Source organism: Castanea sativa, chromosome 11, assembly GCF_040712315.1.
Source record: "Castanea sativa cultivar Marrone di Chiusa Pesio chromosome 11, ASM4071231v1".
Taxonomy (NCBI): Eukaryota; Viridiplantae; Streptophyta; class Magnoliopsida; order Fagales; family Fagaceae; genus Castanea; species Castanea sativa.
Genome location: NC_134023.1, coordinates 26,017,381 through 26,161,559, shown reverse-complemented (window position 1 = coordinate 26,161,559; position 144,179 = coordinate 26,017,381). Strand labels below are relative to the sequence as shown.

Sequence of the window (144,179 nt, the reverse complement as noted above, 5' to 3'; positions counted from 1 at the left end):
ATTTTTGCATGGTTAACTGCTATAAATATTATCAGAGTAGGATGCTAACATTAATACTATATGCAATTGAAAAAATAGCCACTGGATTTCAAGAGAGCTACAAATGCATCATAATAGTAGGTCCATCATTTCCTTCCTGAGTAAAAACAGCTTAGACAACTCAATCAAACCCCACCCTCTAACCCAAACATTTAACATTTTTTTTTTTTTAAAAGGCAATACCTAGTGTTTTAGTCCTAGAAAAGCAGGATCCTGGATACCATCCTAATTTATGCATTCTAGTGGCTGTTCTCATGGTTGCCAAGATAGCAGAAAAGGTAAAAGTGTTATTCTGGAGCCTTTTGGGGTTGAAAAATGAGTGTGTGAAAATACAAGCCATGAACTTCTTAGCTCTTATGGTGAAATTTTTTAGGAAAATTACACTTTACCTCCCTAACTTATACCCATGATTACAATTTGCACTCTTAATTTTTTTTGTCAAAACTATCATTTTTGTCTCAAAAGTTTGCATAATGTTCATTTTTGTGACTAAATTAAAATATAATAATTGACTCTAAATTTGGGTTTTATCACCTCTTTAAGGTGGGAAATATGTGAGGACCAAGTGCAAGGTGATAAATTTTTGTAATCTCGAAGTAACATCACTAACACCACTAATCCATTAATACCACTTTTTATTATGCTTTAATAATAATAGTAATTGCGAAAAATCTGTGTCATATCACATTGTGTGCGTGTGCGTGTGCGTGTGTGTGTGTGGGTGCGTGTGTGTAAATAGGCTAAGCTCTCTCCTTTTTTTTTTTTCTTTTTCTTTTTTTAATAATTTAGGGTATAATTCATTATATTTTCTTTCCTCATTGAATGTAGTTTTTTTTTTTTTTGTTGAGAAATTCGTTAAATGTAGTTGACAAGGCATGTTTCTTTCCTTAGACATCCATTTTAGAAATTTGAATCCTATATGGAAAATATAGGATTTTAATGAGTTGTTTGAAAATGATATTGAATTTGCACTAGGAAATTTTATTATCTCCTTAATTTAACTACCTCCTAATAAGCAATCAAATTTCAAATTCAGAGACCCTTAATAGGAAGCATGCTAATTAGATCATTTTGTAAACTTCCTAATCTAGCACATTTCATTTATACTTAACTTTTTGAATTTGGAAATCCACGTGAGTGGAATCCCTTAATTGAGAAAGTACACTATGAAATTAAGCTCATGTAAGTTTTCATTCTCCATGCCTCTGTGATTTTTTTAGTTGATTAGTATTTTTTTGTGTGTACATTTTATCTGGGATTTGCTATGATTTTTGTTGGGAAATTAATTAGTTATTTTCAGTTCAATTGGTAAAGTCATAGAGGGCGTTTGGATAGCACTTTTCTGCGTCCACGTCCGCATTTTGGCTTCTGTTTTTTTTTTTTTTTTTAAACCCAGCCACATATATTGACTTTCAGCTATGAACAATACACAAAATTACTGTTCATGGGTCCCACAAATTTCACTTTTCAGCAACTTTTTCATTAAAAATGGGTCCCACAATACTATTCACACATTTAAAAATTATTTTGCTACAGTGTTTTCAGTTTTCAGTTTTCAGTTTCAGCAAAATAAGTTCTATCCAAACAGACCCATAGTGTTTTTCCAAATATAATTGGGTTAGTCAATGTTGAATTTTAAATTTGAATCTTAAAATTGCAAAGGCTTTAATGAGGTGACTATAGATAAAATCTTTCCATTGGAATCAAGAATTTAAATTCATGGAATTAAGAATTTAAATTCAAATTTAAGTTGTTTTTTTATTTGCAAAATAAATTCAAATTTAAATTTAAGTTGACATTTCTATTTGGAAAGTTTTTAATAAGTGTAAGGACCAAAAATTATATAACAGTCTCCTTAGGGATTCTCCTGCTCGTTTATTTACTCAAGGTCCTTCTACAATACATTTGGTAGAGAGGGTTCAACAACAAAAGTGCCCCCTTCGTAGTCTCTTGATTCCTATTTATATTATTTCCTACTTTCATCATAGCCCTACACCTTGCAATCTGCGGTCATTTTCCCATGACACCTGTCCGTCGGCAACGGAGCAAGATTCTACTTTGTGTTCCGCACTGTTCAGGTCATGTCCACATTAATGCGACGGATAGAGGTGATGTTTGCTAATCAATGCGGCCAGAATGGTTGTTGCCGTGCATTTAATGCAACCTTCCAAATCAGCCTGCTACATCCAGATATTTGCAACATGTCCCTTACGTAACCATCGTCCACGCCACCTCATCTTCGGGCAAACCCGGAGAGACCCCATCTTGCATACTGTATGTTGGCCTTACTTTCTTCGGGTCCTCGGGGTTCTTAGGTCCTCGGGTCCTCACAATAAGTTATTAAATATTTTCTCAAATAAGTTGGGTCATTAATGTCAAGAGATTTCCTTTTAGAGTAATATTAAATATACAAGCTTTTTTACAAAAAATTTTATAAACTGCTGATGTGGTGAGTAGTTATTGGTAAATGAAAAAGTGATGTTAATGGTGAGCCTACATGATTACCAATAAGAAGTTGGACATATCAATAGTTTGTAAAAACGTTATAAAATAGTTTGTGATTGTAGCAGTAATTTGAATTGAAAATAAAATATGGAAAGTATAAAAGACTAGCCTCTAAGCACGCGCGTGAATGTGTGCTCAGAGGGTTTTCTATTTTTTGAGTAAAGGTTAATAATTTGCATTTATTATAATTTAAAAATATAATTTTTTTTCAAACAAATAAAAATGATAAACTTTAGAAGTAAGCCGTAATTGTAATTTCTTTTTTAAACGTAAAGGAAAAAAATCCTAAATTTTAGGAATTTTTTTTAAAATTCAAAATGAAATTTGTTATTTGATATTTATGACCCTATTTCTAAAAGAAGTTGTCATTCATTAATTAGGGTGTTTTTGAACCACTAAAAACCCAGCTGAAAGAGAGGAATCCTTTTATATATTGTATAGATGATAAAATCTTAAATGAGGTGACTAGGTTAGGTTTTAAGTTGAAAAAGGAAATAAGAGGGAAATTTATAATAGGAACTGATTTTTTTTTTTTAATTGGAAATAAAAATATATAACATCAAGCCTGCCAACAATGTTAAAAAATTAAAATAAAAATAAAAATAAAAAAAAGGATGGGGTCAAGTTAAACCCAAATCCAACCCAAAAACGGCAAAATATATAAGAGAAATACCCAAACTCAACCCAAACTTCCACCTAACTCGCCTAAAGCTCTTCGATTTGGGTCGTGTTGGGCGGGTTTTTGAGTTAGACAGGTTCCATGCTTAGCCCTAAATTTTATATATATATATATATATATATATATATATATATATATATATATATATATATATTTTTTTTTCTTTTTAAGGTGGGCTAGGCCTATAATATTTTTGTTAAAAAAAAATAGCTTTGTAACTTAACTAATTGGCACTTCTTAGTGTTTCTAACATAACGTTATGGTTCAAATCCTTATTTTCCTCTTGTAATTATTAAATTATAAAAAAAAAAATTTAAAAACCTCATTAAAAGTTAAAAAAAAAAAAAGGTAAACTACATATTTAGTCCCTAACCTTTACACCATATTTCAATTTAGTCCTTAACCTTTTAATTGTGTCAATTTGGTCCCTAACATTTTAATGTTATGTCAATTTAGTCCTTACCATTATATATTAGATAAAAATTGCTTACATGACAAACGGCCAAAATAAAATTTTAGTTTATTGTCATATCAACGGAAACTAATTTTTTAATTTGGCCATTAGACACGTCATCAATTTTCATTCAAAAGATAACTATAGGGACTAAATTGACACAGTACTAAAAGATTAGGGACTAAATTGACACAATTGAAAGGTTGGGATCAAATTAAAATATGGTGTATAGGATAGGGACTAAATATGTACTTTACCCAAAAAAAAAAAAAAAAAAAACAACAACAACAACAACAACAATACAATTGTATAAGATTCCCCTTTTTGGTTGGTTATTGTCTTGCACCTTATTGAGCATGCTTGCACAACTTTTAGCTATTGAATATTTGTGTGATCTATTGAGACCATCCATGGCTTTTATGGTAAGAAAAAGTACATAATGTTTCGAATGCATGCAACACTTAACTTACAATGTATGAGCCCCATTCATATGTGAGATCCACATATTATATCTGCAATGCTTGATGCATTTGAAACACTAAATACCAACTACGCACATGCACACAATCAATAAAGAATGACTATAAGCGTATAGTGGTTAGCCATTATACCCAACGTTAAAAATATTGTCCTCGGAAGGCGAGTTTTAACATTGAGTGATGTGTTTTAATGTATGAAACTCACCTCTGCTCGACGGGTTTCATATGATAGTAGAACTTTTTAATCAACAAGAATATGGAAAACACCTGTAGTCTCAGTCTGTTTTGACCGATCTGGATTTGATCTTCGAACCTCAACAACGTGTGTCTAGCAGCCAATCTGAATCTGAATCTAAAAATGTCCGAGACGAGAGAACCACCGACTCTCCGACACAGGAACAACCATCTTCCTTACGACGTCGTACTGAATATCCTGGGACAGCTACCGGTGAAATCAGTGATGAGATTAAGGTGTGTTTCCAAATCCTTGTACTCCTCAATCGCTAGTCCCGATTTCATCTCCACCAACCTCAACAACAACAACAAAAACAACGACATAAATCACGATAATGCTCGTGTCATACACATAGAGTCGGAGAGTACACGTGTCATTAACAGACAAGTCTGTATGGTCGCTTTGGCCCGCACGTTTGATAGGATTTCTGAGATTGGAGTTCCTTTTGATTTTCCTACTAGGTGTGTCCAAATAGTGGGTTCCTGCAATGGCTTATTGTGTCTCGCTGATTATCCACCCGGTAATGTTGTCTATTTGTGGAACCCCAGTATTAGAAGATTCAAGAAGCTGCCTCCTACTTGCTTAGGATTGCTAAAACATGTTACGCTCGGATTTGCTTATTGTTCCGAGAATAATTACTATAAGGTTGTAAGGACTTCAGGTAGTTCTTTGTCCACGTCTGAGGTTGAGGTGTACACGTTAAGTTCGGATTCGTGGAAAAGGGTTGAGATTTCGGTGACAACAGATGTAATTTTCTGTAAAAATTTGGTTTCTCCAATCCCATTTGTTGGTGGGGCTTTACACTGGATGGCATCTGTTAAAGAAGAGAATCGCATGATGGAAACTGATATTATGGCATTTGATGTCAATGGTGAGAAATTCAGAAAGCAAGCACTACCTCATGGTTCTATCGATGGACCGCTCCTTCAAAGATGTGTCGCATCATTCAGAGGGAAGCTGGCTTTCTTTGAAGAATCTGGCTTCCAGTACTCCATTTGGGTGATGGGAGACTATGGTGTGGTTGAGTCTTGGAATAAGCTTTTTGTTGTGCCATTTGAAAGGGTATCTTGTTGGATTTCCTTGACCGATTATGGTTCACTTATGGTTTGGTACAGAAATGATCAAGCAGAGGGGCAGGGATATAAGCATGCTTTAATTGACATCGAAACTTTACAAGAGAAGAAGGACCCCGATATCCAACATCCTTCATATGTAGCCGCTTTCATGGAGAGTCTTGTTTTACTTGATGGAACAAATGTGGAATCTTACTAACGGGTCGGTGGTGAGCATATAAGATTGAAGTCACGGTGGTATGGATGAAGTGAAACCCTTGTTTATTCCTTTTCCTTAAGTAGTTGGCATGATAGTTAGATAGAATTGCTAAAGCTTGACTTTTATTCCATGTTTACATTACATTATCCTTTTGTGGCTATTATAAATAAGTATTTGATATTTGTATGTGAATGGTTGTTGTGGTATGGATGATTTTTATTCCTTTAGAGTTATGAAGAGCTAGATTAAAGCTCTCCTGACTTCAATTTAAAGAAGAATTGACTAAAAAAAAACATGACAAAATAAAAGAATATCTGAAAGTGAGCACGATGCTATTCCAGGGTCATGTACTTACTTCCTTAGTTCAAGCTACATGGTCTTTGTTGGTTTGTGTCCTACATTTAACCTTAATATTGACAATAAGAAGCTACTTTATATGAGAGAGAGTTGGTTCCAAGATAAGCAATCCAATCTCTCTTGCCTCTAAGAGTTGTATCTTGATAAGGAATGCTATTTTCTCATGCTTAGCTGGGTCCAATTGCATGTTTAGGTGCTTAAATATTGTATTTCTTTCTATACTATTCTGTTCTTTATGCTAAAGTAAAGGTTTATACTACTATGGGATTTGTTCACTAAACTTGTTTGGTAAATGAGGTAGAACTTAAAAGGCATGTAGAGCTGTTAGGTTGTGAGTCTTGTGACATACATATGCTTTTCTCCAGTGCATTGGTGGGATTTTGGTGACCCAATTTGTTTATGAGAAAATTCAGTTGATGAAACATCCATATACCACTTTACTTGTATGTAATCCCAAGAATATTTTTGGACCTTATTGGCTTCTTGCATGGACATCAACTAGTCATATCCGAAAACCCTTTGGAAGAGGTTCCATTTTACTTTCAACAACTTGATATTGACAAATATTTTAATTCTCAAACTATCTTTCTATAGCACAAATCCGCTTCTTGTTGATACTAGAGGAACTCATCCTGATTTCTTTTAAAGTTCGTGGCATAAAATTACTTTCTTTGAACAAAGAAAAGAATGCATAAATTCATTCCTAAACCTCTATCAGAGAAATAGCAGTCTCCCTTGTACGTTGTCCATTGTCCTTGTAGGCAGCATCACTCAATTAGCCCATGCTCTCTTATGTCATTTTGTTATTGGAGCTGTTTGTCCTTATATCTTGGAATCAAAACAGTCATTTTGTCTGTTATGGCACTTCAATTAAATTTGAATTGTGTAAGTACTTGATTTCCAATAATATAAGTTATGAAAAAAATGAAAATCAAGACTTACAAGTAGTTACTTATTATGTTGCGTTGCTCTTAGCCTACACTTCTTGGATCCCTTTTTTTTTTTTTTTTTTTTCATCCTAAGTGTATTTGAAGCTTTTCAGTTGAGTTTGTTGCACTGTTGTTGGATGGATGATGACCTAGAGTTCTGCCTTGTTATGGTGCTAATCATGCTTGTAGCTGTGGGAAAAAAAATGGCTTCCCCTGAAATTTGAAATTTTATTACGAAACTAACCTAGTGGTCAAAAGAGGTGGGTGTGTCTGTTTGGTCAAGCTGGTATTTCTGATTTTTTTTTTTTTTTTTTTGGAGAAAAAAGCTGGTATATCTGATGATCATATGGTCTTGTTACTCTTGTAGCATGATAAAGTGGTTTGTTATATGCATACAAATATCATGATGCCAATTTCTGTACTCTTCTTGAAGCTATATACTGGTTGTCAATAATGTAAAACTTTAATTGGCCACTCAAATTTGTTTGCCAATTGTAGGAAATTTCATGTGTTCCTGTGCAATCCTCTTAACTGTAAACACCGGGCTTTAATAACTCCAATAGTTTCATCAAAGACACAGTCACTCCACTTAAATTTGTTTGCCAATTGCAGGATGCAATCTTCTAAACTGAAACACCTGGTTTTCATAACTCCAAAAGTTTCATCAAAGATACAGGCACTCCACTCCAATAGTTTGATAACTCTACTGTTCACAGAATAAACTAAGCTCCTGAATAGCTGGCAGTTGATGCTCCAGTTTTATCTCAAGCCACTTTCCCCTCCTTGAACCTTCACAAACATTTTTGTTGAAATTTTTGCTTGGCACTTTGCTACCATTGAAGCTATAATAATCAGAACTAACAAACCTTTAATTCAATGGCTGTGCACGTATGTTTTCTTCCATGTTTGAGCCATGAAGTTACAAGTTATGTCCACTGCATACTTGTAGGCAGTATCACTCAAAAAGCCCAGTCTCTCTTATGTCAGTTTGTTATTGGAGTTGTTTGTCCGTATATCTTGAAATCAAAACGGTCATTCTGTCCAATATTTTACTCAAGACTACATTTGAAATGTGTAAGTGCTTGATTGCCAATAGAATTAGTTATGATAGAAACAGAAATCAAAACATACAAGTGATTGCTTTTTTCGTTACTCTTAACCTAGTCTTCTTGGAGTTTTTTTTTTTTTTTTTTGCCCCAAGTGTATTGATGCTTTTCTGTTGGATGTGTTGCACGGTTTTTTGATGGATGATGACCTAGAGTTCTGCCTTGTCATGGAGCTAATCATTTTTGTACCTTTAAGAAAGAATGGCTTCTCAGAAAAATTCTGGATTAAATTTAACTTCTTGCACTGACATCAACTAGTCTAGTCTCAACATACAGTCTGTTTGTGGAATAAAAGTTATATATATATCATAAATTCATCTTCCAAAAGCTTAAGTTGTTAGGAAATGGTCAATTCAATTATTTAATTATTATTCTAACAAGATTGAAGTTGAAACAATCAAATATGATTTTCTAGGCTCAAAGGGCTAAGAAATATTCAAAGATAAAATTTCATAAAGTATGTAACAAAAGGCCATCTACAATGACTCAAAAGAGGCTATTTAATATAGCCTTTAGTAACCCTAGAATTCCAGTCCTTTAACTTACATTTAGCATAGCAATTAAATCTTAACTATAGCTAGTCTCAGTTGTTTTCTTTTTAATTTATTTTTTAAGTGTCCGATGTTGAAGTAATTTGTATTGTTCGATGCCAGAGATAACAACCAGATTTCTTTGTGATGGTTTTGGTAAAATTGCTAAATTGGCTTCTTCTTTTTCCTTATTTTGATAAGTAATAATATTTACTCAAAAAGAATCAAGTACACAGGTTGTATACTAGCTAAAGGTTATATAGGAGATCTAAAATTACAATGAACAATAAAATCAAATAATATTTGAAAAGAAAATTTCCCTGAAGCTACCATCAACTCAAGCAAGGTCTTCAAAACATTTTCTTTTAATTCTAAAGTTGGCTTCTTATTTGGTTGCATTGGCGAATCTTTATCATAGCCAAAGATTTTTTGAAACAGAGTATTGTTGGAGGAGCAAGGCTTGGTGCCTTCCTTTTCTAAACTGTTGGATTTAGTGAAGGTTCATCTTGGAGGAGAGGATGGCGTGGTTTGGAGTTAAATGGAATATAGAAAGTTTGATGTCCACTCTTATTGTAGGCTTTCAGAGAACCTATTGGAGCTATGTTTCTGTGGAATCCAATGGTGTCCTTTAATGTTTCTTTGTGCAAGACTGCAGCTTTAGGAAAGATTTTAATTAGTAAAGAATATCCAAATGTAATGGAGAGAAAATGTTGATAAGTTGTTGGTGTTTACTTCATGATTTGGTTATGGCTGCAAATGATTCCTTGTTTCAGGTTTGAGATATTAGGATGGTAGGAAGGAAGGTGCAGAAGGCACAAAAATAATGGGATTTGGAATGGTTATATCACTTTGCCTAAATGGTGTATTTTGTTAAAAGAAAAAACTGCACTTTTAAGGCTGTTGAGAATAGCTGAACTTTTTTTTCTATGGGGTCAAAGGCTCTTTGATAGGATGTCTGTCTTCGACCTTCCAGATGCTGTAATTTTGCTTGAAGGTTCTTCTCAATATCTCCAGGGCACTAAAGTTTTACCCAATGTTTTATAACTAAGAACGAATTCACTCTCTCCTTTTTGCACTGTCACAGTTGATGGATATGGTTTATGGGTATTGCTCAAAGCTTCTGAAAAGCTCAAAAATTTACCTCATCAAGCCTCTTTTAAGATTTAAAACAACCCTACGTCTTATTTGTTGAAGCAGCCCATATAATTTGTGCCTTAACTTCTAATTTACCCCTTTAACCACCATATCTTAAAACTTTTGCTGCTTTCCTGAAAATTGCTGTGACTTGTTTCTGCACAATTTGTTAGACTTCTTTCCTATAAACCCTGCTATTATGTTCAAAATACAAGCTCTGACTCCTTTTACAATTCCAAGCTCTTAACTTATCATTTATCCTATCCTTAGCAACCAAATAAGAAATTGTAGGAAATTTCTGTGTTCCTGTGCAACCTTCTTTGGCTGAAACACCTGGTTTTGATAACTCCAATAGTTTCATGAAACATACAGCCACTTCACATAAAATTTTGGAAAATAAAAATTCTATTGTTCACAAAATAAACTAAGCCCCTGAATTGCAACCTATTCCTACACCATTTTAATCTCAACCCCCCCCCCCCCCCCCAACTCCCTCAAACCTTTACAAACCTTTCTGTTGACATTTTTACTCAGCAATTTGCTACCAATGAAACTATAATAATTAGCCCTAAACAGGGTACTCCCTACAGCCCTAACAAACATTTAATTCACTGACTGTGCAATGTAACTTTTCTTTCATGTTAGTGCCATTATGTTAAATGTTATTTGAGTCCCAATGCATACTTGTAGGCAGCATCTCTCAATTAGCCCATGCTCTCCTAATCCTAAGTTTGTTATAGGAGTTGTTTGTCCTTATTATACGTTGTAATGAGAACAGTCATTGTCCATTAAGGTATTCAAAATTTGAATTGTATATGTACTTGATTGCCAATTGAATTACTTCTCGCTAAATGAAAATCAAGACTTACAACTGATTGCTTATTGAGTCACTCTTAACCTATGCTATTTGGAGCTTTTTTTTTCATGCCCCAAGTGTATTTGATGCTTTTCTGCTGCGTGTGGTGCACTGTTGTTTGATGGATGATGACCTATAGTCCTGCCTTGTTATGGTCTTGTAGCTGAAATTAAAAATGACTTCTCAGAATTTTAAAATTTAATAGAGAAACTAACCTAGTGGTCAAAAGAGGTGGGTGAGTCTGTTTGGTCAAGCTGGTAGTAGTACTCATGATCTATTGGACTTGTAACATGAAAAAGTGGATGTGCGTACTAACATTAAGATGCCTAACTCCTATACTCTTGTTGAAGTGATATATAGTTGGTTGTCAATAATGAAGAAGATTAATTAGCCACTCAAAATTAATACATTAACCTTTAGAGATCTTAGTTCTTGTATAATAGCCCTAAAAAATTTAGAATATGAGTGCTCTTATGAAGTGGCAAGTAACTAACTATGCACAATCGGAGGCAGTCTATGCAAAGTAGATATGAACAGTATAGATTCTGCAGGACCCATAAAGTCACTAGGTGGCATTTGCCTCGATTTTAGCATAATGGTCCTCAATTTTTCTTTTTTCTTTTTAGAATCAATGGTGATCGAATTTATGTTGAGTGGTTTTGATGTGTTTCACCATCCTTTTGCATTATTAAACCCATTCCTTATATTATCTTTATTTAATGTGCTTTGTTGATTCTGAAATTGAAACCAACACTTAACAATAAGATTCATGGATAGACTTTAGCATAACTGGTTATTTATGCCCTCTTGGCTTTGTCTCATTGTCTATTTTGTAATCAATCACTTCCATCCAAATTAGCTCCTTATTGTACTGGCAATGGTGGACCAATTAACTGGCTAGTTCCTTTTTAAGAATTTTGATTTTTTTTTTTCCCTTTAAAACAACACTTGCGTCTTCAGTTAAATTCCCCCAAGTTTGCATTCTGGTGTGGTTTATTGAAGAATGAGCATAGGAGAAAACAATGAGAGGACCCTGTGATGCAATTTAGCATATTGTTTGGGATTTGCTGTGGTAAACTGGTAGTTACCTTCACTTGCTAGACTTCTACTTCAAGCTGCATGTGGAGATAAATCAAAAAACACTTAATATAGGTACTTACAAGTGTTTCAGGCCCAGGTTTGCAATTGTTATTTTTGTTAATTACTACACTCTTTACCTCTTTTTACATTGTGCTAATACATGACAACAAACAATCAATTTAAGTCATTTGGACAGATCATGGAAGCTTAGTCATTGTATTTAGAGGTCTGCCTTTTGGATTTTAATTTCCTTGATCTTGTTCCAGCAGATGCAAAGGTGCTTCTGTTGTCCTAGTAAAAGCTTTTTCATTTTGAGAATTGAGAGTCGAGCCAATTCGGGTTTGAATGGCAGACCCCCCCAGTTATTCATGCTATTCACACAGTTAATACTATTCTCTGTAGCTTGGCATCACTTATCAGTACTCAATGAACAATCGAGTGACCTAGAATGTGTTTGAAGTATGTCAATTTTTCTCTCATCTTTAAGCAAGTAAGTTGGCCAAACGCACAATATAACGCGAGTAATTCTACGGTACCCCCCAAAAAAAAGAGGGGTACAATACCCACTAATAGGTAACCTGCTACACTAGGTTACTTTTTTCTCACATTTGACGGTTTTATCCTCACATTGTGCAGTTCCAACATCACATGTGACAGTTCTTTTCTTACATTTGGTGGTTCATTTACTTTATTATCACATTTGACGGTTTCATCCTCACATTGTGCAGTTCCAACATCACATGTGACAGTTATTTTCTCACATTTGGTGGTTCCCTTACTTTTTTTCTCACATTTGACGGTTTCATCCTCACATTGTGCAGTTCCAACATCATATGTGACAGTTCTTTTATCACATTGGGTGGTTCTCTTACTTTTTTCTCACATGTAAAGGTTTCATCCTCACATTGTGCAGTTCCAACATCACATGTGACAATTCTTTTCTCACATTTGGTGGCTCCCTTATTTTTTTCTCACACTTGACGGTTTCATCCTCACATTGTGCAGTTCCAACATTATATATGACAGTTCTTTTGTCACATTGGATGATTCCCTTACTTTTTTCTCACATTTGACGATTTCATCCTCCCATTGTGTAGTTCCAACATCACATGTGTCAATTCTTTTGTTACATTTGGTAGTTCCCTTTTTTTTTTTTTCACATTTGACGGTTTCATCCTCACATTGTGCAATTTCAATATCACATGTGACAGCTCTTTTGTCACATTTGGTGATTCTCATGTTTTTTTTCACATTTAACGATTTCATCCTCACATTGTGCAGTTCCAACATCACATGTGATAGTTCTTTTCTCACATGTGGTGGTTCCCTTACTTTTTTCTCACATTTAATGGTTCCATCCTCACCTTGTACCGTTCGAACATCACATGTGAGAGTTATTTTCTTACATATAGTAGTTCTCTTACTTTTTTTTTCTCACATTGGACGATTACATCCTTACATTTTGCAATTCCAACATCATATGTGACAGTTCTTTTCTCACATTTGATGGTTCCCTTACTTTTTTCTCACATTTGATGATTCCATTGTCACATTAAGCAGTACCAACATCGCATCTAACTCTATTTTTGTCACATTTAGTGGTACCCTATTTTTTTATTCTCAAATTTGACCGTTACATTATTACATTGGACAGTACCAACATTACTTCTGGCCGTACTTTTGTCACATTCGGCGGTACCTTATTTTTTCCTTACAATTAACAGTTCAATTGTCACAATAAGTACTATCAATATCACATCTGACCATAGTTTTACATTTGGGCTTATAACTGAAGTTACTTTTTTACTTATTAATAACTACTCATCAAAATAGTAATTTTTTTAAAGTTATTAAAAAATTTAGACCTAAAATTGAAAACCAAAAAAAAAAAAAAAGTATCCCATGAAATTAGCCTAACCACAATAATTACTCTTGTTCACCAAAAAAAAAAAAAAATCAGCTAGAATTATCTTGGTTTATTTCACAAATATTTAAATATACTAATTAACTTCCTACGTATCTCCCTTGGTAGCTTCCATCACATTCAGAGGCATAACTCCCTATAAAATAACATAGTTGAGGTCATTTTTTTTATGTTTATATTTTTATTATTTATATATGATTGTGAACCAAAAATTAAACTATCTCCAATTTGTCCATAGTGTCGTCCAAGACTAGGAAGGTCATCCAAGTGCAAGAATGTCGTCTAGTATGGAGTCACCTGGACGACCGCCAAACACTTAGAAATTTTCAAAGTAAATCTATATCCAGAACTTATAATTCGAACCACATTCTACTATTCTGAAGTAGGAGCAAAATTCTTATTCATCGCTTTAACTTCTCACTAAGTTCTTAACTTCTGATGGCAGTTGTAGAAGTTAAGTTTGAATTTTCTAACTTCCATCCACATTGAGGAAGTTACTAAACAAGTAACCACTCCAAAGCTCACTATAAAAGGACTCAGCCATATGAAATCAAAGTAAGTTTTTCATCACTTATAGAGTTGGAATTCTTGAATTCAAGAGAGAAAACTAATTCAAGCTTCAGAGGGTTCTTGGCTAGTTCACCCTGGTCACCTTTGATCTTGTGCTTCTTTCTTTTCAGGCCTTCCAAGAAATCTCAAGCCCATTGAAGCCCGGAGCATTCAGCCTACTAATTTTCTGTGCATCATCAATATATACTATAAAAAATGTATAACCTTATGTGCTCTCTAATTGTTCTTATGCAACATCTGCAACTTAATCATAGTTGTGTGTTTATTGTGGTGGCTAAGGTTGGAAATAGGGTGACTATACAATTAGCAAGTTATGCAAAAAATCCAATACAAAGATTGTTGACATTTTTAAAATTTTCCGTAAACACTTGAATTAAAACTACAGATCCAGTATGAAATAATCATCAATCAAAGCTACTACACCAGCTTTTATATTTTTTAGAAGTGTCAAATGACTGTGTCTGACACGTGTGCAGAAGTGTCAAATGATTGTGTCTGACACGAGTAAAACCACCCCAACTAAAGTGTCTATGCAATTTTGTTTCATAAAATTATTATTATATTTAGACCCATCTAAAATAAAATAAACATCCCAAAAATTTTCCACAATAACAAAAATCACCAATAGAAAAGCTAAAAACAATTAAGCACAATTGACCGATTTTACTAAAAACGAACAACCTAGTCATTTTTAAAACAATTATCAAATTAATTTTGTCATTGAGAGTTTAGCATATCGACCACAATGATCATTTGTGTAGTTTCTAATATTCTTTATTATTATTATGAGATAATTTTTGCTTCTTTCAAACTTTGGAAGTTCCAGCTCTTGAATTTTGGACTTCTTTGGAATTTTTTTATTTTTATATGGGTAAGCTATTGTTATATACATGCATCTGATACGTCATAAATCAAAATCACATTCCATAATACTCTAGAGAAAGTTGTTGATCTAAACTTTTCCCCCAAGTTTTTTTTTAAAGGGAAGCTTATAATCATTGGGGTCAAATCCCAAAATGCTATTAAATTTTGATTAGAAGACCTTTCTTTTTATGTTTGGGTTCCATCTAGTACAGCCCCTGCTGGGCACTTTAGAGCTGTTTGAAATTTCATTATTTTCTGTGACAAGTGACAGCTGCATTTCAATATGTAGGTTTGGTACTCGTCCATTTCAAAGTTCCAACATGACTATTAGTTTAACTAGCATTTCATGGTGTTTCCACTAGAAACATACATGGTTTAATTCCCCTTTCCCACGATTATCGAATTATAAAAATAAAAAATGTTCCAGCAACCTTGGGAAGCTTTCTTTGTAATTAACTTATAGTTGCACCTATGCCTTTGAGATTCCAAAACCATGATTATTCTGTATCTCAAGGGTCAAGAAGCAGAGGGATTTTTAAACAAAGGAGTCAAGAAGCCTTTTTTATTTATTTATTATAAATTGCCACTCAAAAGGGTATTGAGTTTGTTGAAGATTAGGCACAAGGGGATTTGTTACATTATCTTTTGCAAGTATAAAAAATTAAACAGGAATCGATAGCAGGGGAGAGGTATTTGCCTAAATATTGACTGCCCCAATCTCCCACCTTTTTTGCCTCCAATCGCTTTGAAAATCTGAATGGCCGGATTGTCAGCCTCTCATCTTTTGTTAAAAAAATCGTTTTATGAATCCTGTGTATTCAGGATTCATCACTTGTTATGGTATATGAGGTAATGGAAGGGTGACATACCAATAAGGCCCTACAAAGAAGGAAAAGAAATGTTTAGCTTCTCTTATTTATGCTCTTAATCAAGAAAAGAGAGAATGACCAAAAAAGGAAAAATTGGAGTGGAGGATTACCAGAAAAAACATGGGTTCATTGACTATCATCTAATGCAAGGGAAGGTCCAACTTTAACTGGTTTTAAACTTTTTAGAACCCGTCGTCCATACTCAAATGCCAAAACAATGAGACCAAAAAGGTATAACAGGAAAATATTCAGTCTTGATAGAACATAAAGCATGATAGAGATATTGCTTCCTCCCTCTGTGTTTATTCTGATTAATGTCACCCTTGGCACTATCCACCCTGCAGGGAAAAAAAAAGCAACACGTATCAACACATGATTTCAAAATAGAATGTAGAATTTTATACTGCACGTGTGATTTGGTTATTGTTAGTTTGTTACTTATGATTTAAGTAACAACAGTGTTTTGGTTAGTAGTTAGATTCATCAAAAGTTGGTCAACTAGTCTATTGAGGTTAATTTTATGAGATACAACAACAAAAAGTCTCATTTTATGAAATTGTTACTTATTAATAGCCCAACATTCAATATCATAAAACATAGCTCGTCTTAGTGCAACTCAGTTACACCCTGAAGCTATGATGGATAAGCTCTTATTATGGTATACTCCGAGCAATGACCCTGGTTAGCAGTTGAGCTAGTTTTATCACAGCATACTGAAATCTAGAATTATAGTTATAGTTAAGAAATTCCAGTGCAGTGAATTTCCTGACATTAGGTTATATTTCCAGATCACTTTATCCACAATATTGATATGCAATGGCTGTAGGGCTAAAACTAGAATGTACTTCTAACTTTCTAAGTGCTATAAGGAATTATTGGGCACTCCTACAGCACTATACTTCCTATTTACATGCATATCTGTCCTACTCCTATCTGTGAACTCACATGCAAAGCCCTATTTTATGTAAGTAGGGATCGTGGTGCTCTGATAGTATTGGATAATGACTCCTGAGCTACAGCTAAAGGTCATGATGTCAATCCAATCAAAGGAAGAAAGAGAGGCTTTTGTCTTCAATGTGGAATACTTACCAGACTTTTTCTTTGGCAAATTAGTCCATTCATTAGGATTGATACTCACTTCTGATGCCTTGATTAATTCAAGAATTGCTTGATTGACCAAAAATAGAAGGGAAAAGAAAAGTTTTTAGGTTCTGTTCTCCTTGTAAACTATGGTCCAATCAAGTCACGGTCATAGATTTCAAGAAGCACTAATAATAGTAATAATAATTATTATTATTAAGCACCGATTATTTAAATCCTTTCATCATAGATTTTCACCATGCCATAATCCAATGAGCTGCTTTATTGTAATCAAATCAATTATAGATGAAAAATGTACCTCTTCGGTCCTCTCATGGCTCACTAGATGACCTCCATGAAGTTCTATCATTCTAGCAACAGGATGCAGCTTCTCTGCAAGTCTCCTTGCATAATATATTTGAGCAATTATATCATGCCTACACATTCACAAACAAAGTCTTGAGTGGAAATCCTGAATCAATGAAATTAAATGGTAAAATGTTCTAAAATTTATCCTTTCTGAAGCTTTAAAAATTGAGTTTGCAAGATCTGCTTATTACTCATTGTACAAAAGAATATTATCTTGATACATATCACAGAACATAACAACTATGCTCAAGTGCAATAAGAAATAGAGTTGAGAAAATATTTTGTGACCAAGCACTGTTTAATTAATACAGAAACTATGCCTGCACACCTGCCATGAATGACTGAAACAAGAAATCCAGCTGAACAGATCAATTCAATTTCTGTTCGTGTCATTTTATGGATCCAGCAAGCATTAAGTTGACCCTCAAAACCATAGTTAGACTGCATTCCAGTTGCTGATATACCTTTTACATATTCCTGCAGCACAAAGGTTGTAGGTCAAGTTAGGGACATCATAATGTAAAGTCTATGAACAATTAATTGAGAATGATTTTCCGTTAATAGAAAATCCAATTCTATGTTTAACCTCAATACTTCTAGGTGATATTTTCAAAAAATTACAACAAATAGTTAAATGAACGCAATTGAGAAGTGATAAGCTTTTAACATTTCTTACTTGACATAAAATTGCTCTTCTTGTGTTAGGTCCATTACATTCTTCAAGATATTCCTGCAGATTGTAGATAAAGCGAAATTGTACGAGTTAACCACAAAAAGAATGGAAGTGTATTTCTAGTTTAGAATAAGTGAAAATAAACCAGTGCAAAAAAAATTGTAAAACGAATATCAAGATTATCTTCCACTAAATGTTCAAATAAAACAGTTCTTTTCACCAGTTGAACATCCAAATACATAAATAGCAAAACTCTGGACAGAACTGAGAGCATCTTTTACCTCTGAGTAGTGGGTGTCCATTGTCCAAGTCAATAGCTGCCCGTTGCTCAGGGGATTTGGCCCGTAAGAAACACATTGCAACGGATGAAGTTTTTAGATCAAGCTGTAAGAAACAAAATAATTTGAGCATCTTTTTGAGGAATAAGTTACTTGCAAAATTAAGTTACCGAACATAATAAATTTATATCGTTGAGAATTTTACAATTATTAAAACATAAGAAAACTATGAACATCAAACAGAGCAAGGGGGATAATGTCCCCAGGTAAGTCTTCAACCCAAACCTGAAGATGGTGGACTGTCAAGCCCTTCGGTGTAAAGATTAATTTGTCAAATATATAAGAACCAAAACTCAAACAAAACAATAATAGCATAAACCCACAAAGTTTAGAGAAATAATATAAACCCATATCAGAGTTAATCATATGTAAAGAGAGAACCTAAAGATTGTGGTTGCTTCTGCCGATTTAGAATGGTAGAAAAGAAGCGCCGCCGAGTCGTACGGGAAGAGTTGAAGCACCTCTGAGTTGGATTGGATGAGAAGAAGCGCCGCCGATTTGAGGTTGTGGGTGTGCGGTTGCGGCTGTCTGGTTCTTGTATGGTTTTAGCTGTGATTTGAGGGTTCTGCTTAGAGCATCCACATCAGCTCGTTTAAATTTTTTGTCTATTTTACATGAAAAAACCTACTTTTTCTATTTTACACCTTCATTTTTACAAAACCCCCACATCAGTTTATCTATTCTACACATTTATTCAATAAAATATTCCATCTTTTTACATTTTTTATTATTTCTTTCCTCCCTCACTGCATCTTCACCGGCGAGCCACTCCCTCACTGCGTCTTCTCCGGCGAGTCACTTTCCCTCCCTCACTGCGTATTCTCCGGCGAGCCACTTTCCCTCCCTCACTACGTCTTCTCCGGCGAGCCAGTCTTCAACAAACCCATTCATCGAACAAAATCGGCGGCAAGATCCTTCAACAAACCCATTCATCGAGCCAAACTCGATCCGTCGAGCCTCACCCATTCAACAAACTCATTCAACAAACCCGATCTGTCGAGCCTCGCCCACACCCAAACCCATTCATCGCCCACCGATCAGCCACCCTTCAACAAACCCACCGATCCGTCGAGCCTCACCCACACCAGAGAAAAAAAAAAAAAAAAAAAAAAACAACCAACGAATCGGAGCAAGATCGACGCCTCGCAGCACTGCCACCTCCTCGCGATGGCCGTCCGGCGACTCGGCTTGCTCAACCTTGTTCTTATCGGCGGCGATGGCGATCGGCGGCTAGAGGAAAAAAATGGATGAGATGAGAGAAAGAGAGAGTTGTGCTATGTCTAAGAGAGAGAGAGAGAGAGAGAGAGAGAGAGAGAGAGAGGGAGGTGAGAGTCAGTTGGGAGGAGAGAGAAAAAACAATTAAAAAAAAATCAAATACACCTGCTACAGTACCCGTGTAAATTTACACGGTACTGTAGCAAAGTGTATCATATAGATGAGTTTAGATGAGTTTAGAGGTACTGATGTAGAGGCTTTTTTGCTCAAAATGTGTAAAATTAATGATTTTTTTCTCATTTTGCACATTTATACACACTTATCCATCCACTGATGTGGATGCTCTTAGAGAGGCAAACTGAGACAGAGCAAGCAGAGACAAGAGAAGCAAACGTGAGAGAGAAAAGTTTGATGAATGTTGTAACTTTTGGTATATATATAAACCTGTTGAACCGGTAACCAAAACCATTAAAATTACATCAAATGGTCAAGATTAAAACAGTACTAAATGAAGGGTTCAGATTTAGGGGTACCGTACCCCTTTTTTTTTTGGGTACTGTAGAACGACCCTTTGAAAAGTAATTAGTTACCACCGCACACTCTTGATGCATTGGTCACTTCATGAGTATAAGTATTTGTGGGGTGTGGGGGTAAGAGCCGAGGTTCAAGTCTCCAAGAGAGAGCTTCACACACATATACACTTAGATTTGGTTAGAGTAGAAATTCTATCTTGTATAAAAAAAAAAGTAATTAGTTGATGTAAAACGCATTATTTTGAATTCACCACTTATATTAAAATGAGTACAGCTAAACAAATTAATATTTGTTTAATATATTTAAAATTATACACATCCTAAAATTACTAACCAAAAAAAAATAACACAAAGGATAGTATAACAAATACATAAATTTCATTTCTACACAATATCAACATCCCAAAATATAAAACAAAATTACAGATGCCTTGTTGGATAGCTAATTTGAAAAAGAATAAAAACATATAAAAAATTTACGATCTTAAAAAATAATTTTGTAATCTATTATCAATTGTGGTTGGCACTCCGTTTCAATTTGAGAATATACATAAAAGTTTGATTGTTTACTTATTTATATATGATCTCTTTTATAAATATCAGGTCATTGCTAAATAGTATATACTCTAAAAAATATTATAATTTATTTTAAAAAACCGTTTATTTTGGATATAAATTGTTAAAAAATAGGTCTAAGCATTCATAATCTTCTACTAGTCTTTATGCACATGCTCACACACGTGCTCGAAGGCTCTTCTATTTTTTTTCTTCTAAAGATTAATAATTTTCAAACTATAAAGTAATCACATATATATACATACACACATAAAGTGAATACACAAATAAGTAAATTGCAAAAATTGGCTAAAAAAAGATGAAAAATTTCCCCATGAGAGAAAGCCTGAAAAAACTTTAAAGATAAATTTTGGCCAAAATACAAAACACGCCCTCTAAGTTTCACAATTTTTCATTTTAGTCCTTTAAGTTTGAGTTTTGTCATTTCAGTTCTCTAAGTTTCATTCCTTTTCAATTAAGTCCTTTGTTAATATGCTGTTAATTTCTGCTGTTAACTTTTTATTTATTTTTCTTAATTTTAGAGAAAAACATTAATTAAAAAAAAAATTAGAGGAACCCAGGAAGGCTTTAATACCATGAGATCATGTGGGAGGAAGTGACAAATTGATGAACGTCTAACCCTAGCAGAAAGGCTCTTCCTTCGACCTAAAATGAACCAAGTAATCCACTCTACAATCAAGTTAAAGAACACTATAGACTCGGACTAAACCCAAGTACTCAATTTAGTGATGCTCAAGCACCCAAGGTAATCTAGCCTCCGTGAGTCTGACTCTAGTGGCGGAGAACACAAGTGTTGCATTGAGAAACCAAGAGGGAGAGGAGGTATTTCGGCTGGAGTCGAGTACATCTCTTGGAGTGGAGCCATTGAGGATTGGACATAGCCAAGCTGCCAAGTACACCAAAAGCAGAGCTGCTAGAATACCTTCTCTCCCTCTTGGTCTCTTGACCTCTCACTCTCCCTCTCGGTCTCACTTTCTCCCTCTCGATCTCAATTATTGATGGGTTAGGCAGTTAGGCTAGGAGTGGGTAGTGGGGTTTCTATTTCTTATTCTTCAAATGGTTCATGTTTTTCAGATGGGGGATGGAGTGGGTTTTTTTTTTTAGGTAACATTTTTTTAATTAAGAAATAAATAATTAAATATTAAATAAAGGGCAAAACAACATTGTTTTTGGACAAGTTAACAGTAGTTATGGACGGAATATTAATGGAGGACTGAATTAAGGAGGATTGAAACTTCGAGGACGAAAATGACAAAATGCAAACTTAGATGACAGAAATGAAAAGTGGTGAAACTTAGAGGGTAAGTTTTGTATTTTAACCTAAATTTTTATTGCATCAATATTGTAAAATAGAAAGAAGAAGCAAACCCAACCAAAAAAAATAGATATCAACAAAAAAATTCAAAAGTCCTAAAACTCACATTCTAAAATAATCATAAAATTTGAGACAGACGCCCACAAAAATTGTTAAATCCCATTACTTTTCTTTTTTCTTTGTTTGACATAATCTACCATTTTCTTCTCATAGAGTACTTTCTTCTCCTTATTGGGAGTTTGCGTTGGTAAACGCTAAAAATTATCACAATTTTTGTTGTTATAATTTTTATAGCAAATGATTGTGGGAAGTTGTGAGAATAACACGTATATGATAACTAATAAATAGTTTTTTTTTTTTTTTTTACTGAAAAAGTAAGCGGATAAGAAACGTGAGTTAGTAGGATTTTAAAAAGGAACACAATTTTACAAATTTATTGTAGTAAGTAAATAAGATATATCTTTTTCTTTTTTCCTCTTTTTACCTATTATCATGTAAAGAAAAATTATCTCATAAACAAAATTTGATAAGTAGTAAAAAGTGGATGGCAAGGCAATGACATGTGGAGTTTATGGCATTGATATGCTTTGGCTTCAATCTTTTCGCACTTATGAATGTTTCTTATACATGTCTATAATTTTAAATACATGTTTTTAACTTTACCATTGCCAGATTATCCTGACATGTCTATAATTTTAAATACATGTTTTTAATTTTACCGTAGCTAGATTATCTTGACATGTACTTTGTTATTTGATATCTAAAAATCTTTACTTATTACAGAATAACTCAACCATTCATCTTTCAATTCGTTTGCTTGCTATTATGTAAAGGTCTCAATTGTTTACTTAAAGCCATTATATCTAAATGATGTTAAATATATATATATATATATATATATATATATATATTTGAATTGCGTTATCCCAAAAAAAATGTTAAAATTTTGATTTTTTTATAAAAAATTAATAATAATAATAATATCTATTATATATTGCCAATTGAGTTTGACTCGTGCACTATAAAGCTCACAATTAACAATTAAATCAATATTGTCTTAATTTTATTATTATTTTTACAAAAAAAAAAGTTTTAAAAAATGGTTCAAGTCATAGGTCAACCCATTTTGATTTAGGTCAAAAAATTCGGATTCAGGTCAGGTATTTTTCAGGTCAGTAAATTTTGACCTATTTTGCCATGTCTACCTATAACAACCACCAATGGCATTGAGCCCTTGGGTTTGGTTCATTTTACCCACGGGCCTACATGTTCTTTATTGTTTGAGTAAAAAATAAAAACAAAATCTTTTGGTTTTTTTTTTTTTATAGTAAAATAAATCTTGATTTTTTTGAGAAAGAATAAATCCTGTATTAACTTAAAACAAATATTGAATTCCTTTTTATTTGAATACTAAACCTTGTATTTCAAGTCTTACTACGTAATCTAATTTTATTTATATGAGTTGTGGGGAGTAAAAGGACCCAAGCGGGCATTTGGGCCTTTGGGCTCTAGCAAGGAGGGCCGGTCTGTCCTTGAGCTAAGAATTTGTTAGCACTGCGAATCGGCCCATATGCCGAGGGTCCGAGGACACATCCGAGGGTGAGTTCCTCCTCGGACAGACACAAGAGAACTCGGAGATTCACTACGAAGGTCAAAGCAGAATTCTGGAAAGACTATTGGTTAAAAGGGGGAAACCCTGAACCTTCTAGATACACCGGTGTTAGAAAAATATCAAGAGTAAAGGCTGCCACCTCCACATTAAAGACTTAACACCTACCTCCCTGGCCGCATTAATGGGGGAAGTGACCCCTGAACAGTAGAACTGAAACTTCTGGTCACTATTCAAAGGCACTGAGAGAAGAAATATCTAGGGGGAGGGGGTTTGAGCAACACGTGGATAAAGCATCAGGAAAGAAAGTATTTAAGGGGGGTGAAGGCCAAAGAAAAGGGGATCAGTCTGTAACTAAAAAAGAAATTAAGAATTGTAATCTCTAAGAAAGAAAGAGAAATAATACAGAAGTAATCCTCGGCTCACGTCCGAGGAGGTCCATTTGCAATTATCATTCATCATTTACAAGTGTTTGCACCCTATAGCCCGCTATCAAGTTCTCAGTACTTCTAATCTAGATTTCAAGTCCACACTTTACAAATTTCATTGTTTAAGGCTCATTAGGCCTGAGCCTGTGGGGGGTAAAAGGACCCAAGTGGGCATATGGGCCTTTGGACTGTAGCATGGAGGGCCGACCTACTCCAGAATTAAGTTCTATGAATTGGCCCATACGCCGAGGATCCGAGGGTACAGCCGAGAACGAGCTTCTCTGCGGACAAATCCAAGAGAACTCAAAACTTCATTATGAAGGTCAAGGTATAACTCTGGAAAGACTAATGGTTAAAAGGGGATACCCTGAACCCTCTAGATGCACCAGTGTTAAAGAAAATATCAAGTGCAAAGGCTGCCACCTCCGCATTAAAGGCTCTGCATCTACCTCCCTGGCCGCATTAATGGGGAGGTGACCCTTGAACAGTAAGGCTGAAACTTCTAGTCACTGTCTAAAAAGTATCAGGGAAGGAAGTATTTAAGGGGGGTGGAGGCCAGAGAAAAAGGGGGGGATCAGCAACAAAGAAAGAGACTAAGAATTGTAACTTTTAAGGAAGAAATAGCAATAATACAGAAGTGGTCCTCGGCTAACGTCCGAGGAGGCCTATTTTCTGTTATTTTTTGTTATCTACCTGTGTTTGTAACACTTAGCCCGTTAGTAAGTTCTCAGCACTTCTAATCTAGGTTTCAAACCCACGCTCTACAAATTTTATTGTCTAAGGCTCATTGGGCCTGAGCCCGTAGTTGTCTTTGGGTCCAGGTGCAATTGTGCACTTACAGAGCCCATAATAATCTTTGGGTCCAGGTGCAATTGTGCACTTACATGAGTGATGCTATATAATTAGCTTTTTTAATTATTTTTTTATATAGATGAGATGCTATATATAAGTTGGTTCATTATTGTTAATGTTTTTATTTTATGGACATTAATGTCAGTGTTCTTTAGTTCTTTTTTTTTCTTTATAAATAAATTAGTGTTCTTTAATATTTTTTAAAAAGTAAATACTTAGGTTCCAATTAACTTAACTGATAAATATTTAAAAATAAATAAATACTTAGGTCTCTAATTGTCTTATTAAATTTCATTTTTTAATACAATACTATATTGCATGATTTATGTTATTATAAAATTCTATTTTAAATAAAAATCAAAAGTTTATGCAAGTTGTAGACATGCTTAAACTTAAGTACAGATGTATAGTGATGGGAAACGAAAAATCAAAACTATCTCCAATTCGTCCATAAGAGTCGTCTAGAGCCAGAGATCAGCCCAGCACAAGAAGGTCGTCCATGATCAGAAGGTCATCCATGGATGTGAGGGTTGTCCATCAGGAAAGTACAAGGACGACCCTCCAACACTTAGGAAATTTCCAAGAGATGGATTTATCTACAACAGCTTGTAATTCGGACCACGTGTTACTATTTTGAAACATAAGCAAAATCCTTGTACTTAACTCCCAATGGCAATTGTAGAGGATAAGATTGAACATCCTAACTTCTATAGCAGTTGTGAAAGTTAAGTCTGAACTTTCTAATTTTCACAAATATTGGGGAAGTTATTAAACAAGTAACCGCCCCAAGATTTACTATATAAGGACTCATCTACACCAAATAAAGGTAAGTTCTGATTGCTCCTAAAAAGTGGGAATTCTTGAGTTCTAGAAAAAAAAAAAACTAACTTAAGCATCGGAGGGTTCTTAGCTAGTTCACCCTGGTCTCCTTTGATTCTTGTGTCTTTTTTCTTTTCAGGCCATTGAAGCCCAGAGCATTCAGCCTATTGATTTTCTGTGCATCATCATATAGTACCTTTATGTGCAGAAAATTAGTTTCTTCGATTAACTTTAATATATCTCTAATTAAATTCAAACACAAGGTTGTATTGAATTTAATTGTCCTTGGAAAACAAAACATTGTTTATATTTCATTTGTCAATTTAATCATAAGTTTGAATTTAATTGAGGAATTTAATGTACTGCATCTAAGGTACTCTACCTAAGTTTTGCCTACTTTATTTTCCAATTTTTTAATAATTTAAAAATCGAATTCCACTTAATTATATTACCAAAAAGTTTCATGTAATTTGAAATAAAATTTAATATTTATTTTTATTATATATCATAATTATGTATTTTAATATATTAAATCTTTCACACTATATAATATCCTATATTATTTAAGATAGAGATAGTGTGTTGTGTGCAGTATAACTTGTTTTACCTTCCTTTAAAAATTATCATGACTTTTGAGTGAAGTTTGTGATATTTTGTGTTGGAATTTCATTATCTAATTTTTGTGTGAGTGTAAATGTTTCTAAAAGAAATGAAAGAAAAAAAAAATCTTATATTAGTACAAGTATAATACTAAATCTATCCTAATTAAAATTTCTTTATTTTCATTCTTCATCTAATCAAAACATTTATTTTTAAAGATAAAAAGTGTATAAGAGCATTCACAGTTGGGTTTGTTTAAAAATTAAATTAAAAAAAAAACTATTTTAACACCCAAAAAGTTATTTTATCTACTTTAAGATTTATTTGGTATTAGCTTTTAGCATTAACATCAATTTTTAGCTTTTAACTTTTAAGAACATCTTTTTAAAATCTCACTTTTTTCCACTTTTTTTTTCACTTTTTTCAAGGTACAAGTATATACTTTCAAAAAAAAAAAATAGATAATTTTGTTCCCAAATGGATACTAAAGCTGTTGGAAAATCACATGTTTGTATCGCATACAAAACATACGCAGCGGAAATTTAACGGATCTACTTCATACATAATCGATAACATGCACTATGTAAGTTTTAGAATTTAAGAACAAGAAAGTGTACCTTAGTGCGGTGAAATTCAAAACCGAAGATCAAAAATATTTGGGAAAACTTTTAATCTTCACTCCAATTCCACTTAATGCCCAAGATGTGTGGTCTCTCAATCAGTTTCCAATGAGAGAATAGGAAAGTGTCCAACACTCACATACAAACCATTTCATTCCTTGTGTGTTCTTCATGAAAACACTAATGAAAAAGACTTATGAAAAACCCTACTTGAAATTCTGTATGTTTCTCTCCTTATATGCAACTGATTATCTAATTGGGCTAGCCTTTTGGGCCAATCCAATTGGGCTCTTGTGTGTGGCTTGCAGTGGGACCAAAAGGGACCAATAAGACACTAGCTCCAATGGGTCTTGGCTTTTCTATCAACTCTTGACAAGTCCAAAGTTACCATTAACTATATTTAATACCATTATATAAATATAGTTGCACTCTAGGCCTTATCTATAAATTATATCCCAAGACTTTATTGTACATGCAATCCCTTCATAAAATATTCGTAGTAATACAAAGTCATGAATGTAGACTGCCACTTTGAAGATGACTACATCTTAATCCTTGAGTACCCAATTTAATCTTTTAAGTTATTCATCATATATTTATGAAATCTAATTCCATAAATATATACTTTAGTAACTCCTTACTAAAGTGGTTGAGCCCAACTCTCTAAATAATCAAACCCATTAAACTTATCTCAAGGGAATATTTTGTATCTCCGTTAAGAGATTATGAATTCCATCTTGAGAATACATGTTCCATCTTGAGAATACATGTTCCATCAACACTAAATGCGGCTGCCTAACATACTAAGGTTTTGACTGTAACTAATAGATCTCACTCCTGATATATCAAAGCAACCTACATCTCATGATCAGGTCCATTATTCTTTCAAGATTAAAAATTTATGTAAATAGAAGTCGTGAGATTTATTATTCATTTGATAGTCATTATGAGAATAATAAATCTCACAGTGGTCTAATTTAATATGTCTTAACTCTTAAAACATATCAACATACCAACTAGAAATCTCTATTTCCATGATCAAGACAAATCATCTTAGTTGATATGTTATAGTCTTCGCAGATGAAACGCCCAATTTTATCACCGACTACGAACTACATTTTGAGTTTACAAGGAACTTGTGATTTACATCTTCTGTGACTAAATCACATAAATCACATACAATACATTTCATGGACTAAGATAATGTCTCATTAGTTCATTTATAAATAGTCTCATATAATTAAACAATTTAATTATTTATGACATGCCAATAAATTGGATTTTAGGGGCATAAACCCCAACAAAAACATCATTTTACAACTCACCTAACATATCATTTCTTATTTTTCATATCACACTCAACACTATTCAATTTTTTATTCATTTCACTCTCTCTTTAATTTTCTTTGTCATCATCTCTCTCTCTTCACCCATAGCAATTTATCTCTCTTCCTTTTCATCTCTTTCTCTCTTCACTCAAATAAAACTAGCCACCATCACTAAGATCAAAACCAACCAACCACCACCACCGAGAATCCACCACCACCACCACCACCATCACCACCACAACCATCAGTTTGTACCAACCATCAACAAACCTATATCAAACCCTCAGCAAACCCCAAGCAATCCCAAATCAAAAACCGCAACCTACTACCATCACCACCATCGCAATCAACCACCTCATAGACTAGAACCCAAAATCGTCACTATCGCAAACCATGAAAACCCAAATCATCACCATTGCAACCTAACCATAAGCAACTCAATTTCAACCACCTAACCCATAATTTTGATCTCACCTACAACCCAATTTGATGGTGGTAGAAAGTCGAGAATAGTGAGAGAGAAAAGAGATAGAGACAAAGAAAAGAGGAAAGAGAAAAGAAAAAAGATTAAAAATAAATAATACTTGCTACAATGATAGTTTACTTATAGAACTCTATTGTAGTTGGTGCGTAAATTTTTCTAAGCTACAGACACCTGAATAAAGAGGTCTTTTGTTGTTTAAGGGCTCTAAAATAGCCATTTGAGGGGTTGTACACCTCGGATACTAATGCTCTAACAATTTATAAAAGTGATTTCGACAAACTTAAAAAAAAAAATTGTTGACAGTTCAGAGCCTAATTTTTTTTCTTTGATATAAGGAAGTTGTGTTCCAGCATTTGGTCATATTATTTCACTCATTATCCATGAGATACTTTTAAAAACCAATGCACAAATAGTGTGGTAGATGAAATTTGGGACTAGAGATATGCATCCAATCCACCAACTCGACACCCCAAATTGGTTTTTGTAGATTGGGGTGGGTCAGTATTTTATTTTGAACCTTAGGTTGGGTCGAGTTCAAGTTGATATTTTGTTAAGAACCCATGGTAGAACTCACTCTTGAAAACTAGCTGGCAAGGAGAGGGTGTATAAGAGCTTATAAACACATGATTAAATTTACACTTAATCCACGTTGGACACTAAGATCATAACATATCACCACGCTTTGCAATCGACGTCTACAATGGCTTACTTTATCGACACTGATTTGATGGTAGCCCTTTCTCTTTTTGACGACTCCACTCACCTATTAGTTATTTCAATCTAGCCTAGAGGTCGATCCCTCTAGGATTCATCTTGACGTGGTGGTTGGCTCTGATACCAAATATTAAGAATCCATAGGTAGAACTCACCCTTGAAAACTGGCTTGCAAGGGGAGGGTGCCCAAGAGTTTATAAACATATAATTAAATTTATACTTAATCCATATGGGACACTTGGATTATAACATATTTTTTTCAACTCATGTGACCTAACCTAACCCAATCTCTCTCATACACACATATAAGTTTATGCTATTACCTTTATTATACTTTTTTTTTTTAGTTTGATTTCTTTTGGCATTTTGATAATTAGATGAATTTGAAAAAAATTAAATACAATTTAGGTATATGATGTGAATTTTAATAATATATGAAAAGAAAATTTGATTAAATTGTTGATGAAAACCAATATATATATATAAAGAAGAATAGAAAAGAAAAAGAAAACCTAATATATTTTTACAAGGCATAAAACATGTAAGCACAACCCACTACATACGGGATGAGTTGGGAATTTCTCAACTTACAAAGTCATTTTGGATTAAAAAAACTCCGACCTAGATGAATTTTGGATATTTCCATTTCCAAATGAAAAGGAGAATGTCCATTTAAGGGTTATAATTAAAAGTGGAGTGAATCTAGGGTCTAGATTGTGCTAGCTCATTTAAAAACTTATAACTCATTTAATCGATTTGGGCTTTAAATGAGTTGACACATTCTAGACCCTTAATTCACTCCGCTTTAAATCATGACATAATTAAATGGACACTCTTTGGATCATTATCCTCTACACCTATGCATACCCTTGTGTACGTTACACCAACCAAGGTAAGCAACCGTGCTAACATGGTTGGATCCGGATTCTGCACGTGGGCAAGCAGTGAGGAAAGAAAAGGGGATGTTGGTGAAGGAAGCAATACTTCTGACTCGTGCCAACAACGTGATCACCCTTGGGAGGAGTGAAATACGTACCCTGGCATGGACACCTAGTGCTAGTGTGAAAAGAGGATAGTGACTACTGGTGGTTAAATGTTGTACAACATCTACCATTGGCTGAAGTTAGGTTGGACTACTACTGAGGACACATGCATCACTCCTAGATCCCATAATGTCCCTTTCCTTGTCTATTACTTGTCCCTCACAGTGTAGCAAAGCTGCCCTTCATCCTAATACCCTAACACTTGCGAATTTCCTCTTTCCTCCAGCCATCGCATAGTATAATAGCTGTATTAGGGTTTGAATGGGGGGAATGAGAACTTGAAACCTATTTGTTTTACCTAACAACATTCCTGATACTATAAAAGGAACATGTTGTTGAACAATTAGGGTAAAAAGGAGAGAGAGAAAAAGAGGTAGAGAATTTGTATAAGAGAGTAAGGAAATAAGAGAGGTTTTGGGAAGAAAAATGTCATATGTAACACCAAAGTTTTTCTAATAATAGAGAGCTTGTAAGAGTGAAGGATATTCCGTCCTTCACTCGCCTTGGTTTTTCATCCCTTCTTATGGGTTTTCCACATGCATCACAAGTGTTCCTTTCTTCCATTGTTCTACCCTTATTTCCTTTAGATGTTAAAGTGTTAAAGTTTTTATTTTATGAATATGAATCAATAATGCATGCAATATAAGAAGTTAAAATGAAATAACTATTGCTATTCATTTATTTAATAACAAAATTTTAACATTTAAATGAAATTATGATATTTATGGACTTACAGTTATGAAATACCTGTCATCTACAGCATAGGTGACAATGCTTTGATCAATCTATGCAAGACACAATATTTGATTGAAATGACATTTTGTGAACATCCGCTGATCATTGTGTTACGGAACACAATATGTAGCTTGCAATCATCAAATCAGAGCTGATAGCCGGCGCAATAATTCAAATAGATTACTATGTGTAAGAGGTATTAATGAGGTGAAATTCCAAACATGATACAATACCTCTTTTAGGCATTTTATCATGCAGCTGTGTGCCCGAGCATATAGGGTTCGCAAAATTCAAATAAATTACTAACTATAAAGGGTATTGATGAGGTAAAAAAAGTTGAACATATGGTAACCAAAATTTAATATACCTCCATGTTTTGAAATTCCAATAAAGGTATATCAGTTCAAAAGCTAGTCTTTGTTGCAATAATGCAAGAATTAGCTTGGGTTGGGCTTTGAAGTATTGAAATCATATTGTATTTTAAATACAAACACAGAGGATTTTAAATACCTGAGTTTGCTGGGTTTCAATCTTGCTGGGTTTTTACCTATATCAATTTTTAAAAAAAATTTTAGGTAGCTAATTTGAGTTTGGGTGAGTTTGTAGATAAATTTGAATTTAGGTGAGTTTGTAGAGAAATCAAAATTTTGGGTTTAAGAATTTCTGCCTTGATTCATGGCTATGCTTTGACTGAAATTAGAGAATTTAAGTTTGATTTATTCAGAATTTTGAGTTTGAGTTTTTCGTGATTGAAGGAAAATTTTTCATTTTACATGTTGGCAACCAAACACGGTAAAGGGAAAACATTTTCAATCAAATATTTTATATTTGAAAATATTTTACTTCAAAATGAATGCTCCATTTATTTCAAAGTAAATTATTTTCCCTTTAAGAAAGTTCAACTGGAACTTTCCCTAAGGAGTAATGACTCAAGAGAGGAGCACTGAAGAGGAGGATACGCTGGAACGAAGCACCAAGAAGTTTAAAGATGTCCATTCACAGGGTGAACACGCGGGGGAAGCACTTGGTAAGGAGGAGAGGTTTGTCCAATACACTGGTAGCTACAAAGAGCGTCTGTTGGGAACTATTCCGGGTGCATATGTACAAGCATTTGGATTCGAAGCTTCCATGGATGAGGAAATAGAGTCTGATGAGGGAGAGGAAGTTCTTTATGAGGGGATGATTGCTTTGAAACTCTCCAAGGAGGAAAAACTTAGAATTAGAGAACCCTGGGGGAAGTCCATTATTGTGAAAATCTTTGGGAGAAATGTGGGTTACATGTACTTGTCATCTAGGCTGAGATCCATGTGGAAACTAGTGGGTAGAATGGACATCATTGATCTTGAGCATGATCATTTCCTGGTTAAATTTGATCTTAAAACTGATCTTTATGAGGTTATGATAGGAGGACCATGGTTTGTGGGTCAACAATTCCTAGCCATTAGACAATGGGAACCCGAATTCGAGGCTTCTACTGTAATGTGTTCCTCTGTTGCAGTTTGGATCAGATTGCTCAAATTACCTATTGAGTTTTACGAGCCCACTATTCTTAAGAAGATTGGTAGCACCATTGGACCTATACTTAGGATTGACTCACACACAATTAATGGGGAGAGGGGGCGTTTTGCCAGAATTTGTGTCCAAATCAATGTGGATAAACCTCTGATCAAAACTGTGAAGATTGGCAAGGTGATCCAAGGCGTAAAATATGAAGGCATCAATGAGATATGCTTTGCCTGTGGTCTCATAGGACATAGGAAGAAGGTTGTTCGATGATTATCAAAAGGCTGGATTCACCCCCTGAAGGCTCCGTGGGCAGCGAACAACGGCAGAATTCCAGAGCTAGTTCAGACGGACCCCAAGTAAGTGCTAGGAGCGACGCCAATGTGTCAGGGATGGTTGGGACAGATAAGTATGGTGATTGGATGGTAGTGAAAAGAAAACACAAAGCCAATGGAAACAAAGGCAGCACACGCAAGTCTCCCACTGTGGCTACTGGTAGGAGTGTGGAGGTTGAATACTGGAACACGCCAAGATCATCTCGAGACACACAAACTGATACAGGAAGGGGTGGGAAGAGAAAATCACATGCTGAGGAGGAAATAAGGGAGGTACGGCTGGTCCATTTCCAACCAAACCAATCCCATAAAAACTACTCTAATACAAAAGGTAAAAAAGGTGACTCAGGTTTGACTAAAAATGGGCCCATTAAACTGACCCAGGGTAAGAGTTCTCTTAACCATGGTGGAATGGTTAATCTCAATGGTGGGGGTCTTGACACATGTCCCACTAACTCTAAGTATAACCCATCTGAAGGTATGTTATCTCCTTTAAGCCAAAAGGTATCTCCTTTAAGCCAAAATTTTCATTTCGGAGTTGGTGTTGAAGGAAATGGAGACTGCGACGGAAAAATGGGCGATCTACCTCAAAGGGAAAGTCATTCCATTAGGCGACAAAACAATAGAAGGAATTCAGAGAGACCCATCAGACATCATGGGTTGGTACGAGGTGGAAGCGATGGAGGCGTGGAAAAATATTTTTCCACTTACAGAGGTGAGTGCTCGTCTGGGGTTTCTGCCAATGGAAGACGAAGCTTGGATCACCACACCAAACCCATATTGGCACTTCCTCATGGACAGGCCAAAATTTCCACCCCTAGTAAGCTTTCCGTCAGCGCAGCAAGGGAAGCAATCTTGAATGCACCTCTGCGAAAAATCACTGAGTGCTTTGGAAAAGGTTCATCTAGAACTAGTGATTGCACAAAGGAAAATACTTCTAGTTCAACCAATAGAGATGGTGGTAATGGGGAACTTACCCATACTCAAGCTCCTCCAGTTCTCGATGCCGACCATTGCATGCACTTTGAACATCCTAAGCAACCAAGCGCAACTTGGGATTTTGAAGCATGCCGTGAATCTCTTTCCAAGTGTGATCAAGGAGAGGAATGAGCTGAGGCAAGCATGGAAATTGAGGGAGACAGGGGAGGATCCATCCCCAACGTTCTTTGATTCTCGCACTTCCCCCAACCCAATCATGAATATATTAATCTGGAATTGTAGAGGGGCAATGAAGCCCTCATTCAAAAAAACTGTGATGGACCTGGTGGAGTGGCATCAACCAGTGATTTTTGTGATTACAGAGACTAGAATTGATGATCCTAGGGCTGACATGATCATCAGGCGTCTGCCTTTTGATGGTGCTTATTCTACGGAGACCATTGGACATGCTAGTGGAATTTGGCTCCTATGGCGATCTGACTTGGTTTCAATGGACATCCTCCTGGCGACAGAGCAGGAAATTCATGCCATTGTCCAGGTTAGTTCCCATGCTCAACCTTGGCTTTTAAGTTCTATTTATGGTAGTCCACGATTCAGAGAAAGGTGTTTGCTATGGGGTAATTTAAAAGTTTTGTCTGAAAGGCATAACCTCCCTTGGGCTATCATGGGAGATTTTAATGATGTTGTTTGTTGTGAGGAGAGAATGGGGGGTAATGGGGTCTGTAGAAGGAGGGTTGAGGAATATGTAAGTTGTATGAATTTCTGTAATTTAATTAACTTGGGGTTCACGGGTCCAAAGTTCACATGGACAAATAAGAGGGATCTTCCTGGCTTAATTCAAGGTAGATTGGATAGGGTCTGGGCTAACCTGGATTGGAAGGCTTGTTTCCCGGAGGCCCTTGTTAAGCACCTTGCTCGCATTAACTCGAATCATTGCCCGCTGCTATTAACCTTGGCTAATCCTCCTGTTAGAACCGGTGAAAGGCCTTTCCGGTTCCAACCGATTTGGCTCAGTCATGCAAGTTTTCCTCCTATTGTCTGTGATGCATGGGAAGGAAACCAACAAGATATTAGAAGTGAAATCAGTACCTTTACTATTAAAGCTAGAAATTGGAATAGAGAGGAGTTTGGAAACATTTTTTGGAAGAAAAAAAATCTTGTGGCAAGATTAGGAGGGGTTGAAAAAGCATTGGCTCAGTACCCAAGTTAGAGATTGATCAACATGCATTCTTGGCTTTCTGAGGAGCTTGAAAAAATTATGACTTAGGAAGAAGAGCTATGGGGGATTAAAGCAAGAACGGACTGGTTAATCCAAGGGGAGAGAAATACCACTTTCTTTCATCTCTCCACCCTTATCCGTAGGAGCCATAACAAGATTAATCAGATAATGAAAGCTGATGGTGAATGGGAGGAAGACATTGTGAGGGTGAAAGATATTTTTGTTAATGGTTTTGAGAGGTTGTATAATACTGACCAGGAGGTGTGCCATATATCCCCTGTTCGTATCCCTATTTGGGGGCATTGTTTGTCTGAGTCGGAAGCTCGAAACTTGGCTGCTCTCCCTTCCAATGCAGAAATTCTATTCGCTTTAAAGTCTATGAAAACCTTCAAAGCTCTAGGCCCGGATGGTCTGCATCCCGGATTCTTCCAAAAGTTTTGGTTGATTGTGGGTGAGTCTGTGAAATTTGAAATCAAAAAATTTTTTACAACAAAGAAAGTACTTGAACACCTTAACAGGACCTTGATTGCCCTCATTCCAAAAAAACTTGGTCTGAAAAACATTAACCATGTTAGGCCGATCAGCCTGTGTAACACAACTTATAAAATTGTGACTAAGATCCCTGTTCATCGACTGAAACGCCTTATGCCCACTCTGGTTTCCCCCTCTCAAACTGCCTTTATCTCAGGTAGAAGAGGTACTGACAATGTGATCATAGCTCAAGAATTAGTCTACACTATTGAGCGGAAGAAAGGAAAGGAAGGATTTATGATTATCAAAGTTGATCTTGAAAAGGCTTATGATCGTTTAAAATGGAGCTTTGTGAGGAGTATGCTTGTGAGTTTGGGGTTTCACTTAGATACAGTGGAGCTTATCCTTTGCATCTCTACTACTTTGGCAACGTTGCTTTTTAATGGAGATCAGATTGGAAAAATTAGCCCATCTCGTGGCTTGAGGCAAGGCGATCCGATTTCACCATATATATTCATTCTTTGCATGGAGTATTTGAGTACCTTAATCAACTTGAAATGTGAAGAAGGGAGTTGGAAGAAGATTAAGGCATCTCGTAGTGGTCCTGGATTATCCCATATTTTTTTTGCCGATGATTTACTCTTGTTTGCCAAAATTGATGAGAGGAATAGAGAGGCTGTAGTGGAGGTTTTAGAGGAATTTTGCAAGCTTTCAGGTCTGAAAATCAGTAAGGAGAAATCCAAAATCTTTTTCTCGCCTAATGTCACGGCAGAGGAGAAATTGGAGATTGTGAACATAACTGGGATTGGTGAAGCTCACAACCTAGGTAAATATCTTGGGTTCCCATTAATCCATAAGGGGAGGAGACGTAATGAGTTTCAGTTTGTTGTGGAAAAGGTCCAAGCCAAATTGGATGGCTGGAAATCCAAATGCCTTTCACCAGCAGGGAGGCTTGTACTCATTAAGGCAGCTTTGACCTCCATACCTGAGTATACTACGCAATGTCACAAACTACCTGTCAAGGTATGTGAGGAGGTGGATAAATTGGTGAGAGACTTTCTTTGGGGTTCTACTGTGGATAAGAAGAAAATTCATCTTGTTGGGTGGAATAAGGTCATAAATCCCCTCTGATGATGCAAAGAAGATCAGTAGGCTGGATGCTTCGGACTTGAAATTACTACTGGTTCTCTTTGCAGCCTGAAAAAAGAAAGAAAAGTGAATCAAAGGCGACCGGGGCTGCCGGCCAAAAACCCTCCTATGGCAAAGTTAGTTTTTCTCTCTATGTTATCTGAGTTCCCACTTTTTTGGAGTAAAAAATGAACATACCTTGGCCTTGTCTGAAACAGCCTTTATATAGTGTTCTTATAGGCGGTTATCAAAATTGGAACTTCTCCTAGATTCAAGGAGAGGTAGAAATCAAACGTAACTTGTATAACCATTTAGAAGTTATGCTTCTGTTCCACAACGGATACCTGGCGGTTATGCGTGGGATAAGGGATTATCACGTCATATTCGGAGATTTTCCTAAGTATGATACCCTCGTCCTGGAGTTCCTTAGTTGAGTGTGCTTTGGTACACGCGCAGGGGCTGTCTCGTCTAACAGGCAAATTCCTTCAAGACGAGGTTGTCGGCACTCTGGACGAGTGCATTACTCTGGTGGTGCTTACCTCGTCCAGAGCTCTTCTTCCCTGGACGAGGTAATTGTAGGTAAGTTTCTGAGGGTGTTTACAATAGTAGGTGGGTTATGGACGACCTGTATGGACGACTCGAAGATAGGCTAAATCAGTTCCCTATCAGTTGCCCCTTGTTCAAGGGTCGTCTAAAGCTCTTTGGTTTCTGGACTCGCTTCAACGTATTATTCCACGTGTCTCAAGGTAGAGGACGAGGTTCCAAAGGCCCCAGATTATGCCACGTGTCATTACTTACCTGGGTTAACTGTTGCATCGATTTGGGTTTTTGAGGAGGTTGCCACGTGGTTCTTCCTGATTGATCATTTCGTTCTGGGTTTTACTTTTCAACACCTATAAATAGTGGATTTCCTCCCCTACCCTCTCCATTTTTCAAATTCTCTCGTTTGACATCTCTCGTCCATCGCCTCGTCTCGGAGTATTCCAGCGTCCCTAGTTTCCTTCGTCTAGAGCCAGGTATTTTCTCTACGCTCGTCTTTAGGTTTCCCTTACATTTCCAAAATGTCCGAAAGTTTTTCTTCGTCTAGCAATAGTGTTGATAGGGAGATAGATGAATATCGTAACACAACTAGCTATAGTGGTTCTAGTAGTGACAGTAGTAGGAGCAGTGGTAATACCACAGACGAGTATGTTTCTGGGGTTCCCTTAGAAGTTTTCCAGGAAGAACTTAGAACGAGGGTAGGGTCTGGGTCTGGGGCTGGTCCCTCTAGCGCGCCCTCGCCCACTAGAAAGGACGAGGTTGAGACTGTATACAGCTGCGCTGTAGGGGTTCCGGCCAAGACAGACAAGAGGAAATTAGCGTCCCTTATAAGCTGGTACCAAATCCCAGACGAGCTAAATCCTAGAGTAACCGTCCGTGATGAGTGGTGTTGCCAACCTCACTTTGGCATTGGGGTTTATGAAGCCTATCTTCTAGGGGGTCTTAGGCTGCCTCTTAATGCTTTTGCTAGGGAGTTACTTAGTAGGTTAGGTTTAGGTTTGTGTCAGCTAAATCCTAATGCATGGAGACTAGTCGTTTCTATGCAAGTTTTGTGGAGAGAGGTTTTTGAAGGGGATTGTCCTCTTACCGTGGACGAATTCCTTTTTTGCTATAAACCCTTTGAAATTAGTCAATCTCGTGGCTTTTATCAGTTCACAGCCAGGAGAAAATATTGTAGGATTATTAAATCTTTGGTTACTTCAGATAGGAGCTGGAAGACGGAGTTCTTCCTCGTCTCCGGTTTTTGGGCAGGACGCCCTATTGAGTTGAGCAGGGATTCGTTTCCCCCCTATACAGGAGACATAGGGAACCTTCGTCCTGAAGGTATGCTTATCACTACCGTAACATTACCTTTATTATACATCTTTCTATGTTAAACTCCTCGTCTTTATTGCAGGTGTTAGAAGGCCCTCGTTGAACAAGTTCTATCTAGGACGCGTTCAGAAGGCTCGTCTTCACCCAGAGAGGGACTTCCATTCTTTGGTCACCCTGCAGCGTCTTGCGACTTGGGGACTTGGCCCAGAGCCCTCTCCGGAAGCTTTAGCCCTCGAAATCACAGTTCGTCGACGTGAGTTCTCGTCTTGAATTTCCTCTTTTTTATTATTTTCTTTTTTTTGTCTTCTTAGACAGATTTGTTAACTTATTCACCCATACCTATTATTATTATTATTTATTTTATGGATGGCTACTATGAAGGAAAACAAGGGCACGGGAGTCACGGACGAGCGTGCTAAGCAAGACTCCGAGACAAGGGCTCGTCCTACTGCTGGTGATAAGAGAAGCCTGTCAAAGGCTATCAACCTTGAAAACCTCCCCAGCTAGAGAGCCAAGCACAGGAGGTCGTCCAAGCCTGGGGTCGTCTCTCCCGCTGTCCCTATTCTTCCTCCTCAATCGTCGTCTGTCCAGATCTTCGATGTGGAGTCGTCTGAGCCTGTTCACCCTCCTCCGTCCAAAACCAGTGTTCCTACCTCGTCCCAGCCTCCCGTTGACGTTGCGCCTAACCTTCTTGAGAGCGAGGGCTTGGCTTGGGAGAGGTTTCAACAAGCAGTGTCTGACGAGGACGTGACTGCATGCTATAACATGTCCTTGAAAGATTTTGAACACTCAGGTGTCCACGATCTTTTCAAGGTAAGTGATATGAATTTATTCTCGTCACTAGTTTTGCTTTTATGCTTGTTGACTTTGTTTAATACGAAAACTCTTATTTGCTTGTGTAGGCCATGTCCAAGTTTATAGCTGCGTCCAGGCAGGCTACTGAGCTGGACAGGACGAGGCTACTATTGGAGAGGAGGATCCAGGAGGTCAAAGATGATTGCAAGGGCTGGGCTGAGAGGCAGTACATGCGGCTAAGGACGAGGCCAAGGGTTTGCTCAACCTCGTCGAGGAGCTAAAGGCCGACATAGTGGAAAAAGACTCTCGTCTTGATCACTTTCAAAGGAAGATCGACGAGCTAAGCAACTCCCTTGCGAGGGCTAAGGACGAAGCTGTGGAGGAATTCAAGGCTTCGAAGCAATTCACTGACCTTCTGGACGCCAACTATGCAGCTGGATTTGAGGATTTTCGCATGGAGGCGAAAGAAAAGTTTCCAGAAGTTGATTTCAGCCCCATCGTCCTTCAACTAGGAGGTGCTACCAGTTCTTTTCTTCAGACTAGCTCTGAAGATGTTAATGTTGAAGACGATGCCTCGACCAAGCCTGCTCAAGACGACCCTGATGCCTGATGCCTTTGTTATTTGAAGATTTTATTACTATTTGTTCAAGTGTTTTGCTCTCGTCTCTTTTTTTTTTTTTTTAATGTATAATACATTTATCTCGTCTGGAGTACTTTTAACGAGTTTATAAACAATTGCCTTTCAAGGCTTATTTCTTAAGGGTTTTTGGATGGTGGTCGTCCACCCTTTAATGTCTAATGAATGTGTCTTTGCTTGTCACCATTGTTGTTCCATGGACGAGTTTATGTATTATTTTTTGTTCAATTGCCTTTTAAGCAATGTTCCCAAGTGTTGGGTGATTACATGATTCCCTCATGGACGACTCGCTTAGGACAATGATGATCATTTTGCCTGCCCTATAGGCGACTACTACTCGTATTTTCACAAGTTTACAACGTCTTGACCATTCTCGTCGTTGGAATGCCATGTGTTAATGCCTACTTTCTTTCTTAGACAAGTGGGCCTTGGCCCTTACCTTGGACGAGCATGCCTTAGCATTTTTCTCTTCGCTTTATCCTCTTTTAAAGGAAAGCTTGGACGAGCATGCCTTAGCATTTTTCTCTTTGCTTTATCCTCTTTTAAAGGAAGGCTTGGACGAGTTTGCCTTCGTCCATAGATTTTATTTTTTCTAGGCTTTTGCCTCGTCCGTTGGTATTATTATGGAAACTGGATTTATGCTCCAAATATATAAGAAATTCAAACCATATTATAATTCAAACCATATTATAATTCAAACCATATTATTATATGAACATTGTTCACAAACGCGGCACATGCTTGTAAGCTAGTGTCTTATTAAGATACTCAAGTACATAGCATCGTCTTTCATAAGCTAGTCTGTAAGTAGTGCAAAAGTTTAAGAACTAGTGCACTTTTATTCATAACACACCATAACAGTAGTAAAAGCAAAAGTAAATATAAGCAAACACGCAAATCACAACTGTAATTTTGTCACTGACTTCCCTCGTCCCTGCTCATCACTGATAGTTCCTTCTCAGATGTTCCACGTTCCAAGGATGCTCTAACTTCCGCCCGTCCAGGGCTTCCAGGTAGTAGGACCCCTGCCTTTTGCAGTTGATTACCCTGTAGGGTCCTTCCCAATTGGGTCCCAATTTTCCATGAGCTGGGTTCCTGGTCGCCAAGGAGACCCTTTTGAGGACAAGGTCCCCCACGCCGAACCATCTAGGTTTTACCATGGCATCATGCTGTTTGGCCATGAGATTTTTGTACCTTGCCGTCCTTTGCTCCGCATCCATTCTTACCTCATCAATAAGATCGAGGTCAAGGCGAAGTTGTTCCCCGTTGTCTTTCTCCTGGTACTCCATCACTCGGTGACTTGCCATATGGACCTCCGCTGGTATGACAGCTTCACTCCTATAGGCTAGTTTAAAAGGGGTCTCTCCTGTCGAAGTCCGTGCAGTCGTCCTATAGGCCCAAAGAACACCTGGTAGCTCGCCTGGCCATATCCCTTTTGCCCCCTCAAGCTGAGTCTTGATGATTTTTAGAAGGGATCGGTTTGCTAATTCTGCTTGCCCATTTGCCTGTGGATGGGAGGGTGAAGAATAGTGATTCTTGATCCCAAAATGATTGCAAAAGTCCCTGAAGGGTGCGTTGTCAAATTGACGTCCGTTGTCAGATACTAATACCCTGGGTACTCCGAACCTGCATAGGATATTCTTCCATACAAAATTTTTCACGTTCTGCTGAGTGATTGCTGCAAGAGGCTCGGCTTCTACCCACTTGGTAAAGTAATCTATTCCTACCACCAAAAACTTCATCTGCCGGATTCCTAAGGGGAAAGGACCCAGGATATCCAGTCCCCACTGTGCGAAGGGCCATGGGACCGTCATTGGGGTCTGGTATTCTGACGGCTGTCTAGGCACATTGCTGTAACGCTGGCATTGGTCACATACCTTGACATAGGCTTTAGCGTCTGCCTGCATTGTTGGCCAATAGTAGCCGGCACGGACGATCTTATGGACAAGGGACCTTGCCCCTGAATGATTTCCACACGATCCTTCATGAACTTCCCTTAGAACATAGTTTGACTCATCAGGAGCCAAGCATCTTAAGTAGGGTTGGGAAAAGCCTCGCTTGTACAACACCTCATTTATGAGGACATACTTGGCCGACTTGACCCTTAACTTTCTCGCTTCATCCTTGTCTTCTAGAAGCCTCCCACTTTGAGGTAAATTATTATCGGACTCATCCAATTCTCTCCTCTTCCTATCTGCTGTATGTCAGGGATGTCTATGCTCGGCATGTACTGGATGTCGCTGAACTCGTCTATGACCCCTGCCGAGGCGGCTTTCGCCAAGGCGTCTGCTTCCGCATTCTCCTCCCTAGGAAGTTGAATAAAACTTATGGCCAAAAATTTTTGGGCAAGGCATTTCACTTTGTTAAGGTACTTCTTCATTCGATCTTCCTTGACATCACACATTCCATTTACTTGGTTAATGACCAGTTGAGAGTCTCCTCTGATTGTTAACGACTCCGCCCCTAAGGACTTGGCCAATTCCAATCCCTTGAGTAGAGCCTCGTACTCAGCCTCGTTGTTGGTAGTTGGATACTACAGACGGGCCGCATACTCCAGCTTGTCACCCTCAGGGGACTTCAGTACAATTCCAATCCCTCCTGCATACGGTGTGGACAATCCGTCTACATTAACCACCCACATTTCATTTCCTTCGTCCTTGTTCAGGTCGTCCTGATTGGGGGTGAATTCTGCAATGAAATCTACCAACGCTTGTGCCTTTATCGTGCTCCTTGGGAGGTACCTGACATCAAACTCGCTAAGCTCGACGGCCCACTGTACTAGCCGTCCAGCAGCTTCCAACTTGCTCATCGCCTTTTTTATGGGATGGTCTGTTAGGACGTTGATGACGTGTGCCTGAAAATAATGTCTCAGCTTCTTGGAAGCCGTGATTAATGCGAAGGCTAGTTTCTCCATCATCGGGTATCGTCCTTCTGCCCCTCTCATCGCGTGGCTTGTGTAATAGACCGGCTTCTGGACTCTCCCCTCTTCTCTAACTAACACTGAGCTTACTGCGTGTGGGGACACTGCCAAGTACAAGTACAACTCTTCCCCAAGTACAGACGGACTCAACAGTGGTGCCGTCATTAGATACATCTTCAAGTCTTGGAAGGCCTTTTGACACTCGTTTGTCCATTCAAAAGCCTTCTTAAGGACTTTAAAGAATGGTAAACATTTGTCAGTAGCTTTCGATACAAACCTGTTGAGGGCGGCGACTCGTCCAGTAAGAGACTGGACTTCCATGATATTTTTCGGTGGCTCCATGTTCAGTATCGCCTGGATTTTATCCGGATTTGCCTCAATTCCCCTGTGCGACACCATAAACCCCAAGAATTTACCCGATGAAACCCCGAAAGCACACTTGCTCGGATTTAATTTCATGTGGTACCGTCGCAACGTATCAAAAGTCTCTTGAAGGTCGTCCAGATGTTTATCCTCGTCTTGGCTCTTCACCAGCATGTCGTCCACATAAACCTCCATATTTCGCCCGATTTGAGGATGGAACATATGGTTAACCAGCCTTTGGTAAGTCGCCCCCGCGTTCTTCAAACCGAAGGGCATTACCTTGTAGCAATACAACCCTTGGCTCGTGATGAATGAGGTCTTCTCCTGATCCGCTTCATTCATCTGAATCTGGTTATACATTGAGAAAGCGTCCATGAAGCTAAGTATCTTGTGACCTGTCGTCGAGTCCACTAACTGGTCAATGCGTGGCAATGGGTAGCTATCCTTGGGGCAAGCTTTGTTTAGATCAGTGAAGTCCACGCACATTCGCCACTTGCCATTGGCTTTCTTGACCATGACTACGTTCGCCAACTTCTGCGGCGACCAACTTTTGCACCTCTTCCTTAATGGCATTGTCTCGCTCGGGAGCAAAAACTCTTCTCTTTTGACGCACTGGTTTCGAATAGGGACTCACGCTCAGGTTATGGGTAATAACACTCGGGTCAATGCCAGGCATATCCTCATGACTCCATGCAAAGACATCGAGGTTTTTCTTCAGAAACCGGACCAAAGTGCGTTTTGCCCCCTCTTCCATGCTCGCCCCAACTCTAGTACACTTCTCAGGCTGGTTATCGTCCAAAGGGATGTCCTCTAGTGCTTCAGTGGGTTCCACCGCGATTCTCCGTCCGTCTATACTCATTGCTTGCATGTGTTCGTCCATTGCCAGCATAGCCAAATAGCATTCTCTGGCAGCCAACTGATCCCCTTGTACGTGGCCTACCCCGTGCTCAGTTGAAAATTTGATGGACAGGTGGTAAGTAGAGGTTACTGCCTTCCAACTATTCAAAGTTGGTCTCCCGATAATTGCATTATATGACGATGCACAATCGACAACAAGAAAATTTACCTCCTTGGTTATCTGCTGTGGATATGTTCCAACGACCACCGGTAATGTAATGGTACCCACCGGTTGCACCTTCATTCCTCTGAACCCTACCAACGGCGAGTTCACTGGTCGAAACTGATCTCATCCTAGCCTCATTTGTTGGAATACGGGGTAGTAGAGGATGTCTGCAGAGCTGCCATTGTCTATCAACACCCTTCTGGTCATGTAGTCAGAGATGAGCAAAGTGATGACTATCGCGTCATCATGTGGGTGATGAAGTTGTCCTGCTTCCTCGTCCGTGAACGTAACGGCATGATGGTCTACTTCCTCGGTCCTAGGTCGTCCGGACAACTGGATGTTCTGCACCGCCTTCAGATATGTCTTTCTTGACTTGGATGACTGCGCTGTCGAGTTTCCTCCTATAATCACCCTTATTTCTCCTAGTAGGGGTCGTGATGATTCTTCCACCTTGGCTTTCATTTTCTCATCTCTTTGGTATCGTCCAAGGAAATTCCTCAGTTTTTCTTGTCTAATGAGGTTTTCTATCTACTGTTTCAAGTCAAAACACTCATCCGTGTCATGCCCGTGGTCTCTGTGAAAGCGACAGTACTTGCTCCTGTTACGCTTGTTGGGGTCTCCCTTCATTTTATCCGGCCACTTCAAGGATGGATCATCCTTGATCTGCATAAGAACCTGCTCTAGTGGCATTGTCAGGGGGGTGTACTGCTGATTCCTCGCGGAGGAACTCGCCTTCTTACTCTCCTTATCTTTCCTCTCGTCTACCCGAACTTTCTTTGGACGAGGTCCCTGGTCCGGATAGCGATGGTGGCCCACTTCCGAGCGTTCTGCCCTTTTTCTTTTCTTAGCTATGATAGCGTCTTCAGCATTCATAAAATTCTGGGCCGAATTGACAAGCTCGGCCATAGTCTGTGGTTCCTGCTCGTAGAGCTTATGAATGAACAAGTCAGAATTGACCCCATTGTGGAAAGCGGCCAGCAATAGCTTGTCATCCATCTCGTCCACCGTTAAGGCTTCTCTGTTAAACCGGGTGATAAAGGATCGCAAACTCTCATTGTCCCCTTGCTCTATAGTCAACAGGCTAGAGGAGGAACGTTTGTGACGCTGTCCTCCAATGAAGTTGTTGACAAACAGCTTACTCAGTTCTTCAAATGATCCCACTGAGTTTGCAGGAATCTTACTGAACCACACTCACGCTGGTCCCTTGAGTGTGGTGGGAAAAGCTCTGCACATGATCTCGTCTGGGACCCCCTGCAGGTGTATGGTCGTCTTGAAAGTTGCAATGTGATCGCAAGGGTCGCGATTTCCATCGTACGAGTCTAAAGAAGGCATTTTGAATTTCGGGGGTAGGGGGTGACTGTTGATGGAAGCTGTGAAAGGGGAGTCCGTTTGGTGGACCATATCGTCTACTTGGTTTGCCCTCCTCATATTCTCCCTCATCTCATCCATGGCTTTCCTCATCTGGTCCATCTCTCTCTCTAAGTGCGGCATCCTTCTTGAAGTGGTACCCCTTGTCTGATTCTCGGACTCTACATTTTCCCCTCCTCCTTCCTGACTTGGGGCCCTTCCCTCCATGTGCCCTTCTTGACGCTGCCTCCTGAGGTTGATCTCCCTATTCAACTCCCCGGTTCGACGTGTCGATTCGCCATAGCGGCAGCCATGGATTGTATGTGCTGAATAGAAGGCGGTTGCATTACAGGTGCTGATCTGCGATCACGAAGGGGATTGCTGGATGCATCCCTACTCTCCTAGTGGCCTGGGCTGGTAGCCCTTGATCTTGTTCGAACCATTCAGCCTTTTGTCTGGGATAGAATAACTTTTTACAACAAAAACTCGATTGAACCAAAAAGGACTGAGTAGTGTTTGTATGCTCTGCCCTTGCGTTTTTCCCACAGACGGCGCCAACTGATGATGCAAAGAAGATCAGTACGCTGGATGCTTCGGACTTGAAAGGACTACTGGTTCTCTCTGCTGCCTGAAAAAAGAAAGAAAAGCGAATCAAAGGCGACCGGGGCTGCTGGCCAAAAACCCTCCGATGGCAAAGTTAGTTTTTCTCTCTATGTTATTTGAGTTCCCACTTTTTTGGAGTAAAAAATGAACATACCTTGGCCTTGTCTGAAACAGCCTTTATATAGTGTTCTTATAGGCGGTTATCAAAATTGAAACTTCTCCTGGATTCAAGGAGAGATAGAAATCAAACGTAACTTACATAACCGTTTAGAAGTTATGCTTCTGTTCCACAATAGATACCTGGCGGTTATGCATGGGATAAAGGATTATCACGTCATATTCGGAGATTTTCCTAAGTATGATACCCTCGTCCTGGAGTTCCTTAGTTGAGTGTGCTTTGGTACACGCGCAGGGGCTGTCTCGTCTAACAGGCAAATTCCTTCAAGACGAGGTTGTCGGCACTCTGGACAAGTGCATTACTCTGGTGGTGCTTACCTCGTCCAGAGCTCTTCTTCCCTGGACGAGGTAATTGTAGGTAAGTTTCTGAGGGTGTTTACAATAGTAGGTGGGTTATGGACGACCTGTATGGACGACTCGGAGATAGGCTAAATCAGTTCCCTATCACCCTCAATTTGGGTGGGCTTGGGATCTTTGAAATGAAAGCAAGGAATTCAGCTCTCTTGGCGAAGCTTTGTTGGAGGATTGCCTCTAGCCCGGAGATGCCTTGGGCTCAAATGCTTACTTGCAAATACCTCACCCCGCAACGCCTGAGAGGTAACTCTAGGAAACAAGCTGCTTCTCGGGTATGGAAAGCATGTAAGGGGGTGGGATTATTTTTAACAAGGGTCTTAGATGGTCTATTGCTAATGGAGGAAGTGTGGGTTCTTGGGCTGACTTCTGGCTTCCTTCTGGACCACTTAGGCAGCAGATTGCAGGTCCGTTAACTGAAGGAGAAGACAAACTCTCGGCCAAGAGTTTGATTGAAAGTGTGGAGTGCATCTCTTTTGACCTCCCTGACAGAATTTTGCAAGAGATTAAAGGTATCCCCTTGGCTGTAAATCCTTCCCAAGAAGACATTCTAATTTGGGCATTTTCTAAAGGTGGCTCCTTTTCCCTCAAAACTGCATATCTTATAGCTAAAGGGTTTAATCTTTTGAACCTTGACACTAGCCCTCATCAGTGGGTGTGGAAAGCAGATACTTCCCATAGAATTAAATTTTTTATTTGGCTGTGCACTCATCGTAGTGTACCTACTAAGGAAGTGCTTGGTTCAAGAGGGTTAAACCTTGATATGATGTGTGAGTTATGCCATGAAGGGACATAATCCATCATTCATACACTTAGGGACTGTAGGGTGGCCAAAGCTGTGTGGAAGGACTTGGGATTTGAGGAGGACAGTCTGGACTTCTTTGGTTTGAATTTGGTTGAGTGGCTTGAAAAGTTCTGTGGGACCCCCATCATTTACCCGAGACCACGTGTTCCATGGAAAGTGTTGTTTCCTCAAGCAATATGGGCAATTTGGTTGCATAGAAACAAAGTAATTTTTCAGACTGGGAGAGTGGAAGAGGGCACTAGTACTCTTTGCCTAAAAAAGGGTGTAGAGTTCTACGCTATTGTTCCAAATGAACCCAATAAGCCTAGTCGTATGCTTGTTCAAGTGAAATGGACTAAGCCTCCTTTAGGTTAGGTGAAACTCAATACAGATGGGACTATGTATGGGAACCCGATGAAGGTTGGTGGAGGTGGTGTTTTGAGGAGCAGCAATGGTGACTGGGTAGGTGGTTTTGTGAGGAAGCTGGGTAGCACTTCGAGTGTCACAGCAGAACTGTGGGCTCTGAAGGACGGGCTCACCTTGGCAAAGCAAATGGGGATTGAGAATATTTGTATTGAAATGGTTGCTGAGTTTATTGTGCAGCTTGTTTCAAGGCCTTCAATGGTCAATCTAATGCTTGAACCTCTCTTGACTGAATGTAGGAACTTGATTCAGACATTCCCTAACTCCTCCGTGGCGCATGTGTTCAGGGAGGCGAATGGCTGTCCTGACCAGCTAGCAAGAATGGGTGCTGAACTTGATTTAATAAATTTTATTTTTTTGTCTAACCCACAGGCTGTGGTGGCTAAGATGCTGGCTATTGATAAAGCTAGCATTGCTTATTGTAATAGACCGGTTGTTTTGAGTTAATGCTAATCGTTGTTTACCAAAAAAAAAAAATTTATTTTCCCTTTTTATCATTTTCATTTGTTTGTTTGAAGGTAAAATATAGTCAGTAAAATTTTTTCAGTTTGAACAAAGTTTGTGCCCAGAAACTTCAGAAACTTGTAAAATATTTTGCCAAAAAATAACGGTACAACATTTTACAAAATTCTCACTCCCTCTCCCTTTCTCCATTTTCTTCTCAGTTCCTCTCCCTCTCTCACACTTAGCACTTCTTCTCTCCCTCTCTCAAACTCTACCAAGCCAAACTGGGGAGACTAGAGACAACACCCACCAGCAACAGACCACCGGTGGCACCACACTCCCTACCAAATCCGATCTAGTTCTTTAGCTTCGAAATCACCCTACAAGACCAAGATTGAAGAGATCAGAATCATTCATCGAATAGTTCTCCAATCTGCACTTGCTCTAAGATTTTCAAGTTGAGTTTCTGGAGGAGCTGCTTTTGGTGGGTCGGATTGCTGTGGATATGGTGAGTGGATGATTTTTGTGTTGATGGGTTTTGTGTATGGTTTGCGTTTGTTGATGGTGATGGTGGCAGAAGTGAGGTGATGGTGGACAACATGCGCGTTTGATGGATTTCAAGTATGGGTTTTGTTTGTCATGGTGATGGTGGTGGGTTGACGATGGATTCACGGTCACGGATGACTTGGATTGTTTGATGGGTTTCATGCAGTGGCAGAGTCAGGATTTTAATTTAGGGGGGGCAAGATGAAAATAAAGAGTTGAAGGCAAAATCAATTTCAATTTTTTTAATTAGCATAATTAAAAAAAAATACTTAACTAATTAAACAAAAAAAATTGATTAACATATAAAATTTAATGTAAGTGTTAAGTTTTTTTTTTCCTTGTGCGTAACATTAGATTTAGTATAAATGTTGTTGTACTTAAGATACTTCATAGGTGACTACAAGTATATTTTTCAAACAATTAAAAAATTAAAAAAAAACAATCAATTGATAGACATTATTATACAAAGTTAAAAGAGCTTCTTCCTAATCATCGGCCGAGAAAAGTTTATTAGAAGTGGAGCCAAGAATGACAAGCCCATAGCACAATTATATGCAATTGCAAAGTTGAAGACCATAAGCCCATAGCACAATTACATGCAATTGCAAAGTTGAAGACCATAAGCTTAAAGCAAACAAAAACATATACCATGCAAATAATAAATCTAAAGATATATATATCAACCCCCTAACTCCGCCCCTGGTTTCATGTGTAGCTTGGTGGGGTGGATTCATAAAATGCAGAAGAAAAATGTAACGGCAAGGTGAGTCCAGCAACACGGCGATTTTCTGAAAATGGGCTGTGTTTTGTACTTTGTGGTTAGGCAAAAGGGTAAATTTGGGTTTTTGAAAAAATTGTAAGGGTATTATAGGAAGGATATGCGAGAAAGTTTCTAAAAACGTGGGTTTTCAGTCACGCAAAAAATATTAGGATTTGGTTCTCAAATCAAAGCAAAAGACAAGGCTGAATAGTGTGTATATATAAAATAAAGAAATTGAACGAATCAAATGAAGAAGGAAAAGCAAGGCATGGGGATGGGGGATAAGAGTCGGAGCCTCCCCGTGGATCCGAATTTGCCCCGATGGGTCTGCCAGAACTGCCGCCACCCCCTCTGCGTCGTTGGCGTCGATTCCTACGCCGACAAGTTCCTCAACGACTATTCCTCTCGCTCCGGTAACCAATCCAATTTCGCACGCAATTTCATTCTCTTTTTTCTTTTCTTTTCTTGCAGATTTTTATTTTGAGTAACTCAACTCACAACTCCTTTTTTTTTTTTCCTTAGTTTCTGTATTTTGTGTAATTATAGCATCTGGGTTTTGTTATAAAAAAAAAAAAAATCAGCCTTATGTGTTTTTTAAAATTGATTATAGAGTATTTGTGTTACGCATTAATATTATATGATTTTGCTTGAAAAGTGATATGGTATGTTTAGTTGGTTTGTTGATAAGTATGGTATGTGGTTTTTGGCATTGAGGATGTGTAGGAATGCAAGGGTCTTCAATTCATGGGGCCAATAGTGTGTTAGGTTCGACGCGGATGGACAACTCTTTTGTTGTGTTACCAAAGCAAAAACCCCTGCAGCAGCCACAAGGGATTCCTCCTCGTCCTCGTGCTGGGGCTGGACCTGTCCAGCCGGATATCAGCCAGCCTGGGAAGACAATGGAGGAGTCATTTGTGGTTGTGTATAAGTCAGAGTCTGCGTCCGATGGAGGCGGGACTCAGTTACCCTCTCCTGAAGGAGGATCCAATGCTCCTTTGCAGCCTCACAACTCGGGGTTCCACTCGACTATTACTGTGCTCAAACGTGCATTTGAGATTGCCGCAACTCAGACCCAGGTATACTTATTGCAGAGGAACTCGGATATATTAATTTTAATGTTGGTTTCAAAGTTTGACTCCGTGTTCATATTTACAGGTTGAGCAACCTTTATGTCTTGAATGCATGAGAGTGTTGTCTGACAAACTTGACAAGGAGGTTGAAGATGTGAGCAGGGACATTGAAGCATATGAGGCATGTCTTACGCGCTTGGAGGGAGAGCCACGTGATGTTCTTAGTGAGGCTGATTTTCTTAAGGAGAAATCAAAGGTGCTTACTCAGCAACTGGCTCTAATCTATTAATCACTTTGTTGGACATGCTCTTGATTTTGATTTATAGGAAGTTATTCAGCATCTTTTTTTAAAATATTTTGCCTTGAGTGAGTATTGAATTTAGTGATGAAATTTCTTGATCCACACTGGTATCTAAAGGCATTTGAGCACTAATGCTATCATAAGTGCTACGACAATGTTTATCCGTTGGGAGGTAGGGGAAAGGGTGTTAGATCTCACATGTTGGAAAGATTGTTTAATTGTTAAAGTAAACGATGTGCTCAATGATTCGTTGTTTTCATTTATTTAATTTTACCTATCACACAAAAAGCGGGGTGGGGAGCTATTTATCTTCAAATAAGGAAAGCCATGGTCAGTTAATTATTTTGTCTTAAAAACTTTCCACATTTGTAGTTTTATGCTTGCGTTGTACTTTTTGAAGGTATGTTAGATCAATGTGACCAAGTATGCTAGTGGGTCTGCAATTTTACTAGATGAATTACTAATAAAGCGAATGTTTTAAAAACTGTGTAATTGCACTTTGACATCTTACATTAATTTATATATACTTATTAGATGCCAGATTTTATAGAATATTGTGGTCAAAATGTTCATTCAATCATTTTTGTTTGGTGTTTAAGATTGAGGAAGAAGAGAGAAAACTTGAAGCAGCGATTGAAGAAACAGAGAAACAGAATGCTGAAGTAATTGCTGAACTGAAGGAGCTGGAGTTAAAATCTAGCCGCTTTAAGGAATTAGAGGAGCGGTTAGTTTCTTCTCCTTATAATGTTTGGTGAAATCATTTTTCTCATATGTTCCATGATAAAATAAAAACAAGCACCAGATTTTTTAATTTTTTAATTTTTTTTTCAAATCAAAGTGCTTTCTGTGTTTCTTTGTATAAGGCTACAAGTAGACACTTGAGATCCTCAACTATTTTTTTTTTTTTTTATAATGATTCTTGATCTAAATGTATAACAGGTATTGGCATGAGTTCAATAATTTTCAGTTTCAGTTAATTTCACATCAGGTGTGTTGCTGATCCTATTCTTTTGCCATTGTTATTTCTATACATTCTACCGAAATACATAATTCTCCTGAACCTTCTAAGTTTTGGTTATCTACACTTGGTTTTTATTGAGTGAATTTATATTAAACCGTCTTTGAAGTTCGTTAGGCATATAATTTTTTTTTCTTTTTTTGTGCTTAATATGGGTTTTAATTCCTTTATTTGTTATTTCATTGATAATTGGAATGATTATCTTTGATAATACCAGTATTGTTGCTACTTATCAAAAAAAAAAAAAAAACAGTATTGTTGCTGGTCTCTCTTTTGTTGGTGCTGTTAATGTTGACATCCCTAGGTTTTTTGCATTTGTATGGAGATATGTTGTCAATGGTCCTTGGACAGAATGACACCTCCTCTCCCCATAAGTAAACTGTGGAGGTCATGGGTTCAATCCCACATGATTAAGAGTTGTGTATTTGCTTGTAAAAGCTGGATATGTTCATAGTACTAAATCAAATAGTTATTTTGACCTTTGCAAGACTATTTTAGTGTAATGTGGTAACTCAACTTCGGCTTTCTATTGTAACTCATTTATTGTCCTAATCTCCTATAATTGGATGGTGTCTTTTTTCTATCTACTTTAAAGCCTGAACTTTCGCTGCCTTTAATATGATATTTCCTGAGAACAAAACTGTTTTGGTCAACAGGAAGAGAGAGATGCAGTTCTAGCAAAAATTGAGGTTTCCCAAGCACATTTGGAGCTGTTGAAGCGAACTAATGTGCTTAATGATGCATTCCCCATCTGTCAAGAAGGAGAATTCGGTACCATTAACAATTTTCGACTTGGACGACTTCCTAAAGTTCCGGTAAGTAAACTTTATTACATCTATTTTTTATATGAGTTAATTGAAAGTTTGTCCATCATCTACCTTCATTGTTTGCCTACCATAATCAATAACCTGTTATGTGTTTGTCTCACCTGGGGTGTAAAGCAAACTGCTTGCTTTAAATTTCGCCCTTTCTCTCTCTCTCATGTTCCCTGTGCAATATGCAACTTAATGGAAGGTAGTATTGAATACATGTCACATAATGCTAATCATTCAACTCAATAAAGCTTAAATCTCATACTTGGGGTTGGTAGTAACCAACAAATATCATAGGTGTTATAAATTTAGCAGATTTGGTAAGTTTCCACTCAACAAATATTATATCTGCTGAGATGAAAATATGGCAAGTGGTCTAAGGACAACTTTGTAGCCTCATATTTGGGATACCTGACATGGGTCATAATCTGTAAAGATACATGTGGTATGTGGGTAACCTTGGATTTATTTCTGTATCATTTCTACTTATTGATGTTGCTTGCCTCATAAGTTGTGTATTGCTCTTGATACTTATAGAATTCCAAAAAAAAAAAAAATGTGCTGCTCTTGGAATTTGATGGCTTTTAGTTTTACCTTTTACTTTATTCTTAGTAGTTTATAACTTAACTGAATTTCTCCTTTCATAATTCTTTTCTTTCTCACACTTTGATAATTATGATTTGCTTGTGATTTTTACCGTGTTCTGGGGTCATATAGGTTGAGTGGGATGAGATAAATGCTGCTTGGGGCCAAGCTTGTCTTCTCCTCCATACAATGTGCCAATATTTCCGGCCAAAGTTTCAGTATCCTTTATCAACAAAATCTATGGATTTATTTATTTTTGAAGTTGTTATAATTGAGCATCTTTATTTCTAAATTCTATATGTTTCAAATGATGATATTTATAGTTAGCGATATATGAGATAGAATATATGTACATACATGCTTTATTTGGCTCAAGGTTTGAAAAAACGTACTAGAAATTGGGTATTACAAAGCGAAAAAATGTAAAAGATTGTAACAAATGACTAAATTACGGCTGTGAATGAAAAATCTGACATAAAAAAAACCATATATTTTATATTATTGCAATGGCTCTGGTTAACGGGATTGCTCTTAGGGCACTTGTTAACGGACTATTTTAGGGAATTTTTTATATGACTTTCATTGGAAATCTATGAAGCACGGGTGCGTTTCGGGATTCGGGTGCGGATGCGGGAGTGGGTGCAGGACTCGGCAATTTTTGAAAAAGTAAGGTGAGGGTGCGGGTGCGGCGATTAAAAAATTATTATTTATATTTTTAATATATTGCTAAACATACTTTTTTTACGTTATATAAACATATACCAAATTTAAGAGCAATAGTAAATAATAACTAGAATACAACTTCATTATATAAACATTCCATGATGTTTGAAAATTAAAATAAAACTCACAAGTTTGAAACTAAAACAAAAGTGAAGGCAGAGAATGGGAGAGAGCCTAGCTGAAGATTGAAGGCAGAGAGTGGGAGAGAGGCGCAAGAAAAATGAAGATTGAAGAGGCAGAGGGCTGGGTCGGCTGAGAGCAGAAGCGGACTGAGTGAAAAACTGAAAATTGAAGAGAAATGAGATAGTTTTGGCTGAGAGCTATAGGGTTTTAATTTTTTTCCATATGGTGCGTTTGCACCTTTTTTTTTTTTTTTTTTTGGCCAAGTGAAACGGTGCGTTCCGCACCTGTTGTTTTCTTTTTTTGAATTTCGGCCGATTTCGCTGGTATCGGTGTTGCGCCCGATACGGATCGATTCGGGCCGAATTGGCGCGCGTCGGCCCGAATCGGCGCGTATCGCGCCAAAAAAATTATTTTTTTAATGTCCGACGCGGCATGAACGTGCAGGCAGCGGCATCGCCTGCGCGTCCCGCCGCGTCGGACGCGGGTGCGGCGGCCCAAACGCCGCACCCGTGCTTCCCAGCTGGAAATATAAAAAGCTGTTAAAAAATCAGTTTTTTTTTTTCCTCAAAAACGTTTCTAAAAATATTTCTTAAGCCAATGCTCTTAAGGCATTCTTTAAGTTTTCCCAATTACTTTTACTGCTGCTACTATTATATTTCAATTTAGGAGCATATTTATGTTATCTTTGTATATTTTTAACGTATTGTAAAAAATTAACTAACACTTTTAATCTATTGAGTATGTTTTGTATTCTTCCTCTTTTTTTTTTTTTTTTTTTTTTTTTTTGCGGAGAAATAAACAAAATACCTACAATGTATTTCTTCTCATATTACTATAAATTAAAATGATTTATGATGATATCTAAGTACACATCTTGTGTATTGGTTGGTGGCCCCTCTTCTTTAATAAAATTTTCTTACTACAAAAAAAAAAATTCAATAATTAATTTTGGCTGAAATACTATTTACACTCTTTTAGGTTTGAGGTTGCTTTTAAACTAGGAAGCATGGATGCTTTATTTGGGGTGTTGTACCTATGTCGGACATTTGACACTTGGATACTTCTGTATGGTTTTCCCAATTGTGTCATTTTTTAATGATACCCGTACCCTTTCTGGTATCCGTGTAGGTGCTTCCTAGCTTTTAAATTGGTCCCTAAACCATGAAAACTTGCATTTTACAGCCTCAAGTTGCGACAATATCAATGTGCCCCTTATATTAACATCTGTTAGAATCTTGCTGATACTCACACAAAAAAGACATTTTGGACAAAGAAATAGAAAGATATTTTTTTAGTGTGTTAATGGTGAAAAATCCAACAGACCATAATGGAAGGAGCATATTGACATCATTGTAACAGTTGAGGGTGTCAACTGCAAGTTTTAAAAGTCCCCTAACTGATTTTGAAGCAACCCCAAATTTAGAGAATGTAAAGTGCATAGCATTTAATATTAATTTTTAGTTATAAGTCATAATCTCTTTAGGAAATGCCTTGTTCCTATTGAGGCAATCCTCCATAAGCTTCTGTAGAATGAGGGAATCTATTCTGTTGGACTAGTGGACTCCACAAAGTCTAATTAATTCATGCATTCTACATTGTCATATATTCGGCATTGTTCTTGCTAAGATTGTTTCTAAAATGATAAGTGTTGTATCCTTAATTCTTTTATCTTTAGATATCGAATAAAAATTATTCCTATGGGAAGCTACCCTCGGATTATGGACAGCAACAACAGTACTTATGAGCTGTAAGTGTAGACAACTCCCTTGATAGTTGATACTGAACTGGAATTTACTGAGCTGATTTAAAATGATCAACTAAGTGCAATATAAAATGAAAAGAGCATGGGCATCACTAACCTGCAGTGCATGGTGCAAGGAGTGGGGTGGGGGGGGGGGGGGGGTGGATATGATCTAATTTGGTCTGTTCCCTACAAATTATGAGCAGCCTGTTTAAGGGTTGGCATATGGGAAAATCCTATGTAGGCAGTAGCTTTGTGGAATTCAAGTCTCATTTGGTGGATTAAAAGTTGGTTTGTTCCCCTCGTACAATATGAAATATTGGGTTTGATAAAATTATCTACATTCAATCAAGCTTTATTAGGTAAATGGTTGTGGTATTATGGTGAGGAAGGAAATCACTTCTTGAGATGTATTTGGGGCAAAATATGGGGAAGTATGGGGTTAGTGGACTTCAAATCTAGTGAGGTGACCTCATGGCCCATGGGTGAAGTTTAATTCATAGCATGAGGGATGGTTGGAAGAGGTTTTTGGGTTTCATAACATATGTGGTATGGGATGGAAGAAGGGTGCACTTCTGTCATGATGTGTAGTGTGGGGACATTGGCCTGAAGGAGTGATTTCCTGATATATTTTTAATCAATAAAGATAAAAAAGCTTCTGTGTATTCTTATTTGAGTTTTTCAGTGGGCAGGGGGAGTCAATCCTGAAAGCCTAAATTTATTTGGATAAGGATCCTCTCCATTTGCTTTGAACGGGAGAGAGTCCATTTTATTGATAAAGATTTAGCAATATACAAATCTAAAGATGAACACAGGATCACTTTTCGTTAAATTCAGTTATCATTACTTCTCTGGTGGTATGATATTTTAAATAGCATGGCACCATATATACCTTCAGTTGCATGGAAACTGAATCCTTTATAATAGAATCTGTGAACTCATTTCTTGATATGTTGTAAGCTGAAACTTGGAGGTAAATTTGATGTTATTATTTTGGGGCATTAAGAGGTTGTAATGCTATGCAATTTCCTTGGAGGAGTATTTGGGTAACAAAGTCCTTAGGAAAATTGCCATTTTTGTTTTTTGGACAGCAGCTTTGGGATAAATTTTAATAATGGATAATCTAATTAAAAAGAACCTCATCATGATAGACTAGTGTTGCATGCGCAGGTGTAGTGGTGAGATGGACAGTTCAGAGATTTAAATAATCACACATTAAGTTGTCTACTCATGAAGTTATTGTTTTAGTTTTACAGTCTTTGTATGAGTAGTCTATTGGTATTGGCAGAGTTTCTTATCCTTATTTTGTGGACAACATTGATAGTTTTAAGTTTTTAATTCTTATAAATACTGATTCTATCTATGGACGTCCTTTCTATTGATTTTTTCTTAATAAAAAAAGATGCGTAGAACATGTATGTGATTCACCGTTCACATTTCTTTTGATAAATAACGTAAGAATATTATTAAAAATAATAAAGAAAAAACCAAAACGAGTACATTGGGGATGTACTATGGGTACAAAAATCAAGAAACAAAAGAACAACGGTCAAGAAAAATAGAAAAGGAAGAACAAGAAAAATGAGAAAAAACCACACTCCATTCAAAAAGTGTGTGTAAGAAAAATGACTTAATCTCCAGCAAAGATCGTTCAGAACCCTCAAAACTTCTAGCATTCCTTTCTCGCCAAATGCACCAAATCAAGCAGTGAGGTACTAATCTCCAAACATCAATGTGACGATGTCGCGCAAACTTTCCTTGCCAAGCCTCAAACACCTCAATAACAGTACGAGGCATAACCCACTGAATGCCAAACAAACAAAAAACCAAAGACCACAACTCCCAAGCTATGGTGCAATGAAGTAGGAGATGATCCACCGACTCCCCACACCTCTTACACATAAAGCACCGATCAAGAACTAACACTCGTCTTTTACGAAGGTTGTCGTTGTTAAGATCTTACCTAAGGAAGCGAGACCAAGAAAAGAAGGCTACCCTTGGAGGCGCCTTCGATTGCCATATCATTTTCCATGGAAAGGAAACAAGATTATTAGGGTAGAAAGGAACTGTAATAACTTCTAACCTCAAAACTTGTATTCCTTGTAGACTTCCAACAAACCTTATCTGGACCAAACCCTCTCGGTGACGAGGAATAGACTAGCCCCATGAACCGGTCAAAAGCTTCCTCTTCCCAATCTTGTGGTGGACGACGAAATTGCACGTTCCAATGAAACCTCCCAGCAGACCAACCCATAACTTCAGCCACTGAGGAGTCCTTGGACCTACTAATACAATATAGCTCCGGAAAGGCCTCTTGGAGAGTACAATCCCCACACCATACATGCTTCCAAAATTTGACTCTAGTACCATCCCCCACATCATAAACAAGAAGTTTAGAGAAGTTCAACCAACCACTTCTAATATATCTCCACAAGCTGACCCCATAAGGACTTGTCACCTTCTTCGTACACCAACCACCCCACATGTTCCCATATTTTGCCTCTATAACCCTCCTCCATAAAGCATCCGTCTCGGTACCATACCTCCACAACCATTTACCTAATAAGGCAGAATTAAAATTACTCAACTGTCTTATACCCAACCCCCCATCCTGCAAAGGCCTACAAACCTTGGCCCAATGAACTAAATGAAATTTAGGTTCACCACCAATCCCATCCCACAAAAAGTCTCTCTGTATCTTCTCCATACGCTTAGCCACCTTACCCGGTAAAGGAAGAAGGGAAAGGAAATATGTAGGTAAGGACGAGAGTGAGCTTTTAATGAGTGTCACCTTACCTCCTTTAGATAAGTACATTCTCTTCCAACCTGCTAATCTCCTCTCCATTCTCTCAAGAATAGGGTTCCCAAACGTATAAGTCCTTGAATTTTGCACCTAAAGGAAGGCCCAAATATTTCAAGGGCGAGAAGGACTGTCCACACCCCAACAAACCCACCAAAGCCTCCAAATTGGGTACCCCTCCAACAGGTACCAACTCAGATTTCCCTAAATTAATACGAAGCCCTGACACCTCCTCAAATCTAGCAAGAATCGCCCTCAAATTAGCAATCTGAGAAGGTTCAGCATCACAAAAAATCAATGTGTCATCCGCAAATAAAAGGTGAGATACCATTACTGAAGAACCAGTCATACTGCCCACAGAAAAGCCTGAGAATTGCCCAGTGGATACAGCCACATCCAACATACGACTCAACGCCTCCATCACAATATCAAACAACAATGGAGATAAGGGATCCCCTTGCCGAAGTCCTCTAGAACTTCCAAAGAAATCAGATGGGCTACCATTGATCAAAATGGAAAACTTCACAGTTGAAATGCAATACCTTATCCATTTTCTCCATTTTTCTGAGAAACCACAACGCCGCAACATATACATTAAAAAATCCCAACTCACATGATCATACGCCTTCTCTACATCCAACTTACATAGCACCCCCGGAACTCCCGACTTCAATCTACTATCAATACATTCAGAAGCAATCAAGACGGAATCCAAAATTTGTCTGCCCTTCACAAAAGCATTTTGTGAATCCGAAATAAGTCCATGTGCCACCCTACGAAGCCGATTAGCCAGCACCTTAGAAATAATTTTATACATCCCACCAACTAAGCTAATAGGCCGATAATCCTTGACCTCCACAGCATCCACTTTCTTAGGAATAAGGGCTATGAATGAAGCATTAAGACTCTTCTCAAACACCGCCTGAGTATGGAAGTTGTGGAATACAGCCATAATTTCATTTTTCAAAACACCCCAACAAGACCGGAAAAATGCCATGGAAAAGCCATCCGGGCCAGGTGCCTTATCACCATTAAAGTCATGGATCACCTGAAACACCTCTTCTTCCTCGAAAGGCCTATCTAACCAACTCGCATCTTCCACCGAGATGCTAGAAAAATCTACATCATCTAAGACAGGTCTGTGAGCCACCTCCTCAAAATAAAGCTGCCTATAAAATTGAGAGATACAGTTTGCTATCGCAGCCGGGTCCGATGACAACACCCCATCCACCATAAGCCTATCAATAGAATTAACCCTCCTGTGAGAATTAGCTATACGATGGAAAAACTTAGTATTCCTGTCTCCTTCCCTAACACAAAGAACTCGGATTTTGTCTCCAACAAATCTCTTCCAACGGGATAGCTTTCTCTAACTCATCACGAATTTCGCCCATTTCCACCCTATCCTCTCGCCGATAATCCCCGACTCTCCTCCCTTTTCTCTAGAACACTAAGGTCCTTCCACAATTTTCTAATCCGGACATCAACATGACCAAACACCTCCACATTCCATCTTTTTCGAGATCATTTTTAAGGAGCTTTAATTTAGTGGCCGAATATAACTCGGTACACCATGAACCTGGTAGGAATCCCACCATGACCGAACCCTATCCACAAAACCTTCATCCTTCACCCACATATTCTCAAATCTAAATGGCATACTCCCTGCGAAAAAATCCACCCTCAAGGACAATTGGAAAATGATGCGAACACAATTTAGACAGCCGTTTTTGAGAAATTGTTGGGAATTTATCCTCCCAATCTGCAGAAAACAAAAATCTGTCCAACCTAGCCTTCGAAACAGCTTCTCTAGAATTAGACCAAGTGAAAGTACCTCCTTGCAATGGCAGATCAATGAGACCCTGTTCTGAGATAAAATTGGAGAACTCCCTCATAGCAGTAGTGAAAGAAGTAGACCCCAATCGTTCAGAAGGGAACCTAACCACATTAAAGTCACCCCCCACACACCATGGGACACTCCACCAGCTATTCAAGCCACAAAGTTCCTCCCATAATAATCTCCTATCTCGGTATAAATTAGGACCATAAACACCCGTAAACGCCCATACAAACTGAACTGACACACTCGTAAACTTACAGGAAACCGAAAATCTCCCCACTGCCTCCTCCAATTTATTCACTACCCGAGTGTCCCACATCACTAATACCCCACCAGAAGCACCACAAGAGCCTAAGTATGACCAGTCAACATGTTGGCCACCCCACAAGCTACGAATCACTGCTCTATTAATCAGCCCCATTTTGGTTTCTTGAAGACAAACCACATCTGGCCCCCATTTCCTAATCAAGTTTCCAACCTTGAACCTTTTATCCCGCTCATTCAACCCTCTAACGTTCCAAGAAATAATCTTCAAATTCATTGATAAGACACAACCGCCCGCTCAAAACTTGCACTCCTGTTTTCATATTGTTTATTTGTTTGTTGTTTTAAACGATGAGTATTTCTTAGGTTTGGTCCTGTGAACTTGTTTTGGAGCACTCGCTATGACAAAGCAATGACATTGTTTGTCACATGCCTCAAGGACTTTGCTGAGTTTGCACGTTTAAGGGATATGGAAAACAACATACCTCCTGACAAACAATTCAAATTGCCCTATAAGTAAGTTTTCTTATCTTTATGGACAATATTCCATTTATGTGTCTTTGTGTATATAGTTGTGAAGATATCTTCATAAATTCATCCAGAAGAGAGGAGAGTGACCTTCATGTTTAATCTTCTTATTTTCTGCATTGCTTGCTTTTATACTGAGTCTAGGTTTTGCGGAGGTTAGCAGTTGGGAGAGTTTGGCATGTGTATGACACTAGTGTTTCTCTAAACCTTTTTTCTTTCTTGAAAAACTTTTTGGATCTTGCATTTAGCATGCAATACCTCTCTGTCTGTAGCTGAGCTTTTTAATATTAAGATTTCTTCATCTTTTATATTACCTTTTTGCTTAGTTGATTCTAAGTTACTGGTCACTACTCAATGATTGTCTCTAAAGGCAAACACACGGCGGAAGCCATACTCTCAGGTGAGAGCTAATTGCTCGTTTTCAATCAAATGGGAAACTAATATCTTCTGGAAAAGTTGTTTAACATTTATAATTTTTTTGTCTAAATTGTGAGTTTAGTAAATGTATCTTGTATTGCCAGGAGTCTTGTAACTCAATTGGCACTGCTTAGTGTTTCCAACCAAGACATTCAGGGTTTAAATCCCCCCTCCATTTAACTATGGAACTATAAAAGGTCTTGCATTTGGTGTGTTTGGATACCGCTTATTGCTGAAAATTGAAAACTGAAAACATAATGTCGTGGGACCCAGTTTTAAAGTTGTATTTTTAAAAAAGTAGTATGTGGGTCCCATGAACAGTGCGTGGGACCCACTGATTTTGATTCTAACGCAGCTGAAAGGACTTTCAGCTGTATCCAAATGATCACTTAGCATGCAAAGCAGTTTGCTAACTTCTTTTGCTTGTACAGTAATGTGTGAAAATGACAGCTTGTCATGGTTTAATTAGTTGGGTGTGGAAAAACTGTAATGCAGTGACATCTTTTCTCGGGAACTTCCTCTCTGTCATTGTAGTATTGGATTTGAAATAAACAATGCATGATAGTGGAAAAATTCAGATTGATTGAGATTTTTTTGTCATATAATTGGGAATTGATTATACTTATCAAAAAAAATAATTGGGAATTGATGATAGAAAACGCTGACAAGGTAGGTGTCTCTTGTATACTTCCCATGTATTGTCCTGTGCTCCTATTTAGGGCTTTCTGAATAAATTTTTACTTACCTACCAAGAAGAAAAACCTGAAAAGAAACGTGTGCATAGCTTGAGAAAAGTTGAGAATGACATCTTTTCCCATGATAGAAAACGCTGACAAGGTAGGTGTATCTCTTGTATACTTCCCATGTATTGTCCTGTGCTCCTATTTAGGGTTTTCTTAATAAATTTTTGCTTACCTACCAAGAAGAAGAAAAACCTGAAAAGAAATGTGTGCATAGCTTGAGAAAAGTTGAGAATTACTTCTGGGGGAGAAAGGTACTGGATTGATAATTAGAAAATTTGCAGATAGACAATATTCTTCAACTAGATATGTACTCTGTTATGCATGGTGAGGCACATTTCATGTGTAATTATGGATTAAGATTGTTAATGCTTTTGTTTTCTACATGCCTCTATAATCGTTATGGACTAATTTACAGGATTGAGAATGACAAAGTTGGAACGTATTCCATCACGCAAAGCTTCAACAAGCAGGAAAACTGGACCAAAGCTCTCAAGTACACCCTCTGCAATTTAAAGTGGGCTCTCTTCTGGTTTATAGGGAATACCAACTTCCAGCCTCTTACCTCAGTGGCATCTTCACATGCTGAAGTTCCAGAAATAGGTTCTTTGTACAGGCGTGGGACTGACTCCAAACTTGAATCTCGAAGCACATCAAACCCATGATACTAAATGAAATTTATACAACATGTCAACCTGTAAATTAAAAGTCACGGATTAATCTTGGTTAGTCCAAATCATTAGTGCTTGTTGGATTATGTATTCCGTATGCAATGGACAGTTTGGAAAGGAAAAGTTTTCAGCTTGTTCTGTAATTACCTCTTGACTCGTAAATATCTTAAGATAAAAAGATTGAAAGATAATAGACCTGGTTGTCCGTCTAAAACTCATTTACTGCATTATCTTGCTGCAACGTATTGGCCATGATGATGCTTAAACTTAACAGACAGACTCCGTTGATGCTATTTAGGTACTTTATAACAAATCTTTGCATGGGCCTTCTGTACTTTTTGCTAGTTATGGCACTTTTACGATCATTGATCTAGGTGGTGAACTGGTAATCGTTCATTAGATATTTAGGATTTTACTTTTTTTAATTTATTGAAAACAAACAACTTCATTAATTAGAAAAAGATACATCATGGATAAGTGTTTGTTTTAAAAAACAAGGACTCTCATCAATCCAAATTGTGTAAGATGAATGTGCAGAATTGTGAATGTTTTTCAAAAAATTCATGCTTCAAATATGCAAAATTAAGTAAATTTTTGGAGAAATTGTGTTTGTTGAATGCTCAAAATTTTGAATATTCTTTGAAAAATTGTGTAATCTTTGAAAAAGTGTAAGTTAAATCTATTTTTTATTTTTATTTTTTGGTTGTACATTTGTTAAAATATTGTGTACGTTGAAAAATAAGAATAGTGTACATTCTTCAACAACCCTTGTGTAGGTTGAATACAATGAATTGTGTACATTTTTTTTTTATTTTTTAAATTGTATACTTTGGATGTGCTGAATAGTGTACATTCTTCAACAAATTGTATACTTTGAACATACAGAATTATGTACATTCTTTATGAAATTATACTCGTTGAAAGCGCAAAATTTCAAACATTTTTAGAAAATTATATACATTCTTTTGTGAAATTATGTTCATTGAAAGTGCAGAATTTCAAATATTCTTAGAAAATTGTAGGTGTACAATTTGTACCTAGACCCAAACGAGTGATGGGGTCAGGCCCAAAGAGACTTATACAATGAAATTTGTAGAATATAAGTTTGAAACCTAGGTTAGAGATATTGGAAAGTTGATAAACAGGCTAGAATGCCGCCATCTATGCAAGTAATAGATGAATATGACAAAAAACTCTTATTGGACGTAAGCTGAGAACAACTTATATAGCCTTTCTTTCTCTAAGCAAAAGATTACAATTATTAGTTTTCAGCCCCAAAAGTCCCCTTCTTCTTTCCTCTCTCGTCTTCTTATACCCTTCTTCTTCTTTCCTGTTTCATCCACGTGTAGCACAGATCTTCCTCCTAGATACTTGTCCCATCCGCCATCTTCTTAAAGTCTTCAAATAATAGTTGGAAGGCTGAATACTACTGTTCAGAGGTCATTTCTCCATTAATGCGGTCAGGGAGGTAGATGTAGGATCTCTAATGCGGTGGTAGCAGCTTTTTCCTCAGATATTTCTCACACGTTCCTGCTTCTAACGGGTGCTTGGATCACGCCTTTACCCAACAGATCATCCATAATTCTACCTCTAAACCCTTTAGCAAGTCCCCTGGCCTTTACTGGGCCTATTCGAGAAGATACTCCTCCTCGGACAACTCATCGGCCCCTTATAGCGTGGACTGACCTGTGGGTCTCGAAGACTCTGACTGAACGGACTTATATCAACAAACCAGGCCCAATGCCCAAACGTGCATTTAAGCATTTTTACCCACCACAAAAATTATGTACATTCCTTGTGAAATTATGTTCTTTGAAAGTGCAGAATTTCAAACATTCTTAGAAAATTTGTGTACATTGAATTTATAGTTTATATTTTTTTTGTGCGTTTGTTGAAATATTGTGTAGATTGAAAAAAAGAAAAGAATAGATTATACACTTTTCGATAACTTGTGTAAGTTGAGTCTAAAGAATTATGCATGATCTTTCAAACATTGTAGACTTTGAACGTACAAAATAATGTAAATTCTTTGACAAATTGTGTTTGTTGAAAGCGAAGAATTTTGAACATTCTTTGAAAAATTGCATACGTTGAATATACAAATTTTCGTACATTCATTGAAATATTGTGTACCTTGAAAATAAGGAAACATGTACACTCTTCTACAACTTCTGTACGTTGAGTTTAAAAAATTGTATACATTCTTCGAAAAAATGCGTATGTTGAATGTGCAGAATTGTATACTTTTTTCTAAAAATTGTGTACTTTAAACGTATAGAATTATGTAAATTCTTTGAGAAATTGTGTTCCTTAAATGCACAAAATTTTGAAAATTCTTTAAAAATATGTGTACATTAAATCCACTGATTTTTGAACATTTATTGAAATATTATATTCATTGAAAATAAGAAATAGCGTACACTCTACGAAAACTTCTGCAGAAAGTGGAGAACAAACCCTTTTATGGAGAAAGTCTCGTTTTACACAGAGTAATGTTCTTTCTGTAGATTGCCGAAGATGTCTCGATCCATAAAAGAGTAATGTTCCTTCAAAAAATTGTAGCAAACAAACCCTTATATAGAGAAAGTCTCATTGCATAGAATAATGTTCCTTCTACACTGTGGAGTAGGTCTCGTTACGCACCAGAGTAATGTGCATTTTGCAAAAAGTGAAGAACAGTCGCTTTGCTGGTAGGAAGTGGAGAGAAGCCCAAGCCCATTCTGTATGTTTGTGCACAGACTGATAGTGGCAAAATGAGACTCTAGGGTCCATTTTATGAAAGCGCCAAGCTCAACTTCTTTCTTAGCAAAAGCGCATTCTAAAAGTTGTCTAATAATATCAAGACAGGTGTCTAAGGTATAAAAAAAGGCCCTCAACACTAACATAAACTCAAACTCTGACCCTAACATCGTTGTCAAGTCGGACCCATTCTATTGTGTTTGTTGTTGCCCATTTCCACTACTTCCACCACTTAAGAGCAACCACACCAGATCAGCTAAAGTCTTCTAAAATAAAAGAAAGTACAACTTTTACACATTTTATGCAAAAAAAAAAAACACCCCACATCAGTGGGTGTATAAATAGGTAAAAATGTGGAAATCCATACACGAGCTACAGTACTCGTGTAAATATACACGGGTATTATAGCTCGTCCATTTATTATTTTATTCATTTCCATTCGCTCCTTTTTTTTTCTCTTTTCTCCGTGCTCAACAAACTTCAGTAACATCCACAGAGAAATCAACATAGAGACACACTTGCTCAAAAAAAAAAAAAAAACACAGTGATACACAAACACACCCATACACAAACAAACCTACACTGACAAACAACAAAGAGACAGATCGGTGCTTGATCGGAGTTGGGTCTTGCCTGATCGGAGCCTGATTGGAGCTAGGGAGATCTCAGATCTGATCGGTGCTTGTGGATTGGAGCTGGGGATCAGAGCTGGGGATCGGTGCTGTGGATCGGAGCTGGGATCGTAGCTGTGGATCGGCAGAGCTGCAGATTGGAATTGCAGATCGGTGCTGTGGATCGGCAGAGCTGCAGATTGGAACTGCAGATCGGTGCTGTGGATCGGAGTTGTCGGGAGAGTTAATCTAGAAAAATGGGTAGAGAGAGAGAGAGAGAGAGAGAGAGAGAGCAAAATCAGAAAAATTGGGTAGAGAGAGTGAGAGAGAGAGTGTGCGCGCGTATGTATAGGTAGTTAAGAGAAATAATAAAAAAATTTAAGAAAATTGATTGTTTAATTAAAAAAGGTGATAGAATAGATGAACTGGTGTAGATGTTTTGTAAAAATGAATGTGTAAAATAAAAAAAGTAGGTTTTTAGTGTAAAAATAGATGCGTATAATAAACGAACTGATGTAATTGCTCTTACAAGAACAATATCATCATACTGTGGATTACCACTTACTAGACTAGCTCTAATACCTTTTATAACGACCCAAAGGAATGTGCTAACCACGTCTATATAGGACCTCAAAAAAACTAGTCAATTTACAGTTGAGGATTTCAAAGTCGTTGATAAAGCCCAAATTACCCCAATTTATGCGTGATGGGACTCAAGACACACCTACAACATACAATCAATCAATTTCCCCCTCAATCGGAGGCATCACAGATACCTTCTCAGGAACTTGAGATTCATAACTTTTATTCACAGTTCTCTTAACAAAAGATAAGAAATTTTCAACTCTCAAAGAAAGATTAATCATAAATTAGACTTTTTCAGTACCTAGGATAATGTTCAATTTTATTGTTAGTTCCAATTAGGCTTAGTTCTTGTAAAGGATCACAGGTTCGATGAAAAATTGGTCCAATAAAGTTTGCTCTTTTACACAACTCTAATGCATCCTTACTCCCGGGTAGGATGCAAATGGTGCTCACTTCCTGAACTATAATAATGTTCAAAAACAAAAGCAAAATCTAATCATTTTTCCGGAAGAGAAATAAGAAAATGAAAAAAGAAAATTTGGTATTTTCTCTTTCAGTTTTTGTTCGGTGCATCAGGAGATTGAGACCTAGTTTCAGAGGAGACTAGACTCACCTTTCTTTTTACCATGTATAGTTAAAAATGAAAAGATACAATCAAATTTTAATGCACTTTTATATACAAAAAAAGAACTGAGATCTGATACTCTCTCTCTCTCTATATATATATATATATATCCTGCATATCTATTGCACAAATTCTAGAGTCGTGAAAAATAACAAGAAGTTACATTGCAAGAGCAAAGGCTGGCCAGTATTGGAGAGTAAACAAATGGTGGATCGCACAAAATGGCCTCATGACGTTTAAATCTAGAAAAGCCAATGCTTTTTTCTAGCTGCCCTGGTGGGAACATCTGTAAATAAATTCAGGAAAATAGTCAGGATTATTTGTGAACTTGGTAGACTTGTAAAAGAAGGGAAAATTGTAAACAGCAATTAAAGTAAATAGTTGGGTTCATCACCTCCACTTCCGTATAATGAATTATAATGCACTTCACTCCAAAAGCTCAGCCAGATCTCTAGAAAACAGAAAGGGGCAAAATGTAAACATCATCAGATAAAAGCAATGCAAATTTGAAATAAAAGGCACCCACAGACCACAATACGTATCAAAAAATAAGACAAGGAAAACAAAGGAAGATTTTCAAGTTTTCTTGGTAAACTTTTAACAGAACTTGTGAGTTGGAGCCACTCTTTTCCAATGGTCCTAATTGAAATTATGCTACATGAGTTATTTACCATTCAATTGTTGCCGACACCAAACACACCTTACCGGTTTGCTAGGGGTCTATTCTTAAAAATAATCTGTCCATAAAACTGCATGGACATTTTCTAGAAAAGGAAGTGATGTAGGACAAGGGGGAACAACCAAAATCTGACTTAAAATCTTGGGGCAGATATGGTAACACTTCTGTTTTGAGGGTTTAGGGGTAGGTTTTGGTGGGGAAAGGGCTGGAAAATAATAGGATTATTGGGTTTCCAAGGGACTAAGGATTAGTGGGGTTTAGGGATGAAACAAGGGAGATCAATCAAGGTTTGGGCAGCTGTTCTTGTGCTGTGAACAGTGATGTAAATAAAATAAAAGATTAATTCTAGAAATCAAACCTAGACTTCCTAAGTATCACATCTAGGGTTCCTTGGCATCACATCTTGGAGAAGGTTGCATCACACAAACCATAAAAGAAAGCTTCATAGCTCTTAAATTCTGAAAACATTAATCATCTCAATAGAAAGCATTACAACTCTTTAAATAGAAGTCTAATACCTAATCCTAGTTGAATTAGGATTTCTTAAAACCACAACAAGACTTGGCTTGGACTCCTTAGGCTTTTGCTACTAAACCCAACTAAATAACTAAACTTAAACTAAAATAAGACTCAATGGACTATTAGCACAGCCCATTCTAGAATATTAGGAAATTACAAAATTGCCTTTGATACATAAAATTAAATAAAATATAATAAATCTGTCTTCCCACTTCCTCCTGCATAAGGAAGTCTAGTAAAACAAAGAATACACTTCTGAAGAATAACTCCCTTGAGTTGAGTTAGTTCAAACCTGATTCCCCCAACCAAAAAAAAAGAACCCAGAGAAACTACTAAAGAGTGCAAAGAAAAAGGAAAGTCAAAAATAAAAAGTGATCAACAGGTCAAATATGTGTTATGAAACCTTCAAACGAAAAATATACCAAATTGAATGTCCACATCTTTTGCAATAGTTTTATATACCAAAGAACTAGGGTATTGGACACTGCATCATTCTAATATACGTTTCAAGTACTCAACTATCCCAATTTCTTTGTTCTTTTTAAAAGAAGGCCTATCCACTATTAAATACTACTGCTCTCAAGATTGGAACAAGTGGTTCACAACCCAAGATTTTCACCATTGCACCCAGCAATGTTCACTATTTTATAATTTCTGTAAACCATTTTGGTCTATCAATGTGTCAGTAAGCATTTTCCTTTGGTGCTAGGTTCTTCAATATCCTTTACAAGATTTTGTTCTTTAGAGGTGGTGAGGGATCAACACCTAGAAGATAAAATTTCCAAATGTAGAGGATGATTTCAAAGATTTACGGGATTGACATTCTTGATAGAAATCCAGGAATCTGTCAGCATCCTAGCTCTGAGATCCAGCACCGCTGTCACTTTCCAGAAACCCACCAGCCTGTGATTCCGTGTTGATATATGGGAGATAGAGAGAGAAGAGGCAAGGCTACAGACATACAGAGAGGGAGAGAGAGAGAGAGAGAGAGAGAGAGATGGGAGAAATGTATAGAAAATCATTTTCTTTTGAGGTAGCAATGAACAGTGTCTCAATATGTATCATGAGGACACTGTTCATTGTTAAGAATTTTTGACAAATTATTGAGTCTGAAGTGTGAGGTTTGGGGTTTAGCTTTTATTTTTATTTTTTACTAATGGTCGTTTTTGAGAGGCTGCTGTAAGTGATCTTAGATCTCTATTTGAATGGACGTTAAATTCTACTCCTTTTAACACTAAAACTATGATTGAGTTTTTAGCTGATATGAACTTTAGAAAATACTTATGTACTTTTTTTATTTTATTTATTTTTTACTTTTTTGGGTTTTCCTTGTATAATGTCCTGTACTAGGGTTGTGCTGTTTTTTGCCATCTTTTAATGATATTGATTATTTATTTAAAAAAAAGAAAAAAGAAAGAACCTATACATGGTAGTGTCGGGATGGGGGAGGGGGTGGAAGCTGATAGCATTTGGCTAAAAAATAGCTGTGGTACTATAAACAAAACAAGATATTATATTTATATAGGGAGAGAATAAAGAAGTATAGCTGAAAATACACATCATAATTTGAAAAGAAATCTGGTTGTATAATATTTACCTCTGGTGGGATCCTTGTCTTTAGGAAGGATCTCAATATAACAAGTGTCTCGAAAAGAGGTGACCAAACAGATTTTGGCATCAAACTGCAAAATGTGTGATAGGTCAGAAACCAATCCTCAGAGAAATTAATAAATATTAAAAAATTGAAAGGATAAAAACCAATAAGAAAACAATAAATGCATGAAAATAAAGACAATAAGATATAATGAGAGAGATTGAATTTGACCAATAAAATAATAAACATGACATGATCACAATCACTAACAAAATCTTTTGGTGCGTCCTAATTTTTTAGCAGTCTTCACAAGCAAGGGGTCCATGCAATGCTGACTGAGAAAAGCCTCTTAAATTAATGTAATCTTTAAGAAATTGAAAGCCAATTCCAAGTTGTTTGACTTGTTAGTTGTTACACAATATCAGCATCGGGTATAAATGCAGAAACAAAGTCACTGCTGATTGCTGACAGGACATAATTGCATGGGCAAATTTTCCCAAATCTTATGAAGATTCCAAAACTTTTTCTTGCAATCTCACAACTTAAAAAAAAAAAAAAAATCAAATTCCCCTCTCTCTCTCTCTCTCTCTCTCTCTCACACACACACACACACACACAAAAAGAGCTTTGATTAATAAATAAATAAGTGCCTCTAACAAACCAGATCTGTAGGTGCTACAATTTAATCAAAGCTCTTTTGGTTAATGGATAAAAGTTAATGGACATCAAAAACCTCTTTTGGTTTGGCAATTACGGGGTACAATGTGTTGAGTTTTATTTTTATTTTATTATATATATATATATATATATATATATATATATATATATATATATATATAAATTGTTACAACAAGTTGGGGAAGGGATTCAAAATTTTTTTCTCCTCTAAAAAAAAAAAAAAAAAAAAACCAAGCAATGCCACTAAATTACAAGACTCATGGCACCATAAGTTGATATTTTAATGCTAATAAGAACTTTTGGTTAGATGTCGGCTCTCTAAATGATTACTGCCAGCATAAGTGCTGACCATCAAAAACCTCATTGGGTTGGCACATTTGGTGTACTACCAGTTCAATGAATTACTAATTGTCATTTCCTATCTTGTCAATGTGGACTTATTTGAAACTTGGTTAAATGTCAACACTATAAAACCATGCCACACTCACTAAAAAACATACACACCATCAAGAGTAATAAATCAATAAATAAGAAAAAACACACACACACTCTCCTGATCCCTAAAAAATTTGGCATGTGACATAAACAACTTCTAAAATTGGGTTGTATAGAATTCTTAGGATATGTTTGGTATACTATAATGGGCACTGTAATATAATAATTTTCTTATGGTTTAGCTATTCAGTAGTTTGGTTATGTTTTTATTACAAAAAATAATCATTCCTTATGAATATATATTCTTTAAAATGAGGAATAACTATTTCTCTCTAAAAGGGTTGTAATAGCTATTCCTTAGTGATGTAATAATTTCTAAAATTAATATTTTCAAATAAATAAACTTTTCATATGCACATAACAATTATGACACTAAAAAATCATAAAAATTTCTCTCTCAAATTAAATTTTTATTTTTTTTATGAAATATAATTGTATAAGATATTTCCTAAAATATATTTTAATGTTACAACGTACAACCAAACTTATGAATAGGTTTAGTTATTTCATTACAACACACTTTACCCAGTAATAAAGAATACCATTCCTATCGTAATCCTCAATCAATGTACCAAATGTGCCCTTAATATTTTTTAATAATACAAGGGAGATACAATGGAAGCTCCTTCATAATTCGACAAACATCAATTATCTTTAATAGTTTCTGCATATTCATCAATAATTTCTGTTCTTCTGGTTCTTGATACACAAAATATGATATAGTCTATAAACACACAGATCGAATCAGGTTCTCCAAGTATGGTGTCGTCAATAATAACACAGAATCCCTTGTTTCATTTGAGGAATTAAGCCAATGGCTTTCTTCAAAGTCATGTTCAATATCTGTCCACCTCCCCCCCCCCCCCCCCCACCTTCTTCTTTTTTCCTTTCTTCTCTTTGAATAAGACTAAAGAGCTGATATAGGACAAATTAGGGAATTTATCTACGTGTGTATTAGGCCAACGTGCCTATTGCTGAAAACAGTCAATTTTATAAGACTCCTAGTAGTATTAGGACTATTAGTTTGACTAGCAAAATAAAACCTAATATATACTAACATGGACCTAACGAAAATAAACCTAAGATGCTTAGAATACCCTAGAAGATTCTAGACTCAACGAAATTACCAGAATACCCTTAATTTGCAGGAATTGCAAAAATTACAAATTTGCCCCCGAATAAAAAATTGACCATAACTAATATAATAAAATAAAAACCCAAATTTAAAATTGTTTTAATCCTAAAAGACTCATAGTTAGACCATTAAAATGACAAATTTCACTTCAGTTGGACTTCACAAGAGGACCCAATAAAATAATTCTTTAATAGGCGAATTTGCAAAGTAAAACCATATTAATCTTCCATGACTTCATCACTTGGAATAACTCAACTTTGAGTTTTGAGGTGTTGAAGTATAAAAACCTTTGAACTTGAAATTTTCACCAATTCTTCAATCACTTTCGGATGCAGCAGCACAAATAAAGAATCTTCCTTTTCCACCATGTTGCTAAATTCATATGGAATAATGAAATCAATGATTAGAGGGCTTTGCAACTTAAAATCTGGTTTAGAATGACCCATAGCAATGACAACAACAATATCTTCCTTGGTCTTGAAATTTCCATGATCAAATTCATGCTCATCTTTCCCCTTTGTGATCACTTTCATGCTTGTACCACATTCCGTTGGCTTTTTGTTAAGGTGGACTTTTGGGGAATCATAAGGCTGACTTTCTTCCTTTAAGGCCACACCTTGAGGTACTAAACCAATATGCAATTGAGGCTGCTGTAACAGCAAGTTTTCAGTGCTGCATCTATCAAATTTGAAGGGGTAACGGGTGCAATGTTTTGCCAACAAGGGTGGGGATAAACTAGGCTCTAACTTAGGATCTCTAAATTGTTGATAAATTGCTGCTCTATCATGATATTTAGCCAAATTAGCAACTTCCAGCTTCTTCATATCATCTTGCATAGAGCATTATTTGTCAAGCTTTGCATCTATCGAATTCGGGTTCTCATCCATTTAATTAACCTTCTCACATAATTGATGCAAAGCTTGATGAGACAAAGTCGCCATAATTTTTAGTAAGAAAATTTTCACAAAGAACTTGTGCTAGGATTTTCGATCTGATACCAAATTGATGTAGGATAAATTAAGGAATTTGTCTAAGCGTGTTCGTGGTGAGTTTAGGGTTACAAAAGAAGAAGAATTAGAGAGAAATTAATGGTGTCTAGGGGCTGTATGAACAGTAACTTTAGAAAAAGAAGATGAAGAAAAGAAAGAGAACAGAGAAGGAGAAAGAACCAACAAACGCCAATGTGCCTATTGCTCAAAACACTCAATTTTATTAACCAACTCATTCTGTCATTGTTGAATACATTGAGCACAATGTACATAGACTCTTTTCTATACTAGTAGTAATAGGACTCCAAGTAGTATTAGGACATTAGTTTGATTAGTAAAATAAAACCTAATAAAAACTAACTTTAACCAAAAGAAAATAAACATAAGATACTTAGAATACTCTAGAAGATTCGAGTCAACTAAATTACAAAAATACCCTTAATTCGTAGGAATTGTGGAAGTTACAGATTCGCCCCTGAATATAAAATTGACCATAACTAATAAAATAAAAACCGAAATTAAAAACTGTTTTAACCCTAAAAGACACATAAAATGACAGGACTTTCACTTTTTTTTTGATAAGTAAGAATGTTATATATACGAATGGCTACTCTATACATGAAAAACATAGAGCAAATCTAAAAAATACAAGAAGAAAAAAACTGAAAAAAAAAAAAAAAAAAACCAAATAACAGAATAATTACAAAAGAGAAAGAGAGCTAAGAAAAGAGGAGAGAATCACTAGTCGTGAGCTAGGAGGCACGGACGCGGCACTGGAGGTGTCGCACCCACGTCCGACGCGGCGACGCGCGAGGGACGCCGCTGCTCGCGCGTCGGTGCCGCGTCGGGCTGCGTCGGCCACGTGTTTTCCTTTTTTTCCAGCCGACTCACGCCGACGCGGCGCCGATTCGAGCAGATTTGGGCCGATTCAGCCAGAATCGGGTTGTTTCGGCCGTATCGGGATGTATCGGCCGGTGACCGAAACGGCCGAAACAGGCCTCGAATCATGCTGCAACAGCCGAAATCGGCTCTAAATGAGACCCAAAAACCCTAAATCTATCCTTCCTTAATTTTATTTTGAATATTTGTTGCTTCTTTTGTGTTTTCTTTTTGGTTTTGTGTTGTGTTTTGTGTTTCTTGCTTTTTTCTTTCTTTGTTTTGTGAATCAAGGCATAGTAAATTAGTAATATGTTTTTTAAGAATATTTTAATAGTAAAAATATATAGAAAATATAAATAAAAATATTTTTAATAATTTTTTAATTGCCGAGTCCCGCCGCACCCGCACCCGCACCCACCTTTTTCAAAAATTGCCGAATTCTGCACCCGTACCCGCACCCGCACCCGTACCCGTACCCGCACCCGCACCCGCACCCGCACCCGCACCCGTGCTTCATAGGTCGTGAGTCCCCATGCACGAGACCAATCAAAAAGAATCCCACGAAAAGAGGCAATCATCTGAACACCGGAACTATCAAAATCCTCAAAAGTCCTCCGATTCCGTTCCTTCCAAATATACCATAGGATGCACAATGGAACTAAGTTCCAAATTTGAGATGAATACTTCCCCACCAATTCCACCAGCCAAAAAGCAAATCTGGGATTGATCTAGGCATAACCCAAGACAAACCAAAAGTTTTTAAGACAAAGCTCCACAACCGATAAGTCATCTCACGATGAAGAAGTAAGTGGTCTACCGTCTTTCCATAATGCCGGCATGTAATGCACCAGTCTACAAAATCCAATCCTCTCAATCTTCTCAAGTTATCGTTTGTAAGGATCTTATTCCAAGCTGCACACCAACCCAAAAAAGAAACTCGCCTAACGGCCTTTACTCTCCATATTCCTTTCCAAGGAAAGACAATTGAGGAAGAATCCTGCAATTTGTTATAATACAACCGAATGTCAAACTCCCCATTAGGCTTCAACTTCCATCTCATCCGATCTCTAACATCCATTGGAGGAGTATTAGCTCCCAATATACGAAGAAAATGCAGCCCTTCATCCATCTCCCAATCATTAAATTCTCGAATAAAAATATCCCATATTCTTCTATCCTCCGCTCTTTGCCTTGACAAAGAAGCTTCTACAAATGCCTCCTTATCAATGGCAATGCCATACAGCCTTGGGAAAGCCACTTGAAAAAGTTGATCCCCATACCACCCATCCTGCCAAAATCTCACTCTAATCCCCAACCAAACAACAAATTGACAATTCTTGCTAAAATCCTCCCATCCCATGTGAATACCTCTCCATAAACCACACCCATAAACTCCCCTACTTAGCTTTGAGGTCCATCCCCCCTATTCTTCCCCATATTTTGACGCTACCACCCTCCTCCATAACCGACCCTCTTCCTTCCCAAACTGCCACAGCCATTTCCCCAATAAGGCCTTATTGGAAATAGTAATTTTCCTTATCCCCAAACCACCGTTAGCTATAGGCGCACAAACTTTATCCCATCCTACTAGATGAATCTTGCTATCACCTCATAGAAAGTTCATTTGCAACTTTTCAATCTTATTAGCCACATAAGTAGGAAGGGTGAATAGAGATAGAAAATAGGTAGCAAGACTAGATAACGTACTCTTGAGTAACATCAATCGACCCTCCTTAGAAAAATACAACCTCTTCCACTCAGCTAATTTCCGCTCAATTTTTTCCAAAATAGGATTCCAAATTGAAGGGAAGTTATGCGAAGCCCCCAACGGCATGCCAAGATAAGACATAGGCAAAGTTCCAACTCTACAACCCAAAATTTCCGCCAAGGCATGCACATCATCAACCTCCCCTATAGGAACCATTTCACTCTTGTGCACATTGACCTTCAAACTTGTTACCACTTGAAAACTGAGTAACAACAACTGAATATGAAGAATTTGCTCCACATCTGCATCACAAAATAGGATAGTATCGTCTGCAAACAATAGATGTGAAACACATTCCCCACCACCCCCTACCCTCAACTTTAAAACCACGGACCAAACCAACTCCCTCCACTCTTCTCAATATCCTACTAAACACCTCCATCAAAATAAAAAACAGCATAGGAGATAGTGGATCCCCTTGTCTTAAACCCCTTGAACTACCAAAAAAATCAGCTGGAGACCTGTTAATCAAAATAGAGAACTGAACTGTGGAAATACAAGTATGGATCCACTTACACCACCTTACTCCAAAGCCCATTCTATTCAACAGATACATCAAAGCCTCTCAATTCACGTGATCGTAAGCTTTCTCAATATTAAGTTTACAAATGACTCCAGGAACCCTACTCTTCTCTTGGCTATCCATACACTCATTCGCAATAAGAACCGAGTCAAGGATTTGTCTCCCACCCACAAAGCTATTCTGAGTCTCAGAGATCAACTGATCTAAAACCACTCTCAAACGATTTGCCAAAGCCTTAGCCAAGATTTTATACACACTCCCTACCAAACTAATAGGTCGGAAATCTCTAATATTAGAGGCATCATTTTTTTACGGAATCAAAGTAATGAAAGTAGCATTGAGAGATTTTTCAAACTTACAATGTTAAAAAAACTCTTCAAAGACTGCTAACACGTCTTTCTCCACCACTCTCCAACAATGATGATAAAACGCCATAGTAAACCCATCCGAACCTGGAGCTTTGTCCCCCTCCAAATCACTTACGACTTGAAGTATCTCCTCTCTCTCAAATTTCCTTTCAAGCCAAACCCTCTCCATATCCCCAATACGATCAAACTCCAAACCCTCCACAAATGACCTCCACCCCTCAGACTCCTTGTACAATTTTTTATAAAACTGGACTACTTGATTAGTTACCTAAGATTCCTCCTCAAAAACCACCCCATCCACCTCCAAGGTCCTTAGATGATTATACCGTCTATGGGAGTTGGCCATTCTGTGGAAGAACTTGGTGTTATTATCCCCTTCCTTGATATATAACATCCTAGATTTTTGTCTCCAGGAAATTTCCTCCAAAGAAAGAAGATGCTCCACCTGGGACCACAAATCTGCCCTATGACATATCTCCCAATCAGTTAGAACAACATCCCCTTCCTTAGCGTCTAATGTTTTCAACTCCTCCAGTAATTGTTCCTTTTGATGCTCTACATTACCAAACTCTCGACGATTCCATTGTACAATGTCCTCTTTTAGAGCCTTTAATTTTTTCGCAAACACGAGACTAGGTGTACCTACAAAAGAATGCCGATTCCACCAAGATTAAATCCTATCCACAACTGGACTTCACACAAGGATCCAATAAGATAATTCTTGAATAGGAGAATTTTCAAAGTGATAGCATATTAATCTTCAATGACTTCATCAAAAGCATACTGACAATTTGATTTTTGATTATTTACATTTTACCCATTTGCGTTTTAGTCTAGTTAGATTTGCCAACAGCTATTTTAAAAACTTGCACTTTTTTCACCAAAGGTCACATCCTTTGACATTTCTTCGGCCCTAAATCACATGCCTTGAGGGATGGCCCAGAAACACGATAGCACCTTCGTCCCAATTTGATTACATTAAAGCTCATGAACCAAAAACAAATATTAGACCTCAGATTGATAAAGTGCAAATTTTCAAATGAAATATTGGCAATTTGAGCAATATCACATGCAAGTATAAACCCCTCCCCCCCTCCCCCCCGGCAACATGAGAAATTATAAGGTCCTCATGGTGGACAAGTGATGTGGTTCACCATTCCAATAAAAGACTCACACCTGTTTAAAATTGTGGAGTTTTAAATAAAAATTGAATATTGACTTAGCAATTTTAAACAGGTGGGAGTCTTTTACTAGAATGGTGGACAAGTGACGTGGTCCACCATGAGAACTGTATAATTTTTTCCGCAACACCCATTGTTAGCAAACACAACTCCCAAACTTCATTTATAATATGATACCCCAAACCAAAAAAATAAAAAAAAAACCTTTAACGAGAAATTTGTGATGTGAAGAAAGTAGTGTAAAATATATTTTCTAAGAGACCTCAAAAGCTGAGTCATAAAAAGAATTGATAAAGATTAAACTTACTCGGTCTGCAGCTGCCTGCAGAGTAACATGATCTCCCCACTCACCTGATCTAGTAGAATAAAAGAATGAATGAAAATTGTATTAGTATTTACTCACACATCAACATGCTTTCTGGTTTGCATTAAAATCAATAGGAATCTCCACAGATGTCTCACTTTTTCATCTTCTTTATGTAACTTCTGTACTTCTCTGGGACATAACCTTCATAGAATTTTCTGTAATGCTTTAGCTGAAAAAATAATAATAATAATAATAGTAAGCCACATACAGTGATTATTCATTTTACATCAGAATTCAGAATTCACGACCTTTTCATAATATATTAAAATTGGCAAAATGCACACAAAAAACATAGGTCTTACTTCTACTCTATATATTTTAACATTTGCATTATTTTAAAAAGTATAGGTAAACTAACCAAATCTGTGATTAGAAATAGGCTATTATAAGAGAGTGATTTTTAGGTTAAGGTTGCTCAAACAATGATGTAGACCAAGAGAAAATTGAAAACAAGCAACCACAAGAAAATTATTTTAAAAAATTGTGGATTCCCAAAATATCAACTTGAGAAATTGATGATGTAAACATGGTATCACTTTTCTTGATATTACAAATCTAGTCTTCTTTCCATATCAACAATATCAACACCATTATTGAGAAAAAACTGCAAAAATGTGGAAAATTTATGGAACATTAGAGTTCTTCTAAGGCCACAACAAAATCTCACAACAGCTAAGGTGTCAATCCACCATAGGTGAAAATAAAATGAAATCAAATAATATTATACCAAGACCCTCCACAACTCAAAATAAAGATGCTGTGAAAATATTGTGAGATTTTGTTGTGTCCTTATAGTTTCTCAACAGTCTATGAGTAACAACGCCAGCTAGTGAATCAAGTGGTCATCCCATATCAACAACTAGAACTGTCAATAAATCAATACATGATCTTGTAATCCCAAATCAAAGAAGTAACTGCAACACTCTATTGCATCTTTCTCAACACTAAGTAATAATCAACAGAATTGATGCATTCCTGGAATCATGTGGACAATTCTAAGCAAAAGGACGGACTTTGAAAGTCCCAGCCCAAACAAGAACTCATGTAAGACATGAATCATAATGAGTATGCAACACCACTTTCTAGAACAGGATGTGTGTGTTTGCATGTATGTGTGTGTGTAGTAAATACGCATGTGTATATATGCCTCATTCCTTGTATCTAGAAAATATTATGATTATATCTCCTTTGTTATTGCACTATAAGATGAGCGATAATGTATGCGCGTGTGTGTGTATATATCTATTATAGGATTTGAACTTGTGCTGTTTGTTGCATGATGATTGCTCTTTATCATCATGCCAAGACACATTTTGATTTTTGGTGTAGGCAGGATTTTTCAAACTTAGGTCCCTTATTTGACAATAAGATACTTCACTAGTTGAGATAACTGGAACGCACACTATAAGCTGAGTTATGTAGTTAAGTATTTTCAAACTGCTGCTACTCCCAAGAATAAAGAAGACCAGCAATATAGCAAGTAGAAACAAGTTTTGGCAAATGATGGTAAAAGGCTTGAACTAGAAACTTAAAATTCAAGAGACCACAGTAAAGACACCATGTATTATTTTTAACAATGCAGCTCCTAATAAGACTTTTAAATAGACTATTTATGCTAGGTCTAGCAACCATACAGTATCAACTCATAATTGCACATATATCTTTCTAATCTTAATCATCAAAAATCACTAAAGTTTATGCACATGAACTCTTTAAAAGGCTAGAAACATAAATGTAGGTTGTAGAGGTAACATAAAGTAGGAAAAATTAAGAACAAAATAAAGACAGGACTCATGTTAGCTGTTGAGTTGATTCTATTAAACAAGAAGCCGTGCTTGGGCTTGCTTTTACAGCAGGCTGCTTGGATGCTCCTGCATCAATCTCCCTATTTTTCTACTTCATAAACCTGACGATGATAGTATCATATCAAAACACTGGCAAAATTGGGTAAACATCACCCCACCTCACCCCAAATTGATAATCTGATCTAATGTCATTAAATATTCCAGATAAGAACAAGGAGCGCTCAATATCAATGATGGTCAACATCATCTCAAAAATGGGAATAACAACCATTAAAAGATCAGAGTATTTGCCCCAGGGGAACAGTCTTCTGAGCATCATAAAATCATAACTAATAACATTTCCAACTTGCATATTTAATATTAGCTAAATAATTGAATGCAATAGTGAAGTTTTATCAACTATACCTGCTTGATGACCTGCTTCCTTACATGCTTGTGATAATCCGGACTGCGAAACAACTGATCTGCTAAAGCTCGAAACTGTCCAACAATTTGATCAAATATTTTATTAAATACATTGAGGCAAAGAGAAAACTATCCAAAGAAAGGGTTGTGCATAAGTTGACAGAAAAAGAAATCAATAGTGAATTGAACCTGACAATTCCCATCACCCTCCATTTGCAATTCAGCTAATCCATATGTTACCAACCTATGAAAAACGAATTCATTATCACCCAGAAAACACAAGCCACATAACATGCACATTTACGGTATGGAGTATAAAAATCCTGATGATGAACCATTAATGTCAAATCGTCAATAACCATTCCCATTAGCATTTCTTTTGGCCAGATTTACACTCAACATTATCACATATAGCATAACTATAAATATAACTACGCTCTATCAGCTTCATTGTGTTACTTTTCCAATATAGTATTCTCATAAGAAGCCAACCAAAAAGGATGTCATGATGTAAAACAGAAGCCAAGAAAAGTTATTACTGAAATGCATAGAACTGACATCAACTGAATTGCAAATTAAAATGTAAAGAACCCGGAAAATCCAAAAAAGAAGATGGGAGTGCTGCCATATCTAGGGCTGTCCAGAGACCCAGCCAACCCGACTCACCCGCCGCCGCCGACCGAACCCAACCCGCCGCTGATCGATCCGACTTCTCCGGCAGTCGGAAACGGGTTTGTTCCTTCAAAACCCGAGTTTGGCGGGTCGGACGTCGATTTTCCTTCTCCAGAATCCGATCAAAACCGATCCGACCGATCTGTGAGATTACCGGCGATATTTGGTAGATCCGGTGAGATCAAAATCATTTTCGTCAAGATCTCGGCAAGATTCCACCTGATCTGGCCAAGATCTTGCCGAAAATGGCCTAAATTAGGCCAGATCTAGAGAAACCTCAAAGATTTTCGCCATTCTCACACTGGTTTTCGCCGTTTTTAGGATTTTCGACCCCGACCGATTCGTCCGCCGTCATCTGATGCTCTGATCCGCCCAATCCTTTCATTCCGGCGGTCGACGACGGGTGCATTTTTTTGCCACCCGATTCTGGTGGGTCAGTTCCGGGTTGGGCACAAACCCGACCCGGACCGACCCGTGGATAGCCCTAGCCATATCAACTGAATTTTAATGAAAGAGTGACCATAGAAACAACCTGGGAAAGCACTGAGCTCCCTTTGACCATACTGGTAATTATTATAAGTTAATGATGAACATCTTTTTTTTTTTTTTTTGAAGTAATGATAAACACATTAAATAAGTTTACTCCACAATGCACAGTGAGCCCTGAACCAAGGATAATCTCACAATAGGTTATGGAAATTTACAATTTTACAATATATATATATATATATATATATATACACAGAGAGAGAGAGAGAGAGAGAGCTCATAATGGAGTCAGAACCTTTCAGACAGCCGCTCATGGTCTAAGGTTGCATCAGTTACATCAGGAATTTCCCCATTAACCCGGGGAGTATGCTGCCAACACAGTTGATCAATAAGTACATAGGTAGCAAGGTAATTAACGCAAAGCTATCCAAATTACAACAATACAGATGATAGAAGATTATTTTGTGAGCCTTAGTCAAATGCTAATCAACAAAACAAGTAAAAAAGGCAGAGAGATGCATATGATTGATTCTAAAACTTACAAGTAGCAAAAACTCAGGAAAAAGTTCAAAACAATCCTAATATAGATTGATGGACTTGATAGAGTAAGCAGTGCCACATAGATAACCACAACAGCACAGCCATGATCAAGGCATATACTAAAATTAAGTGTAATGAAAATAGAAACAATAGAATACAAGTACTTTTTCATAACACAGACAGAGAAGGGAAGACTAGATCTACATCCTGATCAATTAAGAATGCCTAAGTTATAAGATGCCGTACTGTATATACTATGACCCTGTTTTTTGGGACAAGTAACAACTATACGCACTATGAACCAACAGAGAATAATTATACATGGTCATGTAGCATGACCATGTATAATTAGTTTTGGGTTGGGTAGAAAAAGCCCAAAATTTGAAAAATATACCAATTTCAAATCATTTAAACCGCATTTGATACACCGCACCGCATATGTGACCGCAAAAATGAGGTGCAGTGCGGCTATGGTTTTGGCTAAAATTTAAACCGCACTGCACCACATCGCACCGCACATATGACTGCAAAAATAAGGTGCGGTACAGTTATGGTTTTAGCTAAACCGCACCGCAAAGTGCGATGCTAAAAATGGCCCAAAACCGCATTGCACCGCGAACACCCCTAGTCATGCTACATCTTTTTTATTTACTTTATAAGTAACATAGTCATGCTATATCTAACACCTCTACTCCACTTTTCATTTACAATAATACATAAAAACAAGGATTTATAAGGCATCTTTGAAATTTGATTATAGCAGCTTGAACAGTATTTTATTACTTGACAAAGTGAAACTCTTTCAAGTAAATATCTCAATTGGCCACTTATACATCATTAAGTGAGGATGAAGGGAATATGGATGATTTTTAAGCTCATTTGTCCCTATCAGCACTACAAAGTTGGATAGAGTTTGACCCAACCTGTGCAAATTTACCCAAAAAAAGAAAAGAAATGGACATGGTTACAATACTTTGCCTAAACCAGTATCTTTATTTAATAAAAAACAAAATAAAATAAAAATTGATTCACATAAAAACCAGACGACTTCAGCAGTAGCTTAAACAGTTAACCAGAAGACTTCAGCAGTAGTTCAAACGGTTAACCCGACAATGTGCTCTGTGAAAGAATGCATAACAAATCTTACTTTTTTAAACAAACAGAAAACAGTAATTATAGATTGCTATAGACTATTTGATGTAGGACAACCTAGGCTTCCCACCTAGATTAATCCCGCTGTAGACCTTAGGCTTCACCACCTAAGGTTGTTTGGATTTACCACCAAACGTAGTGCAAAATTTGCATGAATAATCACTAAATAATATTAATAATTATCTCAATACAAAAGAAACCATCTGGAGCTTTATATACAGCTTCTAAGAATCACAATGATAAAGATAAACTCCCCTAATATGAATCCTAAACAATCTCAAATACTAATCCAATACTGATCAAATACTAAACTAATCCTTATCTAAGGATATGAAATTCCATCCTTCTTATAAATAAAGAAAAACATCAAAATCTAAAATTATCCAATGAAAATCCAAAATAAAATTTTGAGACAGTTTCTTGTAATGCTCTACGTCACTATTACTACAAACATATCTACAAAAAGGCCAATTTACATGACATGCATGTTTATAAATAGTTTTACATTAAGAAGGCATCAGCCATGAGTTATCATTAAGCATACCGGAATGGAATCCAAATGGGAGAGTCTCTTCCCAAGCCTGCGATCAAATTTTGAACTTTCCTCTTCGGCTAAGATGCTTGCAATGGTTTGGTCATCCTCGGTATCCTGGAAACTGCTACTCAAACTTGAACTCGAGCTTGCACTTGCATTGATATGACTGTCATCCATACTACCTCAACTGAAACAGATGGCTAATACAACCCTGCAAAGCATGTCAAAATAAAATAAGTCAATGAATTAACTTGATCTATACAGTACACATAGAGTACACACATAGATGTCCACGCACCAAGTGCCTGTTTGCCATAGCTTACTTTCAGCTTATGAACAATATTTCAGAGTCCTAATTATTAAGCCTAATAAACCAATGAAAATAATTTCTCCCAAACTGAGTACTAATACAAATATAGGGTTATTAAGGATCCATATATGCACACATCTAACAAACCATTACGCGTGAATAAACGCGTACATAAAAAAGACCCCATCCCAGATCCTTATCCGAACAAATAAGGAATACCCAGATGCTTATATCACATGGGAAACCCCAAATTGATTACTTGTTCTTCTTAATGAATTCTCTATTCAGTCATACGAAGATAACAGAAAAACCCTACAGATGAAATGAATCTTACTTTCTATTGGGTTGTTGTTTTAGATTCTTCAACTGAGGCTCAAATTACTGTCTTATCGTCAAGCAATTCAACAGAGAAGAAAACAAAATAAATAAATAAAAATAAACTAACTCAAATAACGGATACCCAGAAGTCAAATAAGATGGAAGTCGGAAGACAATCAAAGAACAGCAATAACAATATAGTATTCTTCAAGCTCTGTGCTTCCAAAAAAGCAGCATACAAAAAAATAGTAGACCCAGATTTCAGTTCTTTTTTTTTAATTTTGTTTTGTTTTGTTTTCTGAACAAGCAAACAGAGGCAACGAACTTCAACGAGCTGGAATCAGAATAACAATAATATTACAAGAGAGAGAGAATAGTGGTTACCCAAATTTGGAAGAATTCAAGGGAAGGAAGGCGTCCAAGTTTGTAGTGTGTGTGTTATGACTAATGCTTCATTTCAAGACTTGTACTAAACGTAACTCTTTCTATCTTTGTCTCTCGCCGACAAGAAACCTACACATGTGACATGTCCACGCAATACAAGTTCACAAAACGACCTCAAAGGGTTAAACGGCAATTTACGGCATAAGTGTAAAGAAACGGCGGACTGAGGTTTTTTTTTTTTTTTGAGAAGAAGAAATTTTTTACATAAGAGGTCAAAAAAAATTATTATATATTATAACTAGATATATTATTAGTTATAAACTTATTATATATTTGTATAATTTTAAAATTATTTACTATTTATTTATGATGTTAACGGTTTGACCACCAATTAGACTCCAATCAGACCAAAGAGCCAATAACTACTCATTTTTCGATACGATGACCATACTAGTTTTTAAAACCATGTAGAGAAAGAGCAGAAAATCTGAATTTTTACCACCTTCATCACAAACCTCATGAGCAGAACTATAAGTCTATAATCAAAGAAAGTGAAGATCTTCTCATCCTAAATGCTCCCTCTTTTTTATGGATTTTCTATGTGCAAACTTGGGAAAGAAAGAGAGGCAAGAGAGTGAAGGAGAGAGAAAGAATTTTTCGGCTATTCAAGCAGCACCATGCTTTCAAGCTGATTTTTCTTAATGTATTTAATTTTTTTATCATTATTTATATATTTTTGAGTGAAAGTGCAATTTTAGGGTTTGATTTTGTAGATTGGTTCATAAGTGGCTGGGTTTTGTTTGTATTTGTTTCCTTTACTAATAAATTTTGATTGAATTTTCAATTTTTGTGGAAGTGTGAGAATCCTGTGAAAAAATTAGTTTCAACCACTGAAATTTGGGAACTAAACGGTGAAATTGTTTGTGACTCACTTTACTCTTTGTCACTAATTTTATTCTAAAGCTTTTGGCTATTAATTTTATTTCTCTTTATGTAGAATTTAGTTTTCCTATTTTTATAAATATAAAATCAAAATTTTAAATTGATGTAGGATAGAATTTACAATTTAATTTTTGTAATTATTTAATTTTGGTATTTTTATGTAAAAAACATTATTTTATGTTTAAGGTTATTATTTCCTTATTTTTGGTGTTTTTAATGCTTTTTATGTTAAATTTGGTTCCTGTTATGGTTAAGTATTAATTAGGAATTATTTAGAATATATTTTCTTGTCTGTCAAGTTTTAAGGAGCCCTTAAATAAGTTTCTAAGTCTGTAAACGTTTTTCAATATTATTGATAGATATTAATAAAAATTCAAACTTTTGTCTATTGTTTCTCTGGTGGATTCAAGAACCCTTTCTCCTTGTGGATTCAAGGAACCCTCTTGTATTCAAGGTTATTTTCGGAAGCGAACATGTTTTGTTTTTGTTTTCTAGAAGTAGATGTGTTCTGTTTCTTGACGCTTCTGCATCGAGCCTTGACTTATCCCGGTCTAGTGGCTAACATATGAGACAATAGCAATTCCGGTGATAAAAAAAACTTAGCAAGTATTACGTGACGTATAGCTAGCACTCACAAATATCTTTACTAGGATGCCGTCATTGGAGTATTGAAATTATAGGGATAACTGTCACGGAGATATAACTCACGAGCAACATACTCGTAACCAAGTTTCATATAGGCCTTATAGAAGAATTGCAAGTTTTAATGGTTATTTTATAAAAGAAGATTTTCTTGACTGGTTACTTGATTTAGAAGATTTATTTGACTTTGAGAATATTTATTATGAGAGAAAAGTTAAGATTGCTTTGTATAAACTTAATGGGTATGCCTAACGTTGGTGGGTACGAATACAGACTGATAGAATCCGACAAGGTAAAGATAAAATTTGTTCATTGCCATGGATGAAAAAGATGCTTACTATCAACTTTATCATTTGGATTGTGATGAACTTTTGTTGTATACAAACAATATTATTATTGGCCAAGAAGTTCATACTTGAATTATTTTGAAGAGCCAAATATTCCACCATCATATGAAGAATTGCATGTTGAAGAAAATATTGTTCTTGAAGATTATGTAGAAATCAAAGTGTTAGGATGTGTGCTCTTCAATCTTATTGTATGATGCTATGTATGTTATTATGTATGACTTAATGTTGTGTTTAATAAAGCTGTTTTGTTATTATCTAAAAATAATGATAACATAAATATTGGAACATTATCATATAGTCCATGAGATGCATAATATGTAATTTATGTGAAAAGTTACAGAAGATATAAATCACAAGTTCTTTGTAAACTCAGAATTTGAGTTTGTAGTCGGTGATGAAATTGGGCATTTCATCTGCGAAGACTATAACATATCAACTAAGATGATTTGTCTTGATCATGGAAATAGAGATTTCTAGTTGATATGTTGATATGTTTTAAGAGTTAAAACATATTGAACTGGACCGATGTGAGATTTATTATTCTTCTAATGAGTGTTAAATGAATAATAAACTCATGACTTGTATTTGCATGAACTCTTAATCCTGAGAGAATAATTGACTTAATCATGAGATGTAGGTTACTTTAATATATCAGGAGTGAGATCTAGAGTTACGGTCAAAACCTCAGTATGTTGGGCAACCACATTTAATGTTGATAGAACATATATTCTCAAGATGAAATTCATAGTTTCTTAACGGAGATACAAAATATTTCCTTGAGATAAGTTTAATGGGTTTCTTATTCAGAATGTTAGGCATAACTACTCTAGTAAATTGTTGCTAGAGTATATATTTATGAAATTAGATTTCATAAATATATGATAAATAACTTAAAGGATTAAACTGGGTACTCAAAGATAAGATGTAGTAATTTACAAAGTGGTAGTCTACATTCATGATTTTGTGTTACTATGAATATTTTATGAAGGGGTTGCATATACAATAAAGGCTTGGGATATAATTTATAAATAAAGCCTAAAGTGCAACTATATTTATATAGTGGTATTAAATATAGTTAATGATAACTTTGGACTTGTCAAGAGTTGACAGAAAAGCCTAAGACTCATTGGAGCTAGTGTCTTATTAGTCCCTTTTGGTCCCACTCCAAGCCACACACTTAAGCCCAATTGAAAAGGCCTAAAAGGCCAGCCTAATTAAATAATAAGTTAGATATAAAGGAAGAAACATACAGAATTTTCTGTAGAGAATTAAAAAGAATACTATTGCGAAGTGGTGTAAAAAGTGTTAGACACTTTGACATTCTCACTTTGAAAACTGATTGAGAGACCCCACATCTTGGGTGTTAGTGAAATTGGAGTGAAGATTGAAAGTGTTCCTAAGTGCTTTTGATCTTCAGTTTTGAAATTTACCGCTCCAAGGTACACTCTCTTGTTTTTAAATTTTGAAACTTTAGTAATGCATGTTAACATTTATGAATGAAGTAGATCTGTTATTTTTCTGCTGCGTATGTTTTGTATGCGATACAAACATGTTATTTTCCTTCACAAAGAACAAAATATAGAGATTTCTGAAGAAATTATTGAAGGCCTTGTTATGCAAGAAGATCCTAAAATCAAGATTATTGTGGAGGAGAATAATGAAGATCCTATTATAGAGAAAGATCTTGAAGTTTAGTTGGTACTGGCCATTGAGGAAGAAATTGAAAAGGAAAGTTTCAAGGATCTCAATGAAATCAAATCATATGATTGTCAATCTTAAGATCCTTTTATTTTGGTGGTAAGCAATACACTGAAGTTTATTAATTTTATTGAGGTTGATAGATTTGATTCAATTGTCAGTTCTTATTTGGTAAATCTCTACAATTACATGGAGACTAAGGAAAAAGAAATTCAAGTTGATTTATTAATTCCATTGATGAGTTGCAAGTATGGAAAGAAGATCAAGGGACTCAAATATTCAAAGTATTTGTTTATTTGGAGCAGAAGATTTTAGATTTCAAGAATAAACTAGAGGATGAGTTTATTTCAAGTGGAGGGGTCTGAAATAGGACAAATCTACAATTTAATTTTGGTATTTTTAAGTAAAAAACGTTATTTTAGGTTTAGGGTTATTATTTCCTTATTTTTAGGTGTTTTTAATGATTTTTAGGTCAAATTTATAATTAGGTATTGATTAGTAATTATTTTAGAATACATTTTCTTGTTTGTCAAGTTTTGCGAAGCCCTTAAATAGACTCTTAAGTTTGTAAACGTTTTTCAGTATTATTGATATTAATAAAAATTCAAGTTTTTTAGTATTATTGATATTAATAAAAGTTTAGAGTTTTGTCTATTGTTTCTCTGGTGGATTACAGAACCCTTTCTCTTTGTGGATTTAAGGAACCCTAGTGAATTCAAGATTATTTTCAGTAGCAAACCTGTTTTGTTTCTTATTTTCTAGAGGTAGACGTGTTTTGTTTCTTGACTCTTCCGCATCCCGCATCATAATTATATTGGTTTAGCTATAAGCTTCTTGGAAAAAGAAAATGAAATGCATAGGGCAAAATTCTAGGTTGAACGTTGGGTTCCTCCATAGTTGATTTGTACTATAAATTTTGTATAGGATTCTAATCATGAATATTATGAATTACTTTCTGAAAGTTACTTTTGTGTCCAACAATGTTGTGAAGCTGCTATGTCGTGATTATTAATTCTAATTTATAAATTAAGGATGTTGTCCACATAAAAATTAGGTATGATAGATGAAAGACACAAACACATATAAAGTCTTGATTTTGCTTTTACCATACACAGGGACAGAATCTTTAAAAGTAATTCTGTTGTGGATTATTGTTGGTCGTTATTGTAAATGATATAGAGAAAATTAGCTCTGAATTAAAGGTGAGTGGGATATAATCATATTATTGTTTGTGATTTTGATATTTTGGTTCTTTGCTTGTGACAGGTATGTTATCTCTCTTAAAAATAATTCTCTCTTTTTTCATATTGATTTCACAAATCCAATGGTAAGAGTCTTTATGTGTTTGATGAAATGACTGTCTCATGATTTGGTTGCTATCATTGGGTTTGCTTCTTTACCAACATTTTCAATTTATGAACTAATCACATGGTTTGCATAAATTGTGTTTGACTTAGAGTTTTTTTTTTTTTTTTTTTAATTTACTGAGAGCTTCTTCTCCCAAGTCCCAACTACTCCCACTGAAGCTTTTACGTTTCCTTGAATACTATCTTGCATTTTCTATTAGCAAATGAGATAGAGTTATTTACGCAGACTTGGTATGATTTCTATTTTCTAACCAAGTTTCTCTTCTTCTTCTTCTTTTTTTTTTTTTGTGTTTTTGTGTTTTTGTTTTTTGTGGGCACCATTTATTCTTTTAAAAGATAATAGTGTAAGCCAATGAACTATAGCTTAAGGGGTACTTCCCCCCCCCCCCCCCCTCTTAAAGGGGATGTATAACTTATCAATTAAAAAAAATTAATTACTATTCTAATAATGAATTAGTTTTGACTATTCTAATCCGTTTCTCCAAAAAAAAAAAAAATCTAATCCAATCATAAAATATTTCTTTGTAGTTAATTCTTTTCATCTTTCCAAAATTTGTTTCATTGTTCTCATCATTTAAAGTGCTTAAACATACATTTCAAATATGTAGGTTGTATTAACCTTAAATGCTATGAAAGGGATGTATTGGGAGCCCAACATCTAAATGATAAGCAAGGTAGTAATTTCTTCATTCTATACAAATTACACATATTTGTACTTTTTAATTGAATGAGCTATTAAAGAGCTGATGGGAGCTAGAAAAACTATTGTTGGTGCTAGTTCTTTTGCTCATGAAAGTGATATTCAACAATAACATATTATTTATCATCTGACTATTCCTTATTTGTTATAACTATTTGTAGACACCCCATTTTGTTCTAACCTATATCCAAGATCTCCGGTCCCTATGACGAGAAATCAAATCGCTACCAAAATTATAGAAGCACGTGTTCAGAGTTTAAATATGGGGATGGAAAGGTGTTAGGCACCCAACCCCACTCCACCCGTAGGTTGGCCTCCACTCATTGTGTTTCAAATCCTAATTTCATTAAAGGGTCTTCTAATAGGTTATTCTAAACTCACATACACATTAGTATGCATCTAAACACATAACGTGGCATATAAACCCAAGAACCTAGCATTCATCTATCACATTCTCATTCAAGTATCCAAGGGCAACAATCATATCAAGGCAATAACATAGCATTAGACAAGCAAACGAGCATGGCATCATAGCATCTAAACAAGCGTGTTCATCATTCTACACAATTTACTCATAATCATGTTAGGTAATCAAATCATATGCATGTTCAAGTGATTATGCATTACTCACATTACTCACCTTACTATACCATAACACCTTTTTTCTAAAATATACACCAAACACAAGCCCAAACTCTACCCTAAGTCTATCAAACCTTTTTTATAAGCTCCATCATATAAGCGCATCCATATATTCTCCCACAAGAAAATAACCCCAATGAGCCCATGAACAATCTCCAAGCTCTCCTCAATACCCTTGTCTCAAGCCAAATCCAACTTTAAGAAGACTTCATGTGGGCACTTGTGCCCGCACCTAGTGTACTTGTTTAACTCCCCTTTGTTGTGCACGATCCCCATGCTCTAGAGAATACACCTTAGTCGAGTGAATTGGAGGCAGAGGGTTCATGGAGTTGTCACCTAGATTAAGTTTAGGAACCATGTATGTGCTCCTTGCAGAAGACCTGATCTATCCAAAGTATGTGTCCGTTGTTAAGATACAAAAATGGGAAGGTACTAGGCACCCATCTCTACTCGACATGTGGGCCGGCCTCTACTCATTGTGTTCCATATTCTAATTTTATCAAAGAGTCCTCTAATAGGCTACCCTATACACATGCATATATTAATCCTACCCTAACATACATCTAGCATTCATTTAATCATGACATAACATACATCTAATGGCATCATCAACATATATCATCCTGGCATTTATCTAGCATGGCACATATCGTACCATTCACCTAAGCATCTCATACCACACATATCATCTTATAGGTCTCAACAACATACATCTAGGCATATCATGACATCTCATCATCTCATGGTATAAACACATAAAATCATATTAGCATACAAACTAGAATTATCATCACATAGAGACAACAAACATGATATCAAGATAGCAAGTATATCTCATATCATCCAAAGGCAATAAGCATTGCGTGTTATAAACCAATTATGTTCATCATACTACTTAGTTTTGTTTGTGTTTACCTTGGTTGTGTTTACTTGAGTTTGACAATGGGGGGTATTTTCGGTGTTTTTTTATTTAGTTGAGGGTATTTTAGGTTTTCATAATGAAATATTCTAGGAATCAAAAGATTTCGTTAGGTTTAACAATGAGTGTAGCGAAATGGGGATACTTGCTCATTCCCAAAATATAAAGAGGGAAATTGGTTGGATTTTAACCATAAAATAGGAAATTGTGAATTATCCTAAATATAAAGGGTGGAAAGTTCTTTTTTTCTCTTGAAAAAAAAAAAAGAATTATACGTAATGTTAATCATTATATTTAATATTATATAATTTTTTAAAAATTAATATTATATAGTTTCTATAATTGTGTTTCACGTGAATAAGGTATGAAAACATTGTTTGTCTATATGTATGTGTATAAACAGTATGATGGAATAGGTTACTTGGCAAATTCCAATTAGTAATTATTTCCTACTGATAAGGGATTCTTAAATGACACTATAAAGACGACGAGTTCATCCCAAAACTGACGGGTCCATCCCAAAGCTGACGGATGTGACTCAAGATCCTTGATACTTTTATGTGACGACTCGAAGACATAGACGGAATGACAAGCTGAAGAGTTGAAGCTGATAGGGGCAAGACAAACTCTTGACGGGTCGAGCATATATTTTACTTGAGCTCCACGCATGAATATATAAGGAAATATCTTGTGCCCCACGATAAATCCCAACCAAAAAGACTCCTACAAGGAAAGGATTCCGCAAGATGCGAGAATTAAAGAAGATCTTTCCTTTAAGGAAAGATCTTCTGAGCCAAGAAACGAATGTCAACCCTATGCTATTATAAAAATCCCAAAACCCTCACAAACCAAGGTACGCTTAATTCACCTTATCTTTAGCATTCTAGAGTTGTAAACAAGAGATTTCTCTAACTTGACCGTTGGAGTGTCTTTGGCCGGTACCACACTGATACCCTTCATAGGTTCTTCTTCCATGTGTGTTGTGCAGGTCTTACTTAGAGCACGTGAGAACCGTGTGGCTCACTGGCGATTTTTGGCATCATCACCTACAATAAATTTTATAGACTGTTGGTGTTGGGGTCTTAACAACAAGATAGGAAGAAATATAGTGTGTTTTGCGTGAGTGGTCATTTTGGGTCGTCCAAGGTTATTTTGTGATTTAAGGGTAATTTTGGCATTTTTAGGTGTTGAGATTATTTTCAATCATTTTGTTATTATAATAATTATAATTGTTTTTAAATGTATATAAATCAAGTATGTGAATGTTATATTCTTAAATGATGATTGGAATGTAATTAATGAATCAAATACCTTTATCTCATATCGTTATAATGTGATTACATTAATAAAAAATTAGAAAAATGTAACATTACACCTTGATGTAATATCAAGCGAACCAAACACCCCCTTAAAATTTTTGGGCAGGAAATTGGCTAATGGATCAAAACTTTTGTGTTAAAGGCCCTTGGTTTTCTTTGTACATAATAAATATGGGTGTGAGAGGTTGACTTGTTCTAGGTGTTTCTTCTTCTTAAGCGCCTACCTTCGAGCAATCCCTTGCATTTTCTATGCTTCATGGGATTTATGTGGATATGAGCTGAACTTGAGTCTCGAGTCTCGAGCCTCGAGGGTCGGATAGGTCGTGCTCCTGCCGTTACACCCAAACCTAGTCCTTTTTTTTTCTTTTTTTTTTGAGAAACCAAACCTAGTCCTTGAAGTTGGCTGAACGAGATGTTGCCCATTGGCTGTGCGAATTGGGCTTTGGGCCTAGGGAATTTGATCCCTCCAATAATTTCATATATACATTTTATAACAAAGCATGTCTAGATTTGTTGTCTATGAAAACATTAATATTATAGCCTCTTCTCAATACACTACTTGTCATCATAGTAATTCATGGTTTTTTTTAGGTCAATAGACAATGAACCATAGTAATTTATGTTGACTCTATAAACCTGTCCTCATTTTATTGTAAGCCAAAAGCTATCAAACAAATCCAAGCAATTGTCCTATTTTACAAGAAAAAGAAAACTAAAAATTAAAATCAAGAAAAGATTTAATGGGAGTGCCAAGCGTTATCAATTGAGATCATGGATGAAGGCTGTGAGATTAGACATTACTCTCGACTTAGCCTCATCTCCCATTGTTCTCTCATGTAACCTCTTTAATCTGTTCTGCATCTCAGTGTCTTCCATTACTCTTCTTAAGCCTTCTTCAACATCTTTTCGTCCAAACCCATTGAGTTGCAACCCAATTTTCCACACTTCAACAATGTACTTATTATTTATGAACTGGTCCCCTGCCACTGGATAGCACAAAAGTCGCTTTTGGCATTGTATGGCTTCCATTGTTGAATTCCATCCACAATGTGTAAGATAACACCCCACAGCCTTGTGTCGCAACACTTCCATTTGGGGAGCCCATGAAACTACTTTGCCTTGAAATTTAATGGCCACCCTCTCCAAATATCCAATGGGTAGCCCTTCACGCCATGTTGACCCTAGCACCCATAGAAATGGCCGTCCTGATGCCTCTAGAGCCAATGCTAGATTCTCAACTTTACCTTCTCCGATAGGGCTAACCCAACTTCCAAATGAGATGTAAATAACAGAGCTAGACTTTTGCTTGTCTAGCCAATCTAAGCAACTCTTATCTTCTTCCCAAAAGCTGGGGTTCTTGGTCATTACATGGTTAGACAAAGGTCCAATAGGAAACACACGTGGATGATCTTGAGAGCTTTTGACCGATTGAGTATGTTTTCCATCTATGTATTCATCAGGAAGCGAATTCACTAGGAGCCATCTAAGAGTTCTTGATCGATCCAAGGTTCTGGTCCAAAATTTGAATCTTGCTTTTCTTGCTGGAAGAGTTCCAATCAGCCATGGTAGATCTTCTGTAGATAGCATTGGTTGATTTGGTAAAAAGCAAATTCTACCTAGATGTTGGGGAATTCCTGCCACAATATCAAGAAAAGATTATGATGTAGTTAATGGGTCAAAGATTTTTTTTCATTGAGCAACATGCCCATATCTTTTGAACAATAAACAAATAAGCGTATGGCTAAAGATATTAATTGAATTTAAAAAGTGGCCAATAACAATAGCTAAAGATATGGCTGTTCAAAAAAACTGCTAGACCCGCCAACCCGCCTGACCCAATCTATGTAGATCCATTAAGTGAGGCAAGTTGTGTTGGGTGGATTAGATAGATAACTTAGTCGATCGGGTTGAGTAGCAGGTTAAGATATTCTAACTTGCCACAATCCAACCCGCCCAAGTGTGTGTATATATATGTGTGTGTGTGGAGGGGTTATATTCAAGTTACACCTGATGTAATTTTAAGTAATGTTACAAATATTTTTTAGTTAGATATAAATTTTGATAAATCTACCACTGAATTACATTATTTTTGTATATTTTCCATGCAACAAAATTTAAAGATGATTAAAAATCAATAATTGTGCCATCAATTAATTATTTAAATTCAAGTTTTTGTAGTTTAAAATAATGCATAAAAGATGAGTTTATGGATTGAATGACAAATTATATCCAATTGGCATGCATATTAAGAATATCTAACGGTTGGATTTTCAAAATATGAATTGGATAGCAAGTTATTAGGTGGTATAACATTACTTAGAGTTACACCACCCAATAACTTTGTCATGTTGTAAAACTCTATTTCACATATGCACCCCCTTTATTTTTCTCATCTCTTTCTTTTTTTTTTTTTTTTTTTTTCATTTTCACCGTTTTCTTTCCTAATAAACTCCAACTGCTCTCTCTAAGATTTTGTTCTTATTCTTACTTTATGTACACGTCTAATTTCAGATTCTTAAATGTTTTTCATTTTAGTGTGATAAAATTTCAGTCATTCTAACAAAAATTATGTAATATTTTTAATAAAAATTGCAATTTTTTTTTACTTGAGAGAGTAAAAAATTATCCAATTTAATTAAAATAATTTATCTAGCCAACCTGTCCAACCCGCTCAACCCGCCAAGTTGAAAACGTTAAAATTTTCAACTAATCAGCCAGATTTATAGGTTGGTGGGTCGGCGGCAGATTGGAATTATTCTAACCCACCATTAGCGAATTGGTTAAAAATATTACTCCCCACTCGCCCAACCTGACTCATGCACACCCCTAATTAAAGATATAGAATGAATTAAGTTGAGCTTGGAATAAGTTGACATTTTTGCACTTACAATATATTAATGGGATTTATTTTCTTCATTTTTGAAAATTATATTAGAATGTATTCTCTCTCTTTTTTTTAAGAATGTATTCATTTTTATTTTTTGATAATCATGAATGTATTCATTTAGTTGAGCTTTATATGATAGAAAAAGTTTTTATTTATTTATTTTTTTTGGTTGAGAAAGTGATAGAAATTTTTTTTTTTCCTTTTTGAGAAGGAAGTTGTGGGGTCATGGATTTTGGGATTTGGCCGAGAGCATGTGGTTTTGGCCGAGAAGCATGGGTCGTCCGAGTCGGAGGAGTACTATCTCCTCAGACTAAAGTTAAACGCAAATCTAGTATAGATCCTAATGATTAAAGATGACCTTTCAGGAAGTTCTAATGATAGCAACGAGCACCATGAATGTACAAGAGGGATAAGGGCTCAAAAATATTTAAGGGGAAGCTGCTACCACCGCATTAATGATGAAGTGACCTCTGAACAGTATTATGGCAGCCTTACAGTCACCCCAGAAGACTTTTAGAGGGGGCTGATGGGACAAGTATCAGCATAAACCATCAACTGTCCACATGTAGTCCACATGTAGGGTAAGGATGAAGGGAGAGATGTAATATAAATAAGGGTAGAGATCCCAGAGAGAGGGGGGGATGAAAAAAGGAGAAGAGAAAGCACTATAGCAATCTCAACAACTCCTGTAACCATGGTCATCCAATATACGCTAGAACAGAGCTCCTCGGACTGTGCCAAGAACCAACCTTCTCACACAAACCGGGTTCAATTCTTGTTGGCTCATCATCCAAAACCATATTAACTGTTATCCAAGCACTAAAGTCTAGCTCTTTGACCCACTCTCTACAAATTTATTGTACTGGGTTCACTGGGCCAAGATCCCTTACATTTCGGGCTTGGTCTGAAAATTGTGTCCCCACAATTGGCGCCGTCTGTGGGAAGAGCTTGTGTGATAGTGAGTGCAACGGTTAAATATGATACAATTAGGCTCTCATCAGTAAGAGTCCCTGTGGAAAGCCATTATGGTGGCCAGTTTGCTATGTGAGCAAGTCACTACATGAGGCACACAGTTGTTATCCTAACTTAGCTTCCGCTCAGGTCTATACTACAAAGTGTGGATTATACTGGGAGGATTGCTAAATGGGGCACAGTTCTGGGGGCTTTTGAAATCAAGTACATGCCTCGTACCTCTGTCAAGGGCCAGGTCCTCGCGAATTTGATGGCCGAGTTCGCTGAACCTCCATTAGAGGAAGTGGCAGCAACATATGAGCAATTTAATGGGGCTTTGCGATGGGGCTAGTCCTTGAAGGTATATATATTGATATCTTCTAATCTATTGAAGTGGTTAAACAGAACCTTAGCTATGCCGGGTCCTCGGACCTCATGCTTTGGGGAAATTAACACACACTGACATCTATTGAAGTGGTTAAACAGAACCTTAGCTATGACGGGTCCTCGGACCTCCTGCTTTGGGAAAATTAACGTACACTGACATCTATTGAAGTAGTTAAACAGAACCTTAGCTATGACGGGTCCTCGGACCTCCTGCTTTGGGGAAATTAACGCACACTGACATCTATTGAAGTGGTTAAACAGAACCTTAGCTATGACGGGTCCTCGGACCTCCTGTTTTGGGGAAATTAACGCACACTGACATCTATTGAAGTTGTTAAAGAGAACCTTAGCTATGACGGGTCCTCGGACCTCCTGTTTTGGGGAAATTAACACACACTGACATCTATTGAAGTGGTTAAACAGAACCTTAACTATGCCGGGTCCTCGGACCTCCTGCTTTGGGGAAATTAACACACACTGACATCTATTGAAGTGGTTAAACAGAACCTTAGCTATGACGGGTCCTCAGACCTCCTACTTTGGGGAAATTAACGCACACTGACATCTATTGAAGTGGTTAAACAGAACCTTAGCTATGACGGGTCCTCGGACCTCCTGCTTTGGGAAAATTAACACACACTGACATCTATTGAAGTGTTAAAAGAGTCTTAGCTATGCCGGGTCCTCAAACCTCTTGCTTTGGGAAATTAACACATAATAACATTTCTCTTCAAAGTGTTTAAACTATAACTCAATCCTGCCTTGGTCCTCAGACCAGATGATATGAGAAAGATAAACACTTCATAATATTTTTCTTCAAAGTGTTTAAACTATAACTCAATCATGCCTCGGTCCTCGGACCAGATGATATGAGAAAGATAAACACTTCATAATATTTCTCTTCAAAGTGTTTAAACTATAACTCAATCATGTCTCGGTCCTCGGACCAGATGATATGAGAAAGATAAACACTTCATAATATTTCTCTTCAAAGTGTTTAAACTATAACTCAATCATGCCTCAGTCCTCGGACCAGATGATATGAGAAAGTTAAAACTTCATAATATTTCTCTTCAAAGTGTTTAAACTATAACTCAATCATGCCTCGGTCCTCGGACCAGATGATATGAGAAAGTTAAAACTTCATAACATTTCTCTTCAAAGTGTTTAAACTATAACTCAATCATGCATCAGTCCTCGGATCCTATACTTTGGGGAATTATCATTCCACAACATCTATTTGTTTCTCACTAAGTGTCAAGACAGGCCCAATATTATAACCAAATCCTCAGATTGGTAGCTCTGAAAGAAGCAATTCACAGTATAAATATGGGGCGCATGAAACGACACTCCCTCAGGTGTAAATCAAAGGATCAAAGCAGAATCGACTCTTAAGAATTCAAAACCCCACTTTTCTCCTCGGATGCGATGAGAAAATCGGAGTTTTGAGGGGCTATTGTGGGGTCATGGATTTTGGGATTTGGCTGAAAGTATGTGGTTTTGGCCGAGAAGCATGGGTCGTCCGAGTCCGAGGAGTACTATCTCCTCGGATTAAAGTTAAACGCAAATCTAGTATAGATCCTAATGATTAAATATGACATTTCAGGAAGTTCTAATGATAGCAACGAGCACCATGAATGTACAAGAGGGATAAGGGCTCAAAAATATTTAAGGGGAAGCTGCCACCACCGCATTAATGAGGAAGTGACCTCTGAACAGTATTATGGCAGCCTTACAGCCACCCTAGAAGACTTTTAGAGGGGGCTGATGGGACAAGTATCAGCATAAACCATCAACTGTCCACATGTAGTCCACATGTAGGGTAAGGATGAAGGGAGAGATCTAATATAAATAAGGGTAGAGATCCCAAAGAGAGGGGGGGGGGGATGAAAAAAGGAGAAGAGAAAGCACTATAGCAATCTCAACAACTCCTGTAACCATGGTCATCCAATATACGCTAGAACAGAGCTCCTCGGACTGTGCCAAGAACCAACTTTCTCGCACAAACCGGGTTCAATTCTTGTTGGCTCATCATCCAAAACCATATTAACTGTTATCCAAGCACTAAAGTCTAGCTCTTTGACCCACTCTCTACAAATTTATTGTACTGGGTTTACTGGGTCAAGATCCCTTACATTTCGGGCTTGGTCTGAAAATTGTGTCCCCATAGAAGTGATAGAAAAAGTTAAGCAGGAAGTAATGCAAATTATGTAACGATGACCAATTCTGGTGTTATGGTATTGACAAAAAAAATTATTAATAATAAAAACGTTTCCCTTAAAAGTTTTTAGAGACTAACTACTGTGAAGTTCTTAAATTTCTATTAATTTATTTGAAAATAAGTGAATTACATTTTACCACAATATTAACATTTTAAAATTTTAATTATATTTAGGTATTTATTTAAATTATTGATGATGTGAGAAAATTTGATTCAATCTCTCTAAAAATAGGTGATTAAAATTTTAAGGGGGTAATTATTGAGTATTCACGCAATACTCTATAAATACGTACTCTCCTCTCTCACATAACTATGGGTCATACTGATTAAATTTATGGTGGGACTCACAATTCATGTGAGAGGAGAAAGTACGCATTTATGGTACTTTTATAGTATACAATAATTTTCCAATTTTAAGAACTTTTAGAATGAAGTTACTATAAAAACACTAGAGAATCTTAGTCTAAATCGAGAAATTATTGGGTTACAAACAGAGGCACTGTCTGAAGGGCAATAATTCGTTAAGATGAGTTAAAAATGTAACTTCGCACATGCAATATGCACCAGCACTCAATCATCTTTATGGTACTGGTCAACGTACTTCTTATTGAAATCTTTGAAGCACGTTAGTTATGCTATGTATAAAGATTTTCCCATGTGACATCTAACAAATCACCGATACTTTTGCTGCTGACTTCTAATGATAGCCAACCATCAGCACTCCACAAAAAAGGTACAAGGAAAGGAAGAGAAGGACTTATGGAGATGTGAAAAAAAAATTCTAATTTTTTTTAATACATCTATAGTTAGGAGTAGATTGATTTGAGCTCTTATGTTCTATTTGAATTGAGGAAAGTAGAGTAGAGTAAAGTAAAATTGGCCTAAAATTAGTCTATTTTTAATCAATTTTACTCTACTCTCTTTTACTTGCCATCCCTTCTCTCAAATCCAAACGGTTCTTTAATGTTTTTGTTAGAAATACAGGAAATATTAACTTGTTAAACTACAAGTGACATATTTTTCATAATAAATTAATCGACATAATATAACTGGTGTTAATAAAAATTTTGTCATAAACAATCCATTTAAAGTTGATATTTTTCTAATTAAAACTTATCACGTTTCTAATTGTAAGAAAATAAAAAAAAAACAAAAAAATTTATAATTATATCTCCCTAAAATTATTCATTCTCTAATTCAATAATGAGATAGTCAACTTTCCTTAACAAGGCCCACAAATATTTCATAATCCCTCTCAACACTTGACTTCAAATTTTCTTATCTCAACATATGCCATTAGCTTACAATGTCACCTAGGAATAAAAATATATTAATCTAAAAAGAGGTTGCAGGTAATTAGTCACTAACCTGTATCAGAAACAAGACCTGTCCGGACCATGTCTGGAATGGCTGCAATCATTTGATAAGCGGCAAACATGACAGGCCAAAATCCAGCAACGGGGACTCTGCATCGGTTGGCTACTTCAACAGCCCATGATGCCAACAAATCAACCACCACACATACAACTTCACCATCCTCAACAAGCTTATGAACCATGGCTTCCAAATGGACAGGCATGTTTTTCTCCATAGCCATTTCAATGGCAAAGAAATCACGTGGGGTGTCCTTGTCTAGACCATCTGGTATTGGCATGCACAAAATCTGGTCTTTTGGTTCCATACTTGATGCAATCTGATGGTGAATGAACTCTGGGGTGATCAGGATTGTGTCAAATATTCCACGGTTATGGAAGGCAGAGGCTAGCTTAAGCATGGGAGTAACATGTCCCTGTGCTGGGTATGGAACCAAAATCATCTTTGCGTTCTTTGTGCACTTCATATTACCCATCTCTTATTCCCCTCCTATGACAAATCAAACTCAACTTCTATTCTGTATATGTGGTTTTTTGTACGCATTCAAGCCCTCTAACCAAATCCCAATATATAGAAGAGAGAGAGAGAGAGAGAGAGAGTCAACTAAGCATGTGCCCCATGAAGTGCTACAATACGTTATAAGCCAACATGGCCAGTCTTTTTTCAACTAAATGTTATATAAAAGGGTGGGAATAAAATTCTAGCACCTTTATTGCTTCAGAAATTGACTCACTAGTTACGTGTAATTTTGCCAAAGCATAATTTTAGGGGGGAAAAAAAAACATCCTGCCAAACTTACTTAATTATATATCATTTTTTTGAAACTCGAGTTTGTTAAACTTAAGTTTCAAGTGAAATTTGAGTCTACCAAGTTCGAGTTCCAAACATTATGTTTGATTAAATTGTCATGCAAGTTCATAATACTTGGAACTTGAATTTGGCAAACTTTGGGTACGTTTGATAGATTGTAATGATGATTGCATAGGAATATGAATAGATATTACGAGGAATACAAGAGGTTGTAATGTAATACTTATTACTATTCATTTGTTTGATGACAATACAATAATAAAACCTTAAAGGCAATGGAATGAAAGCATTTTAAAACAAATTGTCTAAATTACCCTTATTCTAAAATTAAGAATACACTTTTGTTAAGAATTGGTTTAACAAACCCAATCTGAATGACAAGTTGTGTTAGGAGTCCAGTTGTTTATGTGTTAACAACTTACAATGCTACTGATCGTGTATAGTTAGGCCCTATTTGGTTTTTTTTTTTACTCATCACTTCTCACTTCAATTTTTTTCACTCATCATTCATGACTCATCACTCATCATTCATCACTTAAAATACTCAATTTCTTATACTCACCCGTTTGGCACATTACTCAACTTGTCATCACTCAATTATTTTTAACTTTTTGTGGGCCCATACCTGTTACTTGGTCAGAGCAAAGCTGTTGGCCTACCTGCGGAAGGTTTCATCCCCATTTTTTCTCTTTTCTCGTTTCCCCTTTCCCTAGCAAAGCTGTATTCCCGAAGGAAAAATACATTCGAGGAGAAAAATATATTGTCTTTAGTGAATATTTTATCACACTCACAGTTGGTGAATCACTAAGCAATAAGTGGGAGGAAGAAAAGTTCTTAGCCAAGTGAGCCAAGGTCTCAATAAACACAACACAAAAAATGGAGGAACATGAAAAAAAAAATTTCAAAATAAAACCCAGCAGCTTTGGTCTCACTGGAAACAAAAATCGGTGAATGGAGTTGTGTGTATCTCGGGCTGAAGGTGTTGAACGGCGGAAGAGCTTTGCAATATGAGCAAAACTTATAAAATGGGAACCAGCTTCGGCAAAGGAAAAAAAAAAAAATCAAACCGGATCCAGATGCGTGAAGAATAGAGGAGCAAGCTTTTCTTTCCTTTCGGAAGCTGAACAGAGCTGTGAAAGTTGAAGAGTGTTAACATGTATAATGTTGTGGGCTTTAGGCCCAACTAGTTTACTTGTATAGCACTCTTACTTGTATAACACTTTTACTTGTACTGCACTCAAATGCCTCATATATAAAGGCACTCATGTTTATTCTTTCAGTGAGAAATACAATACTATTCAATTTAGTATTTCTAACATGGTATCAGAGCCACTGCTCTGACTTTTTTTTTAGTGGTCTTGTCTTTTATTGGTGTTACTCCATTCTCAACATCGCTTCCGTCGTCACAACAACTGCTGCAGCCTTTCGTCGTTGAACTTTCAACGTTTTCCAGACATCATCCTTGGGTTCCGGACTTGTAGCAGTCATCGTTGAAGAGTCACCCGCCACGTCATCGTTGACCCGCGTTGACTGACTGATACGAACCTCAATCGACACGTTTTGAGACCCAACAAAAATATTGAAATATTTACCTAGGAAAGCTAAAATTCAGATTTATGATAGAAACCCAGCGTGTCAATTGAGGTTCGCATCACTGACGTTGACCTGCGTTGACCCGCATTGACTTTGACTTGAAGGTTGACTTTGACCGTTGACTTTTCTCCAAGGTTGACTTTTTTTTTTTTTTTTTTTTTTTGCAGTCCAGGTGCTCCTTACCCAATTTTTCGCGTAGATTTCATTTTTGTAATCCATTTTTGCATATTTTGCTTCTAAATGAAGAATAAAGACAGGTCTTCTTTCTTTTGCAATAATCATCGCCGACAATCCAGCAAACATTTTTACAATTTTTGCAAACGTTTTAGCCATAATATTGAGACTTGCTATTAATGCAATAAATCAGCTGTTTCAATTTCTGCTGCCACTATTGCTAACATTGAGAGTGTCCAACCAATGGCTCCCGTCTTTGCACAGTCTAAGTCTTCAGGTCGCACTTTCACCATGTCCACAGATGACCTTAAAAACATCATTGCCAATGTCATTTGTATGGTTGGTAATGCATCTTATTCCTCTTCTCTCTCAGCTTTATCCGGTATGTCTCCTTCCTCTTGGCTTATGGATTTTTCTTGTTGCAATCACATGACACCTCACTCATCCTTATTTTCTGAACTTAAACCTGCACCATACCCTCTTACTATTCGCACAGCAAATGGTTCCACAATGTCTGGTCATAATATAGGTTCAATTTCAACCTCCAACCTCTCAGTTTCTAGGTTCTTTAATGTTCTTGACCTTTCTTACAATTTGTTTTCTGTGGGACAATTAGCTGAGTTGGGTTATCGAATTATATTTGATTATTCTGGGTGTATTGTGCAGGATCCAAGGACGGGACAGGAACTAGGGACCGGTCCTAGAGTTGGGCGTATGTTTCCCGTGGACAACCTTCTTCTTCCACTTATTGCTCCTGTTTCTATTATCGCAGCTGCTGCAGTTTCTTCTATTCCTTCCCTTGCACTTTGGCATGCTTGTCTTGGTCACACATCTTCTTCTCGTGTACAACAATTGGCTTCTAGAGGTTTGTTAGGTTCAGTGTTTACAGAAAATTTTAATTGTGTTTCATGTCAGTTAGGAAAACAACTAGTTTTGCCTTTCAATACTAGTGAATCAATATCCATTGATATCTTTGACCTTATTCATTCTGATGTTTAGGGACCTTCCTCTGTCTCTAGTATTGGTGGATCTCAATATTTTGTTGTCTTTTTTGATGATTACTCTCGCTATAGCTGGATTTTTAATATGAAACATCGTTCTGAATTATTGCAAGTATATTATAATTTTGCAAAAATGGTTGAAACTCAATTTTCAAAACGTATCAAAAATTTTCGATCTAATAATGCTTTTGAGTACACTCAATATGCTTTCCAAGCTGTTTTGCATTCCTATGGCACTGTTCATCAACTAACTTGTTCAGGTACCTCTCAGCAAAATGGTAGAGCCGAACGAAAACTTCGTCATATTCTTGACACTGTTCGTGCTCTTCTTCTCTCTGCCAAAGTTCCTGCTCCTTTTTGGGGCGAAGCTACTCTTCATATTGTTCATGCTATTAATCGCATTCTTAGTACTGTCATCCAAAATCAAACTCCATATGAGCGCCTTTTTGGGTCACCTCCAGACTATCACCACCTTCGCTCATTCGGCTCTGCTTGTTTCGTTCTTCTTCAGCCACATGAGCATAACAAACTTGAGCCTAGGTCAAGAATTTGTTGTTTTCTTGGCTATGGCGAAACTCAAAAGGGGTATCGGTGTTATGATCCTATTTCTCATCGTCTTCGTATCTCCCGCAATGTTGTCTTTTGGGAACATCGCCTCTTTGTCGAGCTCTCTCACTTCCGTGTTTCTCTATCTTCCTTTTCTGTCTTAGATCTATTTCCAGATGAGACACATATTCCTTCTGTAGCTGCTCCTAACCCTCCTATAGCTGATGTTGATCCTCCTGTAGCTGCTCCTGATTCTCCTATTGACTTCTCTGTCCAACCACCAGATATCCTTGATCCCTTTCCTAGTTCCCCCTTTAATGAACAGGTGGAAGATGAACAGGTGGAAGACTAGCTACCCAACCCTGATCTTGGGTCCCCTGCTCCCGCTCCGCCTGAAGATCATGCACAAGACATTCCACCTCGTCACTCAACTCGGGTAAGGTCCATTCCTGCACATTTACTTGACTATTATTGTTACACTGCCCTTGCTACACTGCACGAGCCTCACACCTATCGTGAGGCTTCCACTGACCCTTTATGGCAGATTGCAATGAAAGAGGAACTTGATGTATTATCTAAAAACCATACTTGGGACTTGGTCACTCTCCCCCCTAGGAAATCTGTGGTTGGTTGTAAGTGAATCTACAAGATTAAGACTCACTCTGATGGGTCCATTGAGTGCTACAAAGCTCGTCTTGTTGCAAAAGGTTTTACACAAGAGTATGTGATTGATTATGAAGAAACCTTTGCTCCGGCTGCTCGTATGGATGCCATGTTAAATATTAGTATTGATACACCATGTTGAATATGCTATTATGGATGCGGAAGCGAAAGCATAAAGTATAGAACACAATAACACAAGAGGATTACGTGGTTCAGCCTAACGGCCTACATCCATGGAGGAAACCCTAAAGGGCTACATCAGTAATATATTAGAGTGTAGAAAAAATTATGTGTTACAATGAACCATACCATGTGTATATATAGTAGACTAAACCCTAAATTAATAGACTTCTAGTACAAGTAGGAAACTTAGCTTGCACACAAAGTAGAATTAGGCTTGGGCTTATGCTAATGGGCTAATATATCTCTAACAAAGAGAGATATGTGAAGTTGAAGAGAGGAAATAAGAGTGAATCAGGTGAATCAATTAAAGCTGAAATTGGAATAGTGCTGTGACCGTTGTTGACCATAAGTTCTCTATGCTTGCTCTGCAGGGGATGGGACTTGACCTTCAGTTGGGACCCACTTGGCTTTAGTTAATTACAAGTTTGCCACCATCACCCATATCTCATGATCTGGAAACAACATAATTGTGTTTCCGAATTTGTTAACTCATGACTCAAAAAACTCAGTTTTGTTAACTGAGTTAACACCATTGAAAATCAGCCAAACAAACTTTATACATGTAGGGCCCATGATTTTTGGGTTATGAATTAACAAAACTCAATTTTGTTAACTGAGTTTGGCAAAATCCAAACACGGCCTTAGCCATTTGCACATAACTAACGTGCTAATAGGTGATTGGTTAGTTAGGTTAGTAAAATTAAAGAATAAAAATCCAAAGAAACCATGTTTAAAGGTATCCTTTGGAGGAAGAAAATTATGGAATATTTTGAGTCGAGGGAGATGAAAATTTTGGAGAAGAAGCAGGTAAGAGGCAGTAGGGGTTTTTGGGAATTTTCTAATATAGCGTGTAAATATAGGAGAATGAATAGGGATTCATGGTTTTTAATAAGGAAGGACTATTCCTCATTTTAAAGAATAGTTATTCATAAGAAATAATTATTCTTTATAATAAAAATATAACCAAAGAACTGTATAGCTAAACCATAGGAATATCTATTACATTATAGTATTTATTACAATCTACCAAACATGCTTTTAGTATTACATAACTAAATAAATTTGACCAACTGCGTTTCTCATGAATTTTTCATTAATATGCCAAATTTTTCATTAAATTATGCTATTTGGCAAAAAGGCCCACTAATCTCTCTAGAGAAGCAATAGATGTAAAGGAGTACAAATGATGTACAAAAGGGAGTAATTAAAAATTTAAAAACAAGGTGTAAAGTTCTATCCAAAGGAAAAAAGGTGTAAGTTAGGCTAAGCGACACCGGCCCATAGTTTTCTGATTGAGGCATGGGAATTTTTTTTCCAACACGTGTTAGCATTTAATGTCACATGCTTCAACTTTTAAGTTGTCTATTTGATCTCCACTTATTTGCAATAATAACTTCCTGCCTAATTAGTCTTTAGGTGAATGGGTCCTGATTAGTATTCACTCAGACGTGGAGGCTATATTTTATGTCTATTTTGCACTTTTTGGTTCCTTTTTGGATGCAATAGAAAGAAGTTTCCTCGTATAAAAAAGAAAGACGTTTCCTTACGTATCTTTTTGGAAATTAAATTAGACGCACTGACACAGAAGAATGAGTTTTAAATTACCATTAAGACACCAAAAAGAAAATGCTATTTTCTATTTTGTGAGTCATGCCAGTGACAGAAGCAAAGGGATCGATTCGATCCATAAGAAGATTATGAGAGTGTTTGGTAGAATAGTTTGAGATGTAATTTTTGTAAATTTTTGAAATTTATGTGAGTGAAAAAGTGTGTAAAGTTGTTTAAAATGTAAAAATGTGAGTTTGAGATTAGAGACCAAACAGACCCTATGTCTCTTAACTCTAATTGATTTCATTTCTTTATACGCATTTGAGTTGTTTATATCTCTATATTTTTTTATTGTTTTTATTTGTTGAGATAGTTTCAACTTATGTTATTCGCTCGTAATAACACCAATCAGTTTTTGGTATATGGATGGACCTAAATCTCTTATTTCACCTTTAGAGACTTTACTAGTTGAGTTAACTGAGATCCACTATCTATATCTATATCTATATCTATATCTATATTTTTACTCTTTAGTCTTTGCTACTATTTAAGGAGCTTTTAAGCTGTGAACACTTTTTTTTTTTTATATAAGATAGAATTTCTACTCTAGCATAATCTAAGTGTATATGTGTGTGAAACTTTCTCCTAGAAACTTGAACTCCGGCCCTTACTCCCCACACCCCACAAGCATTTATCCTAAATATTCCCTCTAGGTTTTTAATTAAGGGGGGATAAATTCGTAAAATAAAATCCCACAATTTAAAACTCCCCACTAAACCCACATTCTCATGGTTTACAACCTCCTTATCTCTTATCCTTTTTGAAATTTAAACTAACACACTCTATTTTCTCTTCTAGCTCCTTTTACCTTCTCTTTTATTCATTGTTGGGGATGTTTTGCGACAAGGGCAAAAAAATGCAAAATTAGCCCAAATTGCCCATTGGGTTCTATAGAAATGTTTATTTGTGGAGAATCAAACCCAAAATTACAAATGTATAATGAACAAAATGCTAATGGTGCTTTAATAAGAGAGAATTCAAAATGCTATAACTAAAATACGAGAAAATGCAAAAAAAGTACATAGGTCCAAAACTTCAACCCATAGTCAGCGAGAAGAAGAAATTTAAAGAGGTTGTGAGGAAGAGAGGGAAGGTTCCCCCTATACGGTTGTACCCATATTTCAACCTCCAAACTTCAAAATTGTGAGGATGTTGGCTGATTGAATAGACTTTTGCTCTAAAGTTTCAACTCTGTGGGGGGAAAACGTGGTTGGTTTCTTAAGCTGAAGAGAGGCTCTTGTATTGTTTAAAACATGGTAGCTTTTGAATCTGATTGGGGCCTTTTGTATTGAGTTTGGAGTGCTCTAAGTGAATGGGTTTTGGTTACTAAAAAAGACTTTGAACCCTAAGGTTTTAATCAAAGAGGTTATGGTCTGATTTGCTTTAATTGTGTAAGAGGGTTGGCTTACTTTTTATATAATTTGGGAATTGAAATGGCCAAAATTCATGGGCTGATGTTTCCTAGAGATGACAGGTCCTTGGAAGCTGCATTTGGTAGATGTAGTAGACAAGGCTGGCCATTTAGGGTCAGCTACATATTTTAGGCCAAAAAATTGTTGAGTAGAAAAGTTGGGCTACAGTCAATTAGAGCATAAAAAATCTTTTGGAGTAAAAATTTTGGGTACAAGACCTCCTCCATGAGCTTGAGGTGCTACCAATATCTCTTACTCACTTGGTAACACACATGGGCTAGACTCATGCAAAAGGTCCGAAAGAAACTGACCCAAAACCTTTAAACCTTACTCTCTCAATTTCTTCAATATGTCGCATGGGCTTGTGCCATGTTTAAAAGAATAAAATAAAATATAATACATGAATTGAGTCCATAAAGAAGTCGAGCTTGGTTGAATCGGGTTTGCAAAAAATGTGTCATGAAAATGGATATCAACATTCATAAGAAACAGATAAATCCCTATAGGCATTTCAAAAAAAAAAAAAAAAAAAATCTACAAGCATTCAACAAACTCAAATTCACCACAGATTCACCACAGATTTCGAGTGCAGGATTATCAGTCCAAAGGTATGTTTCTTAATTAATACAAAATGTGATTCCATTACGTGAAACATTTTCTTTAATATTTTGTTCTACTCGTGATTCCTTTATGCGAAGCATTTTCTTTAATATTTTGTTCTACTTTGTAAACTAATTGGTAAATGGATGAGACTACTACAGAAGCTGCGTTCAAATACAAGCTGCATTTATTTTTTCCTTTCGTTTGGGGTTTGAAAACGTGAGAGCCAAAATATTTTGTTCTACACGTGATTCCATTATGTGAAATATTTTCTTTAATATTTGGTTCTACTTTTAATTGAATGTGAGATGAGAAAATAAACAAAGTTTTTTCGATTTGGGGAGAAAAGTTTTTAAAAGTTTGAAGAAAATTTATTATATTTCAATATGAGCTTGGGTTTATCCTGCTTAGATGGTTGAATCTCAGGTCTACTCTCGATCAAGCTCCTGAAAGTCAACCTTAGTCAAATTTGGTCAAAATTGACGAAAAGCTCCAAAAACATTGGATTTGATATAAAAACATGAAAAAAAAAAAGGTGCATTTGTGAAGTTTTGAGTAAATTTGACCTTAGTCAACTCTTGGTTAACTAGGAGTGGTATGGTCTTTTTGACTTGAATAAACATTTTGAGCGCTTCAATATCCAAATGGGGTAAACCATGATAATTTAGACATTTTTACTGTCCCCTAGTAAAAATATGATTTTTTAAAAAAAGTTCTCGGGATCTAGAACACAAATCGAGGTTGATAAAATACAATATGAACAATGTAATATTTAATTTTTAATTAAAATTGATAGTACTTGAATTATTTTCCAAAAAAAGAAGAATTATTTGAAGATTTAACTAATCTGTTGTCAAAAATCAAAAGCCTTATGATTATAAAAATGATATCTACTTTGTTAATTAACTATAGTTGAAATTGACCATAAAAGTATATTCGGACTGAAACAAAGACACAAAAATATGGCAAGTCCTTTTAAAGAAAGATTTAAGAGCATTGCCGACATAAAAGAGACAAAAGTGAGATGTGAACGCATGCCAATATCATGCGTCCTATACCATAAAATGCACGACGTCCGATCGCAATCAACACTCTTAACTCTTAATCTCTTGCTCAATACTTCCAAATCCATGCACTTTTCTTCTAAAAAGAGAAGGGAAATGTTGTGCTTATTAACGTTTTCGTTTCTAGATCTTACTTAAAAAAAAAATGAAAAAAATTGCCCAAAAAAAAAAAAAATTGTCAATAAATGTAAAAAATCCTGAAAAGCTGCCAAAGGTTGTTAAGGGGCATCTTACCCAACCCAAAAGAGAAAGGCACTACAAGCATGCGTGGCCCAGAAACAAAAAAATGCAAGCATATGTGCACGTGTTTTACATGCTTTACATAAAAAGCGTAACTAATTTTGCAAGTTGTCGTAGGTTGTGGTTGTGGAACTGTGGGCTTCTCCCAGCCATCAATTGAACAGGACAAAATACGGGCATTATGTCGTCGACGGCTCAACTTTTGTAAACCTATAAGATATATCAAGATTTTCTTAAGCTTGCCTTAGTATATTCCACCAATTTTAACACTAACTTTCACAATAAATTTAATAAGCTTGTCTTTGAAAACTTGCATTTTGTTAAATAAGTTAGAAACACGATGTATTATACCATATTGTACATGTTAGAGTGCAGGTACAGACTCACAGTGGGGGCCATGGCCCCCCTAAAAAAAACTAGTATATATATGAAAATTGTGTTTGTGCTTGAGACCAATGATTGTTTGAGTGCACTAAATTTGGTAGCACTATTAATGCTGAGTTTTGAGTATGCATCATTTTTTTCGTAGAAGCATATAGATGAAATATACATGGAAGGCATTATTTGATCAAAGTAGATGTTAAACAATGATTGTAAAAGCCTTTGGTACTAAGTCATTAAATTTTGTGTTTGTCACTTTGTGTGGTGTGGGCCGTGTGGCCAATATATTATATATATGAAACCGTGTTTGTCTCTTGAGATTTAATTTAATTCTTTTTGTGGTTGTGATTTAAGTCTTTGATTTTGTACATTGAAAATGAGATTGCTACAAAATTTGGTACAGAATCAATCATAGACGACTTTAGAGATTTAAAAGAGCGTCGAGTTCCATTTTGATAATGTGTTGAAATGTTTAAGAAACACTTATTTTGTATGTTATACTTTGTTGATGTTTTTATAACATGAAATGTTTAAGAAATACTTATTTTGTATGTAGTATTTTGTTGAATATGAAATAGATGTTAGCTTTTATTTTCATATATATATATATATATATTTAAGCTTTGGCCCCTGCTAGAGTGGATGAGAAAGGAGAAGTATAGAATAAGAATACTGAGAACATGAGGGTTACGTAGTTTAGCATTGTCGGCCTACGTCCACAAAAAATCCCTTTAAGATTAAATCTTTACTATATAAGAGTGTAGTACAATAATCTGTGTTACAATGAACCCTAGACTATTAGTACAAGTAGGAGTGGACTTGAGCCTATTATATTGGGCTAATGTGTTTAATATATCTCTAATACCCTCCCTCAAACTTACAATGAAAGCTCAATGAAGGTTTAAGATTGAATAAGCATGAGAAGCTTCCTTTAAAATGCCTTGAAGAATGCCTTTGAAGAAACCACGATGAAGAATGTACCAATTGATCAATTTTGGAGGTTCAAATGAAGAAACGGAGCCCAAAATCATAATCTACGCGAAAAACTGAGCAAAATAAGCAATTTTAGAAATTTTAACTTTTGGTCAAAGGTCAATGCAAAAAGTCAAAGTCAACAAATGAGTCAAAGTCAATGGTCAAGCACCAGCGACGATCCACGGGTCAGATCCGAGAAATTTGGGTCGGGTCAGTCTAGGTCAACAAAATCAATGATGAAGTGGTGCTGACTCTTTGATGTGGCGAGGCTTGCATGGTAGTGACATGGCTAAGGCTTATCTGACTCTTACTTACGTCAGCAAATGACATCATGGATGATGTCAGAAGAAGGATGGTGTAGTTCTTCAGCATGTGGATGGCACATGCAGTGACAACGCATGGATGGACTTCTAGGTGGCGCATGAGAGTGTTGATACCATATTTTGTCCGCCCTTGATTTGGGTGCTGTATCCCGAAAAATCTAAAAATATTATTTTCTTTCCATGGGGCCGCAAGAATATCTAGAATGACACGGCGCAACCCGTTCAAACATTGAAGCACCCAAAGTGCCTTTTTAGGCTAAAATGACCAAAATGCCCTTGGTCAACCATAGGTTGACCGAAAGTCAAACAAAGTTAAAATCCCCTCAAACTATCACTTTTCATAGTTTTACATCAAGCTCAAGCTTTTTGAAGACTTTTGACAACTTTAGCCAAGTTTGACCAAGTTTGACTCGCAGTTGACTCCTAGCAGGCCCAGAAACCCTAATTTTGATCTGGCCGTCAGACGGGTTGAAACCAACACCATCATGAAGAGTATCAAATTCTCAGTCCAACGACTATTCATGGGTCGAAATTGGAGTTAGAATAATTGGGATATTGTGAAAATTGGGCTAATGCACCGATCGATGCACCACTAACTTCCGGGAGCCATAACTTTTGATCCGACGGTTGGATTTTCAAGTTTCATACATTTTTATAAACAAGAAGTCAAGATGTTTCCAAGGGTGTCAAGATCAACCTAATCTGAGGAGGTTTGCAGACGGCGGCCCTACAAGGGCCGCTGCCTCGTAATTCGCACCAAGGCTATAAAAGGCCCTAGGCACCCCCTAGACCAAGAAAAAGAGGACTTCTAGGGTTCCTACTCTTTGCCTGAGTGATTTCTGAGCTTTTCTCCTCTCTTCCAAACACAAAAACACACAAAAAACACATCAAACCCTCTTGATTCTTCCTTCACCAAAAATACAATATCCAATTTTCTTCTCCTTGGTTCTACACTTTGGACTTGGGGTTTAGGGGGTGGATGTAGCTTTTTAGCTACTATCCACACCCCTAACTTTCTAAATCTTTTTCTAGCATTTATCTTGCTCTTTTTGGCTTAATAATATGATTTGTTGCTTTATCTAGCATGTTTCTTGCTTTATCTTGCTTCTAGCATGTTCTTGGTCTATTTCCATATGCTTCCATGTTTGTTCATGTGCTAGTTGCCTTTTCTTCATGCTTTATGCTTTATCCTATGCTTTAGATGTTTAGATCTTTTCTTTCCCATGTGTTGTTGTTCGGGGTCTACCTGCTCACATGCTTGATATGATGTCTTCGGCTATGCCTTGCTTAGATCTAGATGTTTGTGTGCATGTTCTATGCTCCTATGTCTAGATCTATGTTTTCACATGCTTGTATGCTTTGATTTGTGTTCTTTCATGCTTCTATGCTTACATCCACATGCTTAGATGTATATTCACATTCCTTCATGCACTCTTCCATGCTTATATGTATAGATTGGTGTCACTACAAAAAAAGGGCCTACTGCGGCGGACCAAAACTGCCGCTAAAGCCCCAAAAACTGCCGCTATAGGTACATTTCACCTATTGCGGCGGGGGATATTGCGGCGGTTCTACCCGCCAGGCTTGTTGCGACGCTGTATCTCTATTGCGACGGTACAAAAACCCGCCGCTGTAGATACGCTTTTTAGCGGCGGTTTTAGTCTATTGCGGTGGGCATAAAACCTCCGCTATACAACGTTTGAATTCGTTTCAGATGACTTTTAGCGGTGGGTCGTGCCCGCTGCTATTGTGTTTACCTTTAGCGGCGAGCGAAAAGCGCTGCTATAAGCTTGCAAGTAAAACCTTGTAATTGCACTTTTAACGGCGGGTGAAACCGCCGTTATATGTTTGAACCTATAGCGGCGGGCTATAAGCGCCGCTATAGGGTTTCATTTAATAGATAAAATGTGAACCTATTGCGGCACTTTTTGACCGCCGCTATATGTTTGAACCTATAGCGGCGGGCTATAAGCGCCGCTATAGGGTTTTATTTAATATATAAAATGTGAACTTATTGCGGTGCTTTTTGACCGCTGCAATAGGTTCTTTTTTTTTTTTTTTTTTTTCCCCAGTGGGCTTTGAAACTACTGTTTACATCAAATATAAGGGACAACCTGTTACAAAGAACTTGTTTTGCATCAAATATATTGTTCAGACCTGTTACAAAGAACCTATAGTAGTTTTAGCTCTACTAATACAATACCACAAATATAATTAATTAACAACACCACAAATGTCTCCAAACTAACGTAATATTTGCATAGAAATATATTCTCAAATACATAACATTGTCTATAACCACCATCATAAAATTAACAAAAAAAGATGTGGTCTTTTGAGTAAAACAACCGTTCAAATTAAGCTAATACAATAATCAAAGTTCCAAAGTGTTTAAAAAAATATCCTTCAACACTTGCAAAAAATGCTGCCTCATTCTTCCATAGTTCTTTGTTCACAAAAAAGTCCTCGAACACCAAGATAAAACTTATAAGCTGCTTGGTTGATAGGATGCGGCTGACGATTTTGGTAGACTTGGAGAATGTTCGGCCAAAGGAATATCCTACATACAAAGTATGGTTACTCAATTAGTACGTATAAATGGAATAAAATGACAAGAAAATATTACCAAGGCAAAAAATGTCTATTACATCTCTCTATTACATCCTAAACTTGTGTATATATATGATATGACATTGAGAAAAAAAAATGTTGTGACTGTGTGGATCCATAATATGTTTCTACCTGCAACCAACTCACAAAGACTTAATAGTATTATAAGCAAAGTAAAGCTACTGAATCAAGAGAGTTCCTAGAATGCCATGACATAGCATGGGATTTAAAATCATATCCACGTGTCTGCTAGCAATTAGCCATCAATGCCATGATTACTTTAAAGGCATATGATATCATTATTACATACAAAATGTTTCACGCTACAACAACAACTACACCTTAGGCCCAAAACTCTGGAATCAACTATGGATCCTCAACCAGGTAATCAAGGTCAGCCACATGTAATCCTATTTGCCATTTTATCCTATCTAGAATCACTCCGTCACCAATTTGATTGACAAGTCCTTTTTACTAATTCTGCTAATGTTATTACATGCTCATCTACCTTTATTTGTTCCCTCGACTTGAATCATTGAACTACTTATAAGATGCGACAAAAAAAAAAATTGTTTCAGCATAGAATAAGAAGTACTGATAACTTAAAACAACATTGCAGTTGGAGAGTTGACAGCTTCATCTGCCTTCCTTTCCATTAAAAATGTTTACTTGATCATTCTTTAAATAAATCAGCTAGTGATAACTCCTGCTATCTTAAGCTCATAGTTTTTACCCTCAATTCTAGGACTGAAATTCTTCCAGAATACACAGACCATGTTCATGAATCTCCAAACAACAGAATGACAAAAAAGCTTCTTGGATCAGTATAACTTTTTTTTTTGTTGACTGTTGGCTCTAAGGGGAGGGGGAAGGGGAGCTTTGAACTAAACCATGTAAATCACTATTGCATCAAATGCGAAGAGCAGTGGGGAAAGAAAATTGATATACTAGAACTTTTAAACTAACACAGAAAAAAACATGGCAGACAACCAAGATCCATTTGTAAGAAATTAGGTAGACTGGGAGAAAGAATAAAGGAACATATTCTGATGCTGCTGCCTGCAAGACAACAGAATGATAGCATGAGGCAGAAAGACAATCTTTCAGCAAAATAAAATTGAGAAACAAGAAGGAAGTACTTGGATACCCTATCAAAGTTCCTCTACGGCTCTATTTTCAACACATATTTCTTCTTGAAAAATAATAAGAACTTTATTAAACAATGAGAGTTCTTAAGTAGACTGAGTGTGTATAGAAGTTCTCCCCAATATTAAGAGCACAATACAATGCTCAAAAAATTCTAGAAAAGAAGAAACAAGATTTCAGATCAAGCATATAGAATCCCAACCCATTAAGCTCTATCTTCTAGCATTTGAAGTTTTAAATCCAACTCCAACAAGCACAACAGAGCCAATAAATATAATTTTTTTGATAGGTAGATAGTGAGTGAGGGGGAGAGGGAGGTGGGGTTAGAACGACAAACTTGGGACACCACAAAGGATGCCATAGCCACTAAGCTATCATTTTGAACCCCAGAGCCAACAAAACTAATTAAAGTCATCACCACAACTTATATTGTAAATCCATGAACTCCATATGAGAGATACATTAAAATTGCACTGATTTTCGTGATGACGCTGACCCATTTGTTATATATTATGAGGAGAAACATATTATGTATCCACACAGTCACAACATTTGTTATACTATTAAGTCTTTGTTAATATACCTGATTGCATTGAGAAGGAGTTTGTTGAAGCATGCGAGCCATTCTTTGCTCCATTTCTTCGAATTGACTAAGTCTTTGCTTCATTTCATCAAAACCTGCTAGTTTCTCCTCCATAGTAGTCAAGGAAGCCTTCAGTTGTGCAACTTCATTGTCCCTTGCTTAACTTGAGTGTATTTCAATGTCTGTGAGAACGCTCTTGCTACTTCGACCACTTGGGCTTGGACCAAATCCCACCCCACGAATACGACCTTTACACTCCTTACCCATCACTTTGGCAAACACATCATCTGGTGACCATGCAATACTACCACTCGTGTCAGATGATTGCAATTGATTCGAAGACATCTCCAACAATTCCTTCATTTTGTCCTGATATGTGGGTTTGAACAAAACAAAAAAAAAGTTAGAAATCATATTGTTAAAATAACCCCATCCTATATATATATATATATATATATATATATATATATATAGGATGGGACATGGGATTTCAAAAAAGTTACACAAGTGGTAGTATTGTTTCTATATACAATATTGTTTCTTGAATTCCTATTTCGTTACCCCCATCTACAATGGAGAAATTACTCACCATTTTTGCTTTCACTACAGGGTTAACTGCAGTTCCATCTTTACGAGTATGTAGTACTTGATATAATATTGCACGCTCTACAGGTTGTCCATCCGTTTTTGCCTACATTATAAACAACATATTTATGTAATGATGATACAAAGTTCCACATAAACTTTAGGAGAAGTCCAAACCATTTAAAAAGCGTTATAATACTTATTACCTTTTTTGCAGCATGCACAACATAGCTACAAGAGCCAGCAGTATGTAACTCATCCTGTTTAGAACGATGGTCCTTATTCTTCTCTGACTCTATCTACATTCAACAAAATTACATGTTTATATACAATATACTTTAAGGATCTAAAGCCACCTTTAGCTAAAGTCAAACCTATGAAATATCATTTGGTATCTATTAGAAACAAAAGTAAAAGAATGAGAGGAACTACATGATGATAAAGAGTAACAATTTGATAATAAAAGCTTCACTTGCAGCAATATAATGGACATCAAAATATTAAACACCACACAGTTGCCTTTGTTTTTGAACCTTGAGACAAACTAGCATTTACCACTTCCAAGACTTCTACCAAATTAAACAAATATGAAATATGAAACATAACTTCTCATATATACCAGTTTCATAACAAACCCACATAAAACTACCAAATCCTATCTGAAAGCAATCCAATATGTATACTTTTAATTTCTCAATAATCATTCTCCTTTTGGTATGATCCATGATGGAAAAGAGAGATAAAACAAACATCCACTGCATCATCAGTATACCAATGATCGACAAGTATATCCCAATCTTGTGGTATGCATCCCTTGGGTGGGTAGTTCTTTACCCGTGTTTTGTTTCTTGAATGAGGTATATAATGTCGTTTCTTCATCCTAGACTTATGATCCCTCCAAGCTTTCCCAATTTTTTGCAAGGTAAATGCCTTCAGAGCTGCATATGCAATAGGATTAACAGGGATACTGTATTTACGCTACAATCAAATAGTTGAGTTATCAAATTACAAATGTGTTCATGCTAAATTAATTATAAAAAACTTAGTACAAAATATCATAATTACAAGTATTATAACTTCTTTAATACCTCTAAAACACGCCAACACTCTTCTTTAAGTTCTTCCAATTAAGATATCTAATCGGGCACATGTGTGGTTTCCGCGCAATTGTACCCAAGAAACTAGTGAAAGTCCTCGCCCCATCATCAAGCGGCTGATGCAAACTATTTAGTGACAACTCAATTTCTTCGTCATCAGGAAGATCCCAAACATCCAAGTACTTGCTTGACCCGCGAGTGAATCTAAATTTTGAAGGAGACAATATCAACCAATGTCAAACAACAAAGCATGAAAACCATCTAATAGGATGAGTCTAAATATTCTATTAAACAAGTGGTCATTACTTTGCTTATGACTAATTAAAAACTTTGGTTCAATTAAAAAATTGAACCATGCAAAAGCCCATTTGTTTCATAAAATTTAATATAAGGGTTCACAACTTACATGCCCATACCTTGTGTATGAATGGTAAAATATTGAGTAAAAAGCTCATACCTTGTGTAGAAGCTTTGTGTGTTTCTTGGTCCCTCACTTCATCCACATCTTGTGAAGAAGCTCTTTCCAATGTTAAACACTTAGAATGCGTGTGTAGATTTGTCTTTCGCCTTCCCATTTCAAGTGTCAAAGTCTGAAATAAACAAGTATATAAGCACAATGACAACTAATAGTACAAGTAAAACTTCTCATAGAGCAAATCTATATAAGACTACCCTTAAAAAACACAAATACAATATTTTCAATGAGAACCCCAAATATCACTATTATTTCAGCAGCATATAGTATAGTATACATGTTAGAAGACATTAATAGGCATCCAATTGACCATAATATCTTGAACCTTTCAAATTGCTAACACAAGACCACAAATTTCAGCTTCTAACAATCACATTAGAGAACATAGAAGGGAAACTAAAGCAAACAATTACACCATCAAAATACCCAAAATAAGATAAGGTTTCATAGACTCATACCCAATAGTATTAACTAGAGTCATCACCACTGAACTCATCATCATTAGACCCATCATCATTGGACCCATCATCATTGGACTCATAAATATCATCACTAAGCTCTTCATCATCGATAAAGTCTTCTTTAAGCAATTCATCCTCACTAATCAACGGTGTATCATAAATGGTTCCTTCTTCATCAACTCGAGCCCAAGCATGGTTGTCATTTGCATCATCACATGCATCATCAGTAGTTACATTATAAGGGACATTCTCCATATATGTATCCACTTCTTCATCATCATTTATAGCTTTAATACCAACATCAAACACCTCCCTAGGTTTTGTTTGGACCACCACCATCCAGTCTTTATGTCTCACATCCTCCACGTAAAACACTGCAAATCTTGAGATGCTAATACATAAGGTTCGTCAATCAATCGATTGCCCTTGTGTATCAATCTTGAAAAATTCACAAGAGGAAAGCCAAAGTCATCTTTTTTGCATCCTCTCCCACTAATAACGTCAGCCCATTGACATTTAAATAATACATATCGATACTTGTCAGAGTAGTTCAACTCAATAATATCGATTAGTACACCATAATAAGTAGCACCACCTTCCGTAACAACACAAACTCCACTATTTTGAGTTTTCCTAGTTGTCTCAAAATCTTTAGTGCGAAACTTCAAACCATTTATGACATAACGTTTGAACCGTTTTACTTCATTATCTGGATATCGAGCAAACCATCTAACTTTATCAGAGAGTTCCTTTCTCTTAGAGGCATCCATTGACATCACTTATTATTGAGGAAGACTTTTATTATAAGTATGATATTTAAAGTGTTACAACAAAAAATATAACAATATATATATATATATATATATATATATATGTGCTTTACTTACATATTCCCTAAACTAAGGGCAGAATTTCTCTATGTGCTGCTTTTGAATAACATCATCAGTCACATGAAAAGGAAAACCGGCCTTGATCTCCGCTATGTGTACACTGTGTAGACAAACGTGTTAGTGTTAATCTAGAGTATTGTATTGGAATGCCGTTAAAGGATACGTAAGGACATATCACTTACTCACGAAATGAAGTGATTTCTTCACAATTGAATAGCACATAACGATGTGCTTGGATCCATGAATTTGAATCTAGTGTAATGCTCACCACTGCACCCATGGATTCCTCAACATTCCTTACAGGCCGATTGAATGCAGTTTCAACAGATTTAAAATAGCGTGAGCAGAATGTTAAGCATTCCTCTGCTATATACCCTTCTGCAATGGAGCCTTCTGGATAAGTTTTATTATGCACGTAAGATTTAAGTCTTGACAAGTACCTATTGGAAAACCCAAGATCAATAGTGGGAAATTGGTAAGTTAAACAAAACCAAATAGATTAAGTTAATATATGTGTTACCTCTCTATGGGATACATCCAATGGTAATGAACTGGGCCAGTAACTTTGGCTTCGCTAGCCAAATGCATGACTAGATGTACCATCACTGCAAAGAAAGAGGGAGGGAATATCCTTTCCAACTCACATAATGTCACTGCAATTCTCTTCTCAAGAGCCTCAAGTTCCTCCACATTTAGTACTTTGGAACATATCTCCCTAAAGAAACAAGATAAGTCAATTAAACTCCTACTCACTTCAGGGGGCAAAGATCCACGTATTGCTATTGGAAAAAGCTACTGCATTAAGATGTGATTATCATGGCTCTTCATCCCACTAATCTTGCATTCTTTCAGTTTAACGCAGCGTGAGATGTTTGAGGAATATCCATCTGGCACTCTTACATCTTTCAAAACTTGCAAAAAACCATCCTTTTCACTAGCATTCATATGGTAGCAAGCATGTGGCATACGTGTCTGATCATTCCCAACCTTTTCCAAGTGAAGTCCACTTCTTATACCCATATCCTTTAAGTCTTGGCGTGCCTTCAAGTTATCCTTTGTCTTGCCATCCAAATTCAACAATGTGCCAATTATATTATCCACTACATTCTTTTCAATGTGCATCACGTCAAGATTGTGATGCAACACATGGTCCTCCCAATAAGGTAAGGTGAAAAATATACTTCTCTTCTTCCACACAGTTAAGGCCTCCTCCCCTCTTTTTCTTTTATTGGTCAAATTAACTTTTTTCTTCCCAAACACATGTTCGGCTACAGCATCCGTTTGTAACATGATTTCCCCTCCGAGTACTGTAATAGGAGCTGGTCTCATATCATTATGTCCATTAAATGATTTTTTTTGCTTATGAAATTTATGATCTCTATCCAAGAATCGCCTGTGTCCAATGTAACTAAATTTCCTTCCATATCTTAACCAACGAGACTGACTATCATAGTTACAAGAGGGACATGCAAGTCTCCCTTTGGTACTCCAACCCGAGATATCACCATATGCAGGAAAATCATATATGGTCCACAATAATACAGCATGAATTTGGAATGATTTTTTGGAAGACACATCAAACGTTTCTACTCCAACATCCCATAACTCCTTCAGTTCTTATACTAGGGGTTGTAAGTACACATCTATATCGTTCTCGGGTGAGGTTGGATCGGGAATCAATAAGGATAACATGAAATAAGACCTTTTCATGCACATCCATGGAGGGAGATTGTATGGGATCAAAATGATAGGCCATGTACTATGAGTAGTACTCATATTTCCATATGGATTGAATCCATCAGCTGCTAATCCAAGCCTTACATTACGAGACTTGGATGAGAACTCTATGTACTTAGAGTCAAATGATTTCCAAGCTTCAAAATTAGTAGGATGCCTCATTAATCCGTCATTTACACGACCATTGGCATGCCACTTCATATGATTGGCTGTTTCAGGAGACATAAATAGTCGCTTCAATCTTGGCTTTAAGGGGAACCACTGTAGGATCTTTGCAGCTTTTTTTTTCTTCTCTTGGAGGAAGCATTAGTACTTTGTTGACCTTTAGACTCATTACTTTCCCATCTTGAAATGTTACAGTTTGGACAAGCTTCAAGGTTCGCATTGTCCTTCCAATATAAAATACAATCTTTAGGACAAGCATGAATCTTCTCATAGCTCAAGCCCAGATCCTTAATAATCTTCTTAGCCTCATAACAATCTTTTGGCAACTTAGCATTTGAAGGAAGAAAGTCAAGCAAAAATTGCAACAACATGGTAAATGATTTGTTGGTCCAATCATTAAGACACTTCATGTGGTACAAATGCACAATGGCTGACAATTTGCTAAAATGCTTACAACCTTCATAACAAGGTTGATTAGCATCTTCAAGCAATTTCATAAACTGAAGTGCATCTTCATTAGGACCTTCTGCAGGACCTTCTGTGGGTTGGTGCACACTAGGGACTTCTTCCGTTGGCCCAGATGCCATATCTTGTATGGGGAACATGTCATGCAACATGTCACGAAGATCGGCATACTCTATCGGGTTTTCTTGGACATGACTATTAGGAGTTTCAGTAGAAGTCTTTGCAGACGATGATTCCCCATTAAAATCCAAGGGATATAACCCCTACAAATCCCATTTGGCACTAAGTGAATGTGTACAACATCTACAGGCAACGAATCTGTATGCACGCATTTTTTACACGGACATGAAATCGTTCCATCCGGGTTTGCATGGTTAGATGCAAAATTCAGAAACTGTTGGACTCCATCTAAATATTCTCGCGACCTTCTATTGGTAAGTTTCATCCAATTCTTATCCATTGTTATAATGTGGTTTATCAGTAGTTACCTATAATATGATTTCATGAAAACACAAACCAGGAGTTAACACACATTCCATTTACAGAATTTCACCTTAATTTTGCGAAACAAATCATCTTTAATCATTCACTTTTAGCTATGTTTCTAATCAAACACTGAATTTAAATGCATAGAGAAGTTATCAATACATTTGGTAACTATAACATCATTACTAGCAATATTCTTTAGGAATGGACATCTCTTTAAATATGCAATTCCATTTTAGCGTTCCACATGTGTGAAAAAGATAGAGAGAAGCCCTTAAAATGAATTAATTAAATAAGAACAACTCAACAACAATCATCCAATATTACACAAAACAGTCAGCACTCCCAATATCAACTAAAACCACCTTATTACTCCATGCAAGCCACCTGCTTGCCCCAATTCAACAACCCACCACAAACACACACACACACAGAGAGAGAGAGAGAGAGAGAGAGAGAGAGTACCTTAAGTCTTTCACCAACTTCACTTGCTTTGATCACACGAACTTATAGTGCCTCTTCTTTTTGCAATCTGCCAACAAGAAAATAATATATATATAAATCTAAGTTAATTTTCAAACAAGACTCACTTCAAATGCATATTAGGAATATACTAATAATCTCATTAATAGCATCCAAAAGATAATATATAAAAAAATGCATATTAGGAATTTCACAAGATCCTTAGCAATATGAAAACATAAAAGTTTGGTTTATTCTTGAGAATTTTGTTTACAGAAAATTAACAAGATAAGTCAATCTCATTTTAACATTTAAAATTAGTAATTTTACGTCAAACAATCATTTTGATGAAGTTTTGTTTGCAGATGGCACAAAAAATACATACCCATCTGCAAACAAAAATTCTGATATTGCTTGTCCACATTTAAATTTTGGGGCATAGATGAGGATGGTTACCTCCCTCATGCTTTGTCCGTGAACAAAAATTCTCCACCATTTAGAAAATGTTGAGAAAGGATCATGCATGGTTTTCATACTTCTTGTAGCACTTTATGATATGCAGTGTTACATTTGGCTATAAATGAACAACAACTTGGATTGGGCTTTGGTAGAATGCTTGTTTATTTGGAAACAAACCGAAATCAAGCCATATTGTAAGGCTTGTTTCTTAAATAAGTTGAGTTCAAACAAATTTTTCTTTTTTGAATAAACTCCTAAACACTAGGCTCAAGGATAAACAATCGAACCTTGACCTTCAAATAGGCTTTCTAATAGGGCTTCATTTGGACTTGAGAACAGCCCAGAAAAACTCAATGTTGTGATGAGGTGCAACCAATGCCATGAACAAACCTAGTTCAAGTAATTTACTCTCTTATTAGTCTCTTTGCTTCTGTTGTTAAGTTTCTTTATTCTTTCTACTCATGGCTTTCATCTATTCCTCCAAAATTGTTCCCCCCCAAAAAAAATCATGTTAAAAGTATATACCCACAGTAGTCAATTCTTTTCTTTTCCTCTACTAATTGGATTTCTCCCAAAATATCATCTTGTTTCTTCTTCTTTTTTTTTTTATTAATTTTAATTTTAATTTTACTTCCACTTGCTTCAACTAACAGTCTTAATTCCCAATCACTCTCAAACATCTGAACCCTGTTCCAAGTACATCAGGGTCACTGCTAGATATTTTTACAGTAGTTGATGAAGATGAGAAGAGGATGCATGCCAAACTTAGCTATTGTTTCTCATTATAAGCAATGCGTTTTCTTTTCTTCAATTTGTAAATCATTTTATTCCTTGCGTGCAATAAGTATTTCAAGTAAGTTAATAAATATTTAAACTAGTGAATCCTGGACAAACTTCCACATGTTAGATGCATTTCAACCTGATGGAACCTAAGATTTGCCAATCGAGGATCTCCAGCACCAACACGTGCAACAGATGACGACCTCAACTTTGAGAAATCTCCCTTTCAGTTGCCCGCTTCAGTGCTTTATATTTTTTCTCATCATTGCTAGACAATTCTCCTATACACATTAGGAGAAAGACACATAAGTTTTGCAATCTTTTAGATTCATCTAGCTGAATTAGCAGCAAAAGGCACAAATACGTGCATAACAAAAAATTATCTAAATAAATACTAAACAATTGATGGGCCTAACAGCCTATTGCATGTAAATGCTAACTGACAAGTTACTAATGAGAATAAGCCTGACCTTGTTCATCTTTCAATTGTTGTAACTTGTGAAGCTCACTCTTTTCAGATGTGTCAAGATGTCGAACCTGCAAGAATGTAAAATAGGCTAAGAGTAAAACCAAATGAGTAAAACCAACTCACTGAAGTGAGATATCATCAAATATATAGTCACAGCCAATTATTCAAAATAGAGAACCAAAAAAATAGAAAAGAGAAAAACTAGGAAACTTGAATTTATAAAATTTATAAAACTTGAGTTATGAATTTATAAAATTTAATATAATTATTGCTATATAGAAAATAGGACTTTTTTTTAAAAAAAAAAAATGGGGAGGGGGGCAAGAGAAAACATGCATATAAAATTTTAATTTTTTTTTCCTAAGGCCCTAATTGCCCGTTTGGTTGCATAGAAAACTGAGTAAAAGAAACCAAAATCAGAACTCCAATTCAAAACTCAGATGTTGTTCTACTAATTCAATTCCTTAGTGGCAATTAACATTATACTCTAGCCCAACAGCAGTATTTAGCTCGCTGTACAATGACTTGAATAAACAGCATACATTTCCCGCATCAGGGATTGAAAACACAGCTGAAACCATCACTCATAATTCAAGATAACATAAGAAAAGTAGCCCCTGAAACAAATAGTAGAGCTTGGATTTCATGGCTTAACTTAATAAAACACTAAACATATGAATAAATACTTGAACTTGAGAAATCAACACAATGCCAAAACAATTTTTGGGGGAAAACAGATCAGTCAATCTTGCCTTTGTATAAATGGGAAGGAATCTGTCCAGCTAACTTGTTGAAAGAAAGGTAAAGGCACTGTAGAAATGGAACATGATAGCACATATCAACTAAAAGGCTACCATTTAAGCTGCTATTTACGAAATGATGCTTTGCAATGAGGAGGTATTGAAAATAGTGGATGGTTTGTTAACATTGAGATCATTATATAGAGCGGAGCACCCAAACATCCATGGCCTACCCTTATGTATAATCTAGGCATGGTAAGATCTGTTTGTATTGTGATTTGACTAAATTAATTTAAAATTGATGTCTTCGTTAAAAAACACCAAAAAGTTCCAATCAATTAAACTTAATAACATTTCAATCAATTTAACATTTCAAACATAGAGCGGAGCACCCAAAAACACCAAAAAGTTCCAAACACTATCAATTATATAGTGTTTGATAGAATTAAATTGAAGTTATTTTAGTATTTCTGAGATTTTGATGTTTGATTCTAAATAAATTAAATTAAATTAAAATGCCAATATATATTGACTTTTTGTTGCTGCACTTGTGCTAACCCAATTCACATATTACTCCCCATTTTGATGCCCACTGTTTGTATATAGATAGAGAGAGGGAAAGAAAAGAAAGTTATGGACTTGCAGCTGAAACACAAGAAGAATAAGAAGAAAAGGCAAAACATTGACAAGCTTCAAAAGGGTATGTGCCTTTTCTGCTTCTTCTTCTTCTCTTTTTTTTTTTTTTTTTTTTTTTTTTTTTTTTCCATATTAATTTACGCTTTCAGCTTCATTATCACTTTTCTGCTTCTGGGTCTGTGGATTGCTTTTAATTTATGTTTATTCCACATGGGTTTTATCCATTTTGCAGTTCTAATTTGGTGGTGCCCTCGGTTGCTTTGAATTTTTTTTAGCAGTTGTCCGAAAATATGAAATTAATGAGTTGATTATGTAAACTTAGCAAGATGTTTGTGGTTTGCAATTAGTATTTTGGATTTTTGGTATGGGATTGTGATCTTAAATATCAACTATGATATACTATGCCTTTTCACTATAAGTTCAGCAATGCATCTATTTTGCTTATTGGACACTGATGCAAGTGTACAAGCATTATTGAGTTTAGGGGAAAACAAAATTGTCTTACTGGTCAATTCTATCAAACACTATCAGCACATCCTTGTTTGTGCAAATGGTTTGTTAACATGGAACTTTTTTTTTTTTTTTTTTTTTTTTTTTTTTTTTTTTTTGTGGTTGAGACCCTCAAAAAAAAAAAAAAAAAAAAGGTTTGACTAAGGTTAGTGCACATGGACTGCTCAGAATTCTCTAGTTTTGGAGTTTTTCAGCGAAGGCTTTTGTTGACTATCATAACTATTATTTAAAACATTTTGAATATCATTTCTTTTCAGTTTGGGTAAATTCCAGTAAACTTTTCAAAAATGACCATCTTGGTCCCTAATCTCAATTTGGTCCCTAAACGCTGTTAGGGACCGTTACTTTACTCTCAGCCTTTCTTCCCTCTCAGAATGTTTATGTTCAATTCTAATATCTCTGAGGCTTGAGTTCTATTCAAAGTGATTATACAAATATATATACACTTAGCCATATAAAACCCTTAGACCCCCAAAAATCTCTGATCACAAAGCATACAAACATATCTATAATCATTCATACTCCAACAAAAACACTTACAATTCTCAAATAATTAAAATAAAGGTGCATAAGATTCAAGTTAGACTGTGCAAAAATATTTTTAAGAAAAAATTAATGTATTAAACTAACGAAAAAAATATTAAATATATTCTTTTTGGTTTTGTTTTGCTTTTATACTCTCCCGAATGGACCTGTTATTAACATGTCATGAATTTTGATATATTAGTTGGTGTGTCTTTGCATATATTAACAAGTATGAAGTATTCAATTGTGATTGAGAGAAGGGAAAAATATTAATTGAATCCAAACCAACCTGTAGCAATATCTTCAACCTTTCCAATGGAGCAACAGCTGTGCGTGACCTGCATTGACACGAAACTTTTCAGTCAATATAAAATGAAAATGGCAGTACCATTAAACGCAAATGAGAAAGAAATTCATAGCATGGTCTTGCAGGCATCAATCAGCTATTCTAATAGGAAAAACCTGAAATATTTCCACTATAAGTTCAAAGTTAGTGATTTAAAAAAAATATATATAAATAGAGAGAAAAGTTACACACACACACAATGGGCCTTGAACCAACTACCTCACCCTCTACCTAACACTTGCATGGGGGAGGAGGGGTTAGTTGAGCTAGAGCTCATTGGCCAAAATTAGCGATACCAGAGTTATGGAGGAAACAGAGTTTTTCTGGCCGCCATCTGTTATGGAAATTTAAGGTCCTTGGCAGAGTTAAACTATGGACAAAGTTTTCTGCCTAAAAGAATCATATTCTAAAAACATCAAACCTAATGACTATTAAATTGATTAGTGCCCAATACAAAGGCAGATAACATAGCAACGCTAACTAGTGTCAGATAATAGAAGACAGCAACGCTAACAAAGGCAGGTAACATAGCAAAAAATGCCAAGGAGAGAATTATACAAATGACTATTAAATTGATTAGTGCAAGGATCAAGGTTGATATTTACCACAGGTAATCAGGTATGTTACCAACTAGGTGGTTTCATTTGTGATAGCCAGCAAGAGAGTGTTTCACAATCCACTGTAATTAAGAAATGGCTTCATGTTATTGTTATGCAAAAAGATGTTTCCTTCTGGTTGTAAGATATTCTATGTTCTGAGTGGACAAGTTCCACATTTTCCTTCCCTACCGTTTTTAAACATAGTGCATTTCTGCAAGATTAAAGTTCACCCTTGCTTCACTAAGAGTTTGGAATATCCTTGCTTTATTGAAAGTAACAAAGTTTGTCTTACTGTTCAGGGAGTGACTATAGAACCTGTAAAATATGGGTTGGTCACTCTATGTTGATTGGAAATATATTGGAAGTTCCTTGCAGTGCAGGCTCTTGTATCTATAAAATCGCAGGAGGCACTGCTCTAAAAAGCCCTGGTCTTGCTTCTTTTTTGTCGTTTTTATTTTTAGGGCTCTTGGCTTAGAAAGCCCATTACCCTATTTACTGGTCAACTAATCACATGGTTGGCAGAATTGGAAGGCAGAGGTCTTTATGCAGCAATCATTAGGGGATCAAAAGAGATTTGCAACCTCTCTAAGCTAATATGTTCTATACAATATCGATTAGTTACAGTACATGAATAGTGATTAGAGAAGGGGAAGCTCCAGCATTACGACAAAAAAGATCAAAAAAATAAATTGACAATTATAAAGAGCATACCTGTAACAGTGCAGCAATAGTATGAAAAGAATTCCACAACAATGGAGCTAAATCTTGAAATAATTCTCTCTTCTAAAATTAAAAAAAAAAAAACATAAATTAATTAGGCACAAATTTATAAGTGCAGCAATAGTAACTTTAGAGGCCAATCTTAATAACAGATTATTCTAACTTCATACATATACCAAAACGCGGACTAGCTGTTGAATTTGGACACGATTTTTGCTCTTTTACCCTTTTTTTGTTTTTCCAAACAGAGGACAACTGCAACAAGAACAACCTTGCATTTAATCACAACAAATTCATATGTGATGCGCACGCTTAAAGACCACAAACAAAAATTATCACTTGGAAATATTATATTAGATTTCAATTTGAAAATAAACATAACAACAACTATAACAGATAGCAAAAAACTAAGAGAATGTAAACAATTAAGGGCACAAGTACTTAGCCAGATCACATTATTCAAATTCCAGTGCCCAATACACATTTTCTAAAACATCATGTGAACAATCTCCATTAGAAACACCAGAAAATATCACAAACACATATAAATTTCAAGTCTTGAAGCAATGCGTCCATTACTTATAGTTGTTTATATAAATTACAGAATACAATATCCAAATAAAATTACTTTTTTTTTTTTCATTTCTTTCTTATTCCATCATTCTCAATCAATAACCAATCAAAATCTTATATATCCACTTTAAGAGAATAAATAAAAATATATATATATATATATATTCAATGTCAAATTTTCTTTTTCTCAGCAACCAAACAGCAATTTTTCATTTCTGCTTCGGTTAAAAGTAAAAAGAAAATTCATATAATCGAAGAAGAAGAAGAAGAAGATGGAACTGACAATCCTCAAAGCTAAGCATCTGCCTAAACTGCTCCACAATCTAACAGCACCTAAATTTCCAAACACCAACATGTAACTATTATAAAGTGTGGCCACTCCTCTCATATATAATCCATAATCAATAAATATAAAACCAAAGACATTTGACTTTTAGTCGATCTCAAAAAAATCTACCACATAAGCATTTGAATCTTCACAATTTTTACACGTAATTGTTCTGATATATATTTATAACAGGTTTTAAATCATTTTTTTTCCTTATATGATATAAGATGCAATTCCATATACAAACATAATCAGAATAATTATCAAATTTCATAATCAAACCACAAAAATAAAAAATAGAGAAAATCATTTTTCGTTAAAACTTCACGGGCATTACACAGTTTAAGGCCTAGTAAGAAATCTAGAACAGAAACTTCATACATATAGAGAATTTTCTAGGGAAACAAACAGAAAGTGGTTAAGTGACCTTGCGAATGAAGAGGCGAGGGGACTGAATCTCAGAGGTGAAAACAAAATCAGGAGCACCAGTCACCACGTGCACATCATGCCCCGCTAGAATCAGCTGCCGAGCCACCTACACTCATATCACCATCGCATCCCATTCAAATTTCATCAATGTATTCTTCATATATATATACAAGAAAATTTCGCAACATTTCAATAATAAAAACAAAACAGTGTGATCAAGCATCAAATCGATTTAATAAATCCATGGGCATATATAAACCAGCGACGAGAGACTTGCAAATACTGAGAATAGCTTGGTTTTTATTTCTTTATAAAAACCCTTCCACCCTAAATACATAGGTGTTGCCTTTTTCCTCTACTAACCAAAAAAAATAAAATAAAATTTCAACACCACACTAACAAGAACCCACACCCCCTGATGAGCAGAACACAAAGCCACAAGTTTTGGAAAAAATGAATCCCTTAGAAGCATTCCAACAATCACTTTCTGTGCCACTTATAAGAAACTTTTTATTTTTATTTTTTATATTCTAGTAGATAACTAGAAATTTTCCATTTCTCAATATCAAGACAGATACATAAGTTCATTATCTATTGCATTTCACAAATCAACCCTAAAGGTCTTCTATCACTATTGCTTAATTAATTTAACTTTAAAAAAAAAAAAAACACATTTTTTCCTAGTGAAATTAGCGGTTCCATAGATAAATGTCATCCAAATACCCCCAACAACCCACATGGTTAGGAAGGACGAAATATAAGCAAACCAAGCTTTCTATATGAAAAATGAAACAAAAAGGAAAAGGGCTAAACCATAGGTGAAGAACAGCTCTTTATGTAGTCTTACTTTACCTTAAACCCCAATATTCACCGTCAGTGATTCATTTCTTAACACCGCCGATTCCCTCGAAGCGGCGAACCGCCAGATCGAGACACGCCCTCTCTTGCTCGTCCCTCTCTCTCTCTCACCGATTTCCCTTAGGTGCGAGTCACAGTGCTTCGGCGGTCCCTATGGGTCACTTGGTCATGGTGGGTCTGGGTCGTGGGTCACAGTTTGGTGGTGGATCGGATTTGGTGGTGGGTGAAATTTTGTGATGGTTGGATTTAGGGGTGGTTGTTTTGTGATTTGGGGATTTCGTGGCTGGGTTTTTGTTTTTTAATTGGTGATTTGTGATGGATGGGTTTTGTGATTTGGTTCTTGTTTTGTAGTGGTGGTGGCTAATGGTGGGTTGATTTTGGGTTGGGGTTTACGGTGGTGGAAGGTGGGTGGGTGATGGTGGCTAGTGGGTGTGGGTAGTGGTAGAGATGAGAGAAGAGATTTCTTCAGAGAGAGAGAGAGAGAGAGAGAGAGAGAGAGTGTGTGTGTGTGTGTGTGTAAAAACCATAAGGCGCTAAATGAAAAGGGAAAAGAAAAACCCAAGGGAAAATTTAGGTCTAGGTTGGGGAATTTAAGGCCTATTGCGGCGGGTTGTTGGCCCGCCGCTATATCTAAGTTGAAGGCCGCTATAGTCCCTTATTACGGTGGGTCATTGGCCCACTGCTGTAGTTCGCCGCAATAGTTCGCAATAGTTCTGGTATATTGCGGCGGGCCAAAAATGCGCCGCAATAGGCGACTTATAGCGGCGTTTTTAGTACCCGCCGCAATAGGCCAGTTTTCTTGTAGTGTGTGTTTACATGCTTAGATTGATATTCTTTACATACTTTATGCCATCATCTAAGTGCTTGCGTGCTTCACGCCATGTTTGTGTGCTTAAGCCTAGACCTTGTTTGTCATGTCATGTGCTATTGTAGTCCTTTTGTTCTTTTTATCGTATTTTCTTGTGTTTTGGCCTAATGGTTAAACACGATCTAGACCCTATAGTCTTTGTCATCTTCCATACACCAAGGCCCACATCAAAGGGTTTAGATCATCCTATTTGCATGTCTATGCTTGCTTGCTTCTATACTTTACGCTTGTGCTAGCATTTCTTGTTCTAGGCTTTTCCATGCTTAACGCCCTCCGAGGGCTTGATCTTGTTTGGTTACATCCGACGCCCATAAGGCCTTGTTTGGATGTGACCATTTAGGAAGCATCTCCGGATACCGGGTTGCTTCGTACATACCCTTCCCTTTCCGCTCTGTACGATGCTATGCTTCCCATATTTGTTCGCGCCACCCGTTGGCTTTCTATGCATCTTTATACACTTGCTCATATGTCCATGCATGAGTCTTGCTTGCTAGTGTGTCGTCCATGCTTCAACACAATGAAGTTATGGACATTCGATCCAAACCTACATTTTTCCCTTACGGACACCACTTTTTGTTTGCTTTCTTGCCTGTTTGCTTGCTTTCTTGTTTCTTTACTTGCCATGTCTATCATGCTTATCTACTTTATGCCTCTTTCATATGCTCTTTGCATCTTTTCCTTTCATTGCTTGTTTGCTGGTTTCTTGTTTTTGCCTTTGCATGTACACACATGGAGCGAGGACATACGGAGCTAGGGCACAGTCTCCCATGCACAAGCCAAAAGGGCGAGGATGCAAGCATGTAAATATGAGCCGAACGACTATGTTCAATAGATTTAGGGGTCTAGCCTCTCCTATTTGGTTATGTACTCTGTTAAACCCCCTTCCTTCCTCCCTCATTTCTCTCTTAGACAGGTTGTATTAGGTATATCATGCCATGTACCATTCGTCCTCATCTCTAGAGTATGGCGACCCTTGTTTTACTTTCTTACACCTATATTTTGGGCCATGCTCTAGGGATGTAGGCATTTACTTTCCTACTTTGTGTGCTAGCATTGTGCATGATGTATGTATAGATATACCTGCTCACCCTTTTTGGTGTGATTGTCACAGTCCATGTCACCTAAGGCAAAGCGATGCCTAATTTCTACCGTAAAGTAAGGTGACATGTTGCCAGATTTTCGTCGTGGAAATCTAGTACTTTGTCCAAATGCCTTAGGAAATCATAAATTGGGACCACACCCATTTAAAAGCCAAACCTCAAAGCCCCCATGCATGCAAAGCCCTAAAAGCTAATGCCAAAATTATGTTTTTTTATTGCTAATCTTCGAAAATTAAGGTTTTATCAAAATAAAGGACTGTCCTTGGACAAGCTTTGTGGGGTGCTTAACACCTTCCCCACACGTAACCAAACTTCTAGACTCAAGAATCAAGATTTTTTACCATCCATATTAGATTAGGAAAAATGATATTTTTCATAGCCTAAGATTAGTAATAAAATCAACTAGAAATAGGTGACCAATCACACCTTAGAAAAATCCAATGATTGGTGGCGACTTCATTTACCTTTGGTAATCACCTAAAATTTGGCAAAGATTCCTGCCACACCTCCAAAGGTAGACAAATACCTTCCCTTCACCGAGAGAGAAAGAGAGAGCACCCGAAGCTCTGTGCAAACCGCACCAATCATTCTAGAAGGGCCTCCAACGGGCCCCCTGCGCTGGGGAGCATTGCCACGACAGGTGGTCGAACGAAGGCCTGACGACAGTTTTTTCCGTTCTAGGCCGAGCGTTGACAGAGAGCACATGTAGGGTTGTATGCGCTCCAGATTCTCGAGTTTCATAGCACGGCAGATACAAGGCCTTCATGGTAGTGCGTGTGTCCAAAATTCAATATGTGGGTTAGGAATCCTTGGTGGCACGTGGGGTAAGAATTGAAGCATTGACTGCGGTGGGGCCGTGTGCTACTGCCATTGGAGACCAAATTCCTGGGTTTTCGTTGCGGGAGGCTGTAGAGCACGCCTATGTGGTTGGTTTCATTAGGTAAGTGTTGGATTTGCACAGATCTGAAAGGGGAGGCATGACGTGCTTGAGAGATCAAAGACTTGGCAGCGAGACAGCAACAATGGTTTTGTGGGAGCTGTGTGATGTCGTGGAGTCCAGATCTGTGGGCAAGTAGTGGTTTTATGGTGGATCTGTGTTGTGCACGTGGGAAACTTCTTTGCTGTGTAGAGATAGTTATTTAATGCTAAGAACGAAGTTTGTCTCTGATACCATGTTAAATATATTAGCGACACGATGTATTATACCATGTTGTATATTCTAGAGTGAATGTGGAAGGGGAAGCATAGAATGGGAACATCGAGAACATGAAGGTTATGTGGTTCAACCTTGTCGGCCTACATCCATGGAGGAATCCCTTAAGGGCTACATCTTTATTATATAAGAGTGTAGTACAATAACATGTGTTACAATAAACCTTAACATGAGTATATATAGGTGATTAAACCCTAGACTACTAGTACAAGTAGGAGTGGGCTTAGGCCTATTACATTGGACTAATATGTTTAATATATCTCTAACACATTTGAACTTGGCTTTGAATTTTAAATCAATAAATTTGAAATTCTTTGATTTTAGATATCACTTCAAATTCAAGGATTTTAAAGATTGTATCATGGTGGAAATTGGTAATCAGTTAGGTTTTTTAAACCACCAAAACTAGAGTTTCTATTTTTCTAGTGAACCTATTGAACCATGGTCGAATTATTGGTTTTTAAAACCAGATATAGGTTCAATGGTCCCAAAAAAATCACAAAAAATTGGTCAAATCTCTCACTAGGTCTTCCCAGGAAAAAAAAGAGAGAAGAAGATTTGGAGTCCACAGTCTACCAGATCTATTTATTTAGGAAAGAAATAGTTTGAGGAGGAGAGAGTGATGCAGGGAAATTTCAAGTAGCTATATCCTAATCCTCTTATAACTAATTAGTTAGTTAGTTAGTTGATTTCTTAAATATTATCCAATTGGATTTAGACACTTGTCAACCATCTAGAAGCTGCCAATGCCAAACAACTAGTATAAGTAGTAGAATGTAAGCGTTTTGTAAATAAGTTTTTGGTAATTAAATGAATTGTTAGCCTTTGTGTGCTATTTGGAACTGTGTTCTTACAGAGGTACTTATCCACCTATCAATGTGATCTAAGCAACTCAGCTTTTCATTATTTCTAAACCATACACAAACAGCTCATCACATTCCCTGCATCAGAGAGAGATGAGTGGTGGAAAGACTACTGTTTGTTTGAAAACTATGGAAGAAAGACTAACAAAGGAGAGAGAGAGAGAGAGAGAGAGAGAGAGAGAGAGAGAGAGAGAGACAGAGTTTGTAGGGGGAAAGCGAAAAGGAATAGAAATTTGACCAGTATCGACCAACCCTAACTGGAGCTAGTAAAAAAGTTGACCAAAAATCGGTCCGTCCAATCGAGATAGTCCATCTTAAAGATCAATACTAGTACTTAATGTGTATTTCATCGTTGGAACAAGTGTGCGATTGCTCTCTTATGCAATCTTAATGCGAGTGCTGGTTGGGAATTGTTACTTTGCTCCATGGAGAACAGGGTAAACTAATTCGTTGTCAAATTTGACTTAGTAGTCATTTACTATATGGTCTCTTAATTATGATCTTGGTTTATGGTCCATCAATCTCGTGGGAAGTGGGAACTATTACCAGCTGCTGGGGTTTTACCATTTAACTCATGACTTATGAATTAGATACTTAATTAGATAAACATTTTTGAACTAATTCATCTCCTTATTGAATGTATCATATAAAATATTTGACAGAATTTCATGATGCTTTAAACTTTCAGATTCAAGAAGAAAGAGAGATTTAGGGCATAGAGAAGAATATCTTGTCAAGAAATCAAAGATAATTGAGCCTATGCTCTGACAGCTCTGTTATTGGTAATAGGATTCTGTTACCTCTAACAAAATGATTACAAGAATTGGATGCTGTATTTTTGCATTCTAACCACTAATAATAGGCCACTAGACTACCCTTCATCATAGTTACTAAAGAAAAATGAGCTCATAACTATGGTTTTCAAACCTGCACTAGTCAAATAACAATAAAAGGAAGACATTTAAGGTCTTTGAGGTCGGACCAAGATCGACCATGATGATGTTCTAAATAATTTAATAATTATTTTAAAAAAATATATTAAATTAGTAAAAATATAAAAATTGACTAAAATAGTCCAAATAAATATAAAGATCCATCTTTCAAATGTATTTTTCCTATCATAACTTTCACAAGGCAACTAAGAAATATTAATTCCTAAGCTAGTGAGAGAGATTAAATATTTCGATATAGATCAATATCGGTGTACCAAATATATATATATATTAGACACACACAATAGTTGCTAACCTGTGCGATGCATGGGAATAACTATTGGATAAGTTTCAGGAAAAAATTACTTTTCAGTTGGAGTAGTAAGAAAAAAATGCATAAAAAAAAGTGATATTGAAAAAAATAGCACAAAGTTTTATTAATTAGGCAGAAGAAAGCAATGTTGTTATATATATATATATATATGATGGTGAACTAAAAATTGAGTCAACTCCAATCCGTCCATAAGAGTCGTCCAGACTAGAAAGACTATCCTAGTATAAAAAGGTACTCCCTCGTAGGATGGTCGTCCATAAGCATGAAGGTCGTCCATGAGGAAAGCTCCTGGACGACCCTTAACACTTGGCAAACTTCCAACTGTAAGATTTATCTACGAGAGCTTATGAATCGGACCACGTGTAACCATTTTGATACATGAGCAAGATCCTGGTTCATCATTATAACTTCCTACTAAGTACTTAACTTCTAATGGTAGTTGTAGAAGATAAGATTGAACACTCTAACTTCTATAGCAGTTATGGAAGTTATGTTTGAACTTTCGGACTTCCACAAATATTGGGGAAGTTACAAGACAAGTAACCATTCCAAACACACTATATAAGCACTCATCTTCATCAAATGAAGGTAAGTTTTCACTATTCCTAAAAAATTGGAATTCTTGAGTCCCAAAGAGAAAACTAACTTAAGCATCAGAGGGTTCTTGGTCGGTTCAACTTGGTCTCCTTTGATCTTGTGTCTTTTTCCTTTTAGGCCTTCATCATTAGTTCATTGAAGCTCGAAGCATTCAGCCTACTGGTTTTCTGTGCATCATTAGTTGGCGCCGTTTGTGGGAAGATTAATTTTGTATTTTGCTATTTATCTTCCTTCGAAAAAAGGTTGCATGGTTCGAATAAGATCAATGACCACTAGTCCAAGCCACCAGGAGAGTAGGAATGCTTCTAGTAATCCCAACCGTGATCGCCAGTCAGCATCTGTCATGCAACCGCCTTCCATCCAACACATACAATCCATGACAGCCGCCATGACGGAATTGACCCATCAGAACCAAGAGTTGACTAGGGAGATTAATTTAAGGAGGCAACACAATGAAAGATACATGGAAGGGCAAGCCTAGAGTCAAGAAGTTAAGGAAGGAGAAAATGCTGAGCCTGAGAATCAGTCAAGGGGCACCGCCTCACGAAGGGTGCCATACTTAGAGAGGGAGATGGATCAGATGAGGAAGCCTATGGACGAGATAAGGGAGAACATGAGAAGGGCGAATCCCGTAGATGATTTAGTCCATCGGACTAATTTCCCTTTCGTGCCTTCCATCAACAGTTATCCCCTACCTTCTAAGTTCAAGATGCCTTCCTTGGACTCATATGATAGAACGCGCGACCATATTTCTTGGACCATATTTCTACCTTCAAGACTACAGTGCATCTTCAAGGGGTTCCAGATGAGATTATGTGCAAGGCTTTTCCTACCACCCTTAAAGGCCTTAAAGGGTCGGCACGAGTGTGGTTCAACAAGATACCTCCAAACACTATGAGCTCTTTCGAAGAATTGAGTAAGTTGTTTGTCAATAATTTTATCGGAGGACAAAGGCATAAGCGTTCCTCGTCTAGCCTGCTAACCATAGAGCAAGGGTAAAATGAAAGCTTGTGGGCATTCATTACTCGTTTCAACAAAGAAGCCCTGTAGACGAGATGAATGACAAGTTGTTATTGGCAGTCTTCCATAATGGAGTTAATTCTGATTTATTCATCCATAAGTTTTATGAGTAAGAGCCTCAAACCATGGCTAAACTCATCCATTCAGCCTAAAACTTCATGAATACAGAAGATGCAATCATAGCCAAGAAGAGGAAGGAAGTCGAGCGAATGGAAGCAGATCTTCCATGCCATCTAGAGCAGGGTACTCGTCCAAAGAAGGCCCAGACGGGAGAGAAGAAAGATCGAGACAACAAGAAGGCAAGTTCTTCTTCAGTAAGGAGTTAGCAATATACGCCCTTGAACATGCCACTTGAATAAGTGCTTATGCAAATCAAGGATGACCCATCCCTGAAGTGGTCGGAAAAAATGAAGGGAGATCCTAACAAGCGTAATAGGAACAAGTATTGTCGCTTCCATTGTTATTGATTCCGTTCCGTTCCGGCCGGAACGGCCGGAATTTTTCGTTCCGGTATGCAAACCGGTACCGGAATACCCAACGTTCCACCTCGGGCCAGATTTCGGGCCATTCCGGTCCATTCCGGCCATTCCGGTCCATTCCGGCCAATTCCGGCCGAGATGTGAATTCCGGCCGGTACATGATTTGGCCTATGGAAAAAAAAAAAAAAAAAAAAAAAAAAATTTGATGGCTAATATTATGTTATAAATTTTGTTGGCTTATTAGTTATTAATTATTATGTGCTTATGTAATGAGTAATGACTTGTTATAAATCTTCTTATTGTTTGATGTTGTATTGAGGTTTAAGACATAAAAGTTAAGACTAAATGTTTTGTATTATTTGATGTTTAGTTATTGTCTTGTAAATCTTCTTATTGTGTGATGTTAAATAGATGTTATATTGATGTTTAAGACTTAAGAGTTAAGACTAAATGATTTGTATTATTTGAAATTTAGTTATTTATTTATTAGAATTGACAATTTTATGTTTTACAAGAATATATATAATTTAATTTTTAGGAACCCGAAACACCTTAAAACGGTACGCCGAAATCGGCCGGTACCGAAATATTCCATTCCACTGGACAAACCGAAACGGGGTCCGAAACGGTATTAATAACAATGGTCGCTTCCATAGAGACCATAGGCATGTCACAGACGAGTGTTTTGACTTGAAGCAGTAGATAGAGAATCTCATCAGGCAAGGAAAATTAAGAAACTTTCTTGGACAAGATCATAAGGACGAGAAGTTAAAGGGAAAGGTAGAAGAATCGTCACAGCCCCTGCTTGGAGAAATAAGGGTTATTATAGGAGGAACCTCCATGGAAATCTTCCAAGTCAAGGAAGACATACCTAAAGGTGGTGAAAAATGTCCAGCTCTCTGGACGAGCTCCAAGGACGAGGGGGGCAAATGAGCAAGCCATTACGTTGACGGACGAGGATGCTGAAAGGGTTCACCACCCACATGACGACGCGATCATCATCACATTGCTCATTGCTGATTATACGACTAGGAGGGTGTTGGTAGATAATGGAAGTTCGGCAGACATTTTATATTACCCTGCCTTCCAACAAATGAGGCTTGGATGGGATCAACTTCGTCCAGTAAATTCACCTTTGGTAGGATTTGGAGGGATGAAAGTGCAACCTGTGAGTACCATTACCTTACCTATGGTGGTAGAAGCGTATCCACAGCTGATAACCAAAGAGGTAAACTTCCTTGTTGTGGACTATTCTTCCTCATACAACGCTATCATTGGAAGACCGACTTTAAACAATTGGAAGTTAATAACGTCTACCTACCATTTATCTATTAAGTTCCCAACAGGTTATAGAGCAGGTCAAGTGCAAGGAGACCAATTAGCCTCCAGAGAATGCTATTTAGCCATGTTGGATATGGACGAGCACATGCAGGCGATGAGTATAGACGAGAGAAGAGTTATCACGGAGCCCACAGAAGTGCTAGAAGACATACCTCTGATAGAGGGTAATCCCGAGAAGTTTACCAAAATTGGAACGAGTATGAAGGAGAAGATGAAGCAAGACCTTCTCCAGTTCTTAAGGAAGAGTATTGGTGTTTTTGCATAGAGTCATGAAGACATGTTGGAAATTGACCCCAAGTGTTATCACTCATCGGTTGAATGTGCACCCATCTTCCAAGCTCGTTCATCAGAAGAAAAGAGTTTTTGCTCCTGAGCGAGATAATGCCATTAAAGAAGAAGTCCAGAAGTTAACCACAGCAAAATTTATCCGAGAAATTTAATTACCTGGATTGGTTGGCTAACATGGTGATGGTTAAGAAGGCTAATGGAAAATGGAGGATGTGCGTGGACTTCACCGATTTGAACAAGGCTTGCCCCAAAGATAGCTATCCATTGCCGCACATTGACCAGCTGGTGGACTCAATTGCGGGTCATAAATTGCTAAGTTACATGGACGTCTTCTCAGGTTACAATCAAATAAGGATGGACGAGGTGGATCAAGAGAAGACATCCTACATTACCAGTCAAGGTCTATTTTGCTATGAGGTGATGCCCTTCGGTTTGAAGAACACGGGGGCAACTTATCAAAGGCTGGTTAACCATATGTTTCGTCCACAAATTGGATGGAATGTGGAAGTTTATGTAGATGATATGTTGGTAAAGAGCTTGGATAAGGAAAAGCATTTGGACAACCTTCAAGAGACCTTCGATACGCTTAGATGATATAACATGAAGTTAAATCCAAGCAAGTGCACTTTTGGAGTTTTGTTAGGAAGGTTTCTTGGGTTCATGGTTTCACATGGGGGAATTGAAGCAAATCTTGATAAATACTGAATATGGAACCACCAAGAAAGGTCAAAGAAGTCCAATCTCTCACTAGGCGAGTTGCCGCCCTTAACGAATTCATATCAAAAGCTACTGACAAATGTTTGCCATTCTTTAAGGTTCTCAAGAAGGCATTAGAATGGGCAGACGAGTGTCAAAAGGCCTTTTAAGACCTCAAGGCCTATTTCACAACAACTCCTCTGCTGGGCCCGTCTATACCAGGTGAAGAATTATACTTGTATTTGGTAGTGTCTCCACATGCAGTGAGCTCAACATTAATTAGAGAAGAAGGGAAGATACAAAAGCCAGTTTATTATACAAGCCGAGCGTTGAAAGGAGCGGAAGGACGGTACCCCATGATGGAAAAACTAGCTTTTGCTTTGCACACAGCTTCTAGGAAAGTGAGACATTATTTTCAGACTCATGTCGTCAACGTCTTGATAAATCATCCACTCAAGAAGGCAATGAACAAGTTGGAAGCCGCAGGATGACTAATCTAATGGGTCATAGAACTTTGCGAGTTTGATGTCAAGTACTAACTAAGAAGCTTTATAAAGGCTCAAGTATTGGCAGATTTTATTGCAGAGTTCACTCCCAACCAAGGTGGGTTAGACGAAATTGATGAAGCTCAAAGGTGGGTTGTTCATGTAGATGGTTCGTCCACATTATATGTAGGAGGAATTGGAGTTATGCTAAGATCCCCTGAAGGGGACAAGTTGAATATGAAGCTCGTCTACAGTATTAGGCTACCAATAATGAAACTGAATATAAAGTTCTCCTTAAAGGGTTGGAATTGGCTAAGTCCCTAAGAGCAGAGTCAGTAGTCATCCACAGAGATTCTTAGTTGATCATGAATCAAGTAAATGGAATGTGTGAAGCTAAGGAAGACCGAATGAAGAAATATCTTAGACAGGTGAGGAGGCTTGTCAAAATATTTAAGGAAGCCTTTTGTTCAAGTCCCAAGGGAGGAAAATATGGAAGCAGATGTTTTGGCGAAGGCAGCTTCGACAGAGTGGGCTATGGACGAGTATGACAAAGTCCAATACATGCCAAGCATAGACCTTCTGGAGGTACAACAAATTGAAGGAGAAGAAAATTAGATGACTCCAATAATAGTTTACCATAAAGATGGAAGGCTTTCGGAGGACAAGGAAAAGGCTAGAAAGTTAAGGATCAAGGCTGCTAAGTATGTTCTCATAGACGAGGTATTATATAAAAGAGGCTTCTCTTTGCTCTACTTAAAGTGCTTAGCTCCAGACGAGTCAAACTATGTGTTGAGGGAGATTCATGAAGGAGCATGTGGAAAACACTCAGGTGCAAGAGTGCTGGTCCATAAAGTCATCCGTGTAGGTTTTATTACTGGCCAACTATTCAAGCAGGTGCTAAGGCTTATGTTAAGGTGTGTGATCAATGTCAACGTTTCAGCAACGTTTCTAGACAACCGTCGGAGTATCTCACCCCGATGAAGGCCCTATGGCCCTTTGTGCAA

The 144,179-nt window shown here is 36.7% G+C and overlaps 6 protein-coding genes and 1 pseudogene across 14 annotated transcripts; 3 read left to right on the top strand and 4 right to left on the bottom strand.

The window, feature by feature from the left end:
* Positions 1-4,242: 4,242 nt before the first annotated feature.
* Positions 4,243-5,855, top strand: LOC142617658 (F-box protein CPR1-like). Its single transcript, XM_075790611.1, has one exon. The coding sequence runs from the start codon at positions 4,515-4,517 to the stop codon at positions 5,661-5,663; it is 1,149 nt and encodes a 382-aa protein (XP_075646726.1). The 5' UTR covers positions 4,243-4,514; the 3' UTR covers positions 5,664-5,855.
* A 9,703-nt stretch (positions 5,856-15,558) lies between these two features.
* On the bottom strand, positions 15,559-18,911 carry LOC142615371 (uncharacterized; annotated as a pseudogene).
* Positions 18,912-34,306: 15,395 nt separating this feature from the next.
* LOC142616284 (uncharacterized) lies at positions 34,307-35,200 on the top strand. The gene has a single exon (XM_075789164.1). The coding sequence runs from the start codon at positions 34,307-34,309 to the stop codon at positions 35,198-35,200; it is 894 nt and encodes a 297-aa protein (XP_075645279.1).
* A 14,845-nt stretch (positions 35,201-50,045) lies between these two features.
* On the top strand, positions 50,046-63,701 carry LOC142615869 (beclin-1-like protein). The gene is made up of 10 exons (XM_075788783.1): positions 50,046-50,288; positions 50,599-50,951; positions 51,031-51,201; positions 51,846-51,970; positions 52,186-52,234; positions 52,921-53,079; positions 53,794-53,879; positions 56,183-56,254; positions 61,519-61,668; positions 63,256-63,701. The coding sequence occupies exons 1-10, from the start codon at positions 50,123-50,125 to the stop codon at positions 63,500-63,502; spliced, it is 1,578 nt and encodes a 525-aa protein (XP_075644898.1). The 5' UTR covers positions 50,046-50,122; the 3' UTR covers positions 63,503-63,701.
* A 4,241-nt stretch (positions 63,702-67,942) lies between these two features.
* On the bottom strand, positions 67,943-85,992 carry LOC142617135 (OVARIAN TUMOR DOMAIN-containing deubiquitinating enzyme 11). 3 transcript variants are annotated; one of them, XM_075789845.1, is made up of 10 exons: positions 85,854-85,992; positions 84,851-85,052; positions 82,910-82,983; positions 81,643-81,697; positions 81,454-81,528; positions 79,339-79,412; positions 79,184-79,232; positions 70,864-70,948; positions 68,463-68,519; positions 67,943-68,354 (listed from the first exon to the last, which is right to left on the bottom strand). In XM_075789845.1, exons 2-10 carry the CDS (start codon positions 85,016-85,018, stop codon positions 68,311-68,313), a joined length of 681 nt encoding a protein of 226 aa, XP_075645960.1. In that variant the 5' UTR covers positions 85,019-85,052; positions 85,854-85,992; the 3' UTR covers positions 67,943-68,310. The 3 variants fall into 3 exon arrangements, with proteins under 3 accessions (XP_075645960.1, XP_075645962.1, XP_075645961.1); XM_075789847.1 differs by lacking the exon at positions 85,854-85,992 and adding an exon at positions 85,612-85,749; XM_075789846.1 differs by lacking the exon at positions 85,854-85,992 and adding an exon at positions 85,486-85,624.
* An 8,819-nt stretch (positions 85,993-94,811) lies between these two features.
* Positions 94,812-102,879, bottom strand: LOC142615155 (UDP-glycosyltransferase 82A1). Its single transcript, XM_075787858.1, has 2 exons — positions 102,247-102,879; positions 94,812-96,066 (listed from the first exon to the last, which is right to left on the bottom strand). The coding sequence occupies exons 1-2, from the start codon at positions 102,725-102,727 to the stop codon at positions 95,192-95,194; spliced, it is 1,356 nt and encodes a 451-aa protein (XP_075643973.1). The 5' UTR covers positions 102,728-102,879; the 3' UTR covers positions 94,812-95,191.
* Positions 102,880-116,059: 13,180 nt separating this feature from the next.
* Positions 116,060-132,776, bottom strand: LOC142615040 (uncharacterized). 7 transcript variants are annotated; one of them, XM_075787713.1, is made up of 15 exons: positions 132,100-132,773; positions 130,942-131,026; positions 130,763-130,834; positions 129,396-129,444; positions 127,448-127,505; positions 126,697-126,763; positions 126,366-126,507; positions 124,991-125,057; positions 120,304-120,436; positions 119,838-120,050; positions 119,504-119,687; positions 118,956-119,049; positions 118,754-118,855; positions 118,165-118,533; positions 116,060-116,385 (listed from the first exon to the last, which is right to left on the bottom strand). In XM_075787713.1, the coding sequence occupies exons 11-14, from the start codon at positions 119,626-119,628 to the stop codon at positions 118,324-118,326; spliced, it is 531 nt and encodes a 176-aa protein (XP_075643828.1). In that variant the 5' UTR covers positions 119,629-119,687; positions 119,838-120,050; positions 120,304-120,436; positions 124,991-125,057; positions 126,366-126,507; positions 126,697-126,763; positions 127,448-127,505; positions 129,396-129,444; positions 130,763-130,834; positions 130,942-131,026; positions 132,100-132,773; the 3' UTR covers positions 116,060-116,385; positions 118,165-118,323. The 7 variants fall into 7 exon arrangements, 6 of the variants coding, with proteins under 6 accessions (XP_075643828.1, XP_075643830.1, XP_075643833.1 ...); XM_075787715.1 differs by having other exon boundaries at positions 130,948-131,026; XM_075787718.1 differs by having other exon boundaries at positions 118,956-119,048; positions 119,584-119,687; positions 132,100-132,770.
* Positions 132,777-144,179: the final 11,403 nt, after the last annotated feature.

Coding starts and splice junctions, on each gene's coding strand:
- LOC142616284 (XM_075789164.1), top strand. CDS start 34,307: ATGGACCTGGTGGAGTGGCATCAACCAGTGATTTTTGTGATTACAGAG.
- LOC142615155 (XM_075787858.1), bottom strand. CDS start 102,727: ATGGGTAATATGAAGTGCACAAAGAACGCAAAGATGATTTTGGTTCCA. Junction 96,067..102,246: donor AGGTCTTGTTTCTGATACAG/GTTAGTGACTAA, acceptor ATATTGTGGCAG/GAATTCCCCAACATCTAGGT.
- LOC142615869 (XM_075788783.1), top strand. CDS start 50,123: ATGAAGAAGGAAAAGCAAGGCATGGGGATGGGGGATAAGAGTCGGAGC. Junction 50,952..51,030: donor TTGCCGCAACTCAGACCCAG/GTATACTTATTG, acceptor TCATATTTACAG/GTTGAGCAACCTTTATGTCT. Junction 53,880..56,182: donor TATTTCCGGCCAAAGTTTCA/GTATCCTTTATC, acceptor TTTTATCTTTAG/ATATCGAATAAAAATTATTC.
- LOC142617135 (XM_075789845.1), bottom strand. CDS start 85,018: ATGGATGACAGTCATATCAATGCAAGTGCAAGCTCGAGTTCAAGTTTG. Junction 81,698..82,909: donor CATGAGCGGCTGTCTGAAAG/GTTCTGACTCCA, acceptor CGTTTTTCATAG/GTTGGTAACATATGGATTAG. Junction 68,520..70,863: donor AGACAAGGATCCCACCAGAG/GTAAATATTATA, acceptor TCTGTTTTCTAG/AGATCTGGCTGAGCTTTTGG.
- LOC142617658 (XM_075790611.1), top strand. CDS start 4,515: ATGTCCGAGACGAGAGAACCACCGACTCTCCGACACAGGAACAACCAT.
- LOC142615040 (XM_075787713.1), bottom strand. CDS start 119,628: ATGAAGAAACGACATTATATACCTCATTCAAGAAACAAAACACGGGTA. Junction 119,050..119,503: donor TGGTATACTGATGATGCAGT/GGATGTTTGTTT, acceptor TTGTTGAATGTA/GATAGAGTCAGAGAAGAATA. Junction 118,856..118,955: donor TTGTGCATGCTGCAAAAAAG/GTAATAAGTATT, acceptor TTTATAATGTAG/GCAAAAACGGATGGACAACC.